The 141,582-nt window shown below is 56.5% G+C and overlaps 1 protein-coding gene across 1 annotated transcript; it reads right to left on the bottom strand.

The window, feature by feature from the left end:
• Positions 1-16,796: 16,796 nt before the first annotated feature.
• Wscd2 (WSC domain containing 2) lies at positions 16,797-98,950 on the bottom strand. The gene is made up of 9 exons (XM_077105244.1): positions 98,868-98,950; positions 58,086-58,928; positions 52,245-52,359; positions 48,017-48,201; positions 37,365-37,486; positions 34,654-34,828; positions 29,272-29,436; positions 23,673-23,873; positions 16,797-17,320 (listed from the first exon to the last, which is right to left on the bottom strand). Exons 2-9 carry the CDS (start codon positions 58,456-58,458, stop codon positions 16,968-16,970), a joined length of 1,689 nt encoding a protein of 562 aa, XP_076961359.1. The 5' UTR covers positions 58,459-58,928; positions 98,868-98,950; the 3' UTR covers positions 16,797-16,967.
• Positions 98,951-141,582: the final 42,632 nt, after the last annotated feature.

The following is a 141,582-nucleotide window of genomic DNA, read 5'->3' on the forward strand; positions in this document are numbered from 1 at the left end:
CTCAGCAGTTCTGCGACACCCTGTCTTAAAATGAAAAAGGAACACGGCTGGGGAGGTAGTTCAATGATAAAGCACCCCTCGGTTCAATCCCCAGTACCCCCCCCCCCAATAAAAGCCATCCAGGGGACACTTTTATTTGCCTACCTGTTCCCAGGTGGGTTTTCATGGAAACCAACTCTGAGATGGATTTCAACATGCAGAATTTTTTTTTTTTTTTGTGGGGGCTGGGTGGGGACTGCCCTTGGTCCCACACTAACGGAAAGCGGGGGAAGCGAGCCAGGCCTGGGCAGAGAGAAGTGGTACTACGGTGCACCTCCATGAAGGCTCCGTGGACCCCCAAGAGAGAGAATGGCTCTTTGGGGTTTTCCCAAACTGGGCTGAGGAATGCAGAGCTTCTGCCTTGCATCACTTGGTCCTGGGTCTGGGCTGCCCAGAGAGGGCGTGACCTTGGCAGCGGAGGCAGCCCTTCAGAGCCCCTGTACTGTGATGCTGATGGGTCCCTTGGGTAAGGCGGCAGGGTGTTTGCACACGGCCTGTGGAGTCCCCCTCCCTAGGTGACTTTTAACAGTGAACAGCAGCAGTACATGCTGCTGTTATAGCATGCACCCGGCGTTCACTGTCCTGGGACTGATCCCCGGGCATGCTGAGGGAGGGCTGCATGTGGTGAGAGGCGGGAGGGAGAATCTAAGAGGCTGCAGGAGTCAGGGTCCACCCCCTGGGGCCGGTCACGCTGAGGTCAGCCCCTGCTGGGGCCGGGTATAGGGCAATGAGCATTCTGTTTCCTTTTCCTCAAAACTGTGTCCCCATTATTGGACTGGCATTGAGGACAAGGACTGAGCTTTTGGTCACAGTTTGTTATGCAGCATTATTGAGAGAATAGCTGACGGGTACAAAGGGAACAGAATATGTAGGAGACTTTTAGTGCCTGCACAATATAAGTGCACGATAAACTCTGGCTCTGGGGACACCATTTATCTAACGAATTTAAATATCTAATTTGTTTTATTACATTAAATATTTATCTTAAGCACTAATTAATTTAAATAAATTTCCTCCGGCAGAGGCGATTTCAAGGCAGCACGACCTTCAGGCAGTGGCCTGGGTATTGCTGGCAACTTTTAGCCAAGTTTCCTGTAATAATCAAGAACAGAAAGCAAAGCCATCTGAAAACGTGCCGCTTGAGCAGAAAAGGGCAAGTAAAAACCGGGGCTAAGGAAGTTGTGGTTTTGAAAGACATGGCAGCTACTAAAGAGAGGCTGAGTCTTCTGCTCAGAGACAATGGGGAAGACGGCTGGCGGGCCGCTCAGGAGTCGGCAAGACCACACTCGTCTCAAGCCACAGGTGTGAAAGTAAAGATTCCTCCGACAGGAGACCATGGGGCACTCTGCCTCCAGAGGGTGGCCCGGGAAGCTGTTCCACTGTGCTCAGTCCCTCGGGTGCGCGGAGGCTGCCGCAGTCCTCCCTAGAGGTTGGCTGCTGCTCCAGATGACCGCAGAGTTCAGCAGCGACCACGTGGTGCGAGTTCTGCAGGATCGCAGGCCTCTGCAGGCAGAGGGGTCCCGGAGGCTTCTGCTGAGATCACAGAGGAAGTCCTGGGGCACAGGTGACGTGCAGCAGGGTTAGAGTCCCTGCAGGCAGCTCCCGAGAGGGCGATGCAGGAAAATGTGAGAAGGAAGGCAAAGTCGCAGTGCAGATGCCCGGGATCAAGAGATGACAGAAACAGGGGACCTCTGCTGCGGAGAGCTGCAGCCAAGTACAAACAAGCCGAGAGAGAGAGGCCACGTGGGCTGGAACCAGCAAAGCCTCGGGGCAGAGGGACACTAGCCCTTTGAGGATCATGCCCTGGGTGCTGGACTGGAGCTGGGCTTCCACCTCGTTTGGGGTCCAGCCCTCCTGTCCTCCAAGCCCCTGTTTCTCCCCTGTGACACGGAAATGTCTACTCTGTGCCATTATTTCTAGGACACGGATAACTTGTGTTTTCATTTTTACAGGGGATCATGCTGAGAATCTGCCTTGGATCTCAGAAGACTTTGCCCTTGAAAGCTTTGGCCCAGCTTCTGGGTAACGCGGGAACCGCTGGGACCATGGGGACTCCTGGAAATGGGCCAGATGTACTTTGCACTGGGAGATGGGCACGCGCTTTGGGAGACCAGGGTAGGAGACCAGATGGGTCCACACGTAGGTAGTTGGGTGGACCATTCCTCCCGTCTTCCATGGATTAGATATGAGGTGTCCCCCAAAAGCTCACTGGTGAGACAACGCAAGAAAGTTCAAAGATGGAATGATGAGATAATGAAGTGGGTTGCACTGGGTGGTAATGAAAGGCAGGTAGGTGTGGCTGCAGGAGACAGGTCACGGGCGTGACAGAGTCTATAATCTTCCTCTCCACCTTCGGTTACCACATCCTGAGCTGCCTTCCTCCACCTTCTGCCAAGATGCCCTTCTGCCTCACGCCGGGCATCCATGGAGGGGCTGTTTAAGGACTGAGACCTCTGAAACCAGGAGCCAAAATACACTTTTCCTCCTCGACATTGTTCTTGTAGGTCTTTTGGTCACAGCAACTAAAAAGCTGACTTTCCACTCTCATACCCATTCATAAATATTACTAGGAATCGTGAGTCTATTTAACAAAATTTTGGTAACTAATATCTAAATTTTAAGCACCTTTAAGAGGAGACCACGTTTTGATTTCTTTCATCAGTGCATTACAGTTATACATGATATTGGGGCTCATTTGGACATAATGATAGAGGCACAGAATTTTATTTGATCCAGGTCAGACCCAAGCACTTCCCCTTTCCTGACCCTCCTCCAATCCCCTGCTTCCCTCCTCCACTCTGCTGGTCTGCCTTCTATTTATTTATAGTATTTTAAATTAATGCCTTCTGGATGTGTATAAAGGTGAACTTCGCTGTGGCCTGTTCACATACGTACATAGGATCGTTCAGTCAATTTCATTCCACCATTCCTCCCTTTCCCATCTCTCCTCCCTTCCTCTGCTCCCCCAGGCTGTCTTCTGTTTTCTTGGGATCCCCCACCCTCCCTTTATTATTCTCCGAATTTTGGTCCAGATTCTGCATCTGAGAGAAAACCTCAGACCCTTGGCTTTCTGGGTCTGGCTTATTTCACTTAGCACCATGTTCTCCTGTCCCATCCAGTTACTGGCTAATGCCACGATTTCGATCTTCTTTATGGCAGCGTAGAAGTCCACTGGGTATGTGCTCTCCTGCTCTTTTTGAAGAGATAATTTAAAAACTTATATGAGGAAATAACCTCATGCCTTTCTTGAAACTCACCAGTAAAATTGGACCTTTGGTGTTTATATGTAGATTATTGAATCATTTCACTAAACAATCATAGGTTTAGTCTGTTTTAAAATTTTTATTTGTATATTTTTATATTATTCATCTATTATTGTATTTGTGCATTGCTTATCTTATTAACTTTATTTTGTTAACTTAATTAATGAAAACGATAAATTTTTTTATGTTAAAAAAATAAAAGGGGAAGCTGTCCACTTGAGGCAGTTCTGCATATTCTTTAAAGCATCTGCCATCAGAATACATGAAGAATGCTTTGACTCCTTGCTAAGAAAACAAACCGAGTACAGAACGGTCAGAATATTTGAAGGGACGTCACCAAAGAAGACATAGAGCAGGAAGGAATCCCACGTAAAGATGCGCACAGCCACACATTATGATATTAATTCAAACCACAGCAAGGTACCACTATGCCCATGAGGTTCTATTGGACTGAAAAGACCAAGAATACCAGTAAAGGTGAGGAGCCATTGAACTCTCAGGCACAGCAGGTGAGAGTGCAAAATGGTACAGTCTCTCTGGAAAACATTTCTTTCATAAAGTTAAGCATACAGTGAACTTGAAACCCAGTAATTCCACTTCTAGATATTTACTCAAGAGAATAAAAACATATGTCTATATACAGACCTGTAGGTGAATGTTCACAGCAGCTTCATTGATAATAACCCCAAACTGGAAAGAACTCAAATCACCATCAGTCAGTGAATGGTATAAAAATGTGGTATGTCCATACAATGGAATACTACTGAGCAGTAAAAAGGAATGAACTAATTCATGCAATGACATGAATACATCACAAAAGAAGTTTGTTAACTGAAAGAAGCAAGGCTCTTTGCATGGTTCTGTTTACATGACATTCTAGAAGCAAAACTATCTGGATAGAAAGCAGATCAGTGGTTGCCTGGAGCCATGGGGTAGAGGGAGGAGAGTGACTGCACAGGGACTGGAAGAGTCCTATGGGGCAATGGAAATGTTCTCTAGCATGACAGTGATGCTGGTCACTGTCATGACTCATCAAATTGTCTGAAAGTGGCAACATTTGGTGTTACAGTTTGGGTATTGAATGTCCCCCCAAAGATTGGTTCCCAGGGTGGTGCTATTGAGAGATGGTAGGACATTTGAGAGGTGGGGGTCTGATGAAAGGTTCTCAGGTCACTGGGGAAGGTACCCTTTAAGGGAATCATGGAACCCCACTCTCTCAGTCTCTCTGTACTACCTGGCTAATGGTATAAGTGTTTGCTCTGCCACATGCTCATGCTATAGTGTGCCTGCCACTCTCATCAGCGGCCCAAGGCAATGAGGTTGCTCCATTTTGGACTGGAACTTCCAGAATCATGAGCCCACCAGATAACCCTTTTTGCTTTATAAGTGGCTTGCCTCAGGTATTTTGTTATCACGATGTGAAGCCGGCTAATACATGCTGCATGCAACATATGCTTCAATAAAACTGTCCAAAAATGGCCAAAATATCCTATGATGAAGGATATACCTCTACTGAGGAGAGTAATTAAATACCTTTAATGGTTATTTAATGGGTATTTAAATGTCCACAGACATTTGTCTCATTTTCTAGACTAGGAAACGGATGCTTAAAGACACGAAGCCAATTCCCACAGCTACCCCACTGGGAAAGGCCAGAGCGGGGCTTGGAACCAGAATTTTCTTTCTGCAGGACCCACAGGCCCTGAGACCAACGCGGCTGCCAGCCTAGGACTTGAGAATGAGGTCAATTGCTGGGGAAAGACGGGATCCTACCACCTGAGGGGCCCCTCCCGTCTCTTGGGGAATTAGCTAACAATTACTGGGTCGTGCATTTAATTAGGTGGAAGGCTGCCTAGGATAACAGTAATTAGCACTTAAACATGGCTCCTCCACATCGGAGGGCTTTAAACGCATGTTTCTTAATGAAGCATTTTGTGCAGGGAGGTGAGGGAAGGGGCGTGGCCACTTCCCAGGGCCCCCCCAGGTGAGGAGGTGGGCGTGGCTTTCCTGGTCCATGTCCTGGAGCCTCAGGTCAGGGCCCAGTGGCCTCCTTCAGTCGGCTCATTAACTAGAGAAAGGGCTGATGGTTCTCGGAATCCTTGTTTTGACCACCGGACGGGAAGGAGGTGTGACATGCGCTGTGCCTTTGGACAGGGACCTTCTCCTCCCGGGCTTTTGTCTCCCTCAGGGGGTTGGTGGGGTGATTCCGAGTCCTGCATAGACCCCTAGTAGGAGCACTGCCCACTCCAGGTCCTTAGGGGGACGGGAAGGGGACAGCCGGTCCCTGGAACCTGGGGGGCGAGGGTCCTGCAGAGAAGCAGAGCAGCTTTGGATCCAGAGCAGAGGGAGCCGCGGCCACGTGGAAGGAGGGGCCAGGGGAGTGTCCTCCTGTCCCCCACTAACTGCCCGCTCTCCTCGGCCTAAACCCGGGCAGGGTCCTCAGGTCGGGCTCCTGGACCCAGCACAGACAGGAGAAGCAGGAGATGGCACCCAGAGGGGCATCTGGATTTCACCCAGAAGCACTTTCTGGAACCCGGCCACCCTTCCACCTCCCCTCCCCTCCACTCCCCGTGGCCGCCCGGGAGCACTCTGAAGCAAAGTTGAGTCAAAGGTGAGCCCAAGAGCCAGGTTCCAGCTGGGGGGCTCCATTGCCCCCACACCAACATGACAGGTGGCGTGGCTCAGAGGTGCCACACCGTCACCTTGCATCCCGCACACTGCTTCTGCCATGAGATGTTGACAGTCCTCCTCAGGAGACAGTCTGTGTCCTCTCCTCTTGGATCTGCGTGGGCCTGTGAGTCTGCGGCTTCAGGAGGCCCGGTCCCAAGGAGCACCTGCCTTTCTCTGTGGGGAGATGTGCGCTGGGAGCTCACACCAGCAGGAAGTACTGCTCTGAAGCTCCCATGCTGGGCAGACCATGGGGGAGACTGAGGTAGAGAGACATGGCCTCTATGTTCCAGCTCCCTGACGTGCGTAGGGGGCTTCAGGAGGTTCCGGCTGCCAGCCAGTGCCCAGTGGAACAAGAGATGGGCTGTTCAGTGCCATAAGCCAATTATGCATGGCCCTATAGCCACACTGCCTGAGTGTGAAGCCCGCTCCTGTCATGCACGCTAAGGGTAACTTTTGGGCAAGTGACTTCACCACCTTGACCCTCAGTTTCTTCATCTAGAATTTCATCTTAGATCATCTAAGAAAAGTATTTGATAGAATGCCTGTTCTTGATTAATAGCAACTGTTCTTTATTCATGATAGCCATTCATTTTCCTCTAAGCCAATTCTTTGCATTATCAGGGCCCGGATCTCCCCCTGTAAAAAAGGGTAATCTAAAAGGTTCTGATTTTCTAGTTTTGGAAATATTTTATGTGGTCATCTGCTTGGGGATAGAGGATTAGACCCCAGACCACTCAAGCCCCCACCTCAAAGCTGTACTACTTGCCCCTGTGCTGTTTGTTTGCAAATCAGGGACACTGTAGTCTTCCAAAAGCATCACAACACGTCAACCTGCATGCCTGGGGCTAATGGCATCTTGGAGAGTTCTGCAGGGCACAACTGTACCATGATAGATGGAGAACCTGTCTCCTAGGTGAAAGATCCACAGAGCCCTGTCCACGGAGAACCTGAGACGGCTAAAGAGCCCTAGGGCAGAAACCATCGCCCTCCTCCTGCGATGCTTTGTCTTTCTCTTTGAGAAACGGGGGACTGTCCCCACCCCATCAGCTGGGCCGCCTGTCCACTCCTTGCCATCGGCAGGATCAGTCCTGACTTTCCCAGCCTCTCAGGGGGTAGGAGGCTGTGGCTCTGTCGTGGGCCTTATTGCTTTCCAGAATCTTCTCATTTCCGCCCTGATGACTCTCTGGGATTTCTTATTGGTCAGCTTTTGTGTATCTGGGGACACTTTCATCTCTTCTTCGTTTCTGGAGGATGCTCTTGTTGGGTCTAGCACCCTTGGCTGGCCCTTTTATTTCCTTACCTGTTTTATTTCAGGACTTGGACCGGGCCTTGGCCTCCGTGATTAGGATAAGAACTCGGCCCTGCCTCTCACTGGGGACCCCGTGCATGTGAAGGCTCATCCTGTCCTGCTGGCTGCAAGACTCTCTTTGGGTTAGATTTTGGCAGTTTGCCTATAATGTATTTTGATGAAGATCTCTTTGTTATTCTACTTGAAGTTCATTGAGCATCTTACGTGTGGACTCATGTATTTCATTGTTTTTTGGAGCGTTTTGAGGTCACTGTTTATTCAAATAGTCTTTCTTCTTTCCTCTTTCTTCTCTCCTTCTGGACTCAAATAATTCATGTTTTTACCCTTGATGGTGACCTCCAGTCCCTTAGCTCTTCACATTTCTTCATCCTTCTTTTCTCTCTGTTCCTCGGACTGGTAATTCTCATTTTTCAATTTTAAATTTCAAAGACTCTTTTTCCTTCCTGCTCACATTTGTGGCTGAACACCTTTAGTAGAATTTTTTACTTCAGCGACTGTAACTTTCAGATCCAGAATTTCTACTGGGTTCCTTTTTACTTCTATTTTATTGATACTTTCATTGAGTTCTTGCGTCATTTTTTGGGAGTGGGAGGGGGAGTACCAGGATTGAACTCAGGGGCACTCGACCCCTGAGCCCCATCCCCAGCCCTATTTTGTTATTTTATTTAGAGACAGGGTCTCACTGAGTTGCTTAGGGCCTTGCTTTGGTTGAGGCTGGCTTTGAACTCGCGATCCTCCTGCCTCAGCCTCCTGAGCCTCTGGGATGACAGGCGTGTGCCATTGCACCTGGCTTTGCATCACTTTCTTGATTCCGTCTACTTCTTTGTTCATGGTTTCTTAAGCTTCTTAAACATATTTGGAGTAGTCCATTTAAGGATTTTGTCAACTAAGTTTAATGTCTGGGTTTCCTCACGGATGATCTTTGTTGATTTATTTTTTCCCTTTGAAGGTACCATATTCTCCTGTTCTTTTCTGTGCTTTGTGAAAACTGCTCATTTTGAGGGTTATGTCACTCTTGGAATCATAGTCTCCCCTCTGCCCCAGGATTTGCTGTGTTGATCACCGGGAGACGAAACTCTCTGCTCAGTGACTTTTTCGAACCGCTTTTGTGGCGATTGTATTCCTTGTCACGTGTGGTCTTTGAAGTCCCTGCTCCATTATTTTAGTGGTCAGAGGGTGACCTTAAAGCCTTCCTTAAATGCTGAAATTCAGGTTCCTTTACTCTATTCAGCGTTCCCTGTTTGATGTACATCGTGGATTAAATTCTAGAGTTCTAGAATGTCAATTCTGCCCAACTTCTGCTTGATTTGGTCCGAGGATTTATTCCCTTTGTTTTGTGATTTCTCAAAATGCTTAGCATATTGGTGGCACTCACCTGCATCCCCTGGGTATGTGAGTATTAGGACCTACCTAAGCTTCTCAGATGGTTTCTCTACCTGCAAGTGGAATAAAAAGGTCTTTGTCTGTGTGAGCTGGCCAGGGTCAGTTGGAACTTGTGCTGGATATGAGCCACTGACAGGGATCCAGGGAGACTCTTATTAAGCCAGGAAGGCCCTTCTCTCATGACTCACGCCCCCTTCTTTCCCAATCCATTTGATTCTTTGTACCAGGGTTCCTTAGAATCACTGATGAGGTTTAGAAGTGTCCCCCCAAGGCTGTGGGTTGAAGGCTTGGTCCTATGTGTCAAGGTTGATCCACAGTTTCAAGACTTGCTAGCCCAGGATGCTGTTGGGAGGGGTGGAACTTTTAGGAGGCGGGGCCTAGTGGAAGGAAGTTAGGTCATTGGGGGAGGTCCTTGCTGGGGAGCTTGGGAGCCAGGCCTCTTCCTGTCCTTCTCTTTGCTTTGTGGCTGCCCTGAGGTGAAGAGGCCTCCTCTACCACATGCTCCCATTATAACATACTGAGCCACCACGGGTCCAAGCCACCATGGACTGAGACCTCTGAAACCACAAACTTGAATAAATCTTTTTTCCTTATAAGTTGTTTACCTGGGTGTTTTGTCATAGTCATGGAAAGCTGACCAACACACTTGCACAGTTACTTCCTGGAGATTCACTTTGTGCTTGGTATAAATCCTGCTCAAGAGGCGACTAGAAATGGAGCAGATTCCATATTCAAGACAGGCTGCTTTTGGAAAAAGGTCACTGCTCAGGTATGAGGTGACAGCCCCTGCTCACTGATCCTTGACTGTTTGTTATCCAGGCACTTTACCAACATAAGCTCATCCCACTCTCCCAACAACTTTGTGAGAGAGGTGCCGTCATGTCTACTTTAAGAAAGAGAAAATTGAGAGCTCGGGGTGTTTCAGAGTTGGTAAGGGTGAGACCTGAACCAGGAAGACCCTCAGGGCTCATGAGTCCCTCTGGTTGAACATTCCCACTGTGATGTCACTTGCCCCCCTTGGCTCACTTCTCACGTCAGCTATGGCTGGCTCCTGGCATCCGGTCTCTGAAGGACGCCACCTCAAGCATGCACGTTGGACCCTGGACCTCCCGATGTCATGAACTTGACGCGACCTTGCAGGGGGAGGGAAGGTGGAGATTTGATGACCCCTCCTGACCGGTAGCAGATGGTCCCAGGAGGTGGCCTTCCCACTTCTGGGAGGTCCTGGGGAGTCACACCACCTTGACCCACAGGCCTGACCCTGACCGTGCACCTGACCTTGGCCTTTCCTTCCTCCTCTCCCTACCTCGGCTCCCCAGGCTCATTTCTTAATTAAAGGACCCGCTCACAAATCCTGGCCCAGCGCTCGGCCTCCAGGGGACCTTGAGCAAAGGCCCGGCTGGCAAAATGGACTTAGATGCTGAAAACCAAGCTTCACCCAAGGATGAGGGCCGGGGCTCAAGCAGGTGAATTAGAAAATACAGCAAAATGATGACCAGGAGGCCTTTGTACCAAGGTGTCAGCCTGGATGTGTCCATGTGGGGTGTCTGGCTTTGTCAAGGTGTTTCTGTGACAGGTTTGTCCCCTGCCTGGTGGAAAGTTCATGTGCTAAGTACCCTCCGGACCACAAAGCCACCTCTGGTCAAGAGCCACTGAGTTCCAGATCAGAGTTTCACCTTTGAGTTTTTTGTTTGGTTTGGCACCAGGGATTGAACTCGGGGGCACTCAGCCACGGAGCCCCTTCCCCAGCCCTATTTGGTATTTTATTTAGAGACAGGGCCTCACTGAGCTGCTTAGGGCCTCGCTGTTGCTGAGGCTGGCTTTGAACTCTCGATCCTCCTGCCTCAGTCTCCCCAGCGGCTGGGATGACAGATGTGGGCCACCCCGCACGGCGATCATTTGGTTTTGATCGATAGGGTTTCCTCATTGCTCTAATTTGAGAACCACCAATTTAGATTTCTAACTTTCTGATTTAGGCCCCAAGGGATCTAAAGGCTCCTTGAAGCTGTAGACACACGTTGTGTGCATGTACACGTTTTTTCTGGGGAGGCAATCCTGGCTTTTCCTTAGGTCTCGAAGCTGGTCTGGGAACACCCCTTCTCTTCCTGGTGGTTGGATTTTTCCCCTTTTTTCCTGCCTCTACCCAAGTCTTTCCCTTCCATTGTCCGGATGAAAGGGTGGGGGCCGCGCTTCCTTCCTGGGCGGTATTTCCCGGGGAGACTCCACCCTTCATCTCTGGGGGGCAGACGTCGGGGTGCGGTGGCGGTTGATGCCGAGAGGAAAGGATTTGTAGAGAACACTGAGCTGCGGAGTCCAAGATCATTGCTTGGCCGTCGTCATGGGAACCTGTAAACCAACCTCCCAGCGAGAGTCTGGCCTGCGGCTCCCACTTGAGGCCCCATCTCAGCCCCCCCCAACTTCTTGTGCTTCTAACCCCGCCCCATGCCAGCAACACCCCTCCACCTCCAGGAGTGAAAACCCCAAATATCTTCAGGCGTTGCTAAAGAGCTCTGCGGTGCAAAATCTCAAACTCTATTTGAGATTCTATTTCTGTTTTGGTGGTGCCCTATCCCCAGCCCTGTAGCAATCTCCTTGCTAGGTGCTTCCCGGGCAGCACCCCTTCCCAGTGTCTTGCCAGACCCTCTCCTTCCTTTCTTGGCTCTGAACTCATTTTATCCCCCAGGATGTAGCACAGGAGTTAAAACGCAGACTCTGAAACCAGACTGCCTGGGTTCAAAGTCCAGTTCCATCCTCTCCACTGCTGTGTGATCTCGGGGGAAATTGCTTTGCCTCTCTGAGCCTTGGTTTCTCAGGTGCAAAATGGGGAGAATAAGAGTCTCTTGTCTCCCGGGGTTCCGGCGGTAATTTGGTGATATTCTACATGGTCCTAGCACATGCTTAGTATCTAATAACTATTAGCTGTGATCATCACTGTAATCACGGCTTCTCACTCCCCTGTGGTTACAGGAGAAGCAGAACCTGTCTCTGTGGTCAGGGAGGCTGTGGAGACGAGGAAGAGCTGAACTGAGTTTTAGGGAGGTCAAGCTGTAGCCAGGCAGGGGCTTCCCGGGGTGCTATGGGTCGTGGCGTGAGCTGGCGTGAGCCTCTCGGATAGACCTTGAGCTACTCATGGGACATCGCTGCTTAAGAATTTGGGAGGAGATGTGCTCAAGTGACTCTTGAGGACCAGGATTTGTGAGCTGTACCGCACCCCTGGCTCGGGGACTCCAAGCAGGGGCGAGAGAATAAGAAACAGCTGTATAATGCTGGAAATGGACCTCAAGGCAGCTTGGGGACTGGCTCAGGCCTGTGGCGGCAGGTGACTGGGACCCTTCTCTCAGTAGCTTTTCCTATTCCTTGATTTGCTTCTTTAGAAAACCAGCAGGCGTTTCCTTAGTACCTACTATATGCCAGATATGGCACCTACTGTGTGCTGGTTGGCGGAATGTGCTGGTCGTAATGCCTGAAGAGGGGTGAGGGATGACAGCCATCCTTTGTCCTGTGGTGACGGTGGCTTAGCTGGGGCTGGTGGTTATCTACGGGCTCACTCTTGTATGGTAGTGGTTTTGGGACCTGGAACGCTCTGGAAAATACAGCTGTCTACCTGAGCCCCATCTTTTGGAAAAACAGACTCAGAATTTCTAAATAAGCCACGATGTGGCAATTTCTAGAAGCCCAGGGAACGGTGACGATGGCTTGGGTTCCTAACTCGTGTCTCGAAGGAGAATTTCCCCTCCTCCCTCTCGGTCCCACTTTAGAACCCATGAAGCTCTGGTCACGGCCCAGGGTGACTTGCTCTGCCTGTTCCTTCTCCCTCGTTGCTGGGCAAATGATTCTTCCAGGATGCACAGAAGTCATTTTTGCGGCAGCACATTCCGTTGCACGATGCTCATTCACTTAACGGGCCCTGGGAGAGAGCCCTGCTCGGAGCCATGGCCGCCTTCTGAAGTTGGATTTGAGGCCGCGGGGCTGGGGGTGGGGTGAGGGCATCAGTGTTTGATCATTCCCCCCCCCCACCGTCCTCCTTGGGGTCCTCCTCTCCCTGGGTCGCCCCTGTGCGCTGGCAGATTGCAGACTGTCAACTTGGGGGGAGTTGGTAAACCTGCAAACGGGGGTAAATAAACATGTTGCTTCCGCGAGGATGGATGTCATCATCATCTGGATTCACAGCCCTCGTCGCCGGCACCTTGAACTGCTTTTGGGAGAAAGGCTTCCGTGTAGCATCCATCAACTTTCCGCCCTGCATGTCCCCATCCTCCCCGTCCCCTGCGCACCCCCCTGAGTCATTTAAATACCAACACAACACGGATGGGGGACATGATTCTTCTCTCCGGAAGGGAATGCGTCTTGACAGATGTTTTCTTTGGGGACAGTTATTTATAGCAGCAAGAGCTCTCCTACAGTAGGGCACCGTGGCTTCCTTCCTCCTCCTTCTCATTTCTCTAAAATGGAACATATTTTTGTTTTCCTGGTGGGAAAAACTGCCAGATCAATGATTTACACCTCTCTCTCTCTCTCTCTCTCTCTCTCTCTCTCTCTCTCTCTCTCCATATTCTCTTCTGCCTCTTTCACCTTCTGAACAGTCTCTGGATTCTCCCAGGATGCAATCCAGGTATTGCCACCAACTTTTGTGTCTCAGATCGCTCAACTTCCCCAAGCCTCTGGCCGCCCTCGGGGCTGTGCTTGGTCCCCCGCCACCCCCCAATTTTGGGGTCAATTTCTAAGGGAGACGTGAAGGAGGGCTTTTGTGTCTGTCCCCTACTTTCCAGCCCTCCCCTGCCTGCGGGATGAGCTCTTGGGAGCAGGGGCTATAACCAGAGGGACATCTTCCCCGCCTTGGCCCACTCCCTGCCCTGTGATCTCCATCTCAGACAAAGACACGCCCCCCAAACTGCCTGGCCCAGGACCTCGGGGTCCTCTTGACTCTTTTGTCTTCCTGCCCCCTCCCCCCCACATCTCGCGGGCTCTTCCTCCCTCCCTGTGGTAGTGAAGGGACCGGGCAGTGCAGCCTGTGCCTGCAGATTCTGTTGCTAAGGAAACCACTTCCTTGGTTACCAGCCTGGGTACCATTTGTCTCACTGCATCTGCATCCCGCCGAGTCGCCCCCGCTCCCCAGGATGAGGACGGCAGGGGTGGGGGAGAGCCCAGGATCCAGAGGCAGGGCGTAGAGACAGAGATGGAGAGGAGACCCGGGGATGGGCGACGGGAGGGCGGGAGAGCAAAGAGCCAGAGAGAGAGCGGGAGGAGGAGGAGGGCAAAGAAGGGGGGTGGAGAAGGAACCAGAGGAGGGGAGCGGGAGCGGAGCCAGGCCCCAGAAGGAGGAGGGGTCCGCACAGGACCTGTCCCCAGCATCTCTATCCTCTCTCCCCTCCCACATGTCCCCTAGAGACATTCACGGTGACCTCCAGGGCTCCTAGAGAATCTGGAGTAGATGGCAGCACTCAGCCGTTGCGGGGCCTGGGCGTCCCTGCACTGGGGACCACTGGGATCTGCAGCTTTTCTTCCTCCATGGACACAGGGGGACTGTCACTTTCTGCAAACGGGATGGGCTTTGAGGCCCTTGAGGGAGAGGCCAGCAGCTGAGCTCTGTGCTCAGGCCATGACCGCAGGAGCCTCCCTGTCCCCAGAAAAGAGAGTTGATCTCCTCTCTGGGCAGCTCAGGGTCGGTGAAGAGCAGCCCACATCCTCCCCTTCTCTGTCCAGGAGCATCTTCCCGAAGCTGTCTGGCCCCATACACGTATCTGCTCGGGACCTGGTTAAGTGGAAGCTCTGCAGGGATGGGGGTCTGCCTGTGTGACCCCTAGAATCAGGACCAAGGTCCTTCCCAGGCTGGTCATAAAGATCTATGCCGGGGGCTGCCGAGGGGGTGGCAAAGGCAGACACTGGACAGAGCAGGGCGCCAACCTGTCCATCTCACCCCGCCCCTGGCCCCCAGCTCCTCCCACCTTCCGGTCATTCACCATGAAGGGGGGGGAGCGGGATGTGGCACAGGATTGGTGAGGTCCCCGGGGAGAATCCAGGACAGCTGGATGCTCCGTGGCGTCCCTGGTTTCTGGCTGGGAGGAACAGGCTGAGTAGAGGGTGGGAGGGGAATTGGCCGCACACGGGTTCTGGGATCAAGCTGGGACCAGAGCCAACGCTTGGTCTGAGATCAGGCCAGATCTCAGAGTGACCAAGGTCAGGACTCCTCCAGGGCCAGGACCAGGGCTCAGGTTGAGGCCAGAGTCGGAGCTCAGGTGATAGAGATCAGGGCTCAGTCAGGAGACACTGTCAGCCCTGGTTCTGGGCAGACTGACCCAGGTGGGAGTGAGGCCAATGAGCAGGGTCAGGGTCCGACTCCGTGTGGAGTGTGGACAAGGGATCAGTAGGAGACCCAGATCATGGATCAGCATGTGCCCAGGATCAGGGCTCAGTCTGTGAGCAGGGTTTAGCTGTGAGCCAGGTCCAGGGGTGTTCGATTGGGTTCTGTCTGTGACCAGGTCAGGTGTGACAACAGGGTCCAAGGGTAGCCTGGGGCACAGATCAGAGCACAGAATGGTGTCCAGGAGCCAGGACCAAGCCCCGAGGAGAGGGACGCTGCCCTCAGCTCTGAGCAACCTCACGCCCAGTCCCCGGAGCCCTGTCTTCCCCGCCCTATCTCAGTGACCTCAGGATTAGACACCAACCCTTGCCCCAGATATTCTGTCACTGCGTCTACCTGTCTGTCTCTGTCACACACACACACACACACCAAGGAAACATCCCGTCTATGAACACAACACTCTGCCACGTGGTAGAATTATCAACAAAACTCTCATTTAATGATAGTGTTGACCTGAGGAATCTTCAGACAGAAGCGGATGGTCCAAGGTGACCACCGGCAAAGAGCTGGTCCAGGTCTTGGACCGAATCTCCCAGAGACAGCTGCCCTCCCAGTGGGAGTGGAGGCCAAGTCCGCTGCTGCTTTGTGAAAGAACACTAGAAATTCACCCGGGGGAAAGACACTCGGTACGCAGTACATTCAGAGCCCCCTGGCCGGGCCCTGGGGTGGCCCAGATGGACTCCTGTGCCCTCTCTCTGCGTGGCCGGGGTCCAGGGGGCGGAATGAATTCGTCATAGACCTCTTAAAAAAATATATCTCTTTTCACTTGCCTTCCCCAGGCCCCTTTGCTGTTTGGAACCAGCTTCGACTTCAGAGGGGCGGCTCAGGGGGGCCGCCCTGGACAGGATGGCCAGAGGCAGTGACCTATGGCTTTTGCATGGACGTCGTGGGAGGGTCCTGTGGACAGGATGTAAAGCCGAAGGGTCCCACCCCGGGGGGCAGGAGGGGATCTGGGGTCAATGAATGATCGGTGACTCAGGTCCTCAGAAATCCTTTGGTTTGGTGTCTCGTGGTCAAGAGAGCAGCGGAGCGTGGAGATGATGGGCCATTCTGACCCTTCCTCGGAGGACCCCGGGACGCGGGTCCTACTGGGCTGTGGTCAAGGGGAGGCCGGTGCCTGGGAAGGAGGGGCGTCTCTTCCAGGCCGGTTCCTTCTGATCTGGAGCCCCCTGGGGCTCTCACCTGGATAGCACGGGACCCACTGGTAGGGGTCACAAGGGCAGTGTAAGATCAAGGTGTGAGACCCCCCACCTTGGGTCACTGGGTCTTCGGTCGGGTGCCTGGGGAGCCTGGGAATGGGATCCGGGACTCGGCGTTCACCTCCTGGACAGGGGGCTGGGCAGGGAGGGAGGAGAGGAGGCGCGACACCAGCCCTGGTGGGGGACCGGCCACAGTGTGACCTGCCTGGGGTGCGCTCGGGACGCCAGTGACCCTGCCTGGGAAGCCCACTCTGCCGTGAGCACGGGCTCCCCCACCCACCCAGACCCCAGACCTCTAAGGCCTCCGGGACGCGGCCAGCTGTCTTCCTCCCGAACAGGAGGTGACCTGAGCCATGTCACAGCGAGCGCTTCCTGGAGAAAGCCAGGCTCTGCCCCGTGAGCCATCCGGCCAGGTCCCAAACAGCGGGCACTGGGGGAGGACACTCGGCTCATCTCCACGACCGCGGTGAACCCTGCAGCCCACCAGTGCAACCCGGAGTGGTGGGCGCAGGGGCACGGGGGACACAAGACGCTGACCAGAGCTCCCCAAGCCAGGTAGCCCGCATCTCCAAGGGGGAAGGGGCGGGTGCGGAGGGCGCGGGGACCTGGACAGTCCGCTCCCTCGAGCCTCCTCTGTCATGCAGGAGGCTCGCTGAGGGCAAGCGGCGGCCGCCCCGGGGCGGTCCCCAACCGCAGAGGCCAGGTCAGTGGGCGTGGCCAGGCCGCCGCCCTCCCGCGCCGCATCACCTCGGGTAGTAGTCGTCGGGGACGCCCGTGAGGTTGCGGCCCTTGAGCGCCGCGTCCACCATCTTGATGTAGGCCGAGATGCTGCGCTGCATGTCGGCCGTGTAGGGGTCGAACTCGAGCTTGCGCAGCCCCGAGCGCTTGAAGTTGCCGTCCTTCTGGCTCTCCACGCACAGCAGCCGGTCCTCCCGCACCGCCACGCCCAGCAGGCGCACCATGCGGCCCAGCTGCACGAACAGGTCCTGCTTCAGGTCCTCGAAGTGCACCACCAGCACCTTCTTGCCGAACTTGAGCCAGTCCAGCGTGTGGGTGGCCCACCAGGGGGCGTAGTTGCGCACGAACTCCGGCCACTCTGAGGAGAGGAGGAGCCGGCGGTCAGGCAGGACCCGGGGCCGAGCGGCCTTTGACCGCGCTGGCCCCGCCCCCGCCTCGGCCCTCCTCGCGGAGGAAGGTGGCACCACTTGGTGTCACCACGGGCCAGGCACAGCCCTAGGTATCTACGGCATAGAAAGATAACGTAAGAGACACGGGACACAGAAATACACAATCATAGATGACAGAAAATGCGCATTACACTACATATGTGAATATAGGAAATACGTAAATTGTGTACACTACATAATTATACAAGATTAATATACAATATCTGTAATATATGCATACTTTATACATATACATGCATATCTATATCTCATTAAATTTTATAGAACTATACTACATATATAAATACATGTAATATATGTAATATGTAAATAACCGTGTATCACACATAAATAATATATTTATAATATAGAATCAAATGCATTAATAAATTATCTAGAACTTATATTAACATGTCAATTATGTATTATGGCGTATACCTATAATCATATATACATATATTTTGGGGGGGATACAGGGGATTGAACCCAGGGGCACTCAGCCGCTGAGCCACGTCCCCAACTCTATTTTGCATTTTATTTTGAGACTGAGTTGCTTAGTACCTCTCTAAGTTGCTGAGGATGGCTTTGAACTGGCGATCCTCCTGCCTCAGCCTCTGGAGTTGCTGGGATGGCAGGCGTGCTCCACCATGCCTGGCTATAATTGTATTTTCATAGCTATGCTAATATAGCTATTAACTCCACGTAATCCTGCCAACCTTATGGGGTTGGACATCATCATTTTCACTCAAAAGGAGAGGAAACTGAGGCACAGAGAGGTTAAGTAGTTTGCTCAGGGTCACTCAGCCAATAACCAGCAGAGCCAGGTCTGAGCTCAGGCAATCTGGCTTCAAGGTCTGGGCTTTTAACAGCGGCGGCTGACGTGTCCCAGGTGGCCCGAGCCCCTACTCGGAGGGTGATAATGGGGCTGTTGTACAGAGGAAGCAGGAAGCTTATGCAGTTGTGGGCATGAAGACTCGAACCAGCTGTGACTGCTACCCTGTTCTCTTCTCAGGTGAGAGGAGGATGCTGGGAACAGAGAAAAGGACCTTCCGCCTCCACTCTGAGCCCAGCTGGAAACCCACAGGGCAGGGCTCTGAAGGTCCAAACTGACACTGCTGCTTGCTGTGGGCTCAGTGCCACCCAGCACCTCCCTGGGGGAGTGTGTGTGAGGACATTTACTATTAGTTCTTCAACTAAATCCAAATCTCCTGCGGGGTGATGGCCACCCATTGTCTCATTTAACCCTAACAACTACTCTGAAATCAGGACTCCTGTTCACTCACCACCAGGGAGGAGACTGAGGCTCAGAGAGGTGAAGCGACTTGCTCAAGGTCACACAGCCAAGAAGCACCATCCAGATCAAGCCTGCCTGATTCCAGCCCCTGCTCTTTCCCAGGCACCTCACCCTAGATACCTCCCGGGCCTGGGACTCAGCAGGAGCTCCGTGAATGGCTGCTGAACTAAATTGAAATCCGCAAACCGCCCTCACAACGTGATAAAGGGCTCCTTTTCCTTTGCAGAACACATCGGAGTTTGTGGAAGACTCCTGCACCCCCATCCCCTCCTGGGGTCCCACGGCTGCTTGAGAAATATTTATGGTGGTGACTGGATAGTTTTTATTCTTAAAATAAATTATTTACAATGTCTCTGGCTAATTGGGCCCGTACTGTTACAATGGGTTAAGGCCAGATGTAGCTGGTGATTAAGGAGGATCCAGCAGTGGCAGGGTCTGCTTTGCTTCTCCAGAATCTCCCCACTCCTGAGTCACCTCCAAGCACCCCTGGTGATTCAGGACAGCTGCTATGGTCACCGGTCACTGGAGGTGTGCCACCCAGCACCTCTCACACCCACACTTCTAGACTCTGTCACTTCTGACCACCCTGAGAGATGCCGAGGGGTGGGGGTGGGGTTGAGGGTGGCCCTGGAGAAAAAGGAGGGGCTGGTCTGCATGGTGGCGGGTCCCTCAGGCAGCCCGGCTGCCCAGGCCTTGGATGCAGGTGGGACAGAGAGGACATTCTGTTCTTGCTGATTGCAAACTTCTGGGGGAAACCAGGCTCCTCTGTCCCAGGTGTAAGCTGGGAATGGACGTTGCGGGAGCCTCTGGGGGGCGTCAGGGGCTACGCGGGGCACTATGCCCAGTCTCACCCTGTCTCTCTAGCGGCCTGCAGAGTAGGAATGGCTAGCCCCACCTGAGACCCAGGACAAAGGATGCTCAGAGACATGAGGCGATTGGAATCCAAGGCAGGATTCAAACCCACGTCAGCCCCAGGCTGCACCTGGCCCCAGCTTCCGCACCAATCCTGGAAGAGGCCCTAGTGTGATGGGCTGTGGCCTTTCTTTTTTTGTGCAACTGTCTTCTGCTCCACCCTCTGGGCCCTTCAGCTTCAGCCTGTCACCTAGGACACGGGGTCTATTCATAGGTGACTTTGTGATCGGTGGCGGGGGCTCCACACGCAGTTCCTCCCCACCTGAGCCGGGTGACCTTGAGGATATTATTAGATCTCCCTTGAGGCTCAGTTTACCCATCTGCAAATCAGCAGTCCAGATAAGGCCCGCCTCCTACAGCCCTTGTGCAGATTGGGTGGAGTAAGGTCTGCAAAGGTCCCGGCACAACATCTGGGGCTCAGGAGATGCTCCCTAAGTGCTGGTCATCTGAGCTGATGCTGGTCCCCCCAGCATCTCATGAGACACCCCCAAGGCCCCGCCATGTGGGTCTGAGCCTCCCTCCCAAAGCTCAGGAGATAGCCAAGCTGTTTCTGCCACACACTGTCCTCTGCACCCCGACCTGTGGCCAAGCTCCCAAGTGAAGTCACTGGGAAAAAGAAGAAAATTAAAACCCTAAATCGTCAATTAACTCAGGATTCCTGGTCATCGATCACCGCCTGCAAATCCGGTAACAAAGGCACACTGAGCCACCCGGCCCCATCCCGACTGCCGGTTCCACCAGAACCCCGCCCAGGTGCGCCTGGCCATCTTACTGTCCACCGAGGAACCAGCCCTGACGGATGGCTGCCTCTACCTAGTTCCCCCCGGAATCATTAAACACAGTCTCTGTTTCATTAAGCAGATCCAGGACTATTCACCTTGTGTAATCATATCACATAAAATTTTACTTTGGACTCGCTCCAGGGAGGTTGTAAAATTAACGTTGTGGAACCAAAGGGGGGCGTAGGAGCCTCAATCCAGCCATAATTGGGAGGGGGGCAAAGGTAAGGGGGGAATGGGCCTACACAACAGCTGGGTGGCCTCTGCTTTTAAGGGGGGCCCTCCCCTCCCACACCGAGCGCATCCTAAAGCAGCAATTCTCAAACTTCCAACTGAGCTCAAAGCACTTGGGAATCTTGTTAAAATGCAGATTCGGATCCCCTAAGACGAGGCTGGGGCCTGCCTGAGACTAGTCGGTAACTCTCCTGGGTGTTTCTCCTGGGTGGTGTAGTTGCTGCTGGTCCGCGGCCGCACTTTGAGGAGGAGAGGTGGCTAGGCCTGAGTTCTCCCAGAGGGCGGGGCCCACAACTGCAGGGGCGGGGCCATCTGTAGGGGCGGGGCCAACTGCAGGGGGCGGGGCCCACTCCCAGAGTTTCAGATCCAGAAGCAGTTGGGCGGAGCCTGAGAATTTGCATATCTAAGGAGCTCCCTGGCCAAGCTGTGGCTGCTGCCCAGACTCAAGAGCAAGGGTCTCAAACTCTGGATCCCAGGGCAGAAGAGGAATCCGCAGGGTGGGGCCTGGGAGCACTGCGCTTTGGGGGGCTCTCTGCTTGAAGATTGGGGTCAGGTCTGGGAGGGGATGTTGGGAGAAGCCTCTTCCCCGACTGATGTGGGACCCTAGGCCGATGGGAGATGAGTGTGGCGGACCCCTGTCCACCCACGGCCTCTAGGTTCAGCCTGTCGCGATTCCTTCCTTCGCAGTGATTTAAAGGTCCCAGCTGTTTTCAATGAGGAAAGAGAGGGGCGGAGGCTTCTGGGAATTAGGGACTTATCTGAAGCTAAGGTGGGTGGGCGGGTAACCGGGAGAGGAGGACCTCTGGATGCACCAGGAGGCCAGCCGCGTCCCTGAGGGGAGGGGAGCCTGGTGGGCCAGGCCTGGTTTGAATTCGGTTCAGTCTGGGGCTTTAGCCAGGTGACGTGGCTCACCTGGGTGATGACAGCAGCCCTTGTCCCTTCCTGGGTTCCTGGAGGGTTTAGGTGAGACAGCAAATGCTCAGGGCCCTTGGGCTTCTCGGGTTAGGCCCCTCGGGTGGCCTGGGAGTGAGGGCGGTCTGAGCCACAGAGCTGCCCTCTGGGGTCAGTCCTGACACTGTGTCCCAGGGACCGGCCTCGGTCTCCCTGTTAGTAAACAGAGAACCCAGGGTTGTCGGCCCTGCTCTTCGGAAGGAACTGAGAAGCTTTCAAAGAGGCTGATGTCTCTGCTGCACGGTGACGCTCAGGGCTGCAGCCTGGGCCCTGGGATCCTCCCAGTTCCTCTGGGGGTTCCCCCGGGCAGCCCAGGCTGCCCACCAGGGCTTCTGTGATCTCCCCCATCTGCCCCGGCTCTGGTAAGCAGGGGCCGTCCCCTGGGGCTCACTACTGCCTCGTGCACCCACAGACATCTCAGTCGCCCCGGGGCCAGGGTTCACTCCCAACGGTCAGGCAGTTAAGTAATTCAGAGGCCTCTTTTCTCCTGGGGACGAGTGAACACATGTCACCACTGTCCAGCTCCTAGCCCTCACCGACAGGGGGAGTGGGGCTGGGAGAGGGACACGCCAGCCCCGGGAAGGGGGGAGCTGGGGACTCAGGGCACAGCTGGTCAGGCAGGGCCAAGGCTTTGCATGGAGACCACGTGGAGGAGGGAGCTGCCGACTGCTTGCTCTGCTCTGCTCTGCTCTGCTCTGCAGGGAGGGGCTGGCTGGCCGCTGCCTGGTTCCTGGAGGCTGGACCAGGGGCCAGTTCCCATCAGCTCACAGTCACAGAGAACCTGTGGGTGTCAGTGGCTCTGGGCCAGGTGGCTCACAGCCACCAACGGCTCACTGACCGGTGCTCCCAGTCAAGCCATTCTAGATTGGAAATGTTGCAGGGAAACACACGTGGTCCCCTGACCCACCAGACCTGCCAGCTCAGCCTGCAGCCGGGCAACGCCATCTACGTGAAGCCTGCCCTAGAACGCAGTGTTGACCGTCTCGCATGATCCACTGAGTCCTCTAAGGAAACAGAAAGACAGACTCGAGCCCTCGGACCTCGGGCCATCGTAAGTCAAGCCATCGTAAGCTGAGGACCATCTGTGGTCCATTATCGAAGGGCAGGGCCCGAAGACCTGAGCCCAGAGGGGCTCCAGAACCTGATCATCTGGTCTCACTGTGACTCTGAATCACCAACCGGGACGCCCCCACTCCCTCTCCCTCTGGGAAGCCCCTTGCCCTCTCTGAACTTGGGTTACCTCAGCTAGGAAATGGGGGATCATTGTTGTAGGGGTCGAAGGAGGTCGACTCTCAGTAGCAGTGACAATGGTGACAGGGTCATCACACTCAGTTTGGAGTTTAAGACCCGGAGTGTTGGAGACACTCAAGATGGGCAGCAGCTGGGTCTGACTTCCAATCTCAGGCCACTGTCTGGGCTGGGCGGCTCTCTGTGCTGAGATGTTCAGCCACACAGCCACACAGCCCTGTCATCTACTAGTAGATCATCTTGGGGGTCAGCACTTGCTTCCCAGCTGTGTGACCTGAGGAGAGTCACTTAACCTCTCTGAGCCTCCCAACATGGGATTGTTGGGAGAATTCATGAAATGATGCTGTGAGAACCTGGGCTCTTAAGAGCTCATGACCTGAGCCCCATCCCCAGCCCTATTTTGTATTTTACTTAGAGACAGGGTCTCCCTGAGTTGCTTAGCACCTCGATTTTGCTGAGGCTGGCTTTGAACTCACCATCCTCCTGCCTCAGCCTCCGAGGTACTGGGATGACAGGTGTGAGCCAGGGCGCCAGGCCCAGTACCATGATTTAATGGCCCCTTTGCAGAGGTGCAGCCTGAGTTTGGGGTAGTCAAGGAGCTCTCCAGGAACGGGTAGCGCTGGGGGACTTCCGCCCCGGAGGCCGGCTGCAGAGGCTGGCCCTGTCCCACTGTGCCCCGCTGGTGGAGGCCCGTGATGGGGGTGTGGTGGTCGGTGGGCGGCAGAGCAGCTCGGCTCTGTGCAATCGGGGACAGCAACAGGACACTGGGCTCTTAGGAACGTCCTTCTGGGGTCCGTGCCCAGGAGACCACCCGCCCCGTCCCAGACCCCGGCCCCTCCCGGCCCCGCTGGCGCCCGGCCTCACCTTTGCCCTTCCAGTGCGCGTGGGCCGCAAAGCCGATGTGGCCTCCGTACTTGCGGTTGAACTCGGCCATGAGCGCCTTGTAGGGGTTGCGGATGAGCAGGATGGCGGCGTCGAAGGCCTCGATCTCCTTCTGGCCGCTCTCGTGCGTCTTGATGCAGATGGTCCTCCCGCTGCGCCAGTGGTCGCGCTCGCCCTTGAACCCTGGGCGGAGGCCAGAGGTTGGGGCCCGAGCCGGGCCGAGCCCCCCACCCGCCTCTGCGCTCCCCGCGCATCTCGGCCCTCCATCCCTTGGCGCAGCCATCCGCTCCTGCAATTCTGGAGCGCCTACTGTGTGCCGGCTCGGCCATAGCAGCCGCGCATAAAAAACAACCATTTTCAAAAAGAAAAAAAAAAAAAAATCCATGGAGCTTAGTTTTTGAGGATCGCATTATTCAGGCAACGACAGGCGGGGCCACAGTTAGTTCTACAAGCCACCCGTCGCCTTGGCCGTGGGACCAGGCAGAAGTGGATCCCCACCAAAGTCTCAAGATGCAGCACACATTCCTGATCAAGAGCCCGTGCTCCTCTGTTCCGTGACGGGAGTAGAGAACAGCAGAGGTCACAGACAGTGGGACACACATTGGAGACATGGCCCAACCTGCAGCCTGGACCTGTCAGTCCAGACAAAATCAGGACCTCCTCAAGTGGGAGTCTGGAAAGGCCGCCTGGTGGAGAGGTGCTTAAGCTCAGAATTGAAGGATGAAGAGACATTTACTAGCCCACGAGAGGAGGGTCAGAGAGTGGAACAGGAGGTGCAAAGGTCCTGTGGTGAGTGTCACGGCAGGGACTTCGAGGGAGCAGAGAGGGCCAAAGGGAAGCCAGAGAGGGTGTAGGGATTGTGATGAGGAGATGAGTACGAGACCATCCCTTAAAAGGATTTAAGCAAAAAGGAAAGAGGGATAGAACAAGACCCAGGGAGAACTCGTGGGCCGAGAAGTCCCCTGCCTCACCGGGCCTTGGACTGTATGTTCCCCCCCCTCTGCTCATCCACAAAGGTTTTCAATGATCTGTGCGGTCCTGATCCTGGAGACAGAGAGGTGTGGCTGCCCCGACAGGGCCACTGGGTAGAGGAGCCAGGAATGGAATGAGCTTTCCTGATGAGGGACTGGCTCCGCCAAGCCGCGGGGATCCAACCAGCCTCGCAGGTGAGCGCTGGCCTGTGCCCACGAGGGACCATTAACTACCACCTCGGAGGCTGATGGGAAGCAGTGTCCCCTCCAGGGTGCGAGAGGGAGGAGGGGTGGGGGCTAGAGAGAGGTGGGGCTTCATATCCTGCATCCCACTGGTGGACTGTTGTCCCCTGTGACTTCCTTTTCACGGACACCCACTTCCTGCTGAGCGATGCAAAGACCCGGGCGTGGGGAACGGAGCCCCAACAGGTAAGAGGGGAATGACGTCGGGGATCATGGGTAAGGGTCCCCCAAGCCCAGGCTCTGGGGCCTGAGTGGTATTTCTCTTCATCCATGTGGGGTCAGCTTCGGGCAGTGCTTATGGAGATTACGAGCCAATGCAGACAAGGAACCTCTGCACGGGGACAGATCCCCGGAGCCCAGCTTGGTGGCCTCAGCAAGTTAGTCGTTCTGTAGGCAAGCACCAGAAATGCAGTGAGGCCGGGGATTCCGTTTAGCAGATTGTCTGCCAGAGGGAGAAGAGTCTAGAAGGGAGATGTTGAGAAGCTCCGGATGTGCTGGTCTGAGGAGCAACAGGTGGTGGCCTGAGTGTCCCCTAAGGTGACTGTCTGGGCCGTTCAGGGGAATTCCATGCAAGCCCCGGGGCGGAGCGGAGTTGCGCACTGCACCACCAGGGGGCGCCCTCCTCGCCCCGTGATAGAAGGCCCCGCCCTCCATTCATAAATGGGGCGCGTTGAGGTCATGCAACTTTTTAAGAGTCACCAAAATATTGGCTTCTTGGGGAGCATCATGGGACTCGCATGCTGGGACAGGGTTCCCAGAAGGCTGCCTCAGGAGGCAGAGGGACAGGGGCTGAAAGTGGTATCTGGAGAGACGCAGGGAGGGAGACAGGGAGGAAGAGAAGCAGGCACAGAAATATAGAATAAGGACCTAGAAACAGAGAAGGGGACAGACACAGAGGGAGCCCGAGGGAGCGTGGGCGGGGATCCGCACAGGACAGGGCCAGACCCTCAAGAGACCCCAAGAGAGAGGAAGATCTAGAAAGAGGTGGCGGGAGGATGGGTGGATGGAGACAGAGGCAGGGAAAGACATTTGGATCCTGGGGAGGGGAGGGCTCCTCATCCGTTCATTCCTTTGCTCTCTCCAACCCTCACCAGCCTCTTTTTTTGGAACCAGGGATTGAACTCAGGGACGCTCGGCCACTGAGCCCCACCCCCAGCCCTATTCTGTATTTTATTTAGAGACAGGGTCTCCCTGAGTTGCTTAGGGCCTTGCTTTTGCTGAGGCTGGCCTTGAACTCAGGATCCTCCTGCCTCAGCCTCCTGAGATGCTGGGATGACAGGCGTGGGCCAGGGTCCCTGGCAACTCACCAGGCTCTTGGTGGAGTGGACCCTCAGTCAAGGCGAGGGGACAGAAGACCACAGAAACTCGGAGGAAGGCGGAAGACACCAGGCGGCCTGTCAGACCTTGGGGACCCCACGCAGAGGAGGAGATGGGGGCTCAAGAGGTGGGGGCACCCCTAGGCGCCCAGCAAGTTACCAGCAGGGGAAGAACCCTAAGGGGTTTGCTGTCTGGCCAGGAGCTGCTGGGGGCCAACCGATGGCACAGAACCACCCAGGTCCACCCACCAGGCACCAGGTGGGACGCATGAGCCTCGTCCCCTCAGTGCTACTCTGTGACCTCCTCCACAGCCCCCCATGTCCCCTCTTTGGCGTGATCTATGCCTAGATGATCTTGCCCCTCCAAGACTCTGTGAAGGGTGTCTCAGATGTACCACTGTCAGTATGTCCTGTCCCCGTGTCCCTCTGGACCATGCCTTGGCTCCTGGAGAACGTTCTAGATGCTTTGTGCTACATAGTCCTGGCTTACCTTCCTGCCACCCCGTATCCCCCAGCCCCACACCCTCCAGCGCACAACGCCAGCCAGCCGTGTTCACTGGACAATCCCGCTGCCCCGTCCCTGCATCTCTGCGTGGGACACTCTCTCCTCTGGAGAAAGTCCTGTCCGTCTTCTGTGCCCACACACGAGGGTGAGTTAGAAAAACGGCCCCCTCCGTGGTGCTGAGACCGCGGGGCAGGCCTGGTGCGCGGCCAAGCTGCCCAGTATGGCGAGCAGTGCCGAGGATACGGCGGTCACAAGAGTCATGGAGACAGAGGGGCCGGGGGTCCAGGAGGACCTCAGCCTGCCAGAGACTTTGCAAGGTGGTTTTCCCCGCAGCTTGAGAGCAGGTGGAGCAGCCCAGGGTGGGGGTGGCAGGGCCACTGTCCCAGGATGGATGTGCAAGTCTCTGGTGCATTTCAGGCTGCAAAGGGCTCCTTCCACCTGGAGGCTCATGTCAGAGAGGGGCCACTGCTTGCAGCCCACGGGGACAAGAGGGCGGGTTGTCCTCCCCGGCTCCTCCCGCCTCCTTCCCGCCTCAGGGGTTGTGAGGACTCTGTTCAGTACGGTGATGGAGGGGACTCGGGGGTGTCCATACGAACTGATACTATTGGGGGGCCAGGTTCTTCGCTGCCTGCACCCAACTGCCAGCCATGAGCTCCCCGGGAAGCCCCCAGTGAACGGGCAGGTCATTCAACACCTCAGCTGACTGCGACCAGCCACCATGGGCCTTTCTCAGGGGGACTGAGACGTCTGATAAAGAGGCCTGACATCCTAGCGACTCTGGAGGCTGAGGCAGGAGGATCTTGAGTTCAAGGCCAGCCTCAGCAACAGCGAGGCCCCAAGCCACTCAGGGAGACTCTGTCTCTACATAAAGTACAAAATAGGGCTGGGGGTGGGGCTCAGGGGTCCAGTGGCCCTGAGTTCAATCCCTGGTACCAAACAAACAAAAAGACCCAGCTCCAGGTGGACGCGTTGACAGGGAGGGTTTATATTTCCTTTTAGTCTTTTTTATTTTTTAAAAGTTACGATTTTAGTAGACACCTCGCCCCACGAGTCGCTCTTCCTGCGATTCTAGAATATTAAAATTGGGAGTCTGGGGTCAGTCTAGGGCTGGGGAGAGACCAAAACATACCGAGCCCTGGACGCTCCCAAGATCCTGACGGGCGGACTGGGGTCAGCCTGATTCCCAGGTCGTCAGAGATGACCTGTCACTGGTCATTTCCAAGACAATGTCGATTCTGTACCAAGCCTCACACCTCTTAGCTCACAGGCCTGTGGGTTCACTTTTGGGAAATCTGGGTCCAGTACTGACCGCCCCATCTTCCAGATGAGGAAGTTAAGACTCTGAGAGGTCGAGACTCTTGCCCCAAATCTCACTGCTGAGAAGCCTCGGGTGGAACTTTCCGTGGAAAGCTGGAGGCTCTGACTCTGCCCAGGGGTTCCGTTCCCTCTCCCTGAGGTTGGGGGGCTGTGGGATCGCGAGCCCTGGGCACATAGACCGCGGTGCACCCCGGAACTTTCCACGGGCAGATCCACGAGACGGTCACTTTGTTTCTGAGAGAGAAGATGATCTCCCTTGTCACTTCCCCCTGAAGCAGGGGCCGCGGGAAAGGGCGCAGGAGATTAAGCCACCGTGGGTCCTTGGCCTCAGCGATCCTGAGGGAGGGTCAGGTTGTGGCTGAGCCGCGGGATCCTCTGAGCCTCTCCCCTCTGGCCATGCTCCAGAATTTGCCTGGGCTCCTCCCAGAAACCTCCCAAAAGACAGGGCAGCCTGGGTGTAGGAGCACAGGGCCCGAGTTCAAATCCTGACGGGAGCATTCATCACGGAGCCTGGTACATAACAGGCACTTAGCCAACGACAGCTGAAGTCCACCAGAGGCCAACGACTGCGACTGAGCCGCGGTTCCAGGGCAGGCCCCGGCCTCCTGCCCTGCGACTCCAACCTCCGCAGTCTCTGCCTCCCCTCTGCTTCTCTCCCTGGAAAAGACATGCACCCGGAGATCTCCCCAGCTAAGGCTCAGGGATATTTCCCCATCAGCCCCAAGCTGTGCTTGCCACCCAGACCATAATACTCATGGTCCATTTACTATTGCTGCGCATGTTGCAAGTACCGACTTATTGCCTTTGACAACTCATGAGGTAAGTATCGGACCTCTTATTTGTGCGGGGTCATGCAGGATCAGAGAGGTACAGTTACTTGCCCAAGGTCACACAGCTAAAAGAAACTCACTTCCCCAGTAAGACGCCTAGGGATTTTTTGCCCGTGTGATAGAGTAACAAGGACGTGGGCTTTGGAATCAGGAAAGGATAGGGCGTAACCCCTGGTGGACTGTGTGGCTTTGGGCATGTTATTTCCTCTCTCCCAACCCAGGTTTGCTGTGCAGGGTTAGACCAGACCACACACCAGGCACAGGGGCCAGGAGAGCATCTGTGGTGCTCTGAACCTCCAGAGGTGCCTGGCACACAGCTGGCACTCGGGAGGGGCACTGCCGACGCTCCTCGTGGGGACCTGGCCGAGCCCAGAGGGCCTCCCCACTGGGTCTCCTCACCTTTATTGTACAGGGACCCGTCAAAGTAGTAGCTGCCGGTGTAGAAGCCGGTGGCCAGCTCGATGAGGTGGCGGGCCCACGTGTTGCCGGCCCCCGGGAAGCTGGCCAGAGCTATCAGCTGCTTGGACCTGGCCGGGAGGAACCTTCTGTCCATGCAGCGGTTGTCTGCAAAGAGTTGGGCACAGACCAGGGTCAGCGGCTGGGCAGGTCGGGCCTGTCCCAGGGGCACCAGGGTGTCTCACCCGCCAACTCCCACCCACCTCCCACTTCTCAGCTCAGACTTTCATGGGCCTCGGTTTCTCCATCTGTAAAATGGGGGCCACGGCTCTTCCCCAGGATCCAGGCGAGGGTTAAATGAGATAGTGCAAGAAAAGGGACAAGCGGGTGCTCAGCACATAGTAGGGATCCAGGAAAGCCGCTGGGTGGGTGGAGCCTCTGCGTCCTCGGCTTCCCCCCCCCCAGAGGGAGCCCTTCGCCTCCTCCCCCAGCCTTTCCCCCAGTGGCCCCATCTACACGGGACCCAGCCCAAGGTTGTCACCTTGACCTCCAGGCCCGGCCCCACCCAGGCGCCCGCCCGCCCGCCCCGAGGGCAGGCCCTGCTGGTCCCTCTCGCTGCCTCCTGCCTCCTTGGTCCTTGGCTGTCACAGCACCTGGGTGACTTTATCCTGGTGCAACATCCGCGCGGACTTAGACCAACCGAGCCCGCCTCGCGCCTGCGCTCTGGGGCACACCCTGGGGTCCCGGGCTGCAGGCCCTGGTGGCCGCAGGTGACTGTCCTGAACACAGTGGGCAACTGTCAGGCTTAATGAGCATTTGTGCCTCGAGGCCTGTCGCCAACGGAGAAGACACAGGACGAAACCACTAGGCCACAGGACCTTGTCACCTCCCATGCAACCTAGGGAACCATGGTTTCATACGGGGACTGTCAGAAACCCTCCCCGTAGATGACCTGTGGCTCCCCACGACCTTGGCAGATGCTCCCGTGGGCACGAGCGGGCTTGTGGACGGGTGGACTGGAGAAGAGGGACAGACGGGTTAAATGAGATGATGCAGGGAATCTGTCCCTGCTCCAAAGGGCTCCAACGGGGTTGCTCTTTCTTCGCAGCCCTCAGTCCTCCCATCTGTAGGATGGGTTGGCCGAGTGCCCTTCCCACGTCCTCCACCCTCTGGCCTCCCAGAGGCCCTTGGGGGCCACTCCCCGCAGAGCTCATGGAAAACGGCCCGGGACCTCCCACCGCAGCCCAGAGGAGCCTCTGCGGCCCAGTGGCTTCCTCTGGTCCCTGTGTCTGGGAGGGAAGCCGCCCTGGAGCCCAGGACCACCGTCTCCATCTCTCCCGTCCGCCACAGCCTGTGTCCCCAGCTGTCGCGCCCCTCCGTTCCATGTCCTACCTGCCCTCAGCCCTCCTCCCTGCTGCCCGTGGCCCTGCTAAGGTCCCCAGAGACCGCGCAGCGCCACATCCAGCCCGAGCGCAGGTCCCCGGACTCCCCTGCGGCCGCAGATCCCTCTGCTCTCTGGTGATTCACCCCAAGATTTCCCTGGGTCCCCACTGTCTGCACTAGCTGCAGCTGTTGAAGCCCTACTGTGAGCCTCGCTGATTTCTGGCGACAGCCTCTGGCAGGGTGGACGGGTCTGAAGTCTTAGATTTCAACCCCAGTTCTGCCACTGGTTTCCTGGGCCGTCTGGAAGAAATGGTTCCACGGAGCCTCAGTTTCCACAGCTGTAAAATGGACCCACGGAGCAGCACCGGCTGGCCCACGGCCCACGCCCTGTTAAGGGCCAGCCGCGGTGGCTCTGAGCTGTGGCTGCGGGGTAGGGGCCGCCTCCACGTGGAAGCCAGGTGGTGACCTGAGAGCGGCTCTCACGGGATGCACCGCTTCAAAAAACCCCAAGGAAACAGGGGGTTCTCATTAAGGATGAGCGCAGCGCAGCACAAGGCTTGCCGCCGACTCCAAAATGCGTGGGAAATGAGAGGGACCCGGGAAAGGGCAGGGGAGGGCTTGATAATGAAGTCAGCCTGGCACAACCGGCGGGATGTCCCCAGCACAGGCTGCTCCCCCGGGATCCTTGCTCTTGTTCCCGAGGTCTGACTTATTTTACATAATGATGGGCTGGGCGTTGGGGGGCCGGGAACTGGCTCCTTCCTTTCTTCTGAAGACAGAATGCTCCATTCAACCCTTCCTGGGAGATCAGGACTAGACTCACTCCTCGCTAAAGAGGAAGCGCATTCGGTTGCTCAGCCCCTGAAGTCAGGCAGAGTTTGCAGGGAACGGTGTTATTCAGCCTGAGAAGCAGAACGCCCTGGGTTTCCATCCTGGACCTTCATGACACTGAACGTGGCTCTTGGTCTCTCTGAGCCTTAGTTTCTGCACTCATAAACCTCACGGGATTAAATAGGATGACGAATGTAAAAGATTCTCAATGTCTGTTGCAAAGCTGTGATCTAACAGTGCAGTCTTAGGACCCTGATTCCCTGGGTTTGAATCTCAACTCTGCCCTGTCTTAGCTGGGTGACTCTGACTAAGCTTCTCAACCTCTCTGTGTTATTATCTCATTTGTAAAAGGGTCATCACAGCCCTTAGGTCATTCAGCCGATGGGAAGGTCAGATAAGTGAAGGCAGGTAGAGGGTTCCCACGGTGCTGGGCACACAATCAATGTTCAATGATGATCTAGTTCTCCTCAGGAGCATCAGAGCTGAGCATGCGCAGGTGTGCGATGCGTGGCAGGCTCTTGGCAGCCTGATGAGCCACTGAGGCTCGACCTTCCCAGTGCGAAGGAACTGCCAGGCTGACAGGGAACAACTGAGAAGCAGCAATGGCCTGAGGGCAGGACACTGGGAAGGAGCAAGCTCATCAATTAGAGACTGTCTCTATTGTTGAAAAGACTCCAGCGTCTATGTGGGCCACAGCAAAGCGGCTCATGGTCACAGCACAATTAATCTGTGCAGGATCCTCTCCTCTGACCGCAGAGATGCAGCTCCCAGACCAAGCAACACCCCCGCCACAAGCACGCTCCTCCTTCCCCCGTGGAATGTACACAGCCCAGGGTTGCGCTGGCTCACGGCTGTCCCAGGACTTCAGCCACCACGGATCAGCCAGTTGGCCACTGCTGGTGCCCTCGGCCAAACAGGAGGCAGCCCCTAGAGTACTTCTGTGCAAATCAGAAAAAGGTAACTGTCCCTGCGCTGGGCTGGTGTGCTGCCATCTGGGACGTGCGCACAAAGGCCACCAGGCTGGCTCTTGGGCACCGTTTTTCTCATAGGCCGCGCTTGTGCAGTACCCAACCTGCCCATCCACACATGGCAACCTGGTTAATGGGAGGGGAGAGGAGAGCAGGAGGAGGTGTTTTATTGACTCTCCACGTTTCAGAGGGGGTGGGGAGTGTTCTTCATACCATGGGTAGAAGTTTCTAGCAAGAGCTCTGGAGGCCTGAAAGCAAATTGATTCCTTGGTTGCATTACTGTGGCCAGTTCCCTACCCATCTGGGTCTCAGTCTCTCATCTGTAAAACAGCCCTGGTCATTGGTGTGCTGGTGACGTCTGTCACTGAGTGAGATAAGACCCCCCTGAGGCCAGGGCGTGGCAGATGGGCAGGCGAGCCTCAGGGGCTTCCTCTGGGCTCCAGCAAGGGATGCCCCTGTGAGCCACGCGCTGTTTGTGATGCCCCCGGGAGAGAGGGTCATAAATAGTGAGACTTCAGGCAAATCCCTCAACCCGGGCCTCAGTTTCCCTCCCTGAAAGAGGGCACAAGACTGTCCCCACCACGGAAAACAGCTGAGAAGATCCAGGAGAAAGTGCACACAAAGGTCTCTGTGCTGAGCTGGGCACAGAGTAGAACTCAAGGTCTCCCCAGTGCTGCTGCTCATCACCACCATCACCACCACCATCACCACCACCACCATCACCACCATCACCATCACCATCACCACCACCATTACCACCACCACCATCACCATCACCACCATCACCACCATCATCATCACCACCATCACCATCACCATCACCACCACCATTACCACCACCACCATCACCATCACCACCATCACCACCATCATCATCACCACCACCATCACCACCATCACCACCATCACCACCATCACCATCACCACCATCATCACCAACACCATCATCATCACCATCACCACCATCACCACCATCATCACCACCACCACCATCACCATCACCACCATCACCATCACCACCATCACCATCATCACCACCATCACCACCATCACCACCATCACCACCATCACCACCATCACCATCATCATCACCATCACCACCATCACCATCACCACCATCATCACCAACACCATCATCATCACCATCACCACCATCACCACCATCATCACCACCACCACCATCACCATCACCACCATCACCATCACCACCATCATCACCATCACCACCATCACCACCATCATCACCACCATCACCACCATCATCACCACCATCACCACCATCACCACCATCACCACCATCACCACCATCACCACCATCACCACCATCACCATCACCACCATCACCACCATCACCACCACCATCACCACCACCATCACCACCATCATCACCATCACCACCATCACCATCACCACCATCATCACCACCACCACCATCACCATCACCACCATCACCATCACCACCATCATCACCATCACCACCATCACCACCATCACCACCATCACCACCATCACCACCATCACCACCATCACCATCACCACCACCATCACCATCATCACCGTCACCATCACCATCACCATCATCACCGTCACCATCACCATCACCACCACCATTCTCATGGCCATCAGCATCTCCACCCTCCTCACCACCACACCTGGTGCTCCAGGCAGTCAGTGTGAGCCCCACTATTGGAGCAAGAGCCACGGAGGTGGGAATGGTGAGTAAGAGGGAGTGAGAAGGCGCTGGAGGAGGAAGAACCTAAAGCGTCCAGGGGTCTAGCGGCAGGACGAGGGAGGTGGACGACCTGTGGCTTCATTTTACAGGTGGAGAAGCTGAGGCCGGGGGAGGAAAGGCCCCGTCCAGGGCCGCACGGTGGGTCCCTCTACTGAGTCCTGCTGCTTCCACTCCCGGGGAGGGCCCAGAGATCCTTGGCCACGAGGGGCCGCGGTGGGGTCCTCCCTCCCCCTGGAACGCCTCCTTTGCCCACGCAGGAACCCGGGGCCCCCAAGTTCATCGGCCTTGCCCCTGCCCCCTGCCCTGTCCCTCTCCCTGCCTCTGCTCCCTGTCCCTCTCCCTGCCCCTGCCCCTGCCCCCTGCCCCGTCCCCTGCCCCGTCCCCTGCCCCCTGCCCCTGCCCCCAGTACCCTGCCCCTGCTGATGCCCTGTTGGAGGAGCGCCCGGCCACCCTGGGGTCTCGGCGGCTCACCTTGGACCTGCGTCTGGTAGACGACGAAGTAGCCGGGGCTGCCGCAGCTCTCCAGCTCCTCGGCGCTGCACTTCTGCGCGCACAGGCGCTCGTCCTCCCGCTCGTGCAGCGGGAAGCGCGTGGTGGGGAAGCCGCAGTGGCACGCGGTGCCGGCCAGCGCCGCCAGCGGGTACTCCTGGGGACAGCGGGGGAGAGCAAGCTCCAGGGTCGCCCTGCCACCTCGCCCCGCCTGGGGGCCTCGGATTGTGACTCGGTTCCTTTCATCAACTCAATTTTTGAAACTTAAATTCTAAAGGGAGCTGGTCCCTCCTGCAGGGAGCCCTGGGAGAGGTCCCCTGTGTCCAAGCTGGAAACACAAACAGCAAATCCTGCAAAGCGACGAGGCCAGGCGGCCTCCACGCCCCTCGTCCCATCCGCAGGTCCAACCAACTGGGCATGGAAAATATGTGGGGAGAATTTGCACCTGTGTTGATAAGGGGCACACGTGGTCTTTTTTCTTTGTTGTTATTCCCTGAAGGATGGAGTTAAAAATTAAGTACCTAGCCTTGGCCTTGTGTCAGGACTGTGAATCATGCAGAAATGAGGGGGTGTTTTTGGTGCTAAGGATTGAACCCAGGGGAGCTTAACCCTGAGCCACATCCCCAGCCCCTTATTATTTTGTGTCTTGAGACAGGGTCCTGCTTAGATCCTCATTAAGTTGCAGAGGCTGGCCTCCAACTGGCAATCCTCCTGCCTCAGCCTCCCTAGCTGCTGGGATTACAGATGTGCACACCGCGCCCGGCTGGGAATGAGGTAAAGCTTGGGGGGAGACGTGCGATATTCTGCAGGTGTTCCACCTTTTCACCTAAGGAACCCCAGCCTTGAGGACATGGGTTTCTGCGGGGCCTCTTGGAGCCCATGCCCTGGGGATGCCGAGGAAGGACTGTAGTTAAATGCCACTCAGGCGCTGTCGCCTGCCAAGACTCCAGCCTGGGGTCACTGCGTTTTTTCTGTGGAAGAGGGATTAGTTGAGGGACGTATTAAAGACCCGTCAGCATTGAGATGAAGCCTGGCTGGAGGACTTGAGAGAACCCAGAAAGAAATGTCTCTGTCCGTGCCCTGGGTCTGACGGTGACACGCAGACCCTGCTTTGGGGATGGCTTTGGGGACGGCTGTCAGAGTCGGTGCTCCGAAGCCAGAAAGGAGCCTGACACTGGCGTGCTCAGAGCCTGCGTGGGCCGCGCCACCTCTGATTACTGCAGCGGGTAGGTGGCAGCAGGATGGACCTGGGACTGTCCTTGTCCAATTTGCTTCTGGACCAGAACCACAGCCCCGAGTTGTCCCGGGTCGTGGCTGATCCAGGGATAATCCGGTTTCAAACCCCAAGTCACCCCCAGCAAACTGCGTCACCAGGTGTGGCTTCTTTCTAACAGACTGTGGTCCCTGGCTGGAGAGCGGAGACAGAGATGGTGACATGCAGGCGGGTCCCCTTGGTCACCCTGAACCTCAGACCCTCCACTCTTGGCACAGGCAGCTCCGCCCCCCGCCCGCCTCACCCCCTGGGGTGCTGTCCTCTGGCCCCTGAAGAAGACAGGGAGAAGGCCAGGCGGAGGGGACGTCCTGTCCACACCCTCCGCCCGCATGGCCTTCCAGTCCCGGGGCGGACCTCTGCCAGGTCTCCCCCCCTGTAGGCTCCCCCAGGGCTCAGAGACGAGCTGGGTCCACCTGGAGGGGAGGCCACGGGGGAGGGGTCCTGCCCGGGGAGGGAGCAGGCTGCCCGTGCCCAGCGGCCACCAGTGTCCCAGCTCCCTTTGAATGGCTCTGGAGGCCCCTCTGCAGCTTCCAGGGCAGCTTGGAAGTCAAGCCTGCAGGTCTGGAGTGGCCCTGGGGAGCACCCCGTGCCCTCGGTCACTCGCACCAGGAGCTTGGGGGGCCTTTGCTTGCTCCAGGGCCTCGGTTTTCTCATCTGTGAGATGGGGATGGGAACTTCCGACCCGTAGGCCAGAGGGGGCAGTGAACCGCGTGGCCCGCGAGGGCTGTGAGGAGGACACTCGGAGCCGCGTCCTCTGGGCCCTTCGGAGAATCGCTCCTGGACCAGGAGCCCAGGGAGAGCAAGGCCAGGCGGGATGACGGGGGCGGGGGTTAGGGGGGTGGCGGCCAGGAGCTGGGTGAGCTCTGAGCCCTGGGGGGCTGCACCCCGAACTCTCCATAATGAGCTCATCTGGGGGAGGGCTGGGGCTCGTCGGCCACCTCAAGTGCTGGTCACGTGTCCCTCTCTGTGCTGGGAACTGGGGGACCTGGGATGTGCGAGGTGCAGCTTCCTCCTTGATCAGGCAGGAAGGGGACCCAGCCAGCATCGAGAAGCTCAAGCTGAGAAGGGACCCGTGGGCACGGCTGTCCAGGCCCCGAGCTCTGCCTCCGCGGGCCACCTGCAGCCACGGAGACTCACTGTCCCCAATGGGGTTGTGCTTGTCCTCATTTGGAAACCCCCGGTTCAGGCTTCTAAGCCCAGTGCCGGTGTCACCTCACTCCTAAGCACTCCCTCAGAGGGAGGGACCCACTTGTGTGGCTCCACCCCTTTGGGTCCCCATGAAATGACCACCGCCCTCTCCTACGTCACTGTCCACAGCCCACCACCTCGTCCATCCCAGCCGGGCCCCTGCCTCTGGCTCCTGCAGCTCTTCTGCCCGCCGTCTCCCACCTGAGGGCGGTGAGCGGGACCCTGTGCTCACCTTGTCTGTGCAGAGATCCACGCACTTGTCCACAGACATGTTGGGCATGGCGGCCGTCACGGGCAAGGCCAGGGAGAGGTTCTCAGGCCGGTGGAAGCAGCCTCGGAATACTGCACTCCCATCTGAAGACCAGGAGGGGAAAAGCAGAGTCAGACCTAGACGGAGTCAGACCTAGATGGGAGAACCACCTTCTAGAGGAAGCTCTTGGAAGATGAAGCCCAGAGAGGGCAAGAGTCTTGCCTAAGATCACACAGCAAGTCAAAACAGAGACAGAAAGAGCAATTGCAGCTTTTGCTCTTGAACAGGACTGTTCACAGTCAATGTGCCATTTAATGGAAAGGACGTTCTTCTGGGTGCTGGCATCTTTGCTAACAATCCGGGTCCCTGAGGTGAATTTCCTCCTGGGTCACTTTACCCTCTTCCCTTCAGCAGCACATTGCTGTGTGTCATTTCCTCCTTCACGGTGGCCAAGCCCCTTTTGGGGAAGTGACAATCCATGGAGGACTTTCCTGATCCCATCAGGAGATGGTGGAGCATTGGAGGATCAGAGGAAGCCAAAGGCCTGTCCTTCCTCCTGATTGCCAGGGGCCCCTGTCCCTCCCCTCCTTCTGGCCTTCAGGGACCTTGGGAATCCCTTACTGAGGACTGAGCACCTTCAGGCTGCAAGGGGTGCTGTGTTGGGGGACACCCTGCATGGCCATGTGACCTGGCGACGTGCCAGCTGCACAGTAGCCAATGTGGAGGCCACTGCTATCTCAGGAGAAGTCACCTCCTAGCAAACATTCAGAGACAATGTCCTCGGCTTATCCCCTGGACGCTTCACTGCACTAAGGGGCTCTGGGTGGGCACCCATGGCACCTGGGAACCGTGAGGGCATCCCTACAGCCGTGCACAGAGCCTTACCAGTAAGGATGTTCATTCTGCTGAACTAACACTTGAAAGACTGGAAACAACAGAGCTGTCCAACAATGAGGGATTAGACAAGTAAAATACGTAGCCACACCAGCGGTGGGATTCTATGCCCCCATCGAAAGTAATGGTGCTAAAGCTTATTTTAACCAGGTAAAGATGTGTTTGAGATACAACATTGAATAAAAACTAAGAATATAAAGTTTCACCTATCAAAAATATCAATTTTGTAAGGAAAAAAAAAAGACTACCAATAGAAGTCTCCAGAGGGACATATAATAGCCATGATGTTTCTGGAAAGTGTGATGGGTAAATTTTCTGGGTTGATTTGGCGGGCCCCAAGTGCCCAGCTGTTTGGTTCCACAGTCTAGATGTTGCTATGAAGGTACTGTGTAGATGTGATCAACACCTACAATTATTTGACTATAAGTAAAGGAAACTGCTCTTGACAATGTGGGTGGGCATTGTCTAATCAGATGAAGGCCTTAAGTCCTATAGCTGAGGTTTCCTGCACAGGAAGACATTCGATGTCAAGACGGAACAAACCACTCACTCCTGCCTGTTTCCAGGCGTCTGTCCTGGGCCACCAACTTCAGGCTTGTCAACACCCACAATTATGTGAACCAACTCCTTAAAAACAGATCTCCTAATAGGCACATATGTCCACACAGCCAGTTGGTTCTACATCAGAGAACCCAGATCCCTTAGGGTCAGAGGGAAATTTTCTTTCTATCTTTGGGCTTGACTCCTTTCTAACTCTTTCTACGAGGACTAAAGACAGATAAAAAATAAGAAGTGGCCCCTGTCAAATTTGCATCATGCACTTTTAAGATCAGCCTCAGTTATTTCTCAGATCTTGAGTTGAATGACTTCCCAGAAGCAGCCATCACATAAAACAAAGGACACTGTGACATCGTGTGCATCTAAATCAGAGCACAAGAACAGGTGCCCATTATCAAGTCTCTGCTATGGGTGGTTCATTACGATGAGGACTTTTTTTTTTTTTTTTTTGATACCAAGGGGTCACTTAACCATTAAGCCACATCCCCAGCCAGACCCCCACTTTTACTTTTTATTTAGAGACAGGGTCTCACTAAGTTGCTGAGGCTGGCCTCAAACACGCGATCCTCCTGCCTCAGCCTCCAGAGCCCTGGGATCACAGGCGTACACCACCACGCCTGGCCGCTGAGCACTTTTGAACCATCGACTGTTGCCACTCTCTTGAAAACTGGGCAAAGTTCATGGAAACTCATTTCACAGATGACAGAAACAGGGCTTGGAAGAAACTAAGGAGCCACTGTTTGCAAAACCTTCCTGAGGCTCATCTCAGAAACAACTGTCAGCCCTTGGAAAGAGCAAAGCCAACTGCAAAAATCCAGAAGCCTCCGTCTCTGTGGGATCCGGTGTATCTCAGTATAGAACTTGACACTTTTGAGCACACACACACATATATTTATATTTATGTGCAGAAAATAGGATACGCGCTGCCTCCCCGAGCAGAAGGACGGGGGTGTGTACCAACGATGCTTTCAACTTTTAGCCACCGAAGACACCGAGCGATTATTTTTACCACCGACACCTGGCAGCCAGAGGTCCTTTACTGCGGTGCCAAACCACACTAGGGACAGCTGATTTTGGCTCCATGGCTAATTTCTGGAGCGGGCTGCAGGCACAGCATGCACTTCTAGGGGACACTCCCCGACTCTGTCCCCAGCCTGGTGAGGGAGCGGCCATTGGTGGCAGTGATGGCCAAGATGCTCCCGACCCCCCCGGGTGCTCCCTCCAGGTCTCAGTTTCCCCCACACAATTGGCAACGAGGGGTCGGACCATTCAAGGACTGTCACACGGCTGTCCAGGAGAGCCTGGAGATGCCTCTGACTGCCTCAGTGTCCCCGGGCCGCACTGGCAGTTGGAAGGCTGGACTGTCCTCTGGTCCCCACCCCAGGATCCTGGCTCAAATGCCCCGTGGCTGCCCAGGGGGAGCCCCGTTTCTGATGCTCATAGAATACACCACGCGGGGCACTGAGGCTGGACGTCCCCAGCGGGGTGATGACCGCCCCAGGAAGCTCAGTGGGCGGGAGGCCAGCTGGGGACAGAGGGCGGTGAGATGCTGCTCAGGGGTCTCTGAAGCCAGGCTCCGCGGGGGCTGCGGGGACCCCCGTCTTCTCCCCAGCCCGTGAGGAAGGGGTCTTGCCCCCAACTCATCCTCCAAGGCGGGTCCTTCCCTGTGTCCCCTCCCACAGCCCCAAGGGGCCTGAGGCCCTCGGATCAGGACAGCGCAGCCTGGGCAGCGCGACGGGCATGTGGGCACGTGGGCGGCTGCGTCCGTCTGCGCACGCGGCGGGGAGCTGGGGGCAGGATGACCGCCCGACGGCTCCGAGGGGGCGATCGGGGGTCCCGACGTGAGGCTGCTGGTGCGTCTGGCTGTGCGCAGAACCTGAGCGCCAGCGTGTGTCCCCATGTGAGTGTGGCAGCGGGACACGGAGCCTCCCACTGGGCACGTGGGTGCTGGACACTGGGGCCCCGTGATCTCCTGGTCATCTGGGGCTGTGGGTGGCTGTGCCCACCGGTCTGGCGGGTCTCCTGGCAATGTGTGTCCAACGGAGCCGCCTGCTCTTGGTCTCACCACGGGGGGTTGTGCATGTGGACACATGACCCGTCCTCTCCGGGTTGCCTGGCAACAGTTAGCTGAGGAGGGCTGCCGGCCTCCTAGCACAGGGTGAGGCTGAGCTTCAGCTGACCTCCTGCATCCCGGCCAGTTCAGTGCCACCAGGGCTTGGCATTTCCCAACAATCCCCGGAGCAGCTGGCGCCTGGTTGGGACAAGATGTCTACTTCCCCAGAGCAGGGACAAGGCACCCGACAGACAGGAAGGGCAGGGGTGGGTCCAGCCCAGCAGGGCCTCTCCCAGGAAGCCAAGAGCTGGGGGACAATTAGGCCCGATTCAGCCTGCAGCCAAGGACACCTGGTGTCTGTGTAGCCTGCATCTCGGGTGGTCTTTGGGGTCCCCTTGCTGATCTGGGTCCTCCTTACCGTCACTGGGAGTCCCTCTGGCAGACATGACCTTGGGTGACTGAAGGCACCATGGCATCGGCAGGGTCCCCTGCTCCTCATCTGGGGTCCCTTGGCCAAGGGCTCTGCCCTCCCCACTTCCCTTTCCTGGGCTCAGTCTGTCAGGGCCACGTCAGCACGCATCTCCGATGGCCTTGAGTGGCCCAGCCCCAACGCAGGGCCCCGGAAGGTCTTCCAGCTGATGCCACACCAGAAGGCCACGAACCCTTCATCGTCACCTGGAGAACAAGAAGCCGTCCTCCACGGAGCACCGACTGGCAACTGCATGCCCCTCGCCTTTGATCCGGGGCAAGTTCCCTGCCTTCCAGAGCCTCGGTGTTCTCGCCTGTAGAATGGGAGCAGGGCGTGCTCCTGGCTGAGTAAAGGAGAGGAGGGACGGGCTGACTTTGCTGCCCAGTTCTGCAGAGGCGGGTCACCTCTGACCTTGAAGCAGCTGCTGAGGAGCCCCCGAGGACGCAGCTCCTTGAGGAGGGCTCCCTGACGTCCTGAGTACCGAAGCAGGGGAGGTTTTCCGAGGCCTTAAAGGGCTAGAAACCATCGGAAGCCACTGCTGGGTGTCTCTTTGGTCAAGGTGTGTGCTGCGGCGGGGGACAGTTGGGGAAGTGAATCCAGGATGGGGAATCTTCTCGCAGTCTGCGTGGGAGGTGGGGGCGGAAACCAGGGAATCCCCGCGGCTCTTTGTCTCTGCGGGTGGCTCTCCACAGCATCCCGATGCTCTGGGCGTTGGGAATAGGACAGGCATTTGATCTCCCACTTCCCTCCTTCTGGAATATGGGCCACCTGCTGTCTCCTCCAGGGGTGAGACGCTCTCTTCTCTTTGAGAGCGAAGTGGCCAGGGCATCCCTCGGCCTTGCGGACATTCTCCTGTGGCGTGAAGACATTTGGACCTCGCAGCAGCTCTGGATCCAGCAGGAAGGGCATCTGCTTAGGTCACACCCGCACTCAGCTGCGTGCCTCGGGCAGGTGTCTTCACCGCAAGGAGCCTTAGTTTTCCTCATCTGTGAATGGGGCTCATCATGTGGAGGTACCCTGGCCAGCTGGGGTGGAAGTCCCTGCAATGGCACTTACGACTGTCCGAGACTCCGCGAGCGCTGTGCTCCTTCCTGTTCCCTTCCCCATGCCTTGTCCATGGTGTGTGAAGGTGGCTGGATCCCACGCAGGGGACACTGTCATAGCCCCTGTTCATATGCAGGCTCCATTCCAGAATGGGCCGGTGGTGACCACGACTCTCTGCCTTAGGGCCCGTGAGGGACAGGCTGGACCTGCCAGGATTCACCCTCAGCCCACGGGTGGGAGCTGAGGAATAGAGATGGCAGCCGGCTGTGCCCTCAGGTGGGACACCTGCCTCCCAGGGCTCCGGAGGGGGATTAGGCTTCAGCTGTCCTCAGTGGTGGCCTGCATTGGGAAGGACCTTCCTTCTTCTCCTGGCCCCTTCCCCGTCCCCTACAGGTGCACACTGACATCATCTCCCAGGTCACCCAAGGCTCAAGTCCCTGCATCTGGGGAAACCCAACTGAGACCATCTTGGATCTCTGAGCATTTGTAATTCATAAGGAAAATCCTTCACAAAGTTCAGGGACTAGTCCTTCCTGGGGTTGTGCCCTCCATAAGCCCTGGGCAGTACCAGTGGCCCTGATGGCATCTTCCCAATGACCAGCCCTCACTGAGGCTGAACAATAATGAAAACCCCAAAGCTGTTCCTTGGTGCCGAGCATGCTCCACTGTATCTCAGTTAATCTCTGCAACAGCCTCTGAGGTCGACGATACTATGATCCTGTGGTTCAGGCAGAGTCCCCGAGACTTAGCAAGGTCTGATCACTCTACCAGGTCACCCAGCCAGTAGGGGGCAGAATTGGGATGTGACCCCAATCTCGTTGGACACCACGTCCTCACTTCCCGCCTACAGGGGGCTGTCCAACCCTAACATGCTGGGGCTCCAAAGACCCCATGCCCACAGCAGGAGTGCGAGGCTTGTAGAAGCCCGTGCCCCACATTCTGACACTACCAGCTCCCTGGCGGGCCAGCGGGGACAGGGTGTGACCTCAGCTGCCCAGGCTTTTTACTAGCAAGAGGCGAGGGGCAGACGAAGAACAGCCCAGAACCAGTGGCCAGTCCCTCTGAAGTCCTCTCATCTCTTTGTTCTGGGGCTTTCCCCAAATGAGAGAAATGTCAGCAGGCATCCGCTCAGAGGCAGGCGTGGGGAGTCCTCCTGGGTTTGAAGGAGGCCACCCCCCCCCCGCCCCCCGAGTAATTAGGCCAAGTTCGAGTGCATTAAAATGCTGTTGACGAGGAAGAGCCGAGAGCTGGAAGCCGCTCCCGGCCACCTCGCTACCTAGCATCAGCAAGAGACTGAATCACACAAAGAGGCTGGCGGTCTGAGGAGGATGCGATCTGGCTATTTTTAGACATCCCAGAGGCGCCCGCAGGCTGTTGGAAATTGGAAGAGCCAGAATTGGGTGATTCTCAGAGTAGAATGGGGGTCTTCGTGAGGAAGAAGGGGCAGCATCTGCAGCAGGCCTTGCACTTGGTGCTTTCTAGCCTTTATCCCACTTGGCCGTCAGAGCCATTGTGAAAGGTGGGGAAATGTCCGCATTTTACAGACGAAGCAACTGATGCTCACCGTGGCTCAGTGGCTTGGCCAGAGTCAGGACAGCAAGTCTTGCCTAAAAACAAGGTCTGCAGGCCCTGCTCCCAAAGCCATAAAAATGCCTTCCCGAATTTGTGTTAGGAGAAAAGAAAGAAATCAAGTCTCAAGCCGGGCATGGTGGCCCACGCCTGTCATCCCAGCGGCTCGGGAGGCTGAGGCAGGAGCATCTTGAGTTCAAAGCCAGCCTCAGCAAAAGTGAGGCCCTAAGCAATTCAGCGAGACCCTGTCTCTAACTAAAATACAAAATAGGGCTGGGATGTGGCTCAGGGGTCAAGTGCCCCTGAGTTCAACCCCTGGTACTCCCAAAACAAAACAAAACCCCCAAGTCTCCCCACTATGATACAGAGGAGAATTTTTTTCTCTTCTCCCCTTGGCTCTACACAGGGAAATCCGTGAAGTCTTGTATGAGTTATGAAATTCAGGAGTCGTAGACAAATATCAAGGGTGGCGGGGTTGAGGACTGGAGATGAGATTTCCTGGGCTGCCCGAGGCCCCTCATCAGAGCTGTTGACTGGAGGAGCTGTGAGCATGAAGGCCAAGCCTGCACTCAATTCTCTTGACCTTCAAAACCCACAGGTGGCCAACACTAACCACCCTGCGCAAGGTCAATCACGGAAGCCGTGAGCACGAAGCAGAGATCTGTTTTTTCCCAGCGAGGGTGCCAGCTTCATAAAGCCTCCATCGAGATAGCTGAAAGGGTAAGAAGAAAGAAGGCTGAGGCCTGGAGGCGCCCGATTGCCGGGCTCCGGGTTACAGCCCCACGGAAGGGCAGTCAGCACCATGGACAGCCGCCCGCAGGCCGGACAGCTTGCTGTGCAGCGTTCTTCCATGGCCACCCAAATCTGCAAGACTCTTTGAGGTCAGTGACTAATTCTTGCAACATGCTATGAAATCATAATGTTCACGAATCCATCAGGTGTCCCTCTCCAGGAGGAGAGCCACTCTTGCAGACACAGTTAGCAGATGACTGTGAAAAATGGATCCAGCCTGGCGTGGGTGGCGTACCCCTATCATCCCAGGAGCTAGGGAGGCTGAGGCAGGGGGATCGCGAGTTCAAAACTGGCCCCGGCAACTTAGCGAGGCGCTAAGCAACTCAGTGAGACCCTGTCTCTAATTAAAATACAAAAGAAAGGGCTGGGGATGTCGCTCAGTGGTTAAGTCACATTTGGGTTCAATTCCTGGTATTAAAAAAAAAAAAAAAAAAGACTCCAATCAAGAAGGAAGTCCATTTCCTGGTTCTTTGGTAACCAGGCAAAGAGCCCCAGTGTCCAGGAGTCTGTGTGAAGGGAGAGCAGCAGGTGCCTGCAGATATTTGCTCTGCCAGCCTTTGGTGCTTTAGCTAACTAAAGCACCCTGTGGCCTCAAAAACATGATGCCAGGCTCCCTACCCAAGGCAGACACCCAGTCATCAAAGTGCTGGGGACATAAGAAGCCGCCTTTGGATCTTCAGGGGAAACCATTAGGAAACAGCATTAATACGGAGGAGTGACTCTACACACAGGCGCTGTCCCCTGCGCTACCTGTTTCCTGAAGCACCGGCTCACTTCTCCTTCTGATGTGATACAAGCTAGAGTTGTGTGACAGTGACTTGGAGGGCAATCTCTTTCTGATTTATTTATGTATAAAACAGATCCCGGGCATGGAAAGTCAGAGAAAAAAAACATCGGTGGTTTCATGTTGCCTAGAGTCGGGGAGCAAAGCAGAAGGAAGGCTCAGGGGTTGGGAGCAGAAGGAGTTCAGCTGGGGCTAAGGAGTGACCCCCGCCAAAGAGGAGATGGGATCCTGAATCCAATACAAGGGGTCAGGTTGTCCACAGTACTGTATTGAGTGAGTACCCAAAGTGGGAGATCGGGTTCCGGCCTATGATCAGTCACTATGAGGAGACATGGCTTTGGGAAAAAAAAATCACACCTGCCCATTATTTCCAGAAATGAAATGACCTCTGGGTTTCTGCCCACAGCACTTCTTTGGTCTGGACCTCTTCTCCCTATCCACTGGGCATGACCTTATGCATTTTTTGAGGCCCCTATACAAAGCCCTCTTCTCTTTGGAGCCCCTCCCCACAGGGCTGTTCAGCTGAGCCACTTTGGCTGTGTCTTGAGTTTCTCCAAGTATAAAATGAGACATCAAGGAGGTGTTACCGAGCCACCAAGGTGTCACTTAGCCACATCCCCAGCCCTATTTTGTACTTTATTTAGAGACAGGGTCTGAGTTGCTCAGGGTCTCACGTAGTTGCTGAGGCTGGCTTTGAACTCGAGATCCTCCTGCCTCAGCCTCCCGAGCTGCTGGGATGACAGGAGTGCCCCACCGCTCCCCGGCAAACAATGAGTTTATAAAATATGAAATTCACATAGAGGAGGACTTTTTATACAAACAGAGATGCAACTGTCTGTCTGCATTCTAGGAGAGTTTGCTGAGATCAAGCCTCATTATTCAAAGTTGGTCCATGGGCCAGCAGCCTGGCATCACACAGGGCTCCTTAGAAATGCAGAATGTCCCTGGCTTGCTGACACAGAAGCTGAACAAGGTCTCCGGGGCCTCTCAGACATGTTCCAATTGGGGAAGCGCAGGCCACAGGGCTAGAGGGTTTCACTGTGGAGCTCTGTCCTGTCTCTGGTTCAACTGCCCGAGAGGGTAATCCCAGCCTCCCACTCCTCATTAAGCCCAGCAGATCTTTTAATAGGTCTGAAGGTCATCTGGCACTAGACTGTGTGACCTTTGGCAAGTTCACTGTAATTTTTTCTGTTCCCTCGCTGTCGATGGGGATAATTAACAATGGCAGTGACCCGAAAAGCCTGTAGGGAAGGTAAGTAAAACCAGGCCTGCCCGAGGCTTAGCAGAGACCTGGCAGATATTTGACAGATCGTTACTAACTCTCATTAAACAGCCCTGTCCCTCAGGAAGGGGGCCATGTGGGACAATGTCCCGAAAGCAGGAACTGGCTTGCTCTGCAAAGCTGCGGGAGGCGGGCTGGGTGGCACAGCAGTAGCCTCTGGGTGATGGGGAGCCATGGGAGGCCCGGGGCGACAGAGGGCATGGGACCTGCAGAGGCTCTGCAGGCAGGGCGGGGCCCAGGGGTATGGCCAAGGGAGGAGCCTCAGATGGGGCGGGCCCAGGGGTGTGGCCAAGGGAGGGACCTCAGGTGGGGCGGGGCCAGGGGTGTGGCCAAGGGAGGAGCTGCAGGCAGGGCGGGGCCCAGGGGTGTGGCCAAGGGAGGAGTCGCAGATGGGGCGGGCCCAGGGGTGTGGCCAAGGGAGGGGCCTCAGGTGGGGCGGGGCCAGGGGTGAGGCCAAGGGAGGAGCTGCAGGCAGGTCGGGGCCCAGGGGTATGGCCAAGGGAGGAGCCTCAGATGGGGCGGGCCCAGGGATGTGGCCAAGGGAGGGACCTCAGGTGGGGCGGGGCCAGGGGTGTGGCCAAGGGAGGAGCCGCAGATGGGGCGGGCCCAGGGGTGTGGCCAAGGGAGGAGTCGCAGATTGGGCGGGCCCAGGGTGTGGTCAAGGGAGGAGCCTCAGATGGGGCGGGCCCAGGGGTGTGGCCAAGGGAGGGACCTCAGGTGGGGCGGGCCCAGGGGTGTGGCCAAGGGAGGAGCCGCAGATGGGGCGGGCCCAGGGGTGTGGCCAAGGGAGGAGTCGCAGATTGGGCGGGCCCAGGGGTGTGGCCAAGGGAGGAGTCGCAGATTGGGCGGGCCCAGGGGTGTGGCTAAGGGAGGAGCCGCAGATGGGGCAGGTCCAGGGTGTGGCCAAGGGAGGAGCCGCAGATGGGGCGGGCCCAGGGGTGTGGCCAAGGGAGGAGTCGCAGATTGGGCGGGCCCAGGGGTGTGGCCAAGGGAGGGGCCTCAGGTGGGGCGGGGCCAGGGGTGTGGCCAAGGGAGGAGCTGCAGGCAGGGCGGGGCCTAGGGGTGTGGCCAAGGGAGGAGTCTTGGATGGGGCGGGCCCAGGGTGTGGCCAAGGGAGGAGCCTCAGATGGGCGGGGCCCAGGTGTGGCCAGGGGAGGAGCCTGGGACGGGGCGGGGCCGACTCACGTACACCTGCGGGCCGACTCCTGCGCCAGCTGCAGCCGGTAGACCGAGAGGCGGTTGGCGCCCCCGCACACGCTGCCCCGCTCGCCCTTGCACTCCATGTCGCACTCCGCCTCGCTCACGTTGGCCGCCTGGATCTTGTGGCCGCAGTAGCACTCGGCGCCGAACTCCAGCCCGGCGTACAGGTAACCCCTAGGGGAGGCCGCTGTCAGGTGGGGGAGGCTGCCACCCGGAGGCCCCGCGACTGCAGACCCCGCGACAACGGACCCCGCCAGTGCGGAGACCCGGTGGACAAGGGCCTTCAGGACCCAGAGGCATCCCAAGGCCATCAGGAGACCCCTGGGGATCCTGGAGAGGGGGACTCCAGGAGACTCCTAAGAGGAGTCAGGGAGGCTGGGGAGTTCCAGAGCCAGGAAGAAAGAAAAGAGGCCCTGAGGTCCGAGAAACCCAGAAAGGGAACTGGAGCACCCCAGGGACCACCCACCTGCCCTCTCCGCCACGCCCACCGTCACCCCTGCCTAGCCCCCACCACAGTGTACAAGCACACATGCGCCCAGACCTGGTGCCCTCCCCTGGTCCTCCCTGTCTGGGACCGGAGACATTCAGTTCCCCAGAGCCCCGCCTCTTTATTCCAGGAAATGTCACTCAGGAGTGATGTGGCTGTGTCTCTAGAGGAGCTGGGGCCAGGGGAGGAGCAGAGACTCTCCTTTTGCTTTGGAAGATGGCAAAACTAGCTCCAGACCCAGCCAAGGGAGAAATTCCTTCCCCTAAAACAGAACAATCCAGGCATGCTTCGATTTTTAATTTTTTTTCATAAGCATGAAATCCTTTCCTAAAAAGGATGCTCAGGGGCTCCACAGTCTAGGAACAAATGAAGGTCCCTGCTGGCTGGGGTCCCAGGGCTGGGGAGGGGAGGAAGACAGGCCCTGCTCAGCCCCTTCATCCAAGGTGGCCTCTGAGATATGGTGGCCTCCAGGAGCAGCCTGCAAAGTACTGGGCACCCGAGGAGCCTGCAGGGACCGTGTGCTCATTATGGCTGGTGTGGTCCTGGATGGAGAGACATGCCCAGCCAGGCTGGTGGCCCCCACACGCCCCAGCAACTTGGGGTAGAATGTGGCATTGCCACAGCCACCTGCTCACCTGGGCAGGAGGGACAAGAGCATCTTAGATGAGCTGAGCATCTTGGGATCTGATGCCCAGCACAATCCTGGGGCCGTGCCAGCCTCCCTCCTCTGCCTGCCTTAACTCCCTGTCTCTCAGGCCCTGGTTCTCAGGTGTCCTGGGTCCTCTCTTTTATGATGGTACCCAGTGATAGAAGCAGCCTTTTCCAAGAACAGGGCCCAGCAGTGTGACCAAATCCAAAGCAAGAGGGGCCTCACCCCTCAGAGGCCCGAAGGATGGAGGCCCCCGTGTATCAGGGAGACCCACCTGGGAGAGGGTCCAGCCGCTCTGGGAAAGAAACGTGCCTGGGAGTGTCCTGGGTCAGGAGGGTGGAGGTTTGGATCTGTATCCACAAATTCTGAGCCACTCCTTTCTTTTAAAGATGGAGCTTAATCCTCCTCCCCTGGAGCTGGGACTCCACTTGGTGACTCCCAATGAACAGAACGTGGCAGTGGAGACGGTGCTATGAATTGGATCCCAAGTATCCTCCAGAGCCCGAGTGTTGAAGGCTTGGTCCCCAGGGTGGAGCTGCTTGGAGGTGGTAGAACCTTGCAGGGGTAGAGCCTAGCTGGAAGTCCTTAGGTCACTGGGGACATGCCCTGAAGGGAACTGTGAAGCCCAGCCCCTTCCCCTTCCTCTCCTTTCCTGACCAAGAGGTGAGTGGCTTTGCTTCTTCATGTGCTCTACACGGTGTGTTGCTCCCCACAGGCCCAAAGCAACGAGGCCCATTAGTCATGGTCTGGAAACTCCAAAACTGGGAGCCCAAATAAGCCTTTTCTCTTTATAAGCTAATTGTCTCAGGTATTTTGTCACAGTGACGGCAAGCTGACGAACCCGGATGGCAGTACCTTCCAAGGTGCTCTGGGTTAGGATATGGTTTGAGTGTCTCCCAAGGGTCCATGTGTCAAAAGCCTGGTTTTCCAGGGTGGTGCTATTGGGAGGTGGTGGAGGCTTAGGGTGTGGGGCCTGGTGAGAGGTCTTGGGTCATTGGGGGTGTGCCCGTGGAAGGGATTAAGGTAGTTCTCATGGGACCCTCAGTAGTTCCTGTGAGTTTAAAAGGAGCAAGCCTGGACCTTCCCTCTCTCTCTGCTCCCTAGTTCAGGCTCTGATGTTTCTTCCGCATACTCTACTGGGAGTACCAAGGAAACTCCTATTCATCCTTCAAAACCCCACTCAGGGTCTTACCTTTGTAATTCGTCCCCAGTCCCCCGTGTGGAGCCCCCCACCTCTTCTGCTCTCAGATCTCCACTGTACAGCACCCATCATGCTCCGTGTGTCTACACCCCAGATTGCCCATCTGTAGAATGTGGTCCCTGGCACCCCTGCCTCGCGGGAATCGTGTGCCGTTGAAGAGTTAGGAACTGCGAAGTGCTTTGGGACAGTGCTCGGCAGGAGCGAGTGCTTCCTGGGTGGACACGCTGCTGCTCCATGGGTCAACCTGTTGGTGCCTGGCTTCCCCAGTGAGATGGGGGTGCCCCATGGGCAGGGCTGCAGTTGCCTGGACCCCGACCCCAGCTCGTGTGCACAGCCGGCAGATGCTCCCTGAACTGAGCGGAATTCCCACAGCAGCCCCAGGGCTCCTTGGCTGTCACCCCCGAGCGGCCTTGCCGGACCTCTGGGTGGCGGGGCCTCTCTGCTGTCCAGCTCCCGCAGTGACACGTTGCAACCCTAGCTCACAGGTTGCCCCGTGTACTCGTCTGTCCCCCGTCTAGACTGGGAGCTCCCGGGGGCAGGGGCTCCGGGGAACCCACCCCCATCTCCCCACAGATTGGCAAATAAATTAGCAAATCCACATCCTTCATCCCGTGGCCCTTCCCAAGCTGGACAGGGCCTGGGCTTGTGACTTTAATGGTAGGCTTCTCAGGCAGCTCATTATAAAGGGGACAGTGTGTCCTAGTCAGGGACTGAAGGGAGAGTCCCTCCCTGGCCACCCCCTAGCCCATTTCTGCATTAGCATGTGGCCAGCGGAGCTTGTGACCATCGGTCAGCTGGATGAAGTGTGGCAGTGAGTGGATTCCAGGTCACCTTGTGTGCCATCCAAGGCTAAGGGTCCCAGGAGATAGGGGAAAAGGTCAAGCCCATGGCACCCCAAGGGTCCTGGCCCTGTTCACTGGTCCTACGTGGACTCATCTGCTCTTAAAAAGATAAGGTGGTGCACGCCTGTCACCTCAGTAGCTTGGGAGGCTGAGGCAGGAGGATGGCAAGTTCACAGCCAGCCTCAGCAAAAAGAGGCACTGAGCAACTCAGTGAGACCCTGACTCTAAATAAAATACAAAATAGGGCTGGGGATGGGGCTCAGTGGTTGAGTGCCCCTGAGTTCAATCCCTAGTACCCCCTCCCCCCAAATCAGCTCTCCCCGCCCCCTCCCCATGCACATTCTTTTTTATGGGAGGATTGAACTAGGGGCCCTTTACCACAGAGCCACATCCCCAGCCCTCTTTATTTTATTATTTTGATGTAGTATCTTGCTAAATTGCTGAGGCTGGCCTCCAACTTTCGATCCTCCTGCCTCAGCCTCCCTCGTGGCTGGGATAACAGTCCTGGGCCGCTGCTCCTGGCCCCCTCTGTGCCCACTCTAATCAAACTCAATCTATCCCCTTGTTCCTGGGTTGGGGATCCTGTCTGAAGAGCTGAGTGTTTCTCCCTGGGAGAGAGGCCAGATACCCCCATTCCCAAGTCCTCACCTCCCGCTTCTCACGAGCTCCGTGTGGACAGTGCGCACGCGCACACGCCCACCAGTTGCAAGTCCTCACACCCGTATACTGTCACCTCAGTGCCACGTGTGGGCAGTGCCATCGGCTACCTGGCCACGGTGCGCGGCTCCAGCCCGCGACCTCTACTAGAAGATCATCAGGCGCTGCCACTGCGCTCCCCAGGTCGCCAGCCGACCCCACTCTGCACACCAGGCACTGGCCGCTGGGCTCCAGCTGGGGACAGGCTGCTGGCACACGCATGCGCACTCGCTCGCCTGCAAGCCGCCCTCGGTGCTCACCCCCCCCCCCCGCCCACTATGGCACAGCAGGAGCGAGAAGGGGGGGACCCCAACAGGTGGATCTGGGGACCTGGGGACCTACCGTTCGGCGCAGTTGTCCTGGCAACGGAAGACGGTCATCTTTTTGTAGTCAAAGAAGGACACGCCCCTCAGGGCGCGGCTCTGGGTGTCGTCCAGGTAGCAGCCGATGTACTTGGCTTCGGGGGAAAGGAGAGAAGTCAGATGTGGGGGACAGGAGGAGCCTCAGGCTGGCTGGCACGGTGGCCTGGCTGGGCGTTGGGGACCGATTCCTTCCTCCGGGGCCTCCGTGGAACCTGGTCCAGGAGGGGCTGCGGTCCTGGAGGCCAGCAGGGGACAGCAGGGAGCTGCAGCGGGGCTCCTGGGTCTCCTGGTGACATCGGGGCACCCAGAAATCCAAGCCAAGGCCATCCCCGAGCCACCCGGGATGAGGCCCATACTAAGCAGCTCTATGGGCTAAAGGATTCCTTTGGGCCATGGCAAGACGCTTCTTTAGGGTGGGCATGAAACTAACAGCCCAGGGAGGTCTAGACGGAACGTGTGGAATCGTCTCTCCCAAGGTCCTGCACGTCAGAGGCCCAAGGTTCAGGTAAGTAGATTCAGATACGGGCCATTCACAGTGTTGTGTGAGGAACTTCACAGTTTGTCTCTATGGGGGTCAAGGTGAATTCTCCCATCCAAAGGACAGTTTCAAACTATATGAAATAACCATCTAGCTATAAACCATGCACTTAGTTTTCTTAAAGTAATAAATACTTTCTGGTACTTCATGGTAAACAGTGAACTCTCATGCACAAAGGGCAGGACTTTACAGTTTATATAAACTCTTTTCCTTCCTTATTTATTTATTTATTTATTTGAATCCAGGAGCTCTTAACCACTGAGCCACATCCCAAACTCTTTTTTATATTTTATTTAGAGACAGCATCGTGCTAAGTTGCTTAGGGTTTACTAGGTTGCTGAGGCTGGCCTAGAACTCACGATCCTCCTGCCTCAGCCTCTTGAGCTGCTGGGATTAGAGGCGGCACCACTGCACCCGGCCCCATTATTTCTTCAAAATCAATATTATTATTATTATTTGGATATGCGCTTTGGTAAGTGGTTCATGCACATTGTCTCCACTGGATCTTTATAATAATCCCATGAGAATATTATTCCCATTCTATACAGAACAGGAAACCAAAGCCCAGAGAGGGTAAGTCTTTGCCCAAGGTAACACAGCTTGTACATAGGAAGCCGGAATTGGACCCAAGCAGTCTGGCTTCAGAGCTTCTTGAATCAGGGGATCTTTTCAATGCCCCATGGGTAGCGGAGAGCACCATGGTCCTCACACTCAGAGGTCCGGAAAGGTGTCCTGCCTGGATCTGCATCTGATTGTAGCTGAACAAAGCCTCAGTCAGGTCCGGGGCACCCACACCAGCTCTCCCCACCGCTGCGCTCAGACGCACCCGGAGGCGGGACCGTGGATCCAGCCAGTGGGAAAGACCGAGGGACCCCTTGACCCCTTTCCCTGCCGAGAAGAATGCTGTCCAGTCTACACCGTGCGCCCCCCGCCCCCAGCCTTGTCATGAGGAGCAGGTCTAGAGGAGGACGCCAGCCTGTCACAATGGCCTGTCGGGCCCCTTGCCGCTCCCCTGCCCAGAGCAGCATTTCCCAGCGCTGTAGGAGATGCGCCACCCCCTGGGATTTCTTTCAGGAGACCGAGGCGATCTGCCGATCTGCTGAGAACAGTCCATCTTTAGAGGAAGCAGGGACACCAGGCAGTGGCCGCTCTGGAGGCCCCGCCCCCTGCCTTTGTGCTGGCTCAGCCACCTGAGCCCCTCCCTCCCGGTGGGATCCAGCCCCTGGACTCCTGCAGGGATGCCACGCCCCCAGCTGGGCGGGGGCACTGGGTGGGCGTGTCCAGTGGTTCACTAGAGGATGAGTGTCCAGGGTGCACAGTGGGGTAGGCAGGAGGACAAAAAGCCGGGGGAGAGAGAGGAGAAAGCAAAGAGAGGGAGGGAGAGACAGGGGGGAGGGCTTCATCACCAGATGCGCATGCGTCAGAGCGCGCCTCCCCCGGGCCCACTTTATGGGCCACGCTGGGCCACACGGACCGAGCCACGTCCCGTTCAATCTGCGCTCTCACGAACCCGTTTCACAGATGAGCAAACTGACCGCCCTGCCTCTTCCGTCTGTCGGCCTCACAAGCGAATCTCAGCTTTGGGCACGGGGCGTGCGCTCTGATGGGCAGCTACTGACATCCCTCTGTCCCCTCTTTTCTAAATGAGCCGCGGAGGCCACATAATCTGCACAACTTCCAGGCCCAAGGCTGGGCCTGGCACCAGCTGCAACATGACTTTGGGGGCTGTCAGCTTAGGCTGCGGGCAGGTGCATTTGGCTACCCGGGGACAGCGGTCACGTGGGTAGGAGGTATCGGCTAATCACAGAAGTGAAAGTGTCAGGGCGGTGCATCCGGACCTCCACAGTGGCATGGCGGGTGGGCCGAGGTGGGCGCTCTGGGCCTGCAGAACGCCCCTCCCCCTGGTTTTCAGACCTTGACCTGGACAGGGCCTCTCAGAGTGACCACCCCGCAGCCAGTGTTGGCCCAGGGAAGGGCTCGCTGGATTCCTACTGGGTGAAGCCTCTCGGGATGCTGGCCTCGTGCGAGTCCATCGCTACCAACAGCCAGTCCCCAGGCCAGCAGCAGCTGTGTGAGGGCAAGCAGCCAAGACAGGGGTGGGCAGAGGGCAGCCTTCCCGAAGGCGGCTGTGGTGAGTTGACAAAAATCGTGTTTGGGGAGCCCTTCTGCAGCCTGGTGACATGGCCCAGTGCATTTTCCTCTTTATTGAAGCTGGTTCTGGGGGGCTTTTGTCCTTTGCCACCAGCAGGGCGTGACCAGCATGCACTGACACCCAACTGGCAGAGCTCACCGGCAGTGATGGTCTCAGATACCCCAGCCCAGCCCCGTCCAGGGACCGCAGTGACGGGGGCGCTACCTGCAGACTCCTCCCATGACTCTGGAGGGGTCGGGAGAGGCTGGGTCCCTCAGAGAAAAACCAGGGTGTGTTTATGCAGCCACTGTCCCCACAGCCTGGACTTTGGAGTGCGGGGCCATCCTCACCTTTCCCTCCACTGGGCTGAAGTGTCCCTCAGAACAGAGACTCGACTGACCTCCACCTCCTTATCTGTGGACAGGGGGAGGGACAGACAGACTCAGGGTCCTGTGTGCCAGGGCCTGATGAGTCGGTATAGCCGGGGGCCTGAGTCCATTTCCTACGGGTCCTGGGACAGACCTGGGGACGCCTTTCCCACTGGTGTCTGGTGGAGGCTGCCACCCCCCTACCACTGCCCCTGTCCTGGGGGTTTTACGGCCTCTGCTGACCTCTTCAGCTCTCTTCTGGGGCCCCCTCCTCAAATCCCAGGCCACTGGAGGGTGGATCCTATGGCCAAGTTTCCAGCTGTCAGCTTGTCTCCATGGTGACCGGCTGCTGGAGTGGCCAGGCTTGCAGAGACCAGCGTCAGGAACCCTCCCGCGAGGGGCATCTGATCCTTCTCTCTTCACTGTGTTCTGCGGCTCCCGTTCATCTTTAATAAAATAAGGCTTTGCCGTCTGTGAGCAGGGCCTTCTGTCCCCAGGAGACGAACACACGCTGACCTGCACCCCCCACCAGTCCCTGGTAAGTGGATCTGCGCCAGGCGGCGTCTCCCTGTCCTGCAGTCAGGCAGGTCTGGCTTCAATCCCGAGGACAGAGCTGCAGGAAGCTCTGAATGTCACTCGGGCTCTTGGAAGTATGATTTTTCTCCCAGAAAAAGTGAAAATAAAAATTCTACTATGTTATGGATTGAATGGGTCCTCCTCACCCCCGAAGAAGTTGTGTCGGAGTCTTAATCCCAGTATCTCAGAATGCTGCCTTGTTGGAAATAGGATCCCGGCACATGTAATTGAGTTCCAAGGCCAAACTGGAGGACAGTGAGCCCCAATCCCATAGGACTGGGGTTCTTATAAGAAGATGGCCACGTGGGGCCAGGTGACGTGCCTGCCACAAGCCTGTGGATCTCAGTAACTCGGGAGGCTGAGGCAGAAGGATCGTGAGTTCAAAGCCAGCCTCAGCAACTTATCGAGGTCCTAAGCAACTAAGCAAGACCCTGTCTGTAAATACAAACCCTGTTTCAAAATAAAAATAAATAAATAAAAAGGGCTGGGGATGTGGCTCAGTGGTTCAGTGCTCCTGGATTCAGAAACTGATATCAAAACCAAACCAAACCAAAACAAAACAAAACCTGGGCACAGTGGTGCACAGCTGTAATCCCAGAAGCTTGGGAGGCTGAGGCAGGAGGATCACAAGTTCGAGGCCAGCCTCAGAAATTGAGCAAGGCTCTGAACAACTTAGTGAGACCTTGGTGAGACCCTGCCCCCCAAATAAATAAGTAAGTAGGGCTGGGAATACAGCTCAGTGGTAAAGCACCTCTCCTCTGCCTCAGCCTGTGGCAGGGTCTCCATTGCCTACAGCTCAAGCCCTGCATCACTGCGTCCAGTAGAGACCAGCTGCTACTAAGAATGACAGCAACAATTCAGGGACCTGTGTTCATGAGCCAGAAGATGGGATAAGCATTTACACAAGTCACTAAGCTATGAAGAGCAAATACAACTTAATGGCATGTAGTAGTTGCTCAAGAAAGTCTAATTAGTAGTAGCAGCAGCAGCAGCGTATAGCAATCCTTCAGTATCTGAAGGTGTGGACCCACGGATATGGAGGGACAGTCACAACTCCTCTGCCTCACCCGTACCTGTGAGAGGGCTCCCCCCAGGCAGACCCCAGGAGCACCCCCTGAACATCTGTAACCACTTGGTGCCAGGCCTGGGGGTTCCAGGTGCTTCCCGGGTGGCATCTCACTGAACTCTCAGACCGCCTGGGGGGAAGGGACCTTTATCCCCATTTTACAGATTTCAAAACCGAGGCACAGGGAAGAGAAGCCGTTGGCCTGGGCCTTGGCGGGAGAAAGGGCTTTCTGTGAGCTGACTCTCAGTGGAACCCAGGGCTGGTTTTCCCTCCCCTCCGTTTATGCCCCCGACCATCTGGCCTGAGTTCTGGGAACCTCGACTGTGTTAATCTCCTGGATGGCCGGGGTTGCTGGGTCTCTCCCCAGCATGCCGGTCAGGTGCCAGTGGACTTGGGGTGCCTCACAGAGAGCCAGGCGTCCAGGCCAGGGAGATCTGATTTAAACCCCAGGGCTACTGCCGCCCAGAGTCAGCGTCTCTGCTCCTTCGAGCCTCAGTTTTCACATCTGTTAACTGGGCACAGGATTGTAAGTGTCCTGTTCAACCCAATGGAATTCAGTGAAAATCAGAGTTAAACCCCCTTTGCCTGCGACAGCTGAGAAATGCAGCAGAACATGCCCAGGGCAGTGATGTCCCTGAGGACCCATCCCCAAGGATCCAGGATGATGGACCACAGGGTGGTTTGGTGGAGGCGAAGCCCGGTCACTTAGTAGCCAGGTGAACACAGACTCTTGGAGCCTCTGCTTCCTCATCTTTACCACGGGAACCAAGCGGCCCAGTGTGGATTTGTGGGAATAATTCAAACATGGAAAGTGCCTACCACAGGCGCTGGGGCCTAAGATGCTGGGGCGCTGGCTGGTGTGTGTCTGAGGATGGGGACCGGCTGCGGGGATGGGGTGGACTTGGAGCCCTGGTTGGCGGTGGGGTTCCAATGCAAACTCCACAAGCTGTGCAAACTTGCCCAGGCTGCTTAACCTCTCTGAGCTTCAGTTTTTTTCCCCTCTGTGGAGTGGGGGCCAGAGTGAAATCTCCACGACGTCGCTACAAGCTTAGGACACCTGCTTCCTAAAGGGCGCTGGCGCTAGGGTGCTGCCACCCTCTGGCTGCGTCCCTCGCCCCCTGCCCGCCCCGCGGGGCTCTTACCTCGCTCCTCCTCCTTCTCCCGGAGGACTCTCCCCTTGAGGGCTCGGCTCCAGGCCCCCCCGTAGTCGCCCAGCTTGGCTCTCTCGTTGGCGTCCTTGCCCTTGAGCGAGGGTCCGTACCTGCGCGCGATGCTGGACGCTTCGCCGTCGCGGAAGCCCCGGCCCAGGTGCAGGTCGCCCAGGAAGGGCAGCTCGTGGCCCTGGACGCCGCCCGCGGCGGGGCTGGCCTGGCCCTGGGAGGCGGCGGGCTGGCCCCCGAAGCCCGAGTGCAGGAAGACCAGGCTCCCGGCCGCCAGGTAGAGGGCCAGGAGCGAGAGGAAGCGCAGGGGCTTCCTGCGGCAGGAGCGCTGCACCTTGACCCAGAGCTTGGCCATGGCGCGGGCATTCCGGACCCACCGGCTGCTGGGCGGCTGGGGGGGCGACAGGGGCCGTGGCTTTCCGGGCTTCCCCTAGGGACGGGACCCCCGGGGGTCCTCGGTCTTCCTCCCCCTGCAAAGGGGGTAGCCCAGGCCTGAGGCCCAGGGCAAGTCCAGCTCTTGGTTGGGCCAAGGGAGAGGCGGCCCAAGGTCAAGGTGGGCTTCTTGTGGCCAAGCCAGGGGACGCGCGGGAGGTGGTCCCATCTCCCTACATCGTGTTCTTCTCCTCGGAACTCCCCCCAGTGGCTCTGAAAGTGGCAGTTCCGCAGAGGTTCCGCCCCTCAGGCCTGTGGGAGCCGGGTGACTTCAGCCAGGCCTTGGATTCTGGCCTTATCTCCCAGCCAGGCGCCAGGCTCCTGGGGTCCACCCTCTGGGGTCAGAAACTGGTGGCCCTCCAATTGTGAAGCATCGGGACACCGGGCAGCCACCTGCAAAAGAGCACAGAACCCGGCATGAGGAGCCCCTCTCCAAGGACAGAACCAAGGGGGTCTGAGCATGCTTCATCGGGGACAGAGCTGGTTGCAGGACCGGCCCCCACCCCACAGACAGACAGATCCACAGATGCTGCAACCCCTTCTAGAAGACTGTGCCGTATTGGCAGAGAACCTGCGCACAACCTCTCAAACACTTTAAATCGTTGCTACATTGCTCTGATACTTCATGCCATGTCAATGCTAGAGAGACAGTTTTTATACTGTATTTAGAGAAAAGGGACAAGAAAAGTCTGTGCATGTGCAGAACAGCAAAATCATGTTTTCCAGTGTTTTCCATCTGCATTCGGTCGGATCTCTGGTTGCAGAACCTGCAGATACAGAGACCGACTGTGCTCTGCCCCACGCTTCTTCTATCTTTGTCAAACATGAACATCCATATGTGGGTGAGGTCCCCAAGGCATTTCCTAGTTCCTGCTGAACTACCCGCTGGGCCCAGCTGATTTTGAATCTGCTCAGATTCATTCATTTTTTCCCCCTAACAAATATTTAAGGGGAGCCGTCCCATGTGCCCAGAACGGTCCGAGGCTGGGAGCCAGAGAGTCCAAAGCCCTTGGCTCACCAGCCTCACTTTCTAGGGACAGAAATGGAATCCACAGGTCCCTCTCCTGCACCCGAAGAAGAAAGGGACAGTGGCATTTCTCGGCAACACATTCGTTCATTCAGCTTTTATTGAGTGTCTACTGTGTGCCCGGCTTTGTGCCAAGCCTTCTGCACACTTCTCCTCATCCTTCTCATCACGGGGGCGAGCGTCTCCCTAGTTCACAGATGAGGAAACTGAGGTTACACGGCTGGCGCCAGGCAGAGATGGGATTTGAAGCCAGATGCTCCGATGCCAAAGTCCAGCTCTGACTCACAGGCTTTTGGCCTCTGCCTTTCCCCCACACGATCTGGACAGCACTTGAGAACTCAGAGACGGTTCCCAGGGCCGGGAGCCGTCTGTCCCTTCTACCAGTTACAGACAGGGTCTCTCAGACAATGGCCCGAGGAGCCTTTGATTCTGAACCACTGGGGAGCCTGGTCCCCAGGAAGGTTCCTGACCTCTCTGGTCAGTGCCTCTGGTCAGCAAGCTGCCCTCGGGCACGGAGTGAGGACAGAGTCCAGGGCCGCTGCTGCAGGAGTCAATGTTCAGGACCGTCAGCGGGAAGAGGAGCTGAGTGTGAATCAGAAAGCAGAAGAGGGCCTCGGGGAAATCACAGCACGGCCGCCCGACGCCCATCTCAGTCAGGGCCACTGGACGAGAGCTCTGAGGCCAGACGGCCCCTCCAGATCCAGACCGCAGCAGGGAGTCTAACTGTGGCTTGGAGGCCGCCCGCCCGTCCACTCCAGAACTGAGTACCGAGCACTTCCTACGCACCAACCACCTCCTAGGCATTTGGAATAGAACAGTGAACAACACAATAAAAAAGACAGGTCCTGTGCAGTCAGTCTGTCCACCCAATCATCCATACTTCTGTCTGTCTATTCAGGCATCCATCATCCATCCACCCATCCATCCATCCATCCACCCACCCACTCATCACACCATCCATCCATCCAAACACCCACCATCTCTGTCCACCAAGGCATCCACTTTCCTCCCGTTCATTTAACAAGGCCTGCTGGTTGCCGACTATGTGCTAGGAATGAGGGATAAGTAGCTCAGAGTCTGCTTTCAGGGAATCCAGAGTCAACTAAGGGTGAAGGCCATTTAAATAGTAACCATGCCAGATGGACAAGGACAAATACCGTAGTGGAGAGCAGCGATGAGTATTAGCAGTGTTTATTGAGCACTTGATATGTGCCATAAATTGTTCCTTCTACACAGCTGCGTGCTCTGATTTAATCCGTTTGTCCCATCATCCCTGATGTGAGACACCTGTGAGAACTCACAGAACATGTAAAGAGACTACAATAACAACAACATAACCCATCAGAGTGCAAGGATCATAATGTGATAAGTTTAGTTAATATGATATCTGTGTAAGCTCTGGATAGTCATTTCCAGCTTATTTGAAGGCACCAGTGTCACTTTTGTTGAGTCAGTCTCAGGATTGAAAACTTGGGACTTCACTGGCGAGTCCCCGTCACAATGCCACGCGGGCTGTCTCTGTTTTGTGTGGTTGGGGAATGAGTGTCAGAGAGCCTGAGTCACTCCTCCAGAGCCACACAGCAGGCAATGGCCGCTGGGCTGCAAAGCCCACCTTCCCAACCACGGCCTTCTTTCTACCCCTTTGAAAATGACGACAACTAGAGCCACGTGTCCAGACAAGGGCCTTTGCCCATCAATTCACAGATTTTGGCTTCAAATCTCAGGAGGCTGGCGGCCCTGCTGTGGAAAGCTCTGGAAGGCGAGAGTTGGAGCAGTGAGGGTCGGAACGGCCTGGGGGACCCGGTCGGGCTTCCCCGGGCGAAGTCTTTGATAGGGCGGCTCTTAAGAAAGAAGAGCGGTCTCCAGAGAGGAGCAGAAATTCTCTGGGTGAAGGACAAAGGGCCGAGCGAGCTCAGGAAGCCTGGCAGTGCCTGGCCAGGGGGGCGGGGTCCGGCCTGCGTCACCCACAGCTCAGGAAGACTGGGATCCCGCCATCCGGACCACTCTGGAGATGTGCGGTATCCCCAGTGTCCCCAGACGCCACCCACGTGCCAGATCTTTCCACAGAAGAAGTCAGGAGGGGACGGGTCACCCTGGCTTCTGCAGACCCACGGGCTGGAGCTGAGCCCCGGGGGCACAAGCCGATCTGGGTTCAAACCCGATCCCTTCTGGCAGAGCGCCTTGGGCAAGTCAGTGCCCTCACTGACCCTTGGGGTCCCCCTGCTGTAAAATGAGCCAAAGGATCCCAGCCCTAGAAATTAAATTGCTGAAAGGATTGAAAGAAAATGATAGGGAGGCTGGGCACGGTGGCAGCCCCGTCATCCCAGCAGCTCAGGAGGCTGAGGCAGGAGGATCACCAGCCTCAGCAAAAGTGAGGCCCTAAGCAACTCCGTGAGGCCCTGTCTCTAAATAAAACACAAAATAGGGCTGGGGTGGGGCTCAGTGGTCGAGTGCCCCTGAGGTCAATCCCTGGTGCCCCCCAAAAAAAACTAGCTCTGAAAAATGGCAGGAGGCTGTTTGGCAGAGGGGATGCTCAGGGAAAGCCCCCGCCCGCTCTCCCCCTGCAGCCTACACGGAGGAGCCCTGGGGGTCGCTGGCCACATCAGCACCTGGGCTGCCGGTGGGAGGTCCCTGTGGCTTCGTGCCTCTGACACCATTTTTGGTCTGGCCTCTTCGGTGGCTCCCTGGTTCCCTTACACTGCGGCACAGCTTTGCTCTAAGTGGGTGCCAAATGGGCTTGGGGAGGACTCTGAGCGCCTTAGCAGCTGGCGGGGGGCGGGGGAGGGCTGTGCCGGCCCTGGTTTCAGAGTCCCCTTCCCTCCCCAGGAGAGAAGATGCTGCCCGAGCCACCCACGCGGTCCTTCCAGCGTGGGGGCAAAAGCGCCTGGAATCCAGACCCATCCAGGCGGGACACCGCCAGTGGGGTCACCGCTCTGCCCCAGCACCTGGCGCGTAGCAGGTTCCCAAGAAACGTGGGGGGGATGAGCAGAGGGAGAGTGGGCTCCCCCCACCCCAGGGCTCAAACCAACAACCATGGCTTCATGCCATTGCCAACACACTCAGGGGACAGCCTCGGGGGCTGCAAATTCAGGGCTCTGTGGAGGCAGGATTTGTGTCATTCAGTGCTGGGTGGCTCTGGGGTTCCACAGTCCACTATCATCCAAGGAATCCAAAGACGGTCCTGCCTCGGGGCCATCGCCGTTCTCTACCCCGTGTCTCTGTCTCTGTTTCTTCAAGTCTCTCTCTCTCTCTCTCTCTGCCCAAAAACTGTGCCCGAGAGAATGGGGAGACCAATCCACGGACCACGGATGTGCAGCCTTTAGTCATCGCTGTCTGGGTGCCAGCTGGGGCCTCCCCGAAACACAGCCCATTTTTAGCACCAGCAGGCACCTCTGGGCTGAGTGGCCAGGAAAAAGACAGACCAAGTGGAGCTGCCCTGCAGGGGGACCGAGAGGAGCCCCTGCCCTGAGCTGGGAATCCTGGTTTGGGTAGATTTGATGTCTTGGGAGGGCTGGGGGGGGACCCATCGGGGACACTTCCGAGACCTGGGGAGCCCAGGCCAGAGGTGGGATCTCAGCCTCAGCCTGATGCACACTGTTCGCTGAGCACTTACTACGTGTGAGCATCTCACCCGCTGTCAGTGCTCTTCACAAACCTCCAGGGGGGGTGACTCTCCCCCGTGGCCCTCAGCTTCCCGTCTAGAAGCAGGAAATAATAGTATCTGTCCCTGAAAGAGGTGTGAGGACTGAACAAGCTCATACAGGCAGATGTGGGGTAGAATGGCTTCTCCTGATGGCCTCTCCTGACCAGCTCCTGCCTCTCTCCTGCACCCCGTAGACGAGAATTAACAGAGTGGAAATGAAATTCCCAGGTCTTTCTGTCTGTGCGTGTACATATATATTACTACATTCCCAGCCATTTTTATTTACTTATTTTTAAAATATTTTGGGGGGGAGGGTACCGGGATTGAGCTCAGGGGCACTCGACCCCTGAGCCCCATCCCCAGCCCTATTTTGTATTTTATTTAGAGACAGGGCCTCACTGAGTTGCTTAGCATCTTGATTTTGCTGAGGCTGGCCTCAAACTTGTGATCCTCCTGCCTCAGCCTCCCGAGTTGAAGGTATTACTGGCACTTTGCCGCGGAGTCGGGCCCCATGAGCATCCTCTGACAATCTTAACAATGATTGGTTTGTTTTCCAAAGTGCCTCTTGGTGTTGCTGTCCCCATCCAGCAGAGATGGAGCAAACAGGTGTGTGTCTATGTCCCTTTACCTGAGGGTTTTCTCCGACACTGGAGATGTCCTCTGGGCCCCTGCGCCTGACCTGCTGGGTGTGGCTGGGAGTTAGCATTTGGTCGCAGCCGTGGCCAATGACCCGATGACTGAGCTTTACGCAGGCTCCTGAGTGTCCCCAGCCGCCTTTAGCCTCCGCCACCCTGGGTTCTGGCTGCCCTGACCCACACCTTCCTCCCCGTCTCTCTCCCCGACTCAGGGAAGGGCGAGAGTCCGCCTCCCCTCCCCGCTGCTCACCTCGGAACAGAGCAGGCTCTGCGCCAGCTTTTCCTTCCTCTTAAATGGTGCAGAATATTTGCAATGTCCCTTCCCTGTCAGTAAGTCCTGCTATGACCAAGCCCCTGCACGCGGCCGTCACAGGTGGAGATCTTCGCCTGGCTACTGTGCAGGCGCCCCAGGATCTGTGGACCCCGACGGAGCCCAGCTGCGCGGAGAGACCTACTCCACAGACAGGAAGCTGAGGCTGAGGCTCGGGAGCTTCTTACCTCGCCAGACCCATGGCCAGAAAGAAGAGGAGCCCGGGGTCAAGTGGGAACCCTGAGCCTCGCTGCCACCCCACCATGGCGGACGCCAGCTGGAGCCGCAGGACAGCTGGGCTCTCTCCTAAACCCGGCGGCTCTCCGTGGAGTCCCACCGTCCCCCCGAGGGTCTCCGAAGCTTGGAAACGTGGAGGAGCACCCCTCAAAGGCTGCTCCAGGCCCAAGGACCGCACAATGCCCCTTGTTTTGTGGAATGAACCCGGGCCTGGCGCGTGGTTGTCCCCGGTTCCTTCAACAAAGGGACGCCTCGTCCTCTTGCCTTTGGGGCAGCTGCTTGGCAAGACAAAGACGTGAAGAAACAGCCTGAGGAGAGAGGCCATCGCCCATGACCCCTCTGGGGGTCACCCGTCTGCTCCTGGGCGCGCTGAAGTTCTGTGATTCCATGACGCCCAGGACAGACACGCAGGGTGTCCCCGGGTTGGTGATCATTCTGAGCAAACGTGCAACGGACCCTTCTGTAGGTACAGACCTAGATCCCAGCGGGATTCCTGTGGCCACGGTCCTGCACAGTGACGTGCACACGCGCACACGCACACGGAGGGAACGTGCCCCAGCCCCAGGAGAGCCCCGGAGCTGCGTGCCACCCTCTGTTCCCAGGACAGGCGCCCTCCGCCACCCCCAGGGCTCACAGCTCCTCATCCAAGTCCACTCCCATTCATCTCCTCCGGATCTCAAGAAAATGAACCAGGAGGCAAGTGCCGTTAGCTCATGGCCTTTACCCCGGCCATCTGCCATGATGTAATTAAATAAAAAAATCAGGAGGGCCATATGGTGCCCATTATAAATAAATATTAACATTTTTTTCCCCTGGATAATGACTTTGAGTCCTCTGGCTCCGTGGGCACACTCTGCGGCCGTTTTCACTTGTTGCGGGTTGGGCCACACAGTGAGGCGGGAAGGAAGGACACGCGGGGAGGCGTCGGACCTTCCTGGGCAGCTGCAGCAGGCGCGATGTGGCTTTCAGCAAGTGGCCTCTCTGTGGCTCAGCAGCCCACCCTGCCTCTGGCGGGTTAAATGGGTTACAGTGTGTAAAACACACAGCTCCCTCCTGAGAGCGTGGGCTACTGTTTACTGAGCACCTACTATGTATCCAGTGCTGTTCCTCAGAGTGATTATTTCATTGGTACAACGCTCCTAAGGGAAAGGTCCTATCTTAACCTCGTTTTACAGATGAGGAGACTGACGTTCAGGGAGGCTAGGTCGTCGGTGCAAGGTCACACAGCTAGGAAGTGGTAGAAGAGGTATGGAACCCAGGTGGTCTGGCTCTGCCAGAGCCTGGGCTTTTCAATGTCCACCAGGTGTGACCAACAGCCTCTCTGTGGACGGTCATTCTCGGTTCCAATTTTGGTGAACCAAGCAAAGCATTTACCCCTTCTTTTGGTGAAAGAAAAAGATGAGGATCCAGGGCATCGGTGCCATGGCTGGTGGCCACCGGGGGGAAGGTGAGCAGGACACCTGGGGGGAGTCTGTGTGATCCCCAGCCCCTGCCCACTGGGGTCAGCTCTCGGGGTCATGTCTGTGCCACGTTCCCTGCCCGTGGCATGGCTTCAGGACCAGAGATGGACTCCGACCCTCAACTTGCCCTGGGGATGTGGAGTTGGGATTTGAGACACGGTCGTCTCTGCTGGCCGCTTGCCCTAAAGACCTGTGGCCCCAGGGGCAGTCACCAGGGGTCCAAAGAAGAGAATATTGGGGCAAAGAGAAAGAGGGGCAGAGACGGGGAGGCCCAGGGGCCCAGCAAGCCTTGAGCCCCTGACCTCGGAGGGGCCCAGAACCAGGCTTCCCAGGTCCAGACGGTTCTTCCCACAGCTGGGGACACCTGGAGAGCCGGGCGTCTTCGCTTGATTGCTCTGCAGGCAGTGACCATGTTAGCCCAACTCCCCTCTGGCCACGTGACCCCACCCTGCTCTGGGCATTTACATGATGGCATGCAGACCTGGGGACACCCAGACGACTCGGGATCTGGTGCTGGAAAGGATCGCGCTCTCCAGCCCCCGAAGACAGGGGGACGTGGAGGCTCAGCCCCAAGAGAGGAGCCCATCGGACGGCCTCCACGCTGCGTCCTCCCAGCTGCGTGAGATTCCAGAAAAGGCGAACCCAGGGCGCAGTGGCAGGGACCAGGGTGGCCAGGGCTGGCCAGAGGGCAGGAGGGTGGGTGGAAGCCCTTCTGCAGGGCGCGGTGGCTGGACGCGTCTGTAATTATGCTGTAATTAGTTCCCTGTGGTCCAGGGAACACAGGACCCCAGGAAGGAGCCCCAGGGTGAACTGGGGTCTCTGGCCACGCTCACTGTGTCACTGTGGCTCCTGGATGGTACTGAGTGTGTCACTCTGGTGGGGACGTTGATGGTGCGGGAGGCTGTGGGGGAGGGCGGACATGGGGAATCTGCCCGCTCATCAGTCGCCCTGAGAACCGAAGTCTGTTGGGCACTAGGAGGACGGCCCCTGGGTGGGAGACATGGTATATGTCTCGTTTTGATTTGGGGTTTTTTGGTGGCACTGAGGATTGAACAATGCCAAGGGATGGTTCTGCTGCGGAGCTCTGTCCCCACCCCCGCTCAACAGTGACTAATGGCATATTTCAGAACAGCTGATGGGAGTTAGACTGTCCCCAACACAAAGGAATGACAAATGTTCCAGGCGATGGAGATGCCAGTTACCCGGACCCGATCTTGCACAATGTGTTCGTATCCTGAAATGTCACAGTGCAGTCCCCATTACTGTGTGACAATTAGGATGAACATATTATCCTTTTTTTTTTTTTTTTTTGTACCAGGAATAGAACCCAGAGGCCCTCAACCCCTGAGCCCCCTCCCCAGCCCTATTCTGTATTTTACTTAGAGACAGGGTCTCCCTGAGTTGCTTGGGGCCTCGCTTTGGCTGAGGCTGGCTTGGAACTTGTGATCCTCCTGCCTCAGCCTCCCCAGCCACTGGGATGCCAGGCGAGGGCCACTATCCTTATTTTATTTTATTTTTTTAAAGGACAATCAGGTATTCACGAAGCAGGGCCCACTGATGGCGTGGGGCCAACTCTAGGAGGGGGAGGGGCTGAGCTGCCGGAGGGGACAGGGCTGGTGGGGACCAGGGAGAACCAGCAGAGCCCCTTGCCCAGCAGCATGATGACAGGTGCCCCAGGTGCAGGCCCCTGCTGGGCAGTGGGCAGCCCTCCTCTGAGCCCGGCTGTCCCTCCCCAGGAGGGGCTGGCGAGAAAGGCCGGCCAGGCCTGTCATTAAGCCATCTGGAGCCCTCCCCTGCCCTCCCCCTGCCCTCCCCCTCCCCTCCCCCTCCCCCTCCTCCTGCCCTCCCCCTCCCCCTCCCCCTCCCCCTCGGGGGTCAATTAGCACAGGCTGCCTTAATAGGTTGCTAATTTTCTGGGGGGATAATGGCCAGCTGTGCTGTTTCTGGGCCGACTGTTTACTCGGGGGCAGGGCAGCCGGGGACAGACCTCTGGGGGGGACAGACCTCTGGGGGTGGCGGTGGAAGCCGCAGAGCTGATCTGAGGCTCTGGGCTTGGCTCCGCGGCCACCCCAAGGTCAATGGCCATCCTCAGGCAGCTTCCCCCAAACAATCCGACAGCCTGGGGGGGGGGGGGCGGGAGGGGGACCACGTGGGCCAGGGTGGTCCCAGAAGGACCCTCTGAGAAGGTGTCCCCAGGCGATGGTGGCCCGTCCAGGTAAGGGCGTCCAGGCAGAGGGAGGCGGAGACGGCGGGGGCTGGACGGCTCCCTGCCCTGGGCTCTGCCACCAAGGCTGGCTGTGGTGGCCCCTGGAGTGGACGAGCTGGAGGAGGAGCCCGAGGACCCTCCTGCCCCACTGGGCCAGGCCCGTCCAGTGGCTGGACGGCTGAGCTGGGGTGGAAGTGCCCGGTTTCTGGAGCTGAGACAGGTGGCGGCTCCGGTCCCCCGGGGCGCAGGGCCTGGGGGCCTCAGAGCCCAGGGCATTTCCCCGGGTCCCCGCAGCGGAAGCTCATGCGCAGACTGGGGCGCCAAGCCCTCCGAGGAAGGCCACCCTGTCTCCCGTGCTCAAAGATCCCCCTCTGGTCACTCTGAATCGTCCTTAGGGCACGTGACAAAGAGCTGGGTGAATCCTGGAGGTCTCCCACCCGGCAAAATGGCCTTCCCTCCCAGAAGGGGAACCAGATGACAGGAGCCCTGTCATCCAGGTAAGGATCCAGGTAAGTGTCCAACATCATCATTACTATATCACACAACCCTCGAGGTCAGCGGCCCCCAGAACCAGCCCGGGCAGGTCTGATGTTTCACAGATGAGGACTCTCGGGATCAGAGAGGCTGACAGAGAGACCTGGGGTCACACAGCCAGGCCGGGGCCAAGCTGCCCTGCAGGCTCATCCCGAGGTCTACACTGCTGCCTGACCCCATCACTCCCGGCCACAGCCAAGAGCGACCTGCCTTCCCGAGGTCTCCATGCTGACCGAGGGGACTCGGCTGTGGTTCGGGAACAGTGACAGGTGCCATTAGAACTCTGCCCTGAGTTCCCCACAGGAGTCCCCCAGTAAGAACCGCGGACCCCGCCGCCAACCGCCCGACCCCATTTCGTGCCCGAGTCCGTGTGTGTGTTGGGGTGCTCTGCGCCCCAGCCTGGCCCCGCGGGTTCCAGTTCTCTGCACTGAGCAGCGGGGAGGGACCCACGGCCCCCCAGCGCCCCAGGTGGCCTCCACCGTCCCCAGGGTGGCTTCTTCGTGGCCCGAGCCCCAGGAGGAGGGGACGACCCAGGGGCCACAGAGCGACTCCTGGCCGGTCCGGCCTCCTGCCCTGCAGCCCTAAGCCTGGCCACGTCCCGGGGAGGAGGAGGCCCGGGTGGACCGGGGTGCACACCTACTGTGCGCCAGGTCCCTCCACCGTCACCGCCACGGCCTCTCCCCCGTGCCTCCCTTTGCAGATCAGCCCATTCCTGGCCGGGGACTGGCCAGTAGCAGGGCAAGACCCAGCCCAGGCCCCGGAACCTTCCGCGACTCCCCAGTGCGGCCCAGGTCTGACCTCTGACCCTGCGGCCTCCTGACTGTGGGGCAGCTGGGGCCACTGGGAGTCCCCGCACTCGGGGGCCCTTCTCCCCTGTGGGCTCAGAGCCCGTGTGGGCGACGAGCACCTTCTAGAAGGTTCTGAGCCCCCAGACCACAGCCAGAAACCCAGTGATGCTTCAGCACCGTGGTCCCTCATCACACCACAGTCCCAGGCCAGCAGAGTCACACGTGTGTGACACATGGGCACCGCCACGCCCTCCCCTCCCCTGTCCCCAGCACACGCCTGTCCCCCACCCCATGGACACGGCCCTTGACGTCCTGGACTGGGGACGGGGTGCCACCCTGGGCACAGTGGGGTGGTCCCTGGCGTCCCTGGCCTGCACCTGCTGGATGCCACCCTTGGGACCCCCACCAACATGTCCAGACGTCCTTCTGGGCCCTGTCCTTGTGAACCCCTGGTGGACCCCAGGTCCCCGGGTGCACAGCCCCGAGGCCACGCTCCATCATGAGCTCCCACGGGGACGTTCCACGCCGGGGTCCCCGAAACCTCGGGCCCCACGCGGGCAGGCTGTGCCCATTCGTGCGGTGGCCCCGGGGCTCTGACATTCCGCTCTGGGCTCCGGAGCCCTGTCCCCTCCCGTGTCCAGGTTGAAATGCTCCCAGGGAGACGGTCACGCCTCGCTGCCTTCCAGCGACCAGGACGAGAGACGCGCCATGAATTATAGATCCCGAGTCATCTGGAAATTGCTCGGTGATTAGGGGACACCAGGGCCAGCGGGAGGGGGACTTGGCCGGAGGGCACGGAGACCGGCCTCCCAGGGAGGCTGGGGGCCATTTTTCAACTTGCTCACCCGTATCTTCATTTTCCACAACCCGCTGTGGCTTCAGGGAAGTGGCAGGGACGTGTGCGTTGTGACACCCACTGGACTTGGGTTTGGATCTTGGCTTCGTCACTAACAGCCTGGAGAACACGGGGCGGGGGGCTCAGCCTCCCCGGGCCACAGCTTCTCAGCCATGACACAGGATGGGGACCACAGCTCCCAGGCCCTGGGTGGTGGCCAGCGCTGGCCCTGTGGGTGTCACTGGCTCGGCAGGGACTGGAAGAACACCTGGGACACTGGGTACAGGTGTCCACACGGATGTTGCGATTCTTAACAAATTATGAAGAAGTGGTTCTGCGTTTCCATTTTGCACTGGAGCCTGCAAATGAGGGAGCTGTCCTAAGCGGTTGTGAGGACCTTTGAAGGAGGCTTCTGACCTGCCCCTGCAAGTGCCCAGGCTGTGGTCTCTCGCTTTCTTCCTACCCCACCTGTCAAGATCATGCTGTGTGACCCAGAGCGGGTGGGTTACCCTCTCTGATCCTCCAGGTCCTTGGTAATGAAACACGACAACAAAAACTGCTTTAAAATGTCTTCCAGTTCCCACTGCCCCTCTCCCATATTTAAGCTCTAGTGTGGTGTGCCTGGAGCACACCATTCCTGAAGCAATCCTGAGTACAACTGGCAGACCTGTCGGATGCATTCATTCACTCACTCATTCCATAAGCACTCGCCGAGGGCCAGCCATGGTCCAAGCCAAGGCTGGCCCCACAGGCCTGGCCCGAACCAGGAGTCGGATCCATGCTGAATTCATCCTGCACAAACTGCACGCGGGCATCATCTCGGGGGGAAACTTGTCCCTCTTCACCTCAGGAAAACTGCTCCGATCTGGAGAAGTCACCCTCCTCCCAGCCCAGTCTGAGGGGCAGGGGACACAGTGTTTCTGTTTCCTCCTTTTTTAAAAATTGGTCCATATTCTTTATGCAGAACCGTGGGGTTCATCGCGTCCCATCTGTCCTTATTTTAAAATGCAATCTGATCGATAACAGGTGCTTCTTGACGACCTGCGACACACCTGGTGCTGGGCACACAGCCCTCGGGACACCTGCTACCAGGGAGCAGGAGGTGGAAACTCGCGTCTCGGCTCTGACGGTCTCGGGTCTGGGCAGGTCTCCAGCTGTAGCAAATGTCAAATGTCATTCACTTAACAAGCATCCAGAACCTTGATTTCTGAGGCTCATAATGACTCTCCAAGGACAAGAAACTGAGGCTCAGACAGGTTATGTGACTTGCTGAGGGTTGCACAGCTCATAAGTGGCTAAGCTAGGATTTCAAGCAGGGGCCATGTAGCTTCAGAGGGTTTTTGGTGACAGTACTACCTCCCGATTCGAGGTTTACCTCTCCAGAGGGAACATGTATTCCTTGGCACCCTCCCCTCAGCTCCATGGCTGACTTACTGCTGCTTAGAATGAGGCATCTCCCAGCAAGTCCTGGTGGAGCACCTGGAGCACACCATTCCTGAGGCAGGAGGATCACGAGTTCAAGGCCAGACTCAGCAACTTAGTGAGGCGCTAAGCAACTCAGTGAGACCCTGTCTCCAAATAACATATTGAAAAGGGCTGGGGATGGGGCTCAGTGGTCAAGCGCCCCAGGTTCGATTTCCGGTTCCTAAAGAAAAAACAAAACCCAACTCTCAGTGGCCCTGGCCTCCTGGGGACTGGCTTCCCCTGCAGCCTCCCTGAGCCTCGGATGCCACAGGCTGAGTGGACGGGCTCCCGGAGGAGCGGTGAGGACCGCGGGAGGCCCACGGGAGACCTGCATCCTAACAGCAGGATGAACTCACTGCAGGAAGCACTTCTGACCGTCCAGGGGGCTAGAGGCTGCCCTGGGCCCCTCGAGTCCTTACATGGACATTGGCACAGCGGCCGTGACCTTGCTCCGACACAGGGTCCGCACAGAGTCCTCAAGTTAGGATAAGGTCACTGGGGTGGCCCTCGTCCAAGACGTCAGGTGTCCTCACAGAAGGAGGGGCTCTGGACACCCTGTCCAGGGAAGGCCACTGGAGGCAGGGAGGAGGCTGGCCTCATCGGACCTGGGAGCCCAGGAGCAGGTGCCCCCCTGGACCTCGGGGGGTGGGGGGTGGCCCATGGGGACTTCATTTCTGACTTCCAACCTCCAGAATCCTGAGACAATGAGCCTCTGTTGTTTAAGCCCCCAGGCGGTGGCACTTTGTGACAGTTACACTCTGCTCTCTGCCAAGATCCTCGGGTTTCTACCCCCGTTTTTTTGAAATGCAAGAGACTTTCTGTACAGTTTGGGCAAAACACACACATCTGACGTGTCCAGGTGGACATGTGCACAGTCCTGTGACCCTCCCTACATCCAGACCCTGAGTCGTCCCTCAGCCACACAACTGTCCCCAACCACACTTTTCTGACGTCTATCACCATAGATTCACTTTGCACATCCTGGAGTCCTGTAACGGCTGGAGGATGCGGAAAAGAAGCCCAGCCTTGACATTTCGACCCCCTCGCCCCCTCATAAAAAGCCCTTGAGAAAGATTCCATTTTACAGGTTTGGGGTCAGAGGCCCAGAGAGGTTCATTAACTTGCCCAAGGTCACACAGCTAGGGTATAGGCGGCATAGCGAGGATTGACTGTACCCACTGCTTTTATAAGACACAGGAAATGCCCAGCAAGTGTAACTGGCACTCATCCACGAGTCACCCTCAGGGACTTCTAATATGCCATGGCTCTAACTCTGGGTCAGGTCCACAGTGGGCTCTCTGCCACATCTAACCCACCAAGCATTGGCTCAGCGACACGGAGTGTTCTAGAACGTCCCCTCCCAGCATGGCGGAGCCTCGGCGCACCCTGCTCCCCAGCCTCAGCAGAGAGGAGGCCCCTCCTGCTCTTGCCAACCCAGGAGAAGATCAAGCTCCGAAATTCAAAGCACAATTTCCACCCGACGTGTATCAGCCGCGCACCATCCTGAGTCACAGTCGTCACAAGTGGAACCGTCACAAGTGGAACGGTCACGAGTCGGAGACCATCAGGAGATGAGGACACCGAAGCCACATGGCACCTACAGACGATCCACATGGCGCCCACGCCACCGCGTCACCCAGCACCACCAGGATCCCCTTTCACAGAGGAGGGGGCGGGGGAGGGGGTGCCCACGGTCACCACCTGCAAGTGGCAGAGCTGCTCCTCAAATCCGTCCCCTTCTCCTCTGCCTCCCGCTGCCTCCTGGGACTCGGCAGGTGGCACTTTAATTAAAACCACGATAAGACAGGACGGTGGCCACCACCCGGACACACAACCCAGAAAACCACCCAGACACACAACCCAGAAAACCACCCGGACACACAGCCCAGAAAACCACCCGGACACACAACCCAGAAAACTGACCCAAACCAACTGGGGGCAGGAATGCCAAGGGCGAAAGGCATTTTGCGGTTTGCATCTAGAATGTTCCACGGAGGCTCGGGCCCCAGGGCAGGAGTGTCCAGAGGCGGAGCGTTAGGGGCATGGCCGGGTGCCCAGGGCTCTGGCCTCAGCCCTGACCCTCCCTCTGTTGTTTGGATGGACCGGGAGGTGGTGGGGCGGGGTTGGAGGAAGTAGGTCACCAGGGAGCGCCCTTGGGAACTGGATCTTGTCCCTGGCCCCTTCTCCAGTCCCCACTTTCCGCTCTCTCCCTGCTCCCTGGCTGCCAGGAGCAGGGGCGTGACATTCCACCATGATGCTCTGCCTCACCTCCCAGAGCCTTGCAGCCGAGAGCCAAAAGAAACTTTTCTTCCACCGAGTCTTTGTGTCTGGCATTTAGTCACAGTACCGGAAAGCTGACTCAGCAACAACGATTCTTTCTTATACAGTCAGAAATGTCCACTCAACACAGCCCCGCAGTCCCTTCTCCTGGGCAGTTAAACAAAAGAAATGAAGCCTGTGGTGGTCACAAAACCTGTATGCAAATGATCGCAGCTGCCCTAATTATGTGATTGCCTAAAACAAACAGATTGGAGTGTCCAGGTCCTGAGCAGCACTCAGCCCTGCGAGGGACAACCAGGCGCTCCCCAGCACCGACGGATTTCACAGGGGACTGGAAAAAGCCAGAGTCAGAACCCTGCAGGATCCCACTTACAGAACATTCTAGAAAAGGTCCAAAAAGACACTCAGAGCAGTGGTTGCCAGGGACGAGGGTGGGGAGAGGGCAGAGGAGCGGCCAGGGCCATGGGGCTGGATAGCTTGACGGTGGCAGAGACCGCAGAGAAATGGCTGAGTTTTTCTGGAGGTGAATTATCACTTAATAATGATAATAACCCCCTGAGCCAGCAGCAACCCGGGGCGTTCTTCCTGCCGTGCCCGCTGCCTCCCAAGAAAAATGCTTCTGAGAGTCACCTGCAGCTCTTCCTGGGCCCCTGGGGGCGCGCTCACCTGGGCGGAGGGACCCTCACCTGCAGGGCGTCGCAGCACCTGGCCTCCCAGTGACCCTCTCCCCAGCTCCCTGCCAGCGGAGCCGGGGGTTATTTTGCTGGGAGAAGTGCCAGGCTCTCCCCCAGGCAGCCGCCACCCTGCTGTGTTGACAGGAAAACACGTCTGCACAGAGCTCTGTTTTCACCTTGGCCTCCGCCTGCATCCTGTTAGCTGGGGGACAGGGACAGGGACAGGGATGGGGGTCCTGACTATCCGGCTGGGGCTGCTGGTGGGAGGCAGCCTTGGGTGGAGGAGGGAGGGGACCCTGCTTCTTCCCCCAGCAGAGCCCCGGGGTCTCCGTGCAGAGGGGACAGGTGTGCTTGCTGGTGTCCCCCCACTCCCAGCACTGGTGACACTTTGCTGGGGGAGGGGCATCCCCCACCCTCTGCCACCGGGGAGACCCACCAGTCCTGAGGCCCATCAAACTCGTCAACAGAGATTGTCAAAATGTCCCCGGTGAGGATCACTGGGGCGCACAGAGAGGTGACCTGAGCGCAGTTCCCTGTCCCCCCCCCCATGTCCCCCCCAGACCACATTCCTGTTTGAGAAGCTTCCGGTTGGAAGCCAATGGTGATCAGCTGCCTGGGCTGGGGGGACAATGTCCAGCAAGTCCGTGGGACTCTGGCCACCATGTGTGGACTTGGACCCCGCCCAGGCTGTCCCCACCTGACCGAATCCCCCAGGTGGGGAGGTGGAGCCTCTCCCTGGGTGGGATCCGGGCCTCCTGGGGACAGAGGCGGGTGTCTTTGCCATCACCCTCCACTTAGGGCAGCTGGCCCCTTGCAGGGCTGAGCTGGGCACCCTGGACCCTGAACGCACCGAGTGTCCATCCCGCAGCCCCCGGGGACCTGGGTCTGGCCTCCTATCAGAGGCTGCCCTTGGGGTGCCACCAAGAGGCAGTGCTGTCCCTCCAGGGCCTGGTGCGGGGCAGGGGCGCACGGGCCTCCAGCCGCTGCCCGGAAGGTTCTGCTCCTGTGTTAACTCGGGAGCGTCCTGTTGCCCGCTGGGCGCTGAGACCTGGTTTTCAACTGAAAGCGGTGATTTGCCACAGCTCTCCACGCACCCCAAGGGGGCAGGGCTGCACTGCCCACCGCCCAGAGCTGGGGGGGCCTGGGAGGCTGCCCAGCTGCAGGGAGGGTCTGGGCGGGGGACAGGAGGAGGACCCAAGGGCACAACTCCTCTTGACCCTTGTTATGGTTTGGATGTGAGGTGTCCCCCAAAAGCTCATGTGGGGGACAGCAGGTTAGGAGAGGCCTTCACCCGGTGAACGGACCCCTGAGAGGGACTGACCGGTGGTCCCTGTAGGCAGGCAGGTGTGGCCGGGGAAGTGGGTCACGGGGGTGGCGGTGCCTTCGGGGTGTATATTTTGTCCCTGGTGAGTGGACCTGGGGGCTCACTCTGCTTCCTGATGGCCGAGTCCTGAGCCGCTCCCCTCCACCACCCTCCTCCGCCTTGATGTCCTGCTCATCTCAGACCCGGGGCCATGGAGTTGGCCCTCTGTGAACTGAGACCTGAAATTGTGAGCCCCGAATAAACTTCCCCTCTTCTGAGATTGTGCTGGTCAGGTCTGTGGGTCACCAAGGCAAAGAGGCTGACTGAAGAGTGCAGCTGGTGTCAGGCTGCTTCAGGCTGCTATAACAAATAAGCCCCCTGACCTCACAACGACGAACACTGATTTCTCCTAGCTCTGAAACCTGGGAAGTCCAGGGCAGAGCGCCTGCTGATCCTGAGACCCGTGGGGGCCTCCTCCTTGGTCTGCACATGGGGGTCTTCTCCACTGCGTCAGCTGGGAGGGAGGGAGACAGACATGGCCTCCTGTCTCTTCACCTCCCTTGGTCCTGCCTGCTGACCCCATCCCCCTGGGGCTGGGGACTTCAGCATATGGATTTTGGGGTCACCGACCCCCTAGCACCTGGTGTTCACAAGCAGGGTGGCTTAGAGCCACAGTTCTGTAGTCCAGAAGTCCAGGACCCCAGGGCAGACCTGGGTCCTCCTGGGGCTTTGAGGGGGAAGCTGTTCCGCGTCTACCCTGGCTTCTAGCACTTGCCGGCGTCTCTGGCTTCTAGAAGCATCCGCCCACGCTCTCTGTCTTCACAATCTGTTCTGTCTGTGTGTCTCTGTTTTCTTCCAAGGTCGCCGGCCTTTGGATTTAGGGCCCAGCTGAACTAAGGACACCCCCAAAGACGCTTTTTCCAGAGGTTCCATTCCGAGGGTCATGAGTGGTCTCCAACCCAGCCGATCTGAGCTGGGGGGACCTGCCCACTATTCAGTACGGACCAGTCCATAGGGAGACCACAGGGTCCAAGCGGGAGCTGGAAGGGCCTCTGGAATGCTGGCTCGTGGGAGACGCCGTGGGTGAGCAGCTTCCCAGGACTGCTGTTTACCCCCATTTTAAAGGTGAGGCTCTGAGACTCTAGGGATGGACGTACTGCCCCGGCACCACCGAACTGCCAAGCCACCCTCGAGGAGAGGTCCAAGGTCCTTGAATGCATGGCTTTCTGTTGGGAAGCTGCCCACCGCACGCCAAGTCAGGGTCCCTTTTCTTTGGTGGAAGAGCACTGTCCGCAGGCAGCTTCTAGAAGGCCTGTCCAGGTGCCCCAGGGTGCAGACTCTCCTCCCAGCACAGGAGGGTCCAGGAGCGCAGTCTCCGCCTTGGCTTCTTGACCACTCCATGGGGAAGCTCCGGGGTTGGGTCCACAGTGTGCTGCCCCTGGGGGACATGGTGCTGGGTCTTCTAACAGCGCTGGAGACCAGCTCCATAGAATCACTGCAAGCCAAGTGCCCGGGCAAACCCCCCGCATGCTCTTCTGCTACCTGTCGGATCCCTGCCCCTGAAGGTGGCCTCTCTGTGACTTCTTCATTCCTCCACCTTCTGTCCCTTCTTTGAAGCCAGCCACATGATGTGGCAGTGGACTTGGGGAACCCCAAGGCGGGTGGAAACCGGGGAGAGCAGAGAAAGGGATTTCAAAGAAGGGAAGCGATTTCAGCGCCACTATAATCAGCTACACAGGAAGCTGCCTCCTCTGGGTTCACGGTGGCCTTGCAAATGTGAGGTTGCTGTCAAGCCTCGTTATGCAGTTCTGTGCTCCCAGTGGAGCCAGAGAACACCCTAGAACATGCTGAACTGGGACATTTATTCAATAGATTTTATTGAGCAGCTACTACACACCAGGCCCAAGTCTAGATGAGGGGGTGCAGGAGAGAGCGACAGGCTGCCCCAGCCCCAGGTATCTCACACTGGGAGAGAGTAGAGATGTGGCTTCCCTAGTCTGCTGTCCCACCTGGACCTCAGAATCTTCATTCTCTTAGGTAGCATTGACGAAGCCCAGCCCTGGTTATATGCTTGTGGAGATCACCCAGCACAATTACTGCAAACACCCCACTCCTGAGGTCAAGCTGACTCCTTCGCAGCTCAGCTAAACCGGGGCTCGGGAGGAGCCCGAAATAGCTCCAGCTTCCAGGCAAAATGAGTGTGGAGGCCGCTGGTTGCATTCTTCGCGCTGCCTTCCCCTGGTTATTTTGGGCTGCATGGTAGTGAGGTGGGGCGGGGGAGGGGGCTCTGCTTTTCAGTTCTGTTGCGTTGCTAGGTTTCTAATGGAAAATCTGATTTTCTTTGCCAGACGACAGAGAAAAGTCCTGGAACATGCGCTGATCACAGCCCCTGGATCCTCCAGCCCTGGGCACCTGCTTCCCATTCACACCCGGAAAGGGCGTCCAGGGGGTGCCGTCTGAGGAGGGTCTGCCCCGCGCTCGGCTCAGAACGAGGAAGCCTGAGCCAATCAGCACAGCCCATCTCCCTGTCCCCCTTCAGTGATTGGCTCCGGAACAGGCAGATCATCTAATCACGACCAATGAGACTTTGCCTGGGAGAAAGAGGTTCCGGCTTCTGGGGCCCTCTTGTCACCACGGGGGCTGCCAACAACTGGGCCAAGGTAGAGACTTGGAGAAACCAGGATCCCACCGGCTTTGTTGGAGCCTGGATCAGGCCACACCTGAAGCTTGCAAGATATTTGTAGATTTTGATGTCTGTGAGCTAAAATAAGGTGTTTTTTTTTTTCTTTCTTTAAGAAACTTTCTAGTCGTGTTTGGCCTTCAGTAAAGAAAGTCTTACCTGAGCCCGAGCTGCTGCAGAATGTCCACCCAGGTCTGTGGGCCACCGCGGCTGTGGGGACACTGGCAAGCTGCTGGGGTGCCATCGGACTTGAGGGGCGGGGCTTCTCTGAGGCCAAGACTTAGGACGCTCCTGAATCTTCTGCACTTGACCTTGGCGGGATCCCAAGGGCAATCAACGCTCCCCCAGCACGGTGGAAGGCTCTGCTGGCGCTGTGGCATTCATTCCGCCGCCCGTGTCTGCGGTCATTAGATGTCCCTGGCGCGGGGAGGCCAGCCGCAGAGTCATTTCTTGGGTGCCTCCAAGGAGGGAGACCTGGCTTAGAGAGGGGAAGTCACCCACGTCCTAGGACAGAGCTGGCAAGACCTGATTCCCATCCGAAGACCTTTCAACACACCGGGATGTCCACGGGGCGGGGACATTCTGGGCCGGCCATCCGTCGCCTCCAATCACAAAGCGAGACATGATCCGCTTTTAGTCGCCTTTGGGTCTCTCTGGGTGCGTCCAGAGGGAAGTCCCCTTTGGTGCCAATAGGTCTCTACTCACCCCGGCTCCTGTGCCTTCAGGACACCGGGCCTCGGGCTCTGAGCCCCAGTCTGGGGACATGGCGGGGCTGCGACTGAGCGAAGTGGTCATGGTTTTGAGTATTTCTGGCGATTAACCTCTATTTAGGGAAAGGCGTATTGATTTCCTATTTGCAGGTGAGTTAACTTCCCAGATAAACAATTTTCACTAGAAAACGAAATCCATTCAAGGAAAAATAAAGCAAATTTGGGAAAAATCGTGAAGGTGGTGTGCCCAGGACTCAAGTCTGGGAGACGGTGCCAAGCTCTTGATCCGCTGAGCCCCCGATTTCTGCCTTATCAACCAGGAAAATGGGGAGCCCGACCTGGAAAGGAGAGTGGCCTCCCCTTCCTTTCCTACCCTCCCCCGTATCCCATCTCCCCAAAACCCACCTGGTCAGCTAAGGTGGCCTGGCCAGGGTGAGAGGGACCCCCAGGCCTTCCTTATCTCACAAGCAGGGCCACCAGCAGGGCACAGAGGTGGAAGGTGACCGTCTAGGTCTAGGAGAGAAATCAGATGCAGGCACAGAGGGGTTCCCCATACTCACAGCTCGGTCCCAAGGGTCTTCTGAAGTTCAAGAAATGTGCTTTTTTTTTTTTTTTTTTTTTTAAGAGAGAGGGAGAGAGGGAGAATTTTTTAATATTTATTTTTTAGTTATCAGCGGACACAACATCTTTGTTTGTATGTGGTGCTGAGGATCGAACCCGGGCCACACGCATGCCAGGTGAGCACGGAGCCACATCCCCAGCCCCAAGAAATGTGCATTTTTATCTCCCCCAAGATCTGCAGGAGAAAGTTCTGAGCATCTCTGCCAGAAGAGGAGAGTGGGTGAAAATTGAGTGGAAATGAGAGGGACTGCTGACACAGGCAAGGTCACGGGCACATCTCAGACAGAACGCTGGCGCACCCAGGGAGAGAGCGTGCCACTCCATCCTGGAAGGTCAAGGGCAGGCAAACCCATCTCCAGGGACGGCAGGGACTCGTCAGGAGACATAGAAGAATTTCAAAGGGGATGAGAATGTCCTCCATCTTTACCTCCGTGATGGCTGCAGGGTGGCTCTAGATGTTTGTAAAAATTCTTTGATTTTTTTTTTTTTTTTTTTTTTCACCTGCGAAGTTATAACTAGCCTCTCCTGAAGCCTCAGATTTCCCACCACACCAGTGGGCTGTCACTGCATTTCCTGGGGGCTGCCAGAAGGAGCTGCAAGTGACCCGTGAGGCCATTCACACAGTCGGGCACACGGTGAGGGTCTCAGTGACGCTCAAGGGACAGACGATCTCAATGCAAGAAGCCACCTGCTAGGGTGGCAGGCCCTTGGTTCCCCAGGCCTGTGTGACTTCAGACTCCTTCACAAGCTTCCCTGGAGGGTCCCCGGGCCCGGCAGAGTCACCAGGAGACGCACCCCTCCAGGAAAAGAGCACTTATTAGGAGCCAGGCTCTAAGTGCTGGGAAGGAAGAGGTGGCCAGCGGCGAGCGTAGGGTGTGGGGCTCCAGCTTAGCCACTTTCCTCTCTGTGCCTGGGTGGTCTCCTCTGCAAAATGGGTGTCAGCCCTCACTCCTGGAGCTAGGAGGACAGAAGGAGCTGACCTAACGCATGGGCTCAGAGCAGAGCTGGGTGTGCAGAAGGCTGGCCATCATGGGGCTGGGCAGGCGGGAGGGCAAGGGAGGGCTGGCTGGGTCCTGAGGAGTCCAGAGTGACCCCTGGGGAGAAGGGGACGCTCTGCGGAGGAAAGGACACTGTCGGCAAGCCTTCAGAGGCAAGAGAGGCCAGGCCAGCTTCAGAGCGGCCAAGAGGCTGCAATGGCTGGGGCACTGGGGAGCCACAGAATGTCCCTCACACACAGATGTCTGTCTCAGGAAATTCTCTGGCTGCGCAGAGGAGGACTTTACAGAATGGAGGTAAAAGACAAGACAGAGGTGGCTTGGATCAGCACACCTGTCCACACAGGAACGATGGACAGGGCGGTGGGGGATGGATGGGGGCCTGTCCTGCTCTCCACTGTATCTCTAGCACCTGACACATAGCAAGTGCTCAATAAATAGTTGTGGATTGAATAGATGTGGCAGGTGAGAGAGACAGATGAGGGTAGACGGACCCAGGGCTGGGAGAAGAGACACAGAGGTCACCTAGGTGGACATTCCTGTTTATTCTGCAGGGAACACAAGCACTATTTGTCACTTCCATTTTCCAGAGGCTCAGAGACACAAAGCAACCTATCCAAGATCACACAGCACAGAGGTGGCAGGTATTGGGCTCTGCATCTGGGACTGTTTTGACCATTCCTCACCTGGAGTGTCAGAGTCACGCAGGGGGCAAGGACAGGGACGCACTCGGCATGATGCCAGGTAGCAGCTTTAGAGACTCCGGTTCTCCCTGGAGAAAAACTCTGCAGCCAGGGACGGGCCAGCGGGCCTTTCCGTCTCGGCAGCCTGCTCAGCCTTGACCCCCACACTCTCTCTTCAGCGGCCGCCTGCCGCACCCCTCCCGGGGGCAATTTAATCTCTGGGTGTCCAGTTCTCTGGCTCACTCCAGAAGGGGGGTCAGCGGGGTGAACACAGCCTTAGCATGAATTATTGACCCTGCGCTGGGCTGGCCATCCACGGGTTCTGGCGTCACCCACGCGGGGCCCGCAGCCTCGGGGAACTAGCGGGTCCAGGCCGGGCCCAGGATGCAGAGGACATCTGTCAAGGAATGGATGTGGGTGACGAGGCCCATGGTGGCCGCGTGTTCGAGTGGCCCCATGAGCGCCCAGGAGCTCCAGAGGACTTGTGTGTTGTGTCCCTCTTCTCCTGATTTCAAGCAGGTGGCTTGGGACTGGGGACCATCTTGGGAATACATTTGCAGGGCAGGAAAGAGCCCCAGCCCAGGAGTCCAAGGCTTCTCTAATCTTTTTTTTTTTTTTGGGGGGGTGGGTACCGGAGATTGAACTCAGGGGTGCTCAACACCAAGCCCCATCCCCAGCCCTATTTTGTATTTTATTTAGAGACAGGGCCTCACCGAGTTGCTCAGTGTATTACTGTTGCTGAGGCTGCTTTGAGATCCTCCTGCCTCAGCCTCCCTGGGATTAAAGGCCTGCACCACCAAGCCCAGCCTGACCTGGACTTTTTAGAGGTCGGGCCAAGGTCACAAACGCAAAGGCCTCAGGGGCCAAGGAAGGGAGGCTGGATTTACTGAGGTTATTGGAGAGCAGCTGGTGCCCAGCGCCTGGAACTCGGCCCCAGCCCAGGTTTGCTCAGGGAACCCCCATTCGGAAGAGACAGCCGACATCTGGACTTGGATATAGAATAATTCACTTTTTCACTCTTAGAAACTAAAGAATGAAGGCAAAGACGAGAGAGATGGCCAAACATCAGCAGTCGTGGGGCTGGCGGGTGGAGGCCGAGGGAGGCCCAGGAGGCACAGAGGACCTTAGGGGCAGGGACTTCATTCTGTACCATGGCGACAGGTCAGCAGACATCTGTCAACACCCACAGGCTGTGCGACACAGCCAGCCCCAGGGCGAGCCACCAACACCACCCATCTGCATCCATGTTGGTTCCCAAGGGCGCGGAAGGTCCCGGCCTCGCGGAGGATGCTCTAGGAGGGGAGGCTGGGGACGCTGGGGTGGGAGGGACCTCAGGACCCTTCTGTGCTTCCTGCTCAATTTTCCTGCAGCTGAAACCTGTCCCCTCCCCAAGTGAAGTCGGTCACAACACATGGAGGGCAAATAAGCACCGCAGGGACCAAAGCCAACAGGGGCACGGGGGGCGGGGGTTAGGGGGGAGTCCTGCTTTCCCCGGGGCGGGGAGGTCACCAGGCTGCAGAGCATCCAGAGGGCGCCCCAGGGTGCCCTCGGAGCCAGAGAGGCCCCCTGGGCTGAAGTGGCCCCTGCTCCACGCTCGGGGCAGAAGTCGCCGAGGGTCTAGACTTGGAGGAAAGATGGGGCTTTCTGGGGAGCAGGGGGCATCATTCGTCCTGGAGAAGGGAGCCCTGGGGTGACAGGGCCCAGCTTCTTGCAGCTCAGTCAAGATGCCAAGTGGGTTTGACCTCAGGAGGTGGGAGGAGGCTGAGGTTTCTGGGGCACCTGAATTGGGGGGCTTAAATAGATCTCCTGCTCCTCCCTCCCACACCTGCCCGCCCCGGCGGAACTCAGCATCTGTCAAACCAGCACCTTAATATAGACAGGGCTGGGTGTCAGCTGTCTCCTGGAACAGCTCCGCCCCAAACCACCCCAAATCCACCCACCAGGTGAGTCCACCAGGTCCCCATGAAGGCCCTACTGGGTGCAGGCCACCCCCTGAGTATTGTTCCAGGAGCTGTTATGGGCTGGGCATCCCTTGGTGCTGATTGGCCAATCTGAGGATGCCCAGCTCACCTGATTGGCCAATCTGAGGATGCCCAGCTCACCTGATTGGTTAATCCGAGGGTAACCCATAGTAGGGAGGAGGGAGGAGCTCAGGGAGGCCAGGAGCTGGTTTGTGACCACCCACCGTGAAGAGGCAGGTCCTGGAGGTGACCCAGCCCTGCCTGGCTCCTTCTCCTCCTTGTGAGGAATCCACACTCCTGTCCTCATTCTTGCTCCATCTGGCCATCTATCGCATGAGGCAAAGCCAAATAAAAAATCTATTTTCAGCGCACGTGAAATTTCCACTTTTGGAGAGCATCTAGCTCGCATCTCCAGACACGTTCAAAATATTGCCTGGGCACGTATTCTGGCGGCGGCAGGCGGCTTGTTGGTGCAGAAGGAGGTGTGTGGGTGAGGGCACCATGGGGTGTGCCACCTCACACAGGGTCCCCGCACCTCCTGACCGGCCTGGGGGAAGCTGGGGGTCTTCACAGTTTATCTACATCTTCCCAGACAGTGAGGGAGGTGGGCTGCTGACGGTAATCGTATTCATCATTGTTCACACACACACACACGCACACACACATACACACACACACACACATACACACACACACACACACACACACACACATACACACACACATTTTGGTACCTGGGATTGAGTTTAAAGGCCCTCGATCACTGAGCCCCATCCCCAGCCCTATTTTGTATTTTATTGAGAGACAGGATCTCACTGAGTTGCTGAGGGCCTCGCTGTTGCTAAGGCTGGTTTTGAACTAGCGATCCTCCTGCCTCAGCCTCCTCAGCCTCCCCAGCCTCTGGGATTGCAGGTGTGGCCACCGTGCCTGGCTCATTGTTAATATCTATGGCGCGCTCTGTGCCAGGCAGCCCCATGCAAACCACAGTGCCATATGCAAATCACGCTGTCAATCAATCTGCCATCCAACAACCAGAGAACACACAAAGCCCTTATTGTAGGACTGGTGTGTGGCTAGGAGTCTCCTCCTGCGTGCCTCTCTTCCTGCGTGCATCTCCTCCTGTTTGCATGTCCTCCTGTTTGCATCTCCTCCTGTTTGCATCTCCTGCTGCGTGCATCTCCTCCTGTTTGCATGTCCTCCTGTTTGCATCTCCTCCTGCGTGCCTCTCTTCCTGCGTGCATCTCCTCCTGTTTGCATGTCCTCCTGTTTGCATCTCCTCCTGTTTGCATCTCCTGCTGCGTGCATCTCCTCCTGTTTGCATGTCCTCCTGTTTGCATCTCCTCCTGCGTGCATCTCCTCCTGCGTGCATCTCCTCCTGTTTGCATCTCCTCCTGTTTGCATCTCCTCCTGTTTGCATCTCCTCCTGCGTGCATCTCCTCCTGCGTGCATCTCCTCCTGTTTGCATCTCCTCCTGTTTGCATCTCCTCCTGTTTGCATCTCCTCCTGCGTGCATCTCCTCCTGTGTGCATCTCCTCCTGTTTGCATCTCCTCCTGTGTGCATATGGTGTCACATAAGCACCACAATAATTCCCATTCTGTGGTGTGGTGGAGCCAGCACAGCCCGAGGGAACCCAGCTTGTCAGATCCTGCCTGAGTTGGGTCCTTGTCCCTCACCACTCACCCACCCGTGGGCTGAGAGCCAGACCCTGTAGCAGGAATTGTCCCCATCACAGAGACGAGGAAACCGAGGCCCCAGGGACAGTGGGGCTTGGCTGAGCTCACGGAGCCGAATACTGAGGACCAGTTCACGGGTCTCTTTACTGCTCTCAGGATCCTGGAGGTGACATGGCGGGCTCATGACCGTCCCAGTGCAGAGGCGGCCTTGGAATGGAGGCTTATTTACCGCCCACGCGATCGGCTGTCTTTGAACAAACCGGGAGCCTTTCCCTGGTGGCTGTCCAGGTTTGGATCCGAGGTCCCCGGAGGGCGCCTGAGCTCCGCAGGGGGACCCAGGAGTGGGATGACAGGGCTGTGGGCGCCGGGACCTAATCAGCCCCTCGTTGTCTGGACGGACTGGCTGGGTGCTCACTCCGGGCGAGGCTGGAGGGCGTGGTCACTGGGTGCCCTGCAGGGGTGCATCGTCCCGTGTCCCCTCTCTGCCTCCTGGCCAGCACTAGCCGTCCAGATGTCTTCAGCCCTGCCCTCCGCCGTGAGTTCCTGAACAATGGAGTGAGCCCACGACATATGGGACCTCTGTCACCACGAGCCAAAGCAACTCTGCCTCCCTGAGTGGCTCTCAGATGCCACACCTGATGCCCACATGCCCAGGACAGATTCAGCCACCGGCCCACGGTCACGACTCAAGCGGCTGCCCAGAGCTCTCTGCGGTGTGCTAGACGCATGCCACCACGATCCCCGTGTCCTTCTGGGTGACACGCAGACACGCTGTCCTTACCGTGTCAAGGGTTGCGCAGTCATTTTTAGTGGGGACGGTTAGACACATTGTAAGGGAAACTCGATTTCACAGGGGTCATCCCTTGGGACCAAGCTGGGTCATTTAGAATCCATTTAAAGGAACAGCCACACAGCACTGGGCAGTTCTTGAAGGGATTCTCAGGGACACTCGGCCACCGAGCCCCAGCCCCAGCCCTATTTTGTATTTTATTTAGAGACAGGGTCTCCCTGAGTTGCTTAGGGCTTCGCCATTGCTGAGGCTGGCTGTGAACTCCTGATCCTCCTGCCTCAGCCTCCTGAGCCGCTGGGATGACACACGTGTGCCACCACGCCTGGAGGATTTGGGGACTCTTGAATACCACACTGGGAAGAGTATTTCCCTCTGGGAAGCTTCATGGTGGGCAGAACCTCTTCATGGTGGGTAGAATAATGTCCCCCAAGTGTGTTCACGTCCCAGTTCCCAGAACATGAGACTCGGCAGGTAGGTTTGGGCAAGGGACCAAACCTTGCCTGGGCCTGGGCCTGGGAACATGGACCCAACCTGGCTAACTGTGGGGTGCGGTGCCATCCCTTGCGATTTCCCCACCGTTGGAGTGAGCCAGGATGCTGACAGATGCCGCCCTGGGTGCAGACGTGCCGAGGACAGATTCAGCCACCGGCCCACGGTCGAGAGCCAGGAAGGGAGGCCAAGTCTGCCCAGAGCCCTGGACCAGGGGTTGCCAGGGTGAGTGGGCTGGTGGGCCTTGGGCTGCTGAGAGCCGGGGACAGGTCTTATCATATTGTTGAGCTTGAATTCATGGCGAACACCCAGTGGCTGGGAGTCTGTAAAGACCAACCCACGGCTCCACTGGCCCTGGGAGGTGGTGTGGGGTCCCCGTCTGCACAAGCCTGGGTCACCTGCCCCGTCCCGCGCCGTCCCCAAAGGCATTCGAGTTTGCAGCCCCTCCCAGGGGCTCTCTTGAGTCTCCAAGGGGGGCAAACCCCAGTCCCCACCTCGGGCTTCGGGGAGGGGCCTGGAACTGATCGGGGTCTCGGTGGTGGCCGATCATGAAAACGCTTTGTGCAGGGCTCAAAGCCACAGCACCGGCGTCTGCCCAACCCCATATTTCTCTGGCCACATCATGGACTTCTGATTGTGTCCAGCGCCTGCCTGGAGCCCGCGGGAGCCGGCGCCCAGGTCCCACGCCCGGGCGCACAGAGAGCCCTTGTTCTCCTGGCTGCGACCCCGCCCTGCTCCGATTAGAGGCCCGCCTTGGGGTCCATGGGGCTCTAGTTTTGTCCTGGCGTGGCCACCGTCCCCCATCAGCCCACCTACAGGGAAACCGAGCCGGGCAGGGGCACTTTCTAACCTATCTGTGACATCAGAGCCGCCTGGGGCTCCTGCGCCCAGGTGGCGCCCCACCCCAGCGGGGCTTTTGCTGGGTTTTTATCTCTGATCCTTCTCTTCTAGTTTCCCTGGCATGTCCCCGGGAAGAGAGACCTGCTAAATGCCCTCATTGTGCCAGTCACCCACACGTCCCCATGGCCTGGAGTCCGAGCCAGGAGGGGCCTGCCCCACCCCAGGACCGTCCTCCTCCCTCTCCAGCTGACAGAGGCCGGGAGAAGTGGCCATTCGGCCATCCTGGAGAAGGGGTAAGGGCTGGCCCACACCAGTGGGTGCTGATGTCCCAGGGGACGTTTGCCAACATCTGAGGACATTTTTGTGGTGCCAATCGAGGGAGGAGGTTTCCCTAGCATCTGGTGGTAGAGAGGGGGATGGGCTCAGCGGCCTCCAGGGGACCGGCCACCCCCACCCCGGCAGCTCTGCATGCCCACAGGGCACGGGGTGGGACACCCGCAGCAGATGGCAGGTCAGAGCTTGACCACAGGCCATCAGGGAGACCTGGTCGGAGGGAGCTCCTGGGAGGTGACACAGGGCGATCTCAAAGGTGACAGTGTGGGCCTCCAGTCTGGCGGGTGGGAGGTGCAGCCCTGGGCCTGGGTGGTGTCAGCCTGCAGGAGGCACTCAGGCCCAAGGAGCTGGTGGAAGGCCGGTTGTGCCCCATAACCTCACCTGGAAGTCAGCCTCAGACCCCTCCTTCCCTGCTCCTGGCTGTGTGACTGTGGGCAACTCACTCCACCTCTCTGATTCTCAGAGATCCCATTTGTAAACACAGGCTAATAACCCCCTTAAGACATTGTTAGAGGCTTTGATGACTCGACATCTACATGAAGCACAGGGCCTGGCCTGTAGTCACAGCCCAATAGTTTGGGGACAGGGGAGCACACCTGTAATCCAAGTAACCGGGGAGGCTGAGGCAGGAGGATGGCAAGTCTGGGGTGAGGCTGGACAACTTTGTGAGGTCCTACCTCAGAATAAAAAAATAAAACAAAATAAACAGGGCTGGGGACGTGGCTCAGTGGTAGAGCGGTCACCTAGCCTGTGTGAGGCCCCAAGTGGAATTCCCAGCCCCGACCAAAGAAAAAAGACTCTGAATCTGGTTTTCAAAGACCAGGGTGGAGCTGGATTAGCGCTCTTCCCCTCGGCCACTCAACTCTGACCCTCTGTCATGGGAGAGAGGAATCTGAGCCCCAGAGAAGACAAAGCAGCCGATGGCCATGATCACCAGGAGTCAGGGTGGCCGTGTTTATCAGCTGTCACCAGCAGGGCCTGGAGCAGGCACCAAGGCTTCCGTGGTGACCAGCGGGGACCTCCCTCTGGACCAGCCGTTCCCACCTGGGTCCTCCCCGAGTGGGGTCTGGCCCACCCTCCAGGGTCCTCGGGGCGGGTGCATGTCCCAGGGGCGAGGGGCCGAGGCCGGCGGGTCCACACTGGCTGGTTGCTCTAGGGACCCCAGGGTCGGGCAGAGCCTCGGCAGGAGGCTCAGGTCCCCTGGGTCCCAGGACGCACAGGTGGAGAAAGGTTCCTCTGGGACGGAGGAGGAGGGCGGAGAAGGGCGTCCCAGTGGGTTCCTGATCCAAAGCCCTCGGCTGGACAGAGCTTCAGGGACCCCTGGGGACCCCCTGAGCTTCAAGGTCAAGCTCTGCCGCCCGGCCAGGTTCAAGGGCACGGCCACCCAGAGACCTCGGAGGACAACCAGGTGACCAGCCCAGGGGCCCTGCCTGCTGCTCTGGACCTGCCCTCCTGGGCTTCAGGGCCATGTCCTCACTCCAGCCCGACCCAGCCTGTCACCTGACCCTCCGCCAGGACAGCTGACCCCCGGCTGTCCTCGGTGCCTGCAGATCCAGGGCCTGGATCCAGCCAAGCCTGCTGCCTCCCGGGTTCTGATCCCACAGCCACGGCGGCCACCGGGGCTTCCCGAGGCAGGGGACAGGGTACAGCGGGCTGTGTGGCCGTCAGCTAGGAGAGGACCCGGACTGCCCAGGACAGCAGAGCTGTGTCTCTGTCACAAGGCAGCCGCACGGATGGTCCAGATGGGGTCCCCAGAGGTGATCACCTGGGGACACAGGGACATTTTCCTAGCGAGAACCATGACCCACATACACAGGACAGCAGAAGAACAAAGCAGGATTTGCCCGAGGCAGACCCACGTCCTGGCCATCGAGGTCCCTCCAGTCAAGGCCCGCCCCTCCCCCACCCGCAGCGTCCCCTCCTGGCTCTCGGCGTCCTTCCTGGGTCCTCTCCGAGGCCTCCACTTTTTGAGCTTTGGGGAACTAGAACGAGCCATCCTGTGCCTTTTTGGAGTGCGGCTTCCTCAGCCTGGTCCAAGGTGACACCCGGAGAGAGAGGGAAGGAAGAAGGGGGGAGGGAGCAAGAGAGAGAGAGGGAGGAAGAAAGAGGAGAGACCTTTGGCATTGTCAAGCTCCTGGATCCAGCCAAGCCTGACGCTGGACCCTAAGCCAATACATCCCCTTTCCTGTCTGAGCACAAAAGAAAGTAATGATCTGGAAGCTGGGCTTCTGTCACTTCTATCTGAAAGAATCCCGATAAAGGAGAAGACTGCCATCATTGCCAGGGTGCACGAGGACTTGGAGGCTAAGGGGGCTGATGTAAAAGGAGCCACGGCCACAGGATGGTGAGTGGGTGGTTTGCATTGAGCGGGACCTGCCCTCCCGGGCCCCCAGCTGCCCCCGGCCCCATCTGTTGGGTTAGACTCTGGGCCTTGGCTCCTCCGCTGCCAGGAGCTGAGAGTGGGGGGTCTAGAAGCAGCTGGTGGCCGCCCTGTGGTGTTGTGGGGCGGTCAGGATGGGGGGAGGGAGTAGGGGGAAATGAAAGGTGTCATTATTACTTAAATCAGCTCCGATGCCATCAGGAGAAAGCCCCCAGCCCTGTGGTGGCATTTCCCCAATGCCATTTTTAATTCTAGCTTATCAAAACACAGCTGGGATTTTTTTTTTTTTTAACATAACTCCTTTAATAATAAAAAAAAAAATTCTCCAATAAAAGTCAAAACAACCACAGGCTGTCAGGTAACAGTGGAGGCAAGACAGGGCATTTTAGCAACAAATCAAAAACTCCTTTGTGGGCTCTCTCCCGGAGCTGCCTCTCCCAGGGAAGGCTGGGCTCCCCAGGGCTCCCTGCTCCCCGATGGGTTTCAATGGGCCCCGACCTGGCCTGGGGGTGGGCTGGCACTCTCCTACTGACCCCAGGGCCTTTGCATGTGCTGTTTCATTTTAGGGCATACTCTTCACATCCTTCTTCTCCTTCTTCACCCACAGATCCTTTAGTTCCCAGCTCATTTCCCCCTTCTCGGGGACCCCTGCCTTTGAAAGGCTCTGAGATGTGGACTCCCAGCCTTTGTGGGTGGGCCCACACCACCCTGGGCCTTGCTGAGCCTGAGGCCCTGCCCACTCTCCCTAGGGTCTCAGATTGCTCCGCCTTTAGGAGCACGTGGTGCTGGGTGGGGCAGGCTCCCTCCAGGGTCCCCCTGGCTCCCCCTGGGTCCAGGCCCAGCCCCGCCTCCTGCATCTTGGCTTCGCTGATTTATTTTGCTTCGGGTAAAATGCACCGAAGATTCTCGACCTTGGCCACCCTTAAGTGCCCAGTCGAGTGGCCCTCCACGTTCCCACACTGTGCGGCCGTCACCGCCTCCTCTCCAGAGCTTGCTCCTCCCCAAAGCAGACGCGTCCTGTGGGACCCCCAGACCCCAGCTCCCACCCCGCGGTCCCTGCTGGCGCCCACCCTTCTACCTTTCGTCTCTGTGAACTTGACCGCTCGGGGCGCCTCACGGGAGTGGGGTCGTCCGCGGTGACCTGGTGTGTCTGGTTGGACATTGTGGCGGGTGCCCGTCCCCTCCCTTTCTAATTCGGATCTCGGGCCTTTAGATGAGCACATACTGGAATATGGACACGCACTTACATGTAGAACATGTCCTACGGTACCCAGCGGCGTGTGCGCATCAGACACCGCATTCCACCCTGACCTCCTACACCTGTCCCGGGGACAGGTGGCTCGTCGTACCTGGGTGACCTGGGCCAGGCACCATGGGGAGGGGAGGCCACGAGGAAGGGACAGGGGGGCCCTCAGCACTGTCGGGCCAGATGGCGGAAGGCTGCTGGATGGAGAGGAGCCTGGCGGAGCCCTTGGTGGCCCTGGGGGACTGTGCTCATGGCCCCTGTGATCTGCAGGAGGCTGCTCACCTACGCCCGGTGCTGGCTCCCAGTCCCTTGCGCCCAGTCAGCCCCGGCCAGCAGGGCTGCAGGCCGTACCTGGTGAGGGGACTTGGGGTGGGGAGGATGTCTCACTGCCCCATGGCCCAGGTCCTGCTAGAGGGAGGCAGGAGTGCAGAGCCAGAGACCCAGGGGGGACGTGGCTGAGCGGAGGATGCAGGAGCACCAGCTTCGAGAAAGGGCAGGACCGTGGCCCTCACGCCCTGACACCGCCTTTCTAGACTTCTGAACTTCGGAACCCAAGAGGACAGGTCTGTACTGTTCAGGACCCCACACTGGGGCCACTTGTTACAGCAGCAGGAGGAAGCTCACACCTCCTATGAGAAAGTAGCAGGAAATCTCTGGGGCCCAGGGTCAGCTGTGGTCCAGGATATAGAAGACCCAGGTGGGGGTCCAAACTCTGTCACCAGCTCTGCAGGACGTCCCACCAACCCTACCCTCACAATGCCCAGGGGGCTGCAGGGCTCACCAGCTGTCCCCAGGGTCCCCACCGCCCTGCTCAAGTCCAGACCTAGAGACAGGGGCCGGAGCAGCTGCAGGATATCCCTGGCCTGTCCACTCTGGTCACTTGTCACACAGCTTCCCGGCAGGTCTGATCGTCATGTTCCTGGTTTTCCGCAGGAGGAAGCCGAGGCGCAGAGCAGACCAGTCACAGCCCCGGCCCCTCGGGAGGCGGGAAGCCAGGACGGGGCCCCGTGGGATGCCTCAGAACTGCCCCATGGCGCAGCCCGGGCGCCTCTCCTGTTGTTGCTCTCTGCTGGGAGCACACAGCCCATCAAAACTGAGAAAATGAGCCCATTCGGCCCCCAAGATAGGCTCTTAGCCTGCGGGGGACCAGAGCTAACCAGGCGGCCCTGTATGGACATGAGTGCCCACAGGGAGGAGGGACCACATCCCACTCCGTCCTGCACTCTGTCCTGGGGTGCTGCTGGGTCTTGGTGGGTGCCCAGCGTCCAGTGTGGGGACCTCACTTCCCAGAGGGTCCTCTCCAGCTTTCTGCATGTGCCCAGCTCCTCGGGAGACACAGAGGACCGAAGCCAGCGTCAGGAGCAGGACGTCACGGTGCTGTTCCTTCGGCCACACACACAAGAAGGAGCTTCTACCTCAGCTGCGGCCCAGTGTCCCGAGGAGGATACTGGGGCCAGAGTGAGCCACCCGTCCTGGGCAGCGGCTGCCATCTGAAGCTGGACTTCTCTAACACAGAGAACCTGCCTTTCCTGAATGTCCCCAGGAACGCCGTCCTCTGCCGGGTATTAGATGTCACTGACTTACTGGGCACCTAGGCCAGGGGTCGGACCTGTCTTACACAGGCCCCATTTCCTGCCCTTTGCCCTGCCTACTCGGTAGGGCCGCACTGCCTCTCGGGGGCTGTCACCGAGGCCAGCGATTCCCTGTCCCACACCACGCTGGACACAAGCTCCTGAGAGGGGACTGTCTCCTCCCTAATAAGGAGCAGGAGGAAGGGGGAGGGGGAGGGGCTGCAGGTTTTGTAGCTCTGACAGGCCGGGCACTGGGCAAAGGACTTGGCCAACGTCCACCACCCAGGGAGGAGCACGGGGCCTGTCTAAGGCACCTCCTGAGCCCAGACTCTCCTGCTCCCTCTCCAGACCACACGCTCTGCAAGACGGAGCCGGGAGTCTCAGCCCGGGATGGTCAGTGCCCAGCACAGAAGAGGTCCCTTAGAAGATTCTGAGGAAACACTGATGTCAGCCCATACGATGCTGAGTGAATGTGAGCGGATGGATGGACGGATGGACGAATGGACAGATGGGTGGGTGGGTGGATGGGTGGGTAGACAGATGGTGGATTGGTGGATGGATGGATGGATGGATGGATGGATGGATGGAAGGGTGGATGGGTGGGTGGATGGGTGGACAGGTGGATGGGTGGGTGGGTGGATTGGTGGATAGATGGATGGGTGGGTAGACAAATGATGGATTGGTGGATGGATGGAAGGGAAGATGGATGGGTGGATGGGTGGATAGACAGATGGTGGATTGATGGATGGATGGAAGGGTAGATGGATGGGTGGATTGGTGGATGGATGGAAGGGTATATGGATGGGTGGATGGGTGGATTGGTGGAGAGATGGGTGGGTAGATGGATGAATGGATGGGTGGATAGACAGATGGTGGATTGATGGATGCATGGAGGGGTAAATGGATGGGTGGATGGGTGGATGGGTGGAGAGATGGGTGGGTGGATGGATGGATGGATGGATGGATGGATGGAAAGGTGGATGAATGGATGGGTGGATAGACAGATGGTGGATTGATGGATGGATGGAAGGGTAGATGGATGGGTGGATGGGTGGATTGGTGGAGAGATGGGTGGGTAGATGGATGAATGGATGGGTGGATAGACAGATGGTGGATTGGTGGATGGATGGAAGGGTAGATGGAAGGGTGGATGGGTGGGTGGATTGGTGGAGAGATGGATGGGTGGGTAGACAAATGATGGATTGATGGATGGATGGAAGGGTAGATGGATGGGTGGATGGGTGGGTGGGTGGATTGGTGGAGAGATGGGTGGATGGATGGATTGAATGGATGGATCATGGCGGGTGGGAGGATGGGTGGGCGGGCAAAGCTCCCCATACTGAAACAGACACTTCTCACTTCCGTGGCATGATTCGTTTCTTTCAGCCCAACCTCCAGATGGGCTCAGAGGAAAATGCCAACTGTGTGCTATGACATCAGTGATGTCCGTCGCCCCTGCTGGCACTGGGGAGGCGGTATCACGTGACGGCCAACTGTGGCCTCTGACACCAGGTGCTCCATGTGCAAATCCTCAGAAGACCCCTTCTGGGCTGCGGGACCCGGTTCAATGGCTTCGCCTCTCGGAGACGCACAGCTTTTAGCAGAAACCATCTCAGGCGTTTCTCTGGGTGATAGATCATTGTAGATAAAGTCACCCACATGTCGTGTGGACCTCCTGTTGCTGACATCATTGCTTCGGCCGGGATGGGGAGCAAGCAAGGCGGGACTCCCTAGGGACAGGGCACATGGTGACATCTACCTCATCGAGTGGCAATGCCACTCCCAGGGTGGAACCCAAGTGAGGGGCCAAGAGCATAAACATGTCACCCGTGGAGTGAGAAGCAGAGAGTTCCCGCAACCCAGGCACCAATGAGGGAGGGAGGAACCGGGGCCAGCAGCCACCCACGGCCTGCCCTGGAACGTGGCCCCTGCCTCACCGGCTCCCGGGGATCTCCAAGGATCCTGAGCACCAAGTACTTTAGTCCCTTAGTCCCCGGGACCAAAGCCTCTCGCACGCCCAGCCCCGTTTCCATCTCCCAACATCTGGACCTGCTCGGGGAGCCATTAATCTCAGGCAATTTCTTTCCTCACTTGATTTGTTTATTTAAGGAAAACAAGTTGCTCCTAATTAGGAGACTGCTGGCGGATGCTCAGCTCCGGGGCCTCGGCCGCCCTGCTTCAGACCTAGAATCTACCTGCGCTTTGCACATCTGCAAGTTTGTCCAGCAGCTGTCCTAGGTGGAGGCTGCGGGTGAGGAGGCCTGGGCTGGGGCAGTGGAGGCTGTGGGTGAGGAGGCTGGGGCTGGGCGCAGAGTCAGGCAGGGCCCGGGGATAGCCCAGGGCTCTGGAGCCCGGGGAGCACGGGCGCTTGGGAAAATGAGCACACAAGTCCCAAAGCGGCTCAGAGCTGGCCCCAATCGCCGAGTCAGCACTGGGAAGTGCCCGGCCCAGCAAAGGACCCTGCGGGCTCAGGGCTGGGGCTGTTTGAGAGCGCACAGGTGACACCCCCCTGGCCACTTAGGGCCCCCAGACACTCAGACGCACCTCGGAGATGTGCGTGCTTGGAAGCACACAGATGCACACACGGGATGTGCCAAAGTCACGCTACCACACAGCCAAGCAAAAACCCAGAAGCGCACACACGCACACCCAGAGGCGTGACAGGCACTGTGTGCCCCACAGCCAGCACACCCAGACACCAACACTCCAAAGCACACACGTGGAGTTTCAACCAAGTGTGCAAAGCTGCACACGGGCGTGCACTGAGGAATATGTACACAAAGAGAAACACAAACGTGTGCACTGCAACACACACACACGCACTCACACAGAGACACAATCACACTCTGACGCTCCGAGGCGCACGTGCTCAGAAACTCACCCACACGCCTAGAGATGCTCACGGGACACCGCACGCACAGACACACACACACTCAACTGCACACACAGATGCTTGCAAAGGTACCTGGGAAACACACGGAGGTATATGTGCAGAAGTGCACAGCACAAATTGCACGTGTGTACACTCACACTCATGCAGGTGCTTGCAAACACCCACACGCCCACCTGTTCACATGGGGACAGCATGTCCCCCTCTGGGTGCAGGGTTACAGCAGACACACCCCGCTTCTCCAACACAGGTGTTTCCACACACGCTTCCCACATATGGGTGTACCTCTGTGGGTGTGTGCCTGCTTGCTCACTCACATACATACACACACAAAATGCAGTTACAACACCTGACCCCTCACAAGTGTGCACACAGAGTTGTGCCCACTCCTGCTGGTGCCCGTTCTCTAGCACGCTCTCACATGCTTGAACCCACACGTGTGCATCCGGCAGACACTTGGCACACACTTGGATCGACGCTCCTCACACCCGTGCACACACACTTCAGCGCTCCCAGAGTCATCCTCCGGAGAGCATGAGCGCACGATCCTGCCTGAGAGCACACGCACGTGCACACGCGCACACACCCTGCTCCCCCAGGAGAGCACACTGCCCATTGCCTCAGCCCTGAGCCCGGGCACAGACGGAGGCCGCGCAGAGGGGCCGCCCTCGCAGATTCCCAGGGCACCCTCTCCCCACAGCAGCCCCGCCAGGCAGAGTGGGGTCTGTCCTCCCCCCCAGGGTCTCCCCCAGGAGCCCAGGCTGCCCCCAAGCTCAGGACCAGCCAGAAAGAAGCAAGACTGGTCAGCACACCGCGTCCCCGACCCTCTGGGCATCTCCCCACCGGCCCCATCACCAGGCTAGAAAGCGCTTCTCCACCCGGGGACACTCCTGCGGGGACAGCACCCTGGCCAGCCCGCGTGGAGCAGCCCTCTGTGGACAGGATGCCAGACCCAGACTGAACTTCTCGGCTCGGGGTCCCTAGACAGCTGCCAAGCTGGAGCCATGGAGACGCTTACCTCCACTTCCCGTCGTCATGACGACCAGCAGCTGGGTGCACAGGGCCCTCCTGGCGCCAGGCTCCCCACCAGGAGCAGCTGGCCCAGCGTGTTTCACAGGAAGCAGGGAGGGGGCGGGGACTGCAGGTATCAGGTGACTGGAGAGCCAGGACCCTGCCCCCAGCTGAACATCACCTGGTGCTTGGGTGGGACACAGTCACCCTCCCTGGGGACACAGCACCCAGAGGCCCACGCGCAATGCCCCAGACCACATGGTGGGGTTGCTAGCCACGTCAAGACCGGGCCAGCAGCTCTGACGCACACACTGTCTGGGGTGCACCTGGCACCCTTCCAAAGCAGGACCACGAACTCGCCATCTTACAGTGGGGAGGCTGACGCTTGGAGAGGGGAGCGTCTGTCCAGGGTCTCTTAAACACCAAGTCCCATCAACTCCTGGATTCTGAAAATCTCATTTGTGACATTGCTGGGAGCCATAGAGTATCTGGATGGGGACCTCTGAAGATACATAAAACCAAGCGGCAGCAGCTAGAGACCAGAGAGGTCAAGTGAGTTTCCCAAAGTTACACAGCAAATTAACCACCTGATCCAGAGCTGGGGCTTTTCCCAATGTACCAAGCCCAGGCCTCCGATGCCCCAGGGGGATTCCTGGGTTTTGGCAGCCAGGGGAAAGGGCTTCTATCCTGTCCCCAGGTCAGAATCCCAATAAGGGCAGGAGTTTCTCAGAATCCCACTGAGTCCCAAGAAATGACAAACACACAGCAGTGCCACTCCCCAGAGGCAGGTACTCAGCCCCAGCAGGGGACAATTACGGGACCAAGGAATATCTCTGACTTGGGGTTTGGACCACCAGAGTGTCCAATCCGTGTCTCACAGGTACCTCAGCTACAGACCAGAATACCAAGATGACCTCAGCCTCAGGCTGGGACCCAGCAAGGAAAGCAGTGTCCTCTAGGGGGCTGTGGCCACAGGGACAGCTCCCCAAGGATCCTTGGGGTCTAGGTGGCCTCTTTGGAGCATGCTCTTCACGGGGAGGAAAAATAATCTGGCCAAACTCTAGCTATAGGCAGGGCTCAGCTGAGTGTCCAGGGGCCGGGAGCTGGGGCTGGGGGGTCTGCCCCCCCACCAGGGCTGGGGCGGGGTGTGCCAGGAGCCCCTGTCCCCTGGGCTCTCCCAGAACCTTTGCTACAAAGTCCGCACCTCCCCAGGCTGCAGCCTGAATGGCCCATTGAGCAGCCCCGGAATCTCCCTGCCCCCCCCCTTCTCACCTAAAGAGAAGCCTTTTTGGAGCTGCGGGGACGGGGTGGTCACCTCCAGCCCTCCCGGTGGCTTTGCCAGGGAGGTGTGTAGGCTCTTGCCTTGACACTTGGGCTGCTGGGGCTTGGAGAGGGGCATGCTAAGGGAATGGGCCCTCCTCCCCACCCCCAGGCTCCAGTCCCCTCTCTCTCTCTCTCTCTCTCGCTCTCTCTCTCTCTCTCTCCCTCTCTCTCTCTCCCTCTCTCTCTCTCCCTCTCTCTCTCTCTCTCTCTCTCTCTCTCTCCATCCACACCTCAGAATGCACAGAAGCAACTCTGCAAACACTAGGCACAAAACCCACTGCCCGGCGGCCCGGCTGCTGGTTCCTGATGAAGGGACTCTCATTCCCCGGGTACCCCCCCAGCACCTCCGAGAGTCAACTCGTCAGGACAACTCGGTCCCTTCCCGGTCCCTTCCCGGTCCCTTCCCGGGGACTCGGAGCTGCCCAAGGCGGGGGCTCACAAGCCCCATCTGCAGCGACCCTGCGTCCCCGGCCCAGCCCCGCGCCCGCAGCCCCTGGGTGCACGCTTTGGGGACCAGAAGGGTGACCAGAGAAGGGACCTCCCGAAGGAGCCCCCGACCCCGTCCTCCGCCGGAGGAAAGTTTGTCATTCACCCCGAGCTGGCTGTCGCCGCTGTGGTTCCTTCGGGACCAGCGGTGGCGCGGGGAGGCGGCCAGCCCGGGAAGCCCCCCGCCGTGGCCTCCTCCCCACGCGGCCGCGCTGCCTCCCGGAGGCCGGAGCGGTCCGGCCGCGGTCCTTACCTGGGGGTCGCCGCCGCCCGCAAACTCGGCCGGCGCCGGGGTCTCTGCGCGCCGCGGGCTCCCTGGCCGCCGCTCCCGGGGGCGCCCTCCAGCCTCCACCGCCGCCTCCCGGAGCCCAGCCTCGGCCCCGCGGCTGTCGCTCGGGCTCGGTGCCAGGGGCGCCCCCCGCGCCCGGATTGCAGCCGCGGGACCGCGGTGGCCGGCGACCGGAGGCGGTGGCGACGCCAGCGGCCCGGAGCCTGGGCGGGTGGCACTGCGGGTGCCCGCGCCGCCGAGGTCCCGCTCGGGACCCGCCCGGGGACCCTGGCCTCGGGGCTCCCTCGGGGCTGCCTCCGGCCTGCGCTCGCGGCTCCTCCGCGCTCGGCTCCCCGCGCCCGGGACTCGGCGCCGCCGCCAGCCGCGCGCCCCAGCCCCGCGCTCGCCGCCCGCACGGAGCCACCGCGCGGCCGCGTTAACTCCTTGAGCGCCGCCGGCCTCCCGCCCGGGCGCCCGCAGCCTCCCGCCTCAGCTTCCCCGTCTGCAAAGTGGGCCCGAGACCCACGTCGCAGGGCTGCGGGGAGAATTCACCCGACGATTGCGCCAAGGGCCGAGGCGCCCGGCCTGGAGGAAGCTCCATAAATGGCAGAGTGTTCGCCGCTGCGGCTGCTGCTGCCGCCGCCACCGCTGCTGCTCCTCCTGCTCCGCCCTCCACCCCGGCCCTGGCGCTGGCGCTGGGTAAACTGCAAACACCAATAACGGGCAGTCTTGTTTATTGGCTTCCCTTGGCTGTTTCAGTTTTTAGCTGTGTGACCTCTGGCGGATCACTCGCCCTCTCTGAGCCTGTTGCCTTGCAAGCTCTATGACCTTGAGCGAGTTGCAGCACTCCTCTGAACCTCTGTATCTTCCTCTGTAAAGGGGTGACGGTGATGCCATCCACCTGGAAGGGATGCCGGGGGAATCTCTGGGGAAGGAGCCTATGCCACCATGCTGAGCCTCGGTTTCCTCATCCCCAAACAGTGACAGTACGTACTTGATAGGTGACTGGTGATTATGGGCTGTAAGGCCTGCTCGAAGCCCATCAGCTGGTGATGATCCCACAGGAAAGGGATGTCTGAGAAATAATGAGGAGAATGGACCTTGAACCTTGGGGGCAATTGCAGGTAAGAACAGGAGGCCACATTAAGTTGCCATTTTAGGGTTACTCTGGTGCACGTGGGCATTCCTGTACTAATTTCTTTTTCATTATTTACCTGGAATTCAAATCTAATGAGTCCTGCATTTTGATGGGTTCCATTTTGCCACTGGAAGCCCATAGTTATGAGCTGAGTGCCCTGAGGTAGGTTGCTTAACCTCTCTGGTCTTGTTTTCCGAATCTATAGATTGGGAATCAAGATCCCCAGCATATCGACAGGGAATGGAATGGATTCAAGTAGTGCATGTTCCACCTCGTGGTAAGCACTCTGCGTTTGTGCCTTGCACTTGCCACCATCTGCCCGGCTCTCCTTCTGTTCTTCCTCTTTCTGCCTCAGACTTGGGGTTGCCAGGGCACCTACAATCCTTGTTTGACCCCATTGTTGGTCTTTGAAAGATTAGGATTATCCATAAAACGTGGGCAGTACAGTTGCAGGAGTTACACACACACACACACACACACACACACACACACGTCAATCAATCAGTGACTTCATGGAGGACAAATTCTAACTTGTGCCGAGGCCAGCCCAGCTCCTCACTTATCTCTGCAACCCCAGGGTCCAGGTTTCTGGAGGACCCCACCCTCTCTCCAGCTCTGAGGTCAGCTGGCATTTTATTGTTTCTGGCCAAACTTCCACGGCGGGACTTGTGAAGCGAGGAGAGAGAAAGTGAATTTTGAAATGAATTATGAAGATCCAAACGAGGCGATATCAGGGAGTTCCCTAAGGTTCAGAGCAGGCACCACCTCTGAGCTGGGTCCCTAGAACTTGTCACTAACCCGGCCGTCACCACCATTTCAACCACAGTGTCTAAAAATAGATTTGCTCTGATTTCCCCAGGAGCTAAAGCAGAAGGAGAGAATGGGCGGGTAGTGAGTGGGCCGGGCTGGGTGCTAAGTAACTTCCCTCTGGTGTTCTCAAGTGGCAAGAGGGGGACTGGCGTTCAGACATGTCAGGCCACCCTGCCAAGGACGGAGGACATGGGATGAAGCTCTGGCTCTGCTACCTCCCAGCTGGGTGGCCTTCGGTAAATTACTTAACCTCTCTGAGCTTCATCTTTTAAAAAGTAGAGAGAGTGATAGTTGTGACCTTATGAGGCTTTTGTGCAGATTAAGTGACAAGCACCTGTGTGCACAGGCCTCCTGTGAGTCCTAAGTACCCCAACCCCCCTCTGTCCAAGGTTGGGGTTTGGTCCCCCATCTGAACTCCTAGAAATCCAGAGCTGGGTCTCTCAGAGATGAGTTTCTCTGTCCCCAGCACCCAGCATAGACTTAGGACATAATAGATGCTCAGGAAAAAAAAAAAACCCTGATGAACAAATTAAACTGTGCAGTATTATCACAGACCCACAAGTGTCTTAGTTTCTGCGCGCTGCTGTAACAAAACACCATGAACTGCACAGTGATAGACAGCAGAAATTTCTCTCTCACTGTTCTGGAGCCTGGAAGTCAAAGATCAAGACTCTGGAAGATTCAACATGTAGGAAGGGCCTTCACTTGACCTCCCTGCATGGTGCCAGGGGCTGGCCAGCTCTCTGGGGTCTCTAGTCTAAGGCCACTGGTCTCAATTGTGGGGGCTCCGCCCTCCTGACGCAGCCACCCTTCAAGGGCCACCTCCTGAAACCCTTCCTTAAGAATTCTGACAAATGCACTTGGAAAGGACATTGAGACCACAGCTCCTGGTATGATGAGGACAGCTTGTCCATCAATATTTAATACAGCCGGGCACAGTGGCACACGCCTGTCATCCCAGTGGCTCGGGAGGCTAAAGCAGGAGGATGGCGAGTTCAAAACCAGCCTCAGCAAAGTTGAGGCCTAAGCCACTCAGTGAGGCCCTGTCTCTAAATAAAATACAGAATAGGGCTGGGGAGGGGGCTCAGGGGTCGAGGGCCCCTGAGTTCAATCCCTAGTGTCTCCCCCCAAAAAAATCAGCACAGAGAGCATCCACGGCAGCACTTCCCCACGGTGAAACTCTGGAAAGACTCTAGATGCCTGTCAATAAGCAAAGGGGTGCATGGACTCCAAAGGGGAAATGAACACACCAGAACTCCCTGAGTCACGGTGGGGAGCTCAGAAAACACAGTGTGGGGTCTGCGGGGACAACCGCTCTGCATAAGGCTCGCGTAGGTGACACCCCTGAATAAAGTTCAAACACCCAAGAGCAACCCAACAGGTTTTTATGGGTGCAGTTACGTCCATTGGAAGAGGGTGGACACGTGCCGGTCACCAGGTTCTTCAGGGAGAGAGACTGCCCTGGGGGGGGGGGGAACGGGTGCCCGGAGCCTCAGGCTATTTTTAGTGTTCTGTTGCCCAGACGGTTGGTTAGATTCCTAGACATTCATCATATCGTTCTCTGCATGCTTCTGAATGCCTGGAATATTTCATTTTTTTTAAAAAAAAGAATTAGGCAGCCGTGGAGGGTGCAGAACAGAACACGCCTCGCTCCTCCGACCCTGTTGTGATGGTTGCTGGCTGTGTGTCTTCGAGTCAGGAACTTAACCTCTCTGAGCCACAGTGGTCTCAACACAACCACTCCTTTCCAACGTTGCATGTTGGAGGAATTAAATGAGATTGGGTCTAGGAATTGCTGGAGGCCACGTCCTCTGTGGCCACGCGGTGGCTATTGAATAACATCGTGCTGGGTCGCCAACAGCAGTCTGAATTACTTGACAACTGGAACCGTCTGAGGCCACCCGTTTCGGACCTTTCTTGGCAGGGGCAAGCCCTGAGCCTGGCTGGGGCGGGTGAGGTGTCCAGGGCCGTGTGAGAGGGTCTGAGAGCGTCTCTGGGCCTTCAGTGCTCTTCCCACAAACCCTGCAGAAGCCCCTGCCTCCTTCTCGCGGAGCCGGGCCGACCGCAGGGGGACCCAGAGGCAGGGGACGGAGCCCAGGGCCTCGTCCATGCTGGTCAAGTTCACGGCCACCCAGCCCCACCCCCAGCCCTCAGGGACATCTCTCAATAGCCAGAGCTTTGTGGTCAGCATGGACGCTCATCCGTGTCCCCCAGGGCACACCCCATGGGCTCCGTGCCCAGCCCCCACCTGGAGGCCACCCGAGTGTCACAGGGACGTGATAAGTACTGTCACATTCTTTCCACAGGAGACCGTCCAGCAGGAGGAAGGAGTGGGTGGTGGCTACCGTGACGCTGTGGGTAAACGTGCTGCTCAAAGAAGCCAGGCCCAAGGCCGAGCGGGCGGGCGGCCCCTGCCGTCTATGTAAACCCCCAAACTGCAAAAGTGTCCACGCTGCAGGGCTCAGAGGAAGGGGTGCCCGGACGGGGCTACCAAGGACAGGGTGTTTTAGGGGGCCTGGGGTGGGGGTGGCCTGTCCCTGGCTGGGCCCGTATTCTTCGTCCACATGTTGGACTTCATGAAAAGGGTTTTGAAAAGACTGCCTTTAGGACTCAGAGCTGTCCCACGGCCACCCTGGGCCAGCCAGCTGTCCCTCTTGCGCTCGACCTTCAACCTCCCGCCCGAAACCAGGCTCACCCGGAAGGGGACTGCCGCCACCCAGCCAGGCCAGGTGGGGACGAGGGTCATGAGTCGGGACATGTGATCCAGAGACAGAGAAAGGTGAACCTCCCAAATTATCTGATTTGGCAGGTCCCCGGGGATCCAATGACCCAGATAATGGTCAACCTGCCATGGTGACACCGCACATCGTCACCAAAACATCTGCAAGACAGTCCCTTAGGCTGGGAACACAGAGAACACAGGCCAGTCCCCCTGGGGTCTCATTTCTCCACGAGGAGCCCTGGAGCCCTGGGAGGGGTGTGGGGACCATGGAGAGGTGAGGCAGCCGGACCGCAGAGGGGCTCCAGGCAGCGCCCACGCCCCCCGAGTCCTGCCTGCCCCGCGGTGGCCCCAGGTCCTTTGCAAAGAGACGTACAGCCCTGAGCCACTGAGCCTGGATCATCTCATTTAATTCCCAAGGGATCCAGCAGCTCCGGGCAGAGCTAAGGTCATTGTGCTGAGGAAACTGAGGCTCGGGGGTCAAAGGAGCCCCCGAGAGTGAGCAACCAAGTGGAATCGCTTATGTTTTAACTCCTTCTCCCAGGAGGCCGGGTCGCGCTCTTCCCAGGGCTTCTTGTGAGTCCAGCCTCAGTGTGGACCTCACCTTGCGGGAGGCTCCAGCAGTCCAGGCCTGGGCAAAGCAGGCTCCTGGATGGAACTGGACCTGCAGGAGGCTCGGGGCAGAGGCCTCCGTGGAGGTTAAAGAGAAAGGGAAGGGGAGGGGACTGGGAGGGACCTGAGCCCACCATGCAGGTGTGGCACTGGGAGGGAAGAGGAGGAAGGAAAGAGGGACGGAGGGACGGAGGGAGGGGTGGCTCAGCCTGCTGGTCCTCAGCGGACCACGGGATCAGTCAGCGGTTTTTACAGAAGACCAAATGAGCATCAGTTTATCCTGGAGGTGACAGGAGGGCCGGGGAGGGCGGTGGCTCTTAAGAGCCTGTGGTGATGATTTACTGCTGGGCTCCGCAAGAGAACAGGCCGTCTGATCTGACTGGGCACTCAGTAGATGCTCAGTTAGTATCCATGGACTGGCGAGCCTTCCAAATGGCCCCTCTGCGCTCGCCTGCCCAAGACAGGGCCCTTATCCCAAGGTGCCTCCTGGCTCCGTGGAACGACGTGCTTACACCTTCGCGGTCACTCCTCGGACTGAGAGGACCCGCCCTCCCGACGGTAGCTTCTGGAGGGCCAGCCTTCCCCTGGGACAGGATCCACATCTTCTCTGTGTGTGGCCAGCACCTCACGACGCTGCGGGGACCCGGGAAGCGCAGATTCCTGACCCCAAGCGGAAACGGTGGGGTGGCCGCGTGACCCCAGGTGACTGGCATTTGTGCACTGGGTCCCCAGACAGCCCCCTGTGGGGGGTCCTGACTCCACCCTGCAGATGGAGTCCCCGGGCCCAGAGAGCGGAGGTGACTTTCTCAAACTTGTGGACTTGGAAGGCTGCAGGCCCAGGCAGCCCTGGCCCCTCCATCCTGGGGACTTTCCACTGGGACACGCGGCTCTGGGGGCCTGGCTCACGGGTCACTTCCAGACGCATCCTAAATGGCAGCAGGGCTGGCCCCACTCTCTCCAGAGAGAAATCAGCCTCTTCCTGCAGGTTCCAATTCAGACCCACGAGGCTCCCAGGAGGGGACAGAGCCGCGGGGGCTGGCGGATGTCGCCCCGGAGTCCCCGGGAGTCGCCTGACCCCGTTACAGAGCCGCTCCGAGAAGCCTGGGGCTCTGGAGTGTCGTTTTGTGCCTATGTCTTCGCTACTCGGCCCTTTTCCATGTAAATACACCCAGGAGTCACCGCCCACGGGTGACCCCGGGGACATCGGCTGAGATCTAGGTTCCCGAGAGGCTCCGGGTTGCCAACTCACCAGTGCAAGGTTCCAGATGGGGAAACCGAGGCTCAGGAGAGTGAGGTCACCTGTCCTTTGTCACAGGGCGGGGACCAGGCCTGGCCACGGCCTGACCTTGAGACCAGGGGGAGCACGTGGGCACCCGGGGCCGGGCTTGGTGTGCTACCTCCACCTCTGATGCACCTCCTTAAAGACACCGAGGATACCCGGTCCTCGGCACTCGGCCTCCCTCGCCATCCCGCCCACTCTCCAGACCTGGCCATGGCTGGGTGGAGCGCACACAGGTCCTCCCATCAGTGCCCCCGGCCTTCAGAAGCTTGGCCTCAGCTTGGCCTCCTGCTCTGGTCCCACCACAGCTCCAGTCTCCATTACAGCCTCCCCCACAGCCTTGTGAGCCGGCCCCCGGCCCTTTGCATATGCCACGCCTCCCCCTGGAACACCATTTCCTTCCTTCTGTTTCTCCACCCCCCAAACTCCTGCTCAGCTGCTTGGGGTTTATTTGGTTTCTCGAACCTTCCACCTCCATAATGCCACAGGGCCAGGGAGACCAGAGGCAACCAGTTATCACCCTCATGATGCCTTTTGACAGGATCCAGATGCCAAGGGATACATCTCTGGCAGTTCCACAGACTTTCAGAGGTTGGCGACATGGGAGTCTCACAAACGTGATTTAAAACTCCCTTTTCCAATTATTTTAAGTCTCAGGGTCACCAGTAAATATTTATTAATGACCCAGAAAGGACCAGGGTCTATAGTAAGTGTCGGGGCCGCAAGAGCCAGCTACAGCCCGGGACTGTGCTTTCCAAAGCAGTAGCCACTAGTCACAGGGCCTCATTAAGTTAAGTTAACTCACAGTAGGCGAAGTGGACAATTTGAACCAAGCAAATAACCCAGCGGAAAAACGGGCAAGGATTCGAAAAGACATTTCTCCAAAGAAGACACAGAGGGGCTGGGATGTGGCTCAAGTGGTAGCGCACTCACTTGGCATGCACAAGGCACTGGGTTCGATCCTCAGCATCACCTAAATGTAAAATAAAGATATTGTGTCCATCTAAAGCTTAAGAATAATTTTTTTAAAAAATTTAAAATAAGCTACTCTATAATCCAGCAATAGCCAGTGTCTTCAATAGATGATAGTTAGATTTCCAAGTTTGTTGCAAAATTGTATACAATAGCCAAGATACAAACTCACCCATTGGTGGCTGAATGGATACAGAAAATGATAGATACATATACCATGGAATATTATTCAGCCTTCAAAAAGAAGGACGTCCTGTCATTTCCATCAACATGTGTAAAGTTGGAGTGGATGCTAACTGAAATAAGCCCTGCACAGAAAGACAAAGGTTGCATGACCTCACTTAGAAGTGGAATCTAAACAAGTCCAGCTCATTGAAGCACAGATTGGGGGCTTTACGGGGGCAGGAGGGTGGGGAAATAGGGAGAGGCTTCTCAAAGGTATGGTTTCAGGTTATGTGGGATGAGCAAGTTCATGCACGGTCTAGTGACTGTAGTTAATCATACTCTATCATACACGTAAAATAAGAGGAGTGGCTCTTAAAATTTTTCACTACACCTGGGCATTGTGGCACACACCTGTAATTCCAGCAGCTCAGGAGGCTGAGGCAGGAGGATCGCAAGTTCAAAGCCAGCCTCAGCAGCTTAGCAAGGCCCTAAGCAACTCAGTGAGACCCTGACTCTAAATAAAATATGAAACAGGGCTGGGATGTGGCTCAGTGGTTAGGCAGAAATAAATACACAAAATAAAGGATTGTGTCCAGCTACAACTAAAAACAGGAAGAACAGGCGCTTCCAAACTCCCTGGGTTCAATCCCTGTAAATGCCCCCTCCCCAAATCAACCAAATCTTTTCAAATCCTTGCCCATTTTTCACTGGGTTGTTTCCTTGGTTCAGTGGTTAGGTGGCTCAGTGGTTAGGCATCCCTGGGTTCAACCCTCCCCAAATTTTTTTTTCTTTTTCACTAAAAAAGAAAAAAAAATGATACCTATTTAAGGCGATGGAGATGTTAATTAGCTTGGTTGTGATAATCATTTCACAATATTTACATACATGTATATCAGAACATCATCTAATTTACTTATTTATTTATTTATTTAGGTTTTTGTTCATGTTTTCGTACCAGGGATTAAGCCCAGGGGTGCTTAACCACTGAGCCTCATCACCAGTTCTTTTTATTCATTTATTTTTTAATTTTGGAGTCAGGGTCTCACTAAGTTGCTTAGGCTCTTGCTACATTGCTGAGGCTGGGCTCAAACTTGTGATCCTCCTGCCTCAGCCTCCTGATCCACTGGGATTACAAGCACATGCCCCTGGGCCCAGTATATTGTATACTTTAAAAATATGTATGACCTTTATTTGTTAATGACATGTCAATAAAGCTGGGGACAAAAGGAACATTTTACTTTAAATAATCTGAGACTCTTTGTCCATGTTTGAATTTTAACTTGCTTTTTCAAGGGGAAAATTTAATTTGTGCTCAAAAACTACTTGAAAGTTAATGTTGAACTTCCATGTAGAATTCTAGAATATATCTATATGTATGTATTATATATAAAAATATAAATATGCATACATATACATGTATATCGAGAATATGTATGTATGTATGTATTCTTTCCGTTCCATGTTTATTTCAAAGCTTTGATAAGCCTTCCGATGCCAGTTTCTAAGTTTATGCTTCTACAAAATGAGACATCATAACTCAGATATGGTATCCTCTTGAGATTTCCTGCAAAAAAAAAAAAAAAAAAAAAAACCTTATTCTTCAAAGCATTTGAAAAAATAAAGCACTTCTCAAAAGTAATTCAGTTCTTTAGCCTCACGTGCTGCATTCCAATACCCCAAAGGCACACGAGGCCACCAGGCTGCTGGGCTCCGGAACACTGCCCTGGTATTGGACATCGTGTGCAAGGGCCTGCTGTCTGCAGCCTGGCTGTCCACATGTGACCTTAAGACCTTGGCCTCACCCAGGAGCTTGCTGGGAATGCAGCTCTGCCTTAGACTCCTGGGTCAGAATCTGCATTTTATCAAAGGTTCCGGGTGGCTCTTGCATATTTTTGAGTTTGGGAAGCCGGGTCCCTGGCAGCCACTCCAAGTTCAGCCTCCTTCCTGCAGAAGGGGTCCCACCGGGAGAAGGACGCGCAGGCTCACCTCACTGCCAGCTTTTGGAGCTGTCCCCCCGCCACACAATGAGCCCTCTAGATGTGCGCCCACCCCCAGAGGCTTCGAGCAGCGACTCTGGTCTCCAGCAGAATGTGCCCATCTCCGGGTACCTGCCCAACCCCCAAGTAAGACCAGCCGCGTTCACAAATGGCACTGGGCCAGCTTGGGGTTTGGTGGCGATCCCGGCCCTGGCCTGGTGTGTCAATGACTCGTTTCTTCGGGGCTGAACCACTGCACTTGGCGAAGGGAGCCGGGTGTGTTCAGTTCTGCTAATATTTTCCCCCAAAGAGGAAGAAGGCCCTCACTGTGCAGCAGAAGGCTCCTCTGTGTCCTCGAAGGATCTGTCCGCCCTGGGCGGGTTCCCAGGTCGCAGACCAGTCCAGCTCGAGGGCGGAGCGGGGCGCGCTCTTGGAGAACTTCAGGCGCCCGCGCAGGCGCGCTGGTAATTGGTGGCCTCCAAACCTCACCCAGCGCAACAGGCAACTGGCCACGTTTCAATTGCAGACTGCGACCTTTCTGCTGGAAATTGGTTCAAACATCCTGTTTATAGCTTTGGGGGTCTGGCGCTCAAATAACCCTCCAAATTATTTTCTTCCATTTCCCCCACCTAATGGTTCTTAGGATGCATCGCATTCCCCCAATTTCTGGACCTCAGCCCCCGAGTTGGTTTCTCCAGAGAGCCCAGGGAGTCTGGAAGCGCCTGTTCTTCCTGTTTTTAGTTGTAGCTGGACACAATCCTTTATTTTGTGTATTTATTTCTATGTGGTGCTGAGGATCGAACCCACGGCCTCGCGCGCACTGGGCGAGCCCTCCACCGCTGAGCCCAGCCCCAGCCCGGCCTGGAAGCCCTGTTCTGCACAGCAGGGGTGCGCCTCGATTCCGGGAGCCGACCCAGTTGAGGAAGGGCGCGCAGCAAGGCCGGGGCCACCCCGAGGAGAGGGAGCGGGGTGGGGGGGGACAAGAGGCTTTGCCCCCCGCTGTCCACCTCCTCCCACCCACAGGTGCCCCGCGCCCGGGGAGCAAGGCCCGCAGCCTGACACACCGCAGAGCAGGGCTGGTGTTGAGGGAAACCGAGTCCAGTAGGGCCAAGGGGCTCCCACTGCAGGACTGTCAGGGCCTGGGGCTCAGGGGCCTGCACAACTCTGTGGGTGGGGTGGGGAGGCCCACGTGGTGGGCACTTTCCCTCCTTCATGACTGAGGCTGCGTCTGCTCCGGGGGACCTCCCAGGCTGATGGGCCACTGGGCACTGTCCGTGGAAGCTCTGCGAGCCACACTCGGTGTCGTCCAAGGTGATCACTAAAGCCGGGAAACAGCCAGGGCCTCTCAGAAGGGGGCACATCTCCAGCTGACCCCCTGTCCTCAGAGAGACTGGGCCGCCCTCCTCTCCGGCTGAGCCTTGGAGCTGCAGTGAACCCGGGCACTTCTGCCTTCCCACTTTCCGCTCTTCTTCCTCCTGGAAACAAAATCCCTTTCTGGAGGGGACTCGGGGTGCTGGAGTGAGCCCCGAGAGGTAGCAGCTCTCTGGGTTTCTCCCGGAGGGCTGGCGCCTGGAGCTCGACAGACGTGTGATGACGGGTGGGTGGGCATGGTGACAGAATCGTGCTGTGGCACCCTGCAAGGTTGCCACTCTGTGAAGTGGCCACTGGGATTGTGCCCATTTTACAGACAGGGAAGCCGAGGTCCAGGCCACAGGCACAGTCAGGAGGACATCCCGGATCCCGGTGGGATCCATCCAACTTCCCATCTGGTGTTCCCAACAGACCCGCAGACGGAAGGAAAGCGACCAGTGCCCGTGGACCCATGATGGCTGCTGTTCGTTAAGCACTTCTGAATGCAAGACTCATGGGTCACTATCTATGGAGCACTTTCTGTATGCGAGCCCTCTAAGAATTGAATCCACGCATCCCTCGCGGCAGCTGGGCCATGTACATTATGATCAGTCCAGAAACCGAGGACCTATTCAGTGTTGAAGAACCTACTCAGCGCCACACAGCCTGTCAGGGGCAGAGGCAGGATTGGAAACCAGGGACCCCGTGCCTGTGTGGCCGCTGCTACCCCAGAGAGTGGCCTTGTTCGCCTCCCGGATGGGAGCCAAGGCCGTCTCAGCTGCACTGGGTCCCCCTGGGAGACGCAGCGTCAGCGAGGGGCCGAGTCCTGGAGCCCTGCCTCCTGTCTGGGTGTCAAGGACAAGTAACGTGGGGCCCCTCCTGGGGACAAGGACCACAGGAATCAAAGTGTCCCACAGGAAAGGGGACCTACCGCAGGCCTGCCGGACTCGGGGGCCGTCTGGAGGGTCCCCGCCACTCGACCCCGCTGGCCCCAGGCAGAGGAATCCCAGAGAAGGGGCTGGGGCCCACCCCACATTCCCCGCATTCCCCGCGCCTGGGCGGGAAGAGTTTCCAACCAAACTTGGCGAGGCCCAGGGCTGGGAGGCCGGAGCCCAGAGGAACCCCCCCAGCCCAGCCCCCCACCCGGCCACCTTCTAAGAATAACCAGGCGCCCCACCCCCAGACTCAGCCTTTCCTCTGTTAAACCTGCTTTGGAAGAAGAGAAACAAGACGGTGGCCCCGAGGGCTGGGTGTGACCCCAATCATGTGGTTCTGGGGCCCACGGCTCACAGTGTCGGCGTGTCCAGGACACTGCTGGAGGGGACGGCGGTTCCCATAGGGCTGCCTTGGGGTCGGGTCTGATCCTCAGACCCTCTGGGCCTGTGCTCCCAGGAGCCTGTGTTGTCCCTTCCACCTTGTCCCGTGGGGGTTGAGGACAAGTGACCTGGGGATACCTGCAGGAGACAAGCCAGGCTGCTGGTGCCTCTTGAGTACGGACCCCACATACTCACTCTGTCCCCACTATCCATGCTCAAGGGTGACCCTGAGAACCCCCCCTGTAGGTAGAGTCCTAGAGAGAGGACTGGCTCGGAACCAGGATACATACACACAGAGCAAGGGAGTGGTACACAGTAGGTGCTCCATAAATGCTCCACGCATAACTAACTGAATGCGTGGGTGGGTGTGGGAACAGGTGGTACTGATAACCCTGCTCTCTGCCTTTCCGCACTCCGTCTCCAGATCACCTGAATGTGGTTTGTGTGTATTTTGCTGTTTTCACCAGGAAAGCCGAGCCAGGTGGCTGGCTTCATGGTCCCTGTTTTAAAGTGGGGGGAAGAAAGGCTGGGAGACGTTGGGGAGCCTTCCAGGTCTACAGGCACGGAGCTGGCACTGAACCCAGGCAGGCCCAGGCCCTGTGGGAACATCCCCAACATGCTGGCCGAATGGGCCCTGGAGGGATGGATGGGTGAAGGGACGGGGCGTGGTTTGGCCCTTGCTCTCAGGTTCCAGGGTCCTCGTTCCTTTCCCATGTGATTTTGGTGACTTGTGTGCCCTCCTTGCTTGAGCTTCTGTGAGAACTCTGTTGGTAAAGAGCCACCAATTCAAGTCACAGGTGTAATTGTGAGCTTCCTAGTGTCCATGGTAAGAAAGGAAACCAGATGAAATGGTATATTTTAAACACAGCAAAGATATGGTGGCTGTCAGGGGCTGACGTAGCAAAGGTATTGTCATTTTGATGAGAAATCGATGGAAAATATTATTGGCGAGATATTATAGGGTTAGGACTGCCTCTGTGTGTGCTGCAGGGGGGACTCAGGGCCCCACACATGCTGGGCGAATGCTCTCCCACCAAACAACCCCCAGCCCCACAGGCCTTTGTGTGTGTGTGTGTGTGTGTGTCCAGCCTACGACATCCAGCATCTAGGTCCCCTCATGGACTGTCTCCATCTGGACAGGCCGGGCACAAAGGACTTCCATCCTGTGTGTGGCTTCCATCCTGGATGACGCCATGTTGGGATGAGACCTTTCCTCTGGGAGGTGGTGTGCAGTGGACATCAGCGGAAACCCAGATCCCACAGCCAGTGGGGGCGCAGATCATGGCTCCCCAGGCTGACTGCTAAGTTGGGGCCACTGGTTAAGATCCTCTGCAAAGGGGTACAGGATTCAAATCCCAGCTCCGCCATGTGCCAAGAAATTTAGTCCCTTTAATACCTCGGTTTTTCTAATTTTTTAAAAATCTTCCTGCCATATAATAATTTGTGGGGTTATTCACACTGTGGGATGACTAAATCAAGGTAACATAGTCACCACTGGGCATCTTTATCTTGGGTGTGTGTATGTGTGTGGTGTCGGTCAGTTTTCTGTTACTGTAACTAAAAGACCCAATGAGAACAACTTAGAGGATAAAAAGTTTCTTTTGGCTCATGGTTTCACAGGTTCAGTCCATGGTCAGCTGACTCCATGGCCCTGGGCCTGAGAGGAGGTGGACCACCATGGCAGAAGGACAGGGTGGAGGAAAGCAGCTCAGCTCGGGAGGCAGACAGAGAGAGAGAACCAGGGGCCTGGGCTGCTGTCATCCCAAGGGCACACCCCAGGGGTCACCTCCTCCAGCCACTCCCTACCTGCCTGCAGTCACCTCCCAGTGAACCCCCAGCAGTGGACTGACCCACCCATGAGGTTCCAGCTCTTACCATGTAAGACTGTCCCCTCTGAACGGTCCTGTTTTGGACCTTCTCAGAACATGCACCACTTAACAAGCTGTTTGACAGGCTTATGTCTTAGGTCTGTGTCTGCCTCACGCCAGTGTAATAGCCGCCCCAAGAGAGCAGGGGTGTGTGTTTGTGTTCGTCACTGTTTTACTCCTAAACAAAGCCCAGAATGAAGCAGGTTCTCCAGATACTTTGGCCCAAATAATTTCTTAGGCAAATGACCATCTGACTTAAATGACCAGTCATCTAACTCCCTGGCACACAGTAGGTTGTTATCATTACTCAGATGCTGGTCACAGAGCAAGAAAGTACTATGTTTCTACGTTCACTTTAATTCATCTAAATATTTCTTGTGCATATATTATGTCTTGGGTAGCATACTGGGCTTCTGCTAATGTCAGGGTGGGCAAAGCGATGCATCAACCAGCAGAGGACTGATTAGTACCTCTTTTCTGTGGTTACTGTGAAGACTGAATATGCTAATTCAGGAAAATGCTTTGCATTTTCAGGAACGGAGTATTTGTATTAGTCAGCTATTGCTATGGTAGAGCTGTGTAACAAATACCCCCTTAGTCTTAGTGACCTCCAACAAATAGTTGCTACTCTTCAGTTTGTCTCTGGGTCTGATTTGGGTCTGCTCCATGTGTCTTCCCCCGAGCTGGGGGCCACCTGTCCCAAGGCCACTCCCACCGTATTCCATAGAGCAGAGCCAGCTTTAGGGCGGTGGTCTCCACTCTTCATGGCAGGAGCTACCAAGTCCCACTGGACCAGGGGCGGATTCAGGGTGCGGGGAGGGGGACCCCAGCCTGTTTGCAGAGAAGTCTGGAGGCGGGACACCCTGTCCCTGCTCAGGGTCTGCTGGGTCAAGCTCCCCTCCTGCAAGCCCCCAGCTCGGCCTCAGCCGTATTTGCATATTTCAATTGGTTCCTCCACCGATCATCTGTCACAGCAAGAAGAGCCTTCATGTCACCAGCCCCCGGAGGATGATTAAAGCCTCGCGAGGCCTCGTCCAGACTTTAATGGGAGTTTCCTGGAGGCAGGAATCTGGCCCTCATTTTCCATAATTAACTCATCCAGTCACCTGGTGTGGCCGCAGCGCTGGCTCTGTGCGCGTCCTGGGGGAGGGGAGGCTACTGCTCCCCTGAGACCCGTCCTGGTCCCAGCTGCCGGGAGGGGGTTCCATATGAGGGAGCCAGGGGATATCAGGATTCCCATGTTACAGATAAGCTGGCTTTGAGGCCCAGAGAGGGGAAGTCACTTGCCCAAGGACACACAGCCGGGAAGTCTGGCACAAGGTTAGTGGTTAGTGGGTGGAGGCGGAGGGATAACTGGAGGAAATTGAGGGTGGACGGCAATGCGGGTGCTTTCTCTGGGCAGGGCAGGCCGCCTCGGGAGATGGGATTTGACCCCAGCTCTGACCCTGCCGCTTGCCATGAAGACTTGGACATCCGCATGCATCGACCACTCCCTTGATTGGACATTTCTCTCTTGGTCCCCGTCACCCACAGTGGGCAGCAGAAAGGGGGACCCTGTCGAAGCACAGCAGGGTGGGTCTCTGGTCAGCTGAACACAGGTTCCTGACCCTTCAAAACGGACTTCAGGATTGAGGATCAGAAATCTGGATTTTAATAATTCTCCGGCGTAGTCATTAATAGGCACAATGATGGGACCCTGCCCCGAGAGACCCCCACGCAGCGGTGGTACTGGCCATGTGGAAGGATATCAGGCCGGACAAAGTATTTCACCAAGAAACCTCAAAGAGACCCAGGAAAAGACTGTGAGGAGGGGCTGACGGTGGAGCGTGCCCCAGTAGTGGCCACCATTCTCCATCCGTCTCTGTGCCCGTGTTCATGGCCGAGTGAGCGAAGCACATCCCCACTGTAACTTGGCTCAAGCCAAGTCCGACTCACTTTGACCAAGGAGATTTGAGCAGGCGGGGCCCAAGACTTTAAAAAGAGCTCGCACCTGGACAAGTAGAATGCAGTCCTTCAAGTTGCCGGGCAGCTGAGCCCAGACACGTGAGTGAATCAAGTCAGGACCCACAGAGCTGCCTTGCTGCCCACCTAGGCACACACCCACTGAGCGCTTGGTTTTCAATGTGATGGCGGTTGCTTTGTTACGCAGCATTACCGCCACAGCGAGTGTGACCGATACAACTTTGGACCAGCTCATGCTGGTGTCTTCCGGCAGAACAGCCGTACGTGGCCCCTGGACTCTGGGTTCGGTGGAGTCTGGTTCCGGAGATCCCGGCAGGACTTGCCTGTGAAAATCAATCTTTCAGACTTCTTGGGTAGCCCATGGCTCCTGACCTCCGAAATATAGGAGTTTACTTTTTACTCCTGCAGATTTAGCAACGGAGCCCTGCGACCCCACAGGTCATCCGCCCCACACATCTGAGATCCCTCTCTGCCGCCAGCTCTCCTGGCCGCCCTCCTGGCAGACAGACACAAGGCAGGGTGTCACCTCTCCTTTCCTCCTGGGACCTCAGGCCACGGATCCCGGCAAGCACCTCCACGCCTGGCCTGATCGTCACACCGGACGCCTCCCAAGAGCCCCGGAACCGCGTGCCCACACTCCAAGGCCTGTCAATCACAGAAATCGCTCATGCAACGACCGAAGGGGAATTCTGCTCGGGGCTCACAGGTATTGAGCCATCGAATGCTCGCATGACAGCGCAGCAGGTGATCGGGGTAAGATGAGATCCCAGGGCAGCTCTAGAGGGAAAAGCGAACTCAGGTGAAGGGTGAGAATCTATATTATTTTTATCCCATACCAGGATAATGCCAGACGATATTAAAGGGCTCTCTCTCTCTCGCTCTCTCGCTCTCTCTCTCTCATGTTGACCAAGACAAGACACAAGTGACCCAGTGGAAAAATGAAGAAAAAAGAGGAAGTTATGGAAGAAATGTCAATGGCCAGCAATTCAGGAAAGGAGGCCCAGGCTCCCCAGAAGTTAGGGAAATGCAAATTCAAGTGACTGGAAGGATCCATCCCTCGGCTGCAGGTAGCACAGGACCAGTCAGCGGGTGGTCAGCTCCGAAGCTGAGAATGACCGGAAGCGGAAGCGACTAAGAAAAGGGATCCATGGGCCTTCGAGTCCCCGCCCCCTCCTGCTCCTCCTCTAATCCTTCCCCCTCCCTCTGCTTCTTTTTAGCAGAGCATCTCTTCAGAGAGGATTTTGAGGAAACACTAATTCCACAGAAGGATCACAAAGAGCCACTGTCGTTGAAACTGCTCTGACCCCACGACTCTATCCTCGTCATGGAGCCCCAAAGTCTCCCATAATATGACAAATGGGACTAACCGAACAGCCCAGAGAGGGCAGGAATTACCTGAGGTCACACAGCACATCGTGGCTGAGCTGGACTAGGTCCTTCTGCTGAGTGGCTGTCATAGTCCTCACCATCCTCGTCTTCGGAGTTGTCCTTCACCGGGCAGCTTCTCAGTGTCCAGCAATGTCCACTTCTCACAGTGATCCCACATGAGCTGACCGTGGCTTGGACAGGCAATGGAAGGGGTCCCATGTCGCCCAGCTAGGAAGGAGCAGAGTCAAGATTTGAACCAGGTCTACCTGATTCCCAAATGGGGGTGCTTCATACTGTGGCAAGTTGCCCCAGGAGAGACAGCTGCTGGTGATGACAGTGCGGGGGGACCAGGGGACATACAGCAGATGTACCCCACCCCACCCCATGCCGTGCTGTTGCCAGGGTCTTCCCATCTTCTCTGTCTCTGGACACCATCCCTCTCCCACTTCACACCCAGCACTGCCCGCAGTGAACACACAGTAACTACCATTTTGCAGCTCTTTGATTTTAGAGGCCAGCTGTAAGTCACCCATGGGGCGCAGGGAGGGGCTGGAGGCACAGAGTCCTGGGTCCACGGTCTAACGGATACGATTTCCAGCTGTGTGGACCAGCACAAATTAACCTGCTGCTCTATAAACTCACGCCCTTAACCAGCTTTACAATAACAGTGCTTCACCCATGAGGATGCTCTGGGCTGCAAGTAAAAGAAAACTCAACGCATACTGGTGAAAACTCACAGCGAATCTATTTTCCTACCTATCAGCAAGCGTCCAGGTAGAATGGCCTTCGTCATCTTTTCATTCTGCCGTCCTCAGAGTGACCTTCACCTTTTGGCACGTGGTCAGACGGCCGCCCAAATTGCAGGGACCCCTTCTACGTCTAGCTCTGAGCTGCAAAGGGCCCGCCCCCTTTTCTGCGCCTTCTTAGTCCTGGCCCAGCCAGTCAAAAGCCCCAGCCGACTTCCCCTCACTTCTCATTGGGCAGAACTGGGTCCCATGCCCGCCCCTAAGCCAATCATTGGCAAGGGCGACACGTGCTTAGCTCCAGCCAATCACTGGAGAGCGGTGGCTGATGGGAAACCAGCGCTTACTATAAAAGGTGGCACTTGCCCATGTGCTGAGCGTGCAGCCCCCGGGGAGCCTCTTCAGCCCTCAGGACACCAGAAACCCCCGCCCTCTGTTCAGCGAGCTCCTGGGTGAGAGAAGGCAGGAGGAATTTCTTCCCTCTCGTTATTTTCTCCTCTGCTGGACTCAATCATTTTTTTTGATGACCTCAGTGCCCAAACGAAGCCACAAAAGATGGTGCATCTGGAACAAATTAGGAGACAAATTGAACTTTCTGGAAAATTCTAGTGAAGAAATGAGTGGGCCTGGGCCAGGCCTGAGTTCTCTACATTCAAAAATACTCATGGAGGGGGCTCCCCTGGGCCAGGGCGGACCCAGGCTGACTATTCATGTTGTTGTGCTGGTTGCTGCGTCTTAAAGGAGTTGTTCCTTCTTTTGAGAAGATTCCAGAAGACTTGTTTATCAACGTGGTGAGTAATAGCCACCGATGTCCAGAGTAGAAGTCAGCCCGATTACAGGAGGGGAGCAGCCAAACTGCAGCCGGGGGAAGTGACATTCCCCCTCCCTCTTTCACCCCTCCTCCGCCACCCAGGCTGGGCTAGGCTCTGGACTAGCTTCTGCCAACAGCAGTGCTTGGATCTGTTGAAGCAACTGGAATGGTTCTGAGCCCAGGCCTTAGCTGGAGCCTGTGAGGTCACTCGTTCCTCCTGACTGGTCTGCCTCCTGCTCTTAGCAGGGCACATCCTGGGTGGCACTGGCCCCAGAGTGAGAGGCCGGGGAGCCTGGTTACACCAGCCTGCACAACCATCCGGAGCTGATTCACAGAACTGTGAATGAATGCTTGTTGGCTTTGTCAGCCTGGGTGATTTGGGGGGCATTACTGCATCATTATTGCAGCTAAAACTGACGACTCCAGCATGGCCACAAAATAATAATAATAATCCCTAACGCTGACTATGTGGCAGCTCCGTGTGCCATCAGAAGGACCACATGAGGAACTGAAAATTGGTGCCACCACTCTGGAAAGCAGTATAGAAAACTTGGAATGGAACCACCATTTGACCCAGGTATCTCACTCCTCGGTTATACCCAGAGGACTTGAGATCTGCATACTACAGTGATGCAGCCGCATCAATGTTTAGAGCAACTCAATTCACAATAGCTGAGCTATGGAACCAACTTAGATGCCCTTCAACAGATGTGATAAAGAAAATGAGGTATGTATACACAATGGAATATTACTCAGCCATTAAGAAGAATGAAATTATGGCATTTGCCGGTAAATGGATGGAGCTGATATTCTGAATATTAGCTAAGCAAATATTGTGCTAAGTGAAGTAAGCCAATCCCCCCAAAAACCAAAGGTCAAATATTTTCTCTGATATGCAGATGCTCATTCACAATAAGGATGCAGGTAGGGGAAGAATAGGTGCTTTGGATTAGGTAGAGGGGAGTGAAGGGAGGGAAGGGGCCGTGAGGGTAGGAAGGACAGTAGAATGAATCGCACTTTATTTCCCTATGTGCATATATGATCACATGACCAGTGTAACTCTACATCGTGTACAACCAGAAGGATGAGAAGTCACACTCCATTTATGCATAATGTGTCAAAATGCATCCTACTGTCATGTATGACTGATTAGAACAAATTTAGAAAAGATTAAAAAAATACAAAATGACCCACAAGACAGGAATCATTATCCTTGTTTTATCAGTGGGAAAACTGGGACTCTGTGAAATAAGGGGACTTGCTCAAGGTCACACGACCAGCAAGCTTCAGAGCTGAGATTTAAATGGCCCCACCCACATATTGGGTCTTCTCTGTTCCATCCTAAGTGAACAATCGAGAAAAGCAGTGCAGTTCCTTCAGAGCGCGGGACTGCAGCTTTGCCGTCTGAGCTCAGGCAGGACGACAGGAAGCTCTTCTGGAGCCAACCCTGGCGCACCCCAGAGGGCCTCTCTCATCCCACGAGGGTGGACCATGTGGCAGGGTCTCAGTGTCTGCTGCTGCGTGAGCATCCAGCAGAGCAGCCAGAGAGGCTCCCTCCCCAGTGTTGGGCTGTCATTTGGTTCTTGGAAACATTTATTGAGTACCTACTGTCTACCTCATGGAAACAGGACGGCACCCTCATGTATCCAAAACTCAGGTGTGTGGAAATGATCTCCTCTGAGATTTTTCTTCTCTCTCTCTCTCTCTCTCTCTCTCTCTCTCTCTCCCTCTCTCCCCCTGCTCTCTCTCTCCCTCTCCTCCTGTCCTCTCTCCTTTCAGTTGTTAAATGTCTGCTTATCATGAGGAACCCAATACATGGGTCACCTTGAAGGTCCCTTCCCTGACTCCCTTTTCTGAGTCTGTTTTTCATGACTGTCCATCTTACCTCTGATCTAGATGGAGCTCTAGCTTTTCCCTCAAGCCTACAGGGGCATCAACAACAGAGACTGTCCTTTGCTCAATTTGTGTCACTCCCCAGCCCAACAGGTAGCACAAATGGCAGATGTTGGATAGAGGGAATTTATGTGAAAGTCACGCCCAGTATTAGTATGTTTCTGTTGCTATAACAAAATATTCAAGGCTGGGGAACTTTATAAAGAAAAGAGGTTTGTTTAGCTCATAATTCGAGAAGCTGAATGTGCAAGATCAGGCAGCCCCACCTGCCTGGCTGTGATGCGAGCCTTCTGGTTTCATGACAATATGGCGGCCAACATGGTGTCAGAGCCGCATATAGGAGAGATCACGTGGCAAGACAGAAGCCAGAGAGGTGCCGGGGTCACCTTCCTCTTTTTGTAAGATCTACTCTGTGGGAACCGCCTGGAGTCCTACATTAACCCCTTCCGAGGATGGTGCCCCAACGTCACATACCCCTAAGTAGATCCCACCTATCAAAGGCCCCACCACCTCTCAACAGCCCTGTCCTGGAGGAGAAGCTTCCGGCATGTGACCCTGGGGACATTGTAGGCATTTTGCCATTTACTTGTCAGTCAGCTCCGTCTTGGGCCCCAGTGATAGACCCAACCTGATCTTTTCTTAAAATTGGGAGCCATCTCGCCACAAAGCCATGAAAAGATAATTTCCGCTTTACTATAAATTACTGCAGATTCTGAACCTGCTTGGAATGCCTGCCTGTGCCTTGAACTCACCCATGCCTGGCTCTCTGACCAGATAGCAGCCCTCTCTGAAACTTAGTGACGCCTCATAAATATTGGCCTTCCCTGGCCAGACACGACCCTCTCTGAGGCTCTAATGGTCCTCATAGATTCTGATGTTGGGGCCAGCAAAAATGTAAACTACCATTAGTGTGATGCTTATTAGAGTTCTGTTATCTGTGACCCCCCTTTGTGTAACTTTCTGGGCTATAAAGCTGGGCTGCAGGAAAGCTGGGGTGCTGTCTTGTTACCCCCGTTTTGGGAGGGAGAGGCAGCCCGGCCGGTGGAAATAATAAGCTTGCTTTAATTTGATTTTAATTGGAGTCAGTGGTCTTCTCTTGAGACCTGGTCTAACACCCAGGTCCCCCGGCTTGGCCACTGTGGGGACATCGCTCACCTCCCTGAGCACCGGTTGGAAGGTGATGCTGCAGGATGCCGTGAGACAGTCCAAGGCAGTGACCAGCCCAGGTCCAGCTCCTCGCACTGGAGGAACCAATCTCCCCTTATTACCGTCGTTGCTGCCGAAGGCCCCAGATTATGGGATAGAGAGGACCAACATCCTGGATTCCAGAGAGCACCCAGTTAATAACATCAATATGGCCTGTAGCCACAGGGGGCCTGGGCCGACTCTCCGTCATGGCATGCGGGGACACAGCGAGCACCAGTGAAGGAGCAGGGCTCTGTGCCAGTCAGACTCTATCCACAGGAGCTGTCGGGGCTGGACAGGGTGGTGGTGTTTGGACTCTGTCCTGGGAAATCAGAAGCCTGGAGTGTCCCCTGGACCTACTCAGGGTCCTGCTTCTGTAACTTAGACTAACCCAGGCCATCTGCAGGCTGTCGGGTGGGGAGTCCACAGGCAGGTGGGAGGGGCTTCCCGCTCCTCAAGCGCAGCCTGGCGCCCATCACTGCTGTGTGTGACTTGGGCCCAGGGAAGCCTCTCTGTGTAAGCGTCCATTTGCTCCCGGGTAACACAGAAATGACAACAGCCCTCAGTCACAGGTGTGGGGGGGGACACGGTCCCTTCCAGGGCTCAGCCGTCTTGCCGGAGGTTTGCGCATCTTGGAAATGCCAGCGGCGGGCGTTTGGAGACCCTCACTGAGACCCTGGGCGATGCGGGGTGGGGTGTCTCCAAATGGAAAGTGCTGACCTTCTGGGAGTTTCCAGGACCCGGGATTCCTCCGCAAGACCTTGTAAACCGCTCAGCTCTGGGCGAGGGGTGACATTCAGGGTGACATGCTCAAGTGTCACTCGTGGCCAAGAAGCTTGATGTCCGCATGATGATCTCTATACCCCGAGTCCCAGCCCCAAATAAGGGCCAGCGGGGGACAGCTCCAAGACCCCCGCCCCTCCACCAGGGACAGGATCCAAGACCCCCGGCCCCTCCACCAGGGACACGATCCAAGACCCCCTCCACCAGGGACAGGCCCCGAGGCCCCCTCCACCAGGGACAGGCCCCGAGGCCCCGCGGGCGGGTATTGTCCCCCGAGCACCCCTGGGAGCGCGGTGCCGATTAATATCCGAAGCAAGAAGATTAAAAAAGATTAAAGAGGGTGAAGGGTGATGAATGCTGATCCTCCGGGACTTCTCGGAACGCCAGCTCCCTCCCGATCCCAATAAGCTCTTTAAAAAATCCATGAGGTTTTTTGTTTGTTTTGGTTTCTCTGCTTATTTACTTGGGGCCCCAGGATGAGCTCATGAAAAGCAGCTTCTCATTTGGGGAGTCCTGGGGAGGCATGGTTTGTGTCCTTCAGGCGGATAAACCACGCGGAGGTCCCATTAACGAGGGACCCAGGAAGGGAGGGCATCTCTCTCGGCCTCTCGGCCTCTTTCCCTCCACTCCTCCTCCCCTGCATTTTGGTGCTGGGCGCCGGGGACACAGATGCACAGGCCACAGGAAGGCCAAGGTCAGGTCAGATAAAGGAGGCTTTCCTGGGGACTGGACACCAGGACAAAGCCCAGGAGGGTACATCAGACAGCATCCAGGAAGCCACAGCTACGTGGGGGCAGAGGTGGGCAGCAAGATGCCCGGGAGAGGCCCGGAGCCCTGCCAGCCCTCCACCCTGGCCCTCCCCTCCCCACCCAAACCAGACCCACAAACCTCCAGTAAGGACAGGCTCTACAGAGCTGGCACCTCTCACCTTAAAGCTGCAAAAACTAAAATCCACCCAGTGTCCAACAAGAGGGGGCCAGTTATGCCCATAAGGTGACTTAGTGGCATATTCTGCAGCCATTAAAGTCATAAGGACAGGCCGGGTGTGATGGTGCACGCCTGTCATCCCAGCACCCTGGGAGGCTGAGGCAGGAGGATCGTGAGATCAAAGCCAGCCTCAGCAACAGTGAGGCCCTGAGCAACTCAGGGAGACCCTGTCTCTAAATAAAATGCAAAATAAATAGGGCTGGGGATGTGGCTCAGTGGATGAGTGCCTCTGAGTTCAATCCCTGGTACCACTAATAGTAATTAATAATAATGATAATGATAATAATGATGATAAAGGTCTCCGGCTCGCAGCCACATGGAAAAATGCTTGCAGACCAGCTCAGATGGTGGAAGTGAGAATCCTCACCAAGGAGGGAGGTGGTTCCCCAGGGAGCCTGGGAGGTCCCAGGAGCTGCAGCTGAGGAGCCCCGGGGGTGAGCTCCGGTGCCCTGCTCCCCGCTGCATCTGGGCGCCTGGGACAGGATGGGGCCATCTCTGTGTATCTGACCTCAGCTGCCAGCCCTGCTGCCTGGCGGGGGGCACCTCGGAAACCGAGAGAAGAAAGGCTACAGGGCTCTCATCCCCACCTCCGGGCAAGCGCCTGCGTGTCTGGCACATGGAGGTGGGAAGATCAGTACCTCAGGGTGGAGGAGGGGCTGGAGCCACAGGGAGGCAGAGAGAGGAGCGAGGGCTGGGGAGGAAGGGGGGAGGAGAGAGCCTGCCTCGGTTTGAATCATCCCATTCTAGAAGATTTCCCCCCAGGACTGAGCTAGGATTCTCTTCTTCACATATTGACCTGTAAAGAATTAAAAGTTTCTTTAATTGAACAATTTAAATAATTCTGTGAATACTGTGGTCCTTCATGACCCTCGGGCCCTAAGGCAGGCTCAGGCCATTGGCCCAGGGGACAGGGATGGAGCTCAATGCTGGGGTCCAGCTGCATCTCGGTTCTGCCCATCTGGTGACCAGCCCCACAGCTCAAACCGGGATCCACTTCTGAAGGCTTTGGCCAAAACAAGAAAAGGAATTTTCTTTAATCTTCTTTTGAATTGGCAAATAATAATTGTACATAGGCGTGGGGTACAGAGTGAGACTCAATAGGTGCGTACACTGAGCAAGGGTGAGATCAGAGTGGTTAGCATGGGCCTCGGCATCACACAGCAATGTGATGGTCGTTTGTGATGACGTGTTGCACATTTCAAAATAGCAATACAAAGAAAAACCCGTGGATTTGATCGAAGGTGCGGTGTGACCCGGAGGATGGAGATTTCAAAGCCTATTTGTCAGCAAATCTTCTTAAAGAGCCCCTGTGAGTGTCCCTGTGTCTCCCAAATCTCTGTTGCTTTGGCAGCCACCCCAGCTCTCTCTGCCAGGCTCCTTCAGTCCAGCTGGACTCTCTCTCCGCCCCTCGGCCACCTTGCCCCTCCAAACCCCCCGGTGGGCCCCCCAGCCTGCCGCCCATGCCAGGTCCAAGCCATCAGCTGGGCTGCCCCCATGCAGCCTCCTAGCCTGGAGTCTGAAGTTCCTTGGGACATTCCTTCCGTCCTTCATCACATTGGAATGCGGTTCGTGGTATAAACTCTCAGGGGACTGGGACGGTCTCTGAACTCAGACTTAATCTTTGCAAGCTGGTGACCTCAGACGAGCGAAGTCATCTCTCTGGACCTGTTTCCTTGCCCTCAATCTGAGGCTGATCTGAGCTCATGCCCCCGCAGATTGCTGGGAGTTCTAACTGAGACGATGCACAAGGTGTTGACCTACAGAAAGAGCAATAGCTCTGAGCCATGACACTGCAGTCCCTCCTTTGAAAAATTCTGTGAGGTCAGAAAAGCAAAGGTTCCCATTCTGTTCAGAACAAAGCAAGGACCAGAGAGGTCAGCTGACTTGCTCAGGTTTGCACAGGATCAAGAAGATAACGTAGAGGAAAAGCCCAGTCATTGGGTCTAGACCTACTGGATTTCAGACCAGCTCCTTGAGGTGAAGTCCTGAGTGGACAGGTACTGGTGGCTGTGAACCCCCACACCTGGGACCCTTTGTATCCTAGGTCCTTGAGGTCCAGCCATGGAGACAGGTAGTTGAGAGGGGCTCCCTCAGCTCTGGTGCTGTTTAGGTCTCTGGGGGACAGAGGTTCTCCTCCGTGGCTGCAGATTTCAGAGCCTGAACCTTAAATTAGGATAATTAATGGCAGGGGTTTGGGCTGCCTCCGAGCCCTGGACAATTACATTTATTCTAGGCATAACTCCAGAGAACCCATTTTGCTATCCTCAGCAGAGTCTGGAGTGACCTATTTGAGTCCCTCTGCCTGGGACAGGAAGTTTGGTGCCCTCAAAAAACATTTCTCACTGTAGCCACCCAGGGACTTTCTAGAGAGTCTGACTGAGTGGTGTTTCTCTGTAGAAAATCGTCACTGTCCCTGAAAGCCCAGAATTGACGGATGGTTGCTGGACCTCCTCATGGCCCCCCCAACCTCCCTCCCCTCCCCTGCCAACACAGGATGCCATGGTGGGTGGGGGATTCTGCAGGTGCCCAGTGTGGGTCCAGAGCCTGGGCTGTTCCCTTAGAATTTTGGGTAAATACTTTTACCTCTCTAAGCTTTCCCATTTTACCTGTAAAATAAATATTTCTATGATGCAAAACAGATGAATAATACCCCTCAGGGCTGTGGCAGCAATGAGATTGCATCAGCTAGATACGGTGCGTAACAAATACCTGTAACACCTCAGTGGCTTGTCACAGCTGGCAATCCATGGACAAAGACATAAAAGTGGTGGACACACATGGCAAAGGACGTCACTACATCAGGAAACAAAGGCAGTCACGTTTTTAAAAAGCTGAAAGACCATTTTTCATCTACATCTGATTGGCAATGTTTGAAAACAGACTTTGCTTTTTAAAGTGGTTCTAGAGTAACCAGATGTGACGGCGGTACAGAGAATCCTCGGCTTCACTTACAGGCAGAGTATTACCATCATACGGTGCATTTATTTTAACTAAGGAACAAATATAATGAGGCATTGTTATTAACCAAGGTCCACACTGTATTCAGATTCTCTTAGTTTTAATCAATGTCCTTTTGGGTCCTGGGTCCCCCTCAGAATAGCATGCTGGGTGTAGTTGACCCCTCTCCTTAGGTTCCCCTCAACTATGATAGTCACACTTTTCTCCTTGTTGTTGAGGTCTTTGACAAGTTCAAGGAGTACTGAGCAGGAATTTTACAGACTGCTCCTCTTCTCGGATTTGTCAGATATTTATTTATTTTTTTTTCCTGGTCCTGAGGATGGATCCCAGGGGTGCTTAACCACTGAGCCACGTCCCCAGCCCTTTTTAATATTCCATTTACAGACTAGGTCTTGCTGAGTTGCTTAGGGCTTCGCTAAATTGCTGAGGCTGGCTTTAAGCGTGCGATCCTCCTGTCCCAGCCTCCCGGGCTGCTGGGATTACAGGTTGTGCCACCGCTGATTTTTTTCCCCATGAATTGGTTAAGTTTTAGATTCAGGCGAGAAAGCCCAGGGAGGCAAACACAGTCTCCTCACCTCATCTCAACTTGTGAGAATTGGCCTGATCAGGGGCTGCAGGCCATGCTTATTGGGGGTCTCCACTATAAAATTACCCCCATGCGCACTGTAGCCAAGGCCCTCAGTACAGCCCCTGCCCCCAAAGCAGGAGTTCAGCTCTGCCCCCCTCAGGGCCCGTGAGCTTCCTTCTGCAGAGATTCGTCTCCTCCGTCGCCCTTACCAGCTCCACGGTCCTTGGCCTCAGTGTGGACCTGGGCACTAGGTTGTCGACTGCGGATCACGATCCAGCTCCTCTTGCCTTGCTCACGTGGTTCCGGCTTTGGCCATCAGGAGCAATTATGACTGACCTTCACGATTTTAGCGCCTCCTTACAACCTGGCACTGCTGGACACCCCGGCTCCTCTTGCGTATTTAGTGTCCCTGTCAGTAAATCGGTCACTTCTCCAAGAACCTCGAGCTCCCCTTATTTGGGGAATGGCTTGGAGACCCAGAGCCGGGCAGCAGGTGCCCTGGCTGCTGCTGGGTGTGGCTGCTTCTGCGCCCTGGGTGGACCCGCTGGCTGCGGGTCACACGTGGCCACAGGTTCTTCTGCATGGAACCCTCTGTGGCCACCGTGGGCTGCCCGGGCGCTCACACTGAAGTCCCAGCTCTCACCCTACACACACAGGATCGTCAGCGCCCTGCCCTGTGACCTCCCACCCCGAGGGCGAGGAATTGGCTGCTGCCACCGTCACCTGATTCCACCCCTCATTCTGTTTTCAGTTCCTGGACACAGGACCGATGGGTGTCAGCGCTGTTCCCTGCGCCCTCACGGGGACGACTCCGTTGGCTTAGCGCACCATGCCTGTGTGCGTCCCTCCTGCTTCCAGGCTGGGACCCCACTTGTTTCTGAAGCCATCTGATCAGTCCCTTTCTCCCCGATTCCCTCCCTTGTGGTCACTTCAAACCCTTGGAATAAAATCAAGTTCTTTGGCACAAGTCAGCATTGTCCAGGAGATCAGAGTGAAATGGACAGTTTGGGTACAGAAATCAGCTGCAGTGTCTCCCATGCAGGAGAATTTACCCTCCGTGCCCCCCCACCCCCCCACCCCCGCATCCTTATGCCTGGGAAACGGGAGCCAATCAGATGTGGGAGCAGCACTCAGGAAGCACCACCCCCAGGAAGGCATGTCAGTCATGGGCACTGCTCACTCAGTACCAGGCAGACAATAAAACACAACAGAAGAGCAGGTAAGAAAACAGAGCCCCAGGAAAGATGGGGGTGGGGGAGGAACTTGGAGCAAAATAGCATCCAGAAAAAACGGAGCAGGAGGAAGCTGCCCTGGGGATGGGGACATGAAGAGGGAACAAAACCAGGAGCACTCCTGGCAGTGTGAGGCTGGTTTTCAGCCATTGTCATGTTTCCCTTTCCAATTAGAAACAGATTTAGCGTTTCTCAGACTAGAAAAATATTTCACGCTCATTGATAAAAACACCTTCGCATCTTCCCCACGGGGCTGTCCTGTAATTCACTCAGTCTCCTCTGTGGAACATTTAGATCATTTTGAAGTTTTCACTATTACAAATGACCTGTGAATGAATATTTATATTTGCACTCTCTCATTTTTTTCTCATGATAAATTCCTAGAGGGGGAATTGTTTGATCAGAATATGTACATGTCAAGATTTTCAATATATGCTACCATTTTTTTTTTCTACTTGGGCCTTGCTGAGTTGCTGAGGCCAGCCTCCAACTTGCAATCCTCATAACTCAGCCTCCTGAGTTCCAGAGATTACAGGTGTGCACCAGTATCTCTGCAGCTGTGTCTTGCCCTCCCATCAATCACTCTGCTATGAACCCTGCCTTTACTCTGGGCACACCCCCCACATCCCAGCCATTTATAAGCTTGCTTAATTGGAGGATGACAAGAGGGTTGGGGATCTCTGGAATCTTGGAAGAGGCTTCAGGTGCTGTTTAGCAAATAGCATGTGGACAACATCTAGTTCCAAGGCTCCGAATGCCCTGGGGAAACTGGGCTCAATAAGGAGGAGAAGTGAAGCACAGAGAAGGAGAGACAATTGCCTGAAGTCACACAGCGGATCACCTGACCTCAAAGCCTTCTGACCCAGCACCCTGGTTGGACATCTCTAACTTCCTCGAGACAGACCCCGGGTTCTAAATCTCAGCACAATGCACATCTCCTGCGGAGGAGATGCTGTTATGACATCGTATCGCCCAGTTTTTAGAAATCCAGATGGTTCCAATTGTAGGGGGGTCCGGAGGCCAAAAATCTGTCATCCTCCTCATTCCAGTCTCTCTTGTGGTGGTGATGTAATCTGTTTGCAGAGAAAGGCCCCTGTCCAGCCTGTCACCAGAGCAGTCACTCTGGATGGTGGTGCAGCGGGGGCAGGGAGCCTCATGAGGAGTCCATTGTGAGCCCTGAGGAGAAACTTGCCTTTGTCTGTGTCTCCAGCTCAGAAAGGCCTGATGTGCACGAGGACAGAGGGACAGGCCTCTGTGCCCCCCTCCCCCTCCCCTTCCCAGCAGAGGACACACCCTGATGCTCCTCGGGTCTTGCTGACTCTGTTTACCCCTCCTCTGGGCTTCAAGGTGAGCTTAGCATCGTGGGGGCAAATCTCGGCTCTGAGATTGTCCGACTCCACGACCCTGGAAAGGTTTATTTCCAGATCTCTCAAACCACATTCATCATAGGTCCAGCTGAAGCCAGATTTAAAGTTAGGTGGTCAGTGTAGTTAGGTAAATCGGGTCTAATGTCGAGTAAGATCTAAAATGGAGGCCATGTTGAAGGAGTTCCAGGAAACGCAGGACAACTCATGGAATGTTAATGAATTCCGAAAAGCCCCTAGGCCCAAAGTCCATCCCAAAGGAATGTTAATGGAGCCCAGGAAACAGCCCCCAACAGATTTGGAGATAGCCCATCTCAAAGAAGTGTTAATGAAGTCCTTCCTGCCCAGACTACTTCTTTGGCCACCTGTGTCCCACCCCTCGGGCCTTCCCACCTACATGCCATCACTGGAAGAGCTATAAACAGGGGAGACAACCGCACTTCCGCGGATTCCACCTCTTGGGTCCCCTTCTTCCTCCGGGAGAAGTCTTTTCTGCTGTCCTTTAATAAACTTCTAATTTCTACTCTGACCTTGCCTCGGCGTGCTCTCTGGTGTCATTCTTCAACACTGGGGAAGCAAGGACTGTCACCGGCCAACAGGGTAACCCAGCCACATAAGGTTGTTGCAAGAATCAAACAAATAATCCTCAGGGACTGCAGCCGGGGACATCCGGGCCGTACCAGAAACCCACTCAGAGAAACCAAAGCCCAACGAAAGACGGTGGGGATTTGCTTTAACAGAGCACCCCCCCAGGTCTAGAATCTGGATGCAGAATGAATCGTGTCATGTTTAAACCTCCAACTCACCACTGAGGTCCCCACGTTCGGTCTCAACACCTTCCTCCTAAGGTCCCCCTTGCAGCCTCACCCCCCGCTGGCCGGCCCTCTGAGTGGTCCGTGGATGTCAGGAGGAGGGTTTCCACAGGGAGCTGGGTCCATTCCAGGCAGCGCAGGATGGAGTCTGCTCAGGGCTGAAGCCCAGTAGCCGTGTCTCGGGTCCAGACTCTGCACAGGCCCCGCACCTGGTATCGGGAAAGGAGCTCCTCACTCTCAGCACAAAAGTGAGCCCCCAACCCATGCTGGCCCTTGCCTTCTACATTCATAACCCTCCTCCCAAGAACCTGAACTAAGTTCCCTGAGGTCAGAAAACATGTTTATTTTGTTGATCACTGTGTGCCCGCCATGCCGAACGAGGGCCCAGAACATGGTACCATTGTATGTTGGATGGACGAAGAGACAGATGTCTAGGTGGACAGGTAGATGGGTAGATGGATGATTAAATAGATGGGCAGATGGATGGATAGATGGATGGATGGATAGATGGATGGATGGATGTGTATATGGTTAAGTAGAGGGATAGATGGATGGATGGATGGATGGATGCATGGATGGATGGATGGATGGATGGATGACTAAATGGGTAAGTGGAAAGATAGATGGATGGATGGATGGATAGATGGATGGATGGATGGATGTCTATGTGGGTAAGTGGATGGATGGATGGATGAATAGATAGATTGATGGATGGATGTCTAAGTGGTCAGGTAGATGAGTAGATTGATGGATAGATGATGAATGGATGTCTACATGAGTAAGTGGATAGATGGATGGATGGATGGACATCTAGATGGGTAAGTGGATGGATGGATGGATAGATGGATGGATGGATGGATGGATGGATGGATGGATGGATAGGTGGTCAGGTAGATCGGTAGACTAATGGATAGATGGATGGATGGACATCTAGATGGGTAAGTGGATGGATGGATGGATAGATGGATGGATGGATGGATGGATGGATGGATGGATGGATGGATAGGTGGTCAGGTAGATCGGTAGACTAATGGATAGATGGATGGATGGACATCTAGATGGGTAAGTGGATGGATGGATGGATAGATGGATGGATGGATGGATGGATGGATAGGTGGTCAGGTAGATCGGTAGACTAATGGATAGATGGATGGATGGATATCTAGATGGGTAAGTGGATGGATGGATGGGTGGATGGATGGATGGATGGATGGATGGATGGATGGATGGATGTCTAAGTGGGTAAGTGGATGGATGAATGGATGGATGAATAGCTAGACTGATGGATAGATGGATGGATGGATGGATGGATGGATGGATGGATGTCTAGATGGGTAAGTGGATGGATGTAAGTAAACCCTTTGGGTGATTTAGCATTATAAAATAGGTAGATATATTATATTTTTAAAATAAAAAAAGTGAATTGACCTTTTAAATACCAAATGCTGAAAACTCTGTGTGTGTGGGTTGGCTGTCTTCCCTGGGCGTTTTGTGATGGTCCCAGTTGTGCAGGTGACTGTGTTTATGACAGACAGTCCCTGACCCTGTGGATGGGGTTCCCCTCAGTACCCCCGGGAAGGACCTGACAACAAACACTCCCTGGGTGTCCACTTAGTGTCAATTGCTTTATCCCATGTCACCCTGTCCCATCCTCTGTCAACTCCGCATTCAGAGATTTCCATCTCTGTTCTCCAGGTGAGGGGACGGAGGGTTCCTCATCCTGTCGGAGGCCACACAGGAAGAGCTGGCTTTGAATTCAGAATGATCCACTTTTGCTTGTCCCAAACCCACAGGGCCCCAGGGGTAGAGAGCCTTGGGGAGACTGGGCAGCCATCATCTCAGGACGGGGTCTCTGTGCTGTGTCCCGAGTCTCACAGAAGGAGTGACACCCACTGCTGTTCACCCCATCTCCCAGGTGAGGGACGCATTAGGAGCTGGATGGCACTTCTGAGGTTGTGACTTCATTCTGAGAGAAGCCATCTGAGGCCAGCTGGTCCCGTGACTGCGTGGCTCCTGCAAAGCAGGACAAGGGGCCGGCCCTCCAGGACCCGCTCAGCATCCCAAATCCCATCATTACACTCTGCTCAGAGTCACGGCAGTCTGGCTCTGGTTAAAATGCAAATTGTATCTGGAAAGGATGACACAGAAAGCCATTATCAGCCTGGAAGAAAGCCAGGCCACATCTGTATCCAAATTCCATTCCTAATACCCTCCAGTTCCTTTTTAATAACTTTAAAAACAAATTTTTTTGCCAGCAACTCATGTTCATGGTAGGAATTTAGAAAATGCAGAGACGCAAAAGGAAAGAAATGAATAGAGACCAGAAGAAAGTCACCTGAAATCTCCCGGAGTCACCCATTTCTTCCTGTTCCAGCTGGTGATGAAACTCAATCTCCCCCACCCTCCAAACCAATCCCTAGGGCACAGCTCCTTCCATCCCCAGGGCCATGCGGCTGGGGACACTAATGCACAAGTGGCCGATCAGAGTGTCACAGCCCTGGCCACCAGGACGGGTCCACGGAAGGGCGCACCACCCATCCCAGCGCCTAAGAGCCCAGTCCAGAATGTTCACTAGAATCACTGGGAAAGAGGTGTCTTGTCTTTCCTTGTCCTAAGCTGCAAAGAGGTGGGGCACCGTGACCTCTCTGTCCCCATTTGTGGAGAGGAGTCGGAGAGTGAAGCCTGCTCCACAGAGGAAAGCCGGGTGGGGGCTTGCAAAGAAATAATGGACTTCTGACATGGTCTGAGCGCCTGGATCCAACTGTATCTGAAGCTAGTGCCCTCAGACTTTTCAGTGATTAAGTGGAACCACATACAATGGAGAGTATTTGACAATTTTTTTTTTACCTAAAATGATAATTTTATATGGTTTATCTTAATACATGAGACAACAAATTTCCTTGCTTAAGTAAGTTTAAATTGAACTTCAGACTTGCAATTGAAAGAGTTCTGTCCCCCCACCCCATATATATGTATATATATATATATCCTCCAAAGAAAATCAACATTTGGAATGTCTCTTTCCATGGGATTTTTTTTATGCGTGTATTTAGAATAGACTGGAAATCATAGCTCTTCTTGTGATATGCTCTTTTATATTAAAAAATCACTTTAATAGAAGACCTAACACACTTTACATTAAACATTAAAGCTTTATGAAAATTTAATTTATTATTTGCGTTGTTGGTTCATCCATGTCTGTGTTTTAGGGACTGAAGCTTCTGGGAAAACAAGATGGTGATGCAGGTAGAGACGGGACCATGGGAGGCGCTCCGTGAACATCTGCAGCAACACGCGTGTCTCCTGGAAACAGAATCCAGGGCGAGAGACTGACTGAGAGAAAAGTAACTGGGCGGCTAGGAGACAGCTGCACAGTGAAAAATGAGATACACTGTCTCTTTAAACTGGAGTCAGACACAGAGCAAATAAGAAAAAGCAAGCATCTGCAGTAAATGTGAAGGCCCAGCTAACCTAAGCCCGGCAGGTTCAGTAGCAGCTGGGCCACTGCTCAGAAAAGGGGTGCTCAGCTCCTTGGCCTTCTAAAAATGTTGGGCACAGGGGTGGGGTGGGGGGAGTTGCACAGAAAATAAATCCAGGGCTGTGGCTGTCAATCAGTGGTGTGGAGCTTGTCTAAGGTGTGTGAGGCCTTGGTTGGATCATCAGCACCACAAAGAACAGGAGGAGGGGGAGGAAGGGGAAGGGCGGGGTGGGGGAGGGGGGGAGGGGAAGGGCGGGGTGGGGGAGGGGGGGAGGGGAAGGGCGGGGTGGGGGAGGGGGGGAGGGGAAGGGCGGGGTGGGGGAGGGGGGAGGGGAAGGGCGGGGTGGGGGAGGGGGGAGGGGAAGGGCGGGGTGGGGGAGGGGGGAGGGGGTTCCGATGGCAGGGTCAAGGCTTGAAACCCAAAGGAAGAGGTGGCTGTAGGGACTTTTTAATTCTGTCTATTCCGTGTCCATTGCTCGGACCACAAGTCCCTGACACCTCAGAGCCTCTTCAAGGTGGACCAGCCACATGCAGGGGCGTCCATGAAGGGCCATCAATACCTCCTGCTGCTGCGCTGATCCTCGGCTTGTTATTGCAGTTATAGGGCGCAGACCCCAGTTTGGGGGTGGGTCCCAACAAACTAGGCTCTGCCACCCTTGTAAAATGTCAATCCAAGAGCCGAGCAGGGGCGGGGGGGGGGGGGGCTGGTGGTAGAGCTCTTCCTCCCCTGGGGTGATCTGTCTGCCGGGGCTGAGGTGCCTGCAGATTGAGGGCAGTGACCCAGGTTTGGCTCACTGCCCTCGGGGATCTGGAACAGGATGTTGCAAAACCTGGCGCCTTGAAAATGCTTTGGTGACTCTTATCCTGGTGGCTTGTCTTGGGGACCAGAAAGGTCAGGCACATTGGGGGCTAATTAGCTTCGTTGCCGGCCTTTGGGCGGGACTCCTGGAGGGATTCTCCACTGTCATGCAGGACCCCGCAGGTGTCTGGCCCAAAGCTTAAGGGGACAAAGGAGACCCAGAAAAAGTGGAGGCAGAGCTGCCAGGGTCTGTTCTGCTGTTAGCTACCCAAGGGGCATCTGCAGGTCCCAAGGAAGCGCCCCTGCTTTTAACAAAAGGGGCTTCCAAGTCCTTGTGTCACCGTCTCCATTTGTCTCCGAGCACAGAGAGCTTGCTAGTGTCCGGCTGTCAGTGTGACTGTCAGCAATGCCCCCGTGAGGAAAGGGCCACCTGGCTGCCAGGGGGGGGCTGGGGGCGCCCGTCCCATCTCAGGGAGATCCTCTGACATTGCCTGGGCTGGGCGCTGACACGGTCCTCTGAGGTCCCTGCGTAGATGGATGAGGATGCTCCAGAGCCGCAGACCAGCCTGTCACCCCTCAGCCTTGGCCAGGCCAGAGGGATCCTGACGTCACAGCGCCCCCCAAAATGACAGGGTGGAATCCACAGCACAGTGCCACTGACAAGGGACAGCCACACCACGCCAAGCATCTTCCAGGGCCAAGAAGGCATAAGAGACACCAGTGGGTGTGACGGGCCACCTGGGGTGTGGTGGAGGGAGGCCAGGGTGGGAGGAGGCCCGAGCGAGGACCATGGGAGTGAACCGGGAACGCATGCGCAGGGAAGGCGCTTGCGGACGACAGGATCGCCCCGGAACTGGAGTCCCGCGGGCCTCGCACCCCAGACCCAAAGAGAAACACAGCCACTTGGCTGGAGAGTAAGAAAGAGAAGTCCGGCATTTTCCCAGGTACCAGGGATTAAACCCAGGGGCTTAACCACGGAGCCACATCCCTCCCCCTTTTTATTTATTTATATAAGACACAAGGTGTCACTAAGTTGCTGAGGCTGGCCTTGAACTCACGATCCTCCTGCCTCAGCCTCCTGAGTCCCTCAGATTACAGGCGTGCGCCACTGCACCCGGCAAGTCCAGCATTTTTAAAATACCTACTGTGTGTCAGGCTCGGTGTGAGGGGCTTTCTGCGTCTTCTCTTCGGTGGAATATTGGGAGAGAAGCAGAATGTTGGTCCCTGGGGAGACCTGGTCTTCACCCAGATGGTCCTAATCCAAAGCCATTTGCTATTGGAAGGTCCAGGGGCGTCCAAGACCCCTTTTGGGGAAGGGCCTAGAAAGGCAGTATTTGGATAATAGTAACAAAATTATGGCAATCGACTAGGATGGCCCTGTTCTTTAAAAAAATGTGTGTCGTACGACTTCCTATGGAAAGCAGGGTGAGCAGGGAGGTCCCGGGCAGCGGGGCCGGGTGGCCAGGTCAGCCCTGCCTGCCGGGCACAGGGTCAGGCTGGCCCTGAGAGGGCTGGTGCTCGTCCCCAGGAACGGGCCTCGGGATGGCGGAGGGGACAGGCTTTCCTTTGCATCTCCGTGTACGATTCGCACGTTGGACGAGCACAGATTGCTTTTAGAATCAAAAAAGGATTAAAAAAAACCAAAAAGACTCTACATTTTGGAAAAATGTTCATTGCAGAGGAATCAGCACAGGGCTGGGGAGGCTAGAGGCGGCTGAGCGTCTCATCTCCATGGCAACCGCAGTGCGCGGTGTGGGGGAGCCCGTGACGCAGGGCGGAGCGCTCTAGGGGCGCAGGACTGCAGCCGCGCAGGGGCCGGCGGCACGACCTTGACCTAGCTGAACTGCGGCTTGCGCACCTGCGAAATGGGCACAGGGCTCCGTCGCCTCAGAGGGGACGAGGGAATGCCCACGGAGGTTGGCCCGTGCCGGCACGGAGCAGGGGTCCACGCGCAGTGCCACGGCCCTCCGTACCGTGCGCGCCGCTGCGCCCCAGCTGGTGGAGATTCCAACGGCAGAGACGCCTGGCGGGGACAGCTCTGGGTCCTTTGGCAGTTTTCTTCTTTTCAGGAACCAGAGCTAGGACAGCTGTCCTCCTGCCGTCCCCCCGAGTTCCCTGGAACTGGGCCACCAGGGCCCCAAAGAAGCCTGGATAACAAAGGCCCGTCAAAGGGTCCTCCAGCCCAGTCCTCGGGAGTGCCTGGGTGCTGGAGGAAGACGGAGCAGGACCGGCCAGCCTGGCCCGGCCCGGGACCAGAGACGCCGAAATGGGATTCCAGAGGCAGGGAGAGCAGGAGCAGCCTGAGGCCAGGGGCCAGCAGACAAAAGTCCTGGGGAGAAGTGGACCCCACCCACCTCTGAGCCATGGCAACCCTCCAGGCTCTGCAGACGGCACACAGACCAGCCGGCTCCATCCAGAATGTTTTTCTGTTGCCTAAATGGAATCAGAAATGAGGCACCAGGTCTCCCAACTGCACTTCACCTTCTCTTCTTCTTTTGCCTTGAAAATGATACAAGATCTCTAGCACAAGGGAGATCACTGTGTGCGGCCCGGGGCAAGGTCTTCACAGGAGGAAGCTCTTGAATTCTCCCAGCACAGGTTTCAGTTAGGATTGAGATGAAGAACAGGGAACAGAAAAGTTTATTTTTCTCCAACGTTAAGGCAAGTTCAGAGAGCAGGTCCATGGCACGGGTCAACGACTGCAGCTCCTTCTTTCCTGAGGCTCTACCATCTGTAGCATGTGACTCCCACCTTGGAGTCCAATAGAGCTGCTTGAGCTCCTGCATCACAAGCACATTTCAGTCAGGAGGAAGAAGGGACAAAGAAAGGCTCACTCCTTTCTTATAGGGTCTGTGTTAGGTTTTCATCACTACAACAAAATACCCCAGGCAAGTGACTTTATAAAGAAAAGAGGTTTATTTAGCTCACAGTTCAGATGTTCAAATCAGAAGAGGGAAGGAGGCCATAAGGGGATGGTGTCACATCGTGGTGGAAGTGCAAGTTGGGGGACATCACATCATGAAACAGGAAGCCAGAGGGGGCCCTGGATCCCGCACCGGAGGACCAAGCCACCAATACACAAACCTTCTGGGGAACACATTCAAGCCTGATCTAAACCATGGCAGGGTGCTCCCAGGTATTTGCAGGTGACATTTCCTACATCCTCTTGGTGAGAAAGGAGTCACTTGGCTACCCCAGCCGCAGGGAGTGTTGGGAATCACTTTATTCCACTTGACCCTGGGTCCCAGGAAAAGTGGGAGAAGGACATGGGAGAATGGCCATCAGAGGAACAGGGAAGTGACCTCGGCCGCCAGGCATCACTGTTCCTAATAACCCTGCTGTTCAGATGAGGAGACTGAGGGTCTGAGAGGGACAGTGACACACTGAAGTTCACCCTGGTGAGAGTCTAAATGAGCGCAGCCACTATGGAGGTTCCTCAAAAACACAAAAATAGAACCACCACACGATCCAGCTATGGCATGAAAAGCCAGCCCTCCATAAGAAACCCGCGCCCTCGTGTCTACCACAGCGCCCTTCCCAAAGGCCAGGCCATGACCAGCCTGGGACCCATCAACAGAAGCATGGGTGGGGAAAATGTGGTGCCTACGCACAATGGAGTATTATTCAGCCATAAAGAAGAATGAAATCGTGTCATTTGCAGGAAAATGGGCAGAAGATCCTGGTGGTCAGAAAGACCGTGGCTGCATGTTTTCTGTCACAAGTGGAATCTGAGGAGGGGGTGGTGACATTAAAAGGGAGAGTATTGGAGAAGAGGAAGGGATGGTGGCAGGGCGGTAGAGGCGGGGAACAGGATGAAAGTTCTCAGTTGCCACACACAGATGCCCCGGGAGGCCACTGTTCTCTATATGTGCACTAAAAAATATTTTTTAAGGTCATCTAGATTGTATGTGGCAGAGCCAGGAGTCCAACCAGCATCTGTCCTGTGAACAGCCAGGTCCTTTGAAATCTCTATCAAAAGACACAGAGAAGTGTCACAAACTAGAGGATCCCGCGGAGGCACACCTTGGAGATCACAGGCTTCCCACCCCCGCCTTCTGACAACTGAGTCCCGATCCCCAGGAATCCACTGTCTCTGTGGAGTCGGATTGCAGCGGAGAATTCCACTTGGAATGTCCCTTCCTGCAAGTCACACCAGGCAGGGAGGGGATTTCTCCAGCCCAGGAGGACATTGGAGCTCCCTCCCTGTCCTCTCGGCCTCTCAGGGTGTGCGCATCACCAGGTGCCTCAGGGCCCTGCAGAGCAAGGAGGGAATGAAATCCTGCCCAGGGTCAGCAGGGAAGGTCAAGTCCAGCAATGGGGGAGAGCCGGCCCCACGCCCTGGCAGTCCAGGGCAGGGGTAGGGGGTGGGGGTGGGGGTGCAGGTTTCTTCCCCCCAGCAGCACAAAGCAACCTCCTTGGAGAGAAAGACAGAGTCCACTCTGTGTCTGTGGATTCTGCATCCTCGGATTCAACCACCTGCAGATCAAAAACATTCAGAAAAAAAACACAACAGTAAAAATAATGTGAATTAAAAACAATACCGTAGAACACACTTCACATATCCGTGGTATTGAATCAGGTATTCTAAGGAATCGAGAGATTATTTAAAGTATATGTAGATTGTATGCAAATACCGTGGTACTTTATGTAAGGGACTTGGATTCTGGGAATCTGTAGGGGGCCCTGGAAGCCAGTGGAGGGTGACCGTACAAATGACAACAGTCACAGTTAAGACATGCTACACATAAGCATCTGACTTGGAGTGGAATATCTCCTCACAATGCACAGGATGTCTCCACCTTATCCTCATTTCAAAAAACAAAACAAAACAAAACTCAGAGATTCAAATGCTAAAGTAAAATGATACACTACTCTGGAAATCTGTTTGCAAGTTTCCAAAAAAGTGATACATAGTCTTACAATATAACCCAGCAAATCTACTCTGAAGTATTTATGCAAGAAAAATAATAACATGTGTACAGAGAGTCTCAAAAAGAGAAATAAACCACATGTTCAGAAACAGGAAAATGGAGAAAAAGTAACTCTGTACCCACTCAATGGAATACTATACAGCGAGGAAAAACATGGATACAGAAGACAGCATGGCTGAATTGCAGGGAAATTATTGCAGCTGAGTGTAAGAATCTGGATGCACAGGAGCACATTCTTCAGGACTCCACGTGTCTGAATTTAATGAGAAAAGCGGACTCCGTGGCGACAGGAGGTGCTGAAGAGGAAGGCACAGGAAGCCTCTGGTGCGGTTTCATAGAAGTTGGTCTGGTGACCCTGCCCAGGATGTCGCATCTGGCAAAATTAAGTGGGCAGTAGCCTTAAGGTTGGTGTGTTTTCCTGTTTGTACATTTTGCCTCAGGGGAGTACTGGGGGGGGGGCAGGGGAAGAATCCATTAAGAGGGGAAGGGACCCCTGTCACTCAGCTGGCAAGTGACAGGCAGCCTGAACCCAGCAGAGAAAGGTGCCTCTGCCTCTCCTGCCGGGATTGGGAAGCCTCAGGTGTTCAGGGACACAGGCGTGTCCGAGCTTTCTCCAGGGGCAGGACCTGGGGTTGCCGTGAAGATGGACACAGCCTTGTCCTGGTGAGACACCTGGGACACCTGCAGGACACCCCTGGAGGAGACGGAGACCAGCTCACCTGCAGGCGGGGCAGCATGATGCAGAGACAAGGGACAGGTGGGGCGAGGACCCGCAAAGGAGGAGAGAAAATGGGGTCCACCTGGGGAAGGCAGTGTCAGGGGCACAGTCCTCCTGGGGCTTGGACTGAGGATGGGAAGGGTAAACGCCTCTGGTAAAAGAGAAAGCAGCTACCACTTCTTGATATTTTTATACCACCCTGTGCAGTACATTGCCCCATTTTGCGGATAAAGAAATGGAGGCTCAGAGAGGGGAAGTAAGCTGTCCCAGGTCACACAGCTGGGAGGTGGCAGATGCAAGGTTTGAACCGGGTCAGCTGAGTGTGCTCCCATGTCGCTGCTGAACAGCCAACGAGGTGTTTTTAGGTTCTTCCCCTCCCAAAGCCGGGACGTCCTGATTCAGTTTGCAGCGTGAGGAGCAGGACTCTGGGCTGTCACCGTGGCCCAGCCTTTGGAGGGCCAGCGTGAATCTGATGAATGCAGGCCAGTTTGTGTGGCTTTCCAGGGGACAGAGGTGGAGGAACAGAGAGAGTCCTGCTCCTTCTAAAGCCGGCAGCTGGGGGGACGGGGTGGACGAGGTCCTGGAGTTTGGGGCCAGACGCACCTGACCCCTGGAAACCTCAGGGTCCATGGTGGGGGGTGGAGGGGGGCGAGGGGCCTCCTGGGTCCTTGTGAAGCCAGAATGATGTAATGCAGGGCAAGCGCTGGGCCCCGGGCCTGGCACAGAGTAGATGCTCAGTTAAATGAGGGGCCATTCTCTTGATTTCTGCTCCCTCCCTCCTCCACGGTGACCTTGGACATCCCCAGTTTTCCTGTTCTCAGCCGATGCCTGGAATTTCAGGCAGATCCCAGGAGGACGTCCTTGGAAGCCGGGAGGACAGCTGAAGGGAGAGGCCAGGGGAGGTCACAGAAGTGCTGGTCCCGGTCCCATGTGACAGCAATCTTTGCAAACAAGTGACTGAGACCTCATCATCAGGCTCATGGGGGCCACCAACCTTGGGACTGGGAGTAGACAAAGCTTCCAGAAAGGAGAGGAGAAGTGGAGACGGTGGGAGCTGCTGCAAAGGAGGTTTGATCACCCTGAGCGTCGCCAGTCCCCAGGAGCTACCGCGGCACATTTTCAAAGCCACCTTGCCCCGGGTCCCATTTCGAATACGTTTTGCATTAAAAGCAACATTAATCCTTCTCCTCCCACCATCCCCCCAAAAAACCTGCAGAACCCCTGAGCCCTCCAGCGGGGTTCAGGGCATTGAGTGTCTTCCCACGGTTTCAAGCGGGGTCCCAACAGGAAGCTGAGCTGGGCCTCGGAGTGACCCGGGGCTCCCTGACGTGGGGACCGTGTAACCATGAACGGTCAGAGGCCCGGCAGGAGCTCGGGAGGGCGGGCTGCTGGGCTGGCGCTGTGTGAAGTCCCCGCCCCACCCCAGGCCTGGGAGCTGGCCTCCCCCAAGGTGGACATTCCCCAGCCTGGGGGCCTGGCTCTTGGTCTGCGGGCAGCTCTGCCGCCTGTTGGATTCTTTCAATGGGAAAAACAAGACGGGGCAACCACAGCCCGGGTCTGACGGAAACCCAGAGGAGGGTGACCCGGGATGGCCGAGGACTTACCGGAACAGCGGGCCTCGGGCGGCCCAGGAGCGGGCAGCAGGAAGGACGGGCCGTCTGGAGGACAGAGGGGCGAACTGGGGACGCTTCTGTGTGTACCCTCAAGGTCCCAGCTCTGCTTGGCCTCCACATGGTGTCCCCAGCCGTGAGCCTGTTTGGGGCAACCCTGGTGGCATGACATGGATGGGGGACAGGGGCCAGAGGTCGTCAGGATGGGGATGGACAGGGGACGGGGCCCACGCACATGCGCACAGACGCACCCCCTGCCCCTGGACTCCCCAGCACCTGTCTCCCTCCTACAC

This window comes from Callospermophilus lateralis, chromosome 1 (genome assembly GCF_048772815.1).
Source record: "Callospermophilus lateralis isolate mCalLat2 chromosome 1, mCalLat2.hap1, whole genome shotgun sequence".
NCBI lineage: Eukaryota > Metazoa > Chordata > Mammalia > Rodentia > Sciuridae > Callospermophilus > Callospermophilus lateralis.

Coding starts and splice junctions, on each gene's coding strand:
- Wscd2 (XM_077105244.1), bottom strand. CDS start 58,458: ATGGCCAAGCTCTGGGTCAAGGTGCAGCGCTCCTGCCGCAGGAAGCCC. Junction 37,487..48,016: donor GCAGGAGTCGGCCCGCAGGT/GTACGTGAGTCG, acceptor CCTGGTCTTCAG/ATGGGAGTGCAGTATTCCGA. Junction 34,829..37,364: donor TGGATCTCTGCACAGACAAG/GTGAGCACAGGG, acceptor CGCTGTCCCCAG/GAGTACCCGCTGGCGGCGCT.